The 144,179-nt window shown below is 43.8% G+C and overlaps 1 protein-coding gene across 1 annotated transcript; it reads left to right on the top strand.

Annotated features, from left to right (window-relative positions):
• Positions 1-29,199: 29,199 nt before the first annotated feature.
• On the top strand, positions 29,200-141,383 carry LOC133658036 (protein shisa-like-1a; the record flags this gene model as incomplete). The annotated part of the gene is made up of 4 exons (XM_062059641.1): positions 29,200-29,342; positions 123,260-123,450; positions 137,078-137,291; positions 141,089-141,383. Coding segments are annotated over 4 exons (843 nt in total), but the record flags the coding sequence as incomplete, so codon positions are not given.
• Positions 141,384-144,179: the final 2,796 nt, after the last annotated feature.

Genomic DNA, 144,179 nt, shown 5'->3' with positions numbered 1-144,179 from the left:
AACCCGGCCGTATTGGCATGTGTTGCAATGTTAAGATTTCATCATTGATATATAAACTATCAGACTGCGTGGTCGGTAGTAGTGGCTTTCAGTAGGCCTTTAACATCACAAAATGATGATGTTGTGGACACGCCTACTTTGGTCATGTTCACATTCATAACGTGTCTTCATGATGAATGACAGACGTTTATCTTCATCTCAGGACAAAAGTAAACACTCCAAATGTGTACTTCTCCAAAACACACAAAAAGTACTTGATCATTTCTTCCTTTACTAGTACTTGACAAAGTCACTTGGAAGTAAGAGTACATCAAGTACATGCAGGGTACAACACAAGTACCTTGCTAAAAATAACACTCTTTATTAAATTGCAGTATATTATACGTATTTGTTATGTAACATTAAAGTACAAAATGTAAATTAAACATACATTTAGTTATAACATTCTCTTTTTACTTCATAATATCAACACTTATTTACATTCAGATATTTAATGGTCACACATTCTGTTATTTATTACTTTTATTGTTATTTATTCTTTGAAATGAAGCATTTATGTATTATTCTCAACATGCATATATAAGTATTACATTGTTTTTATTGTACACAGTAGTCCTTTTCTACCTTTAAGTACTTATTACTATGATGATTACTGTTAATAAGTGAAGGGAAAGCAGGTGCCTTGCCCAAGGACACATCGGCAGTGACTTGGATGGTAGAAGCGAGGATCGAACCCAGAACCCTCGAGTTGCTCCATCACCCGAGCCACGCTATTACTTTCCCCATTAGCATAGTATTACTACTATTATTACTAGTATTACCATTAAAATGTGTCTTTTCTTCAATCTTCATCTTGGGAGTTCTTGTCCTGCAGTGAAAATGCAAAGAAAAAGCAACAACAAAAATCCACCTTGTTTGTTATTTGTCAACGAAAGCAAAGAAAAAAAGTTATTTTTGTTGGTGTAAAAATAAAAAGAAGACTTTTTTTTTTTTTTTTTAAATTTAAAACAGTTAGAAACTTATTTTATTTCGGAGACAAAAGTGCTGACTGGACAACTTTGGTTTTGTTAGAACAAACATATAAAAATAGAAGACGGACATTCTTTACAGTATTTCTTTTTCTACAGTGACGTGAAAGTAAACGATGTAACAACATGGACTGGAGTACTACCAAAGTACAGTAGTACTACTAAAGAGAAACAAGTGGACTGCTATATATATATATATATATATATATATATATATATATATATATATATATATATATATATATATATATATATATATATATATATATATATATATATATATATATATATATATATATATATATATATATATATATGTAACAACATGGACTGGAGTACTACCAAAGTACAGTAGTACTACTAAAGAGAAACAAGTGGACTGCTATATATATATATATATATATATATATATATATATATATATATATATATATATATATATATATATATATATATATATATATATATATATATATATATATATATATATATATATATATATATATATGTATATATATATATATATATATATATATATATATATATATATATATATATACATATATATATACATATATATATGTGTGTGTGTATATGTATATATTAAATATATATATATATATATACATATGTATGCATATATATATACATACATATGTATATATATATATATATACACATATGTATGCATATATATATACATACATATGTATATATATATGTATACATATATATGTATATATATACATATATATATATATATAAACATATATGTATACTGTATATTGTACATATTACATATTGTTATGAAGGTGTCTGTTACTGCATGATATATATACTTGCAGTGTGTATATTGTACATATTACATATTGTTATGAAGGTGTCTGTTACTACATTATATATATACTTGCAGTGTGTATATTGTACATATTACATATTGTTATGAAGGTGTCTGTTATTACATTATATATATATATATATATATACTTGCAGTGTGTATATTGTACATATTACATATTGTTTTGAAGGTCTCTGTTACTACAATATATATATACTTGCAGTGTGTATATTGTACATATTACATATTGTTATGAAGGTGTCTGTTACTACATTATATATATAAACTGTGTATATATATATATATACTTGCAATGTGTCTATTGTACATATTACATAGTGTTATGAAGGTGTCTGTTACTACATGATGTATATACTTGCAGTGTGTATATTGTACATATTACATATTGTTTTGAAGGTCTCTGTCATACATTATATATATACTTGTAGTGTGTATATTGTACATATTACATATTGTTATGAAGGTGTCTTTTACTACATTGCTGTGCGTATATTGTACATATTACTTATTGTTATGAAGGTGTCTGTTACTACATGATATATATACTTGCAGTGTGTATATTGTACATATTACATATTGTTATGAAGGTGTCTGTTACTATATTGCAGTGTGTATATTAAAACGATGGAGGGTTCTGATGTTGCTTTGAAGGCTACAACGGTGACTCTCATTGGTCACATCTTTTAAGGGTTTTTTATCATCTTTAAAACTCCCCCCTCACCCCCCCCCCCCCACACTCCCCAAAAAAGACATGTTTGTTCTCATCTCTCGTAATGATTGTGAACCATAGGAAAATTGCCCCAAAAAGTGATGTTCCCTTTTAAGTCGGATTTTCTTTTAACATCAGCTTTGTTTATTTCCACCTTGCTGCTTGTTTGAGCTGCCAGGCTGGAGGCACATGCCCAACATTTCCACCTGTCATCAGTCAAATATCCCCTGTCAAGTCAAATGTTGGCACCATCTTAAATCATGCGAAAGCATCCAGATAAAAGAAGTGCCTTATATCTTTCAGGCGTGGTCTCATTAAGGTCTTGTGATTAATGGATAGTGACAGCAATTATTGGTAAGAAGATCAAAACGTAGGATCACATCTTACATGAATTCCAAAGTAAAAGAAGTAGCATATAAACTAGTTTTAGTAGCATGCATCCTTGAGCATTCCATCTGGCTGGTCAAGAGCATGACTGTAGTGTCTGTCAGCTGTCACCTTGAATCAAAGCTCCTTCAAATTCACAACTAATCCAACACAACTGACCATGAATATGACCCTAAAGTGCTTTGGAACCTGACAGATGAAATCAAACAACAAATCAGATGCAAGACAAGTCCAGATGTTTTATTCTTGGTATTTATTGTTTTGTCTTAACTTTTCTTTTTGGACCTTGTGGCCTGTCCCATAGTTTAATTATTTTAAGGTGTGCTCTTTTTGATGACTTTTGATCATACTTGCCAACCTTGAGACCTCCAATATCGGGAGGGGGGGGGGCTTGGTCGGGGGGGGGCGTGGTTGGGGCGTGGGGCGTGGTTAGGGGCGTGGTTAAGAGGAGAGTATATTTACAGCTAGAATTCACCAACTCAAGTATTTCATATATATATATATATATATATATATATATATATATATATATATATATATATATGTATATATATATATATATATATGTATATATATATATATATATATATATATATATATATATATATATATATATATATATATATATATATATATATATATATATATATATATATATATATATATATAAATACTTGACTTTCAGTGAATTCTAGCTATATATATATATATATATATATATATATATATATATATGTGACGGTCCACAACTGTATGTGGCAAAATGCAGCTCCACACTGCTGTCGCTGCAACATATCACTGGCACCAGGTGGATTATGAATTTATTTTATTACAGTGTCCTGCAAAACAGTGCAAATTGTGAGACTGTGAGTCCACTTGGGTCACAGGATTATCAGTTGGAAGGCACAGTTCTGAGCACTTCTCGCAGGTAAAGTACATACCACTTCTCGCCAGCAACAGGCGCTGTTGCAACACTTCATTCATAATTTAATCAAGCATAATGAACGTCTGTTTCTACACCGTTACATATATATATATATATATATATATATATATATATATATATATATATATATATATATATATATATATATATATATATATATATATATATATATATATATACATATATAAAAGAAATACTTGAATTTTAGTGCTCATTTATTTACACATATACACACACACACACACAACACTCATCTACTCATTTTACCAGTACTTGTACCCGGAGGCTGGTCAGGTACAATCGCAGCTGCGGCAGACTTTTTTTTGGGGGGCGTGGCCTCAAGCTCCGGCTGAATACTGGGAGTTTGTCGGGAGAAAATCTCTGTCGGGAGGTTGTCGGGAGAGGCGCTGAATATCGGGATTCTCCCGATAAAAACGGGAGGGTTGGCAAGTATGCTTTTGATCAATCCCCATCCCTAATTGTGGCCTGGGTTATTTATCTGTGACACCAGAAAAGTCATTTTGTTAGCTACTGTGCTAATTTCAAAATTGTATTGTGTGCTTTTAAAAGTTCTTTTGTTTAGCTTTTTTACAATAATTTCAAGTTTTGCTAGCTTAATAAGAGTTCAAAGAAAGTATAATTCCCAGAAAGCTAAAGCCTGGGGAGGCGGGGGCAGGACTTCTTCCTTCACTATTAATCGTACTTTGTACATTCCGGAGAACCAGTGTCCTTTACAGTAGACATTTGAGTTTGGTCTATGTAATTGGTCAGAGTTACAGAACCGATCTGATGTTTTTAAGGACCTTCTGCGAAAAATTCAGTCAAAGATCTCTCTCAAAGTTTCTATGACAGAATTCTAGTGGTTTTAAGAGGGAGAGGTTATCAGGTGACCACGGATGATGTGCTAGCTGTGCAAAGTGGGGACCCGGGGTGGACCGCTCCTCTGTGCATCAGTTGGTAACGTCTCTGCGCTGCTGACTTGTCTCAATTCAACATGATCCCCAGCTGGTCTCCCAATGGACTGGACTTTCACATTATAAAGTCGAGACCCGGGGTGACAAATTCCTTATGTATCAGTCAGTGACGTCTCTGTGCCCCGACGTGTCTACATGCAAGAGGATCCCCTGCTGGTCCCACTCTGGACTGGACTCTCACATTATTAACTGTATCCACTCCACATCCATTGCACCGGTCACCCAGGGGGGTCCCCACATATGCGGTCCCTTTCAAGGTTTCTTGTTGCTCCCATTGGGTACAGTTGTTTCTTGCCCTGACGTGGGATCTGACCCAAGAATGTCGTTGTGACTTGGACAGCCCTTTGAGACATTTGTGATTAAGGGCTCTATATAAGTAAACTTTGATTGATTGATTGATTGATTGATTGATTGATTGATTGATTGATTGATTGATTGATTGATTGATTGATAAGAGTCTACTCCAAAAATGTGAGTATCTCATATATTTTTGGAACTGACAGAAAAAAACGGAATTCAGAAAAAAAAAATCCTGGTCATCAGCAGTGGGCAGAGTGTCGTCATCAGGGGAAGACGACTGGGCTGCCTGCAGCCTTTTTTGGTCCGGAGGAGGAGGAGCTTGCAGGAGCGACGCGTCCTGACCGCGAAGCGAAGCCCTTCTGGACGGCTTCAGTCCTCGCCGACACGTCCGATACCGCAGTGGCGCGGCAACGTCCCCGGGCCACATGGAGCTGATCGGGACCAGCGTGCCGTTAGGACCCCCCATCAGGTCCTGGCGCTCCATGGGGGAATGGCGGAGTGTCTGAGCCTCCATTGCGCGCAACACCTCCCACGTACCTTCAACCATCTCCTCGACGTCCGCTGCGGGGGAACTGAATGCTGGCGTCATTCTGTCACATCTGGGGTTGCAGCTTACTGCGGGGTCGTTCCTCCCGGATGCAAACGGACAACTCCGGACAAGGCGTGCAGGTAAAAACATGATTTAATTGTCAAAACTCAAAGTAGTACAAAAACGGAACACAAGGCGAAGGCACAACGGGCTGATCGCACTTGGAACTAACACTTAGCATAGACTATGGACAACAAATTTTACGTGGACAATGTATGAAGCAAACCAATCTTATGTGGACCAGGCATGAAGCGAACAATGACGCCAGACTGAACGTGGCGAGCAAGGTGAATAAGTAGCTCTCTGATTAGTGGTTGACAGCAGCTGAGCGTGGTACCACAAACCAGAGGCGGGTGAACCCAATTAATCCCCATGGTGACCAAAATAAACCCAGGAGTGCACACAACAGGAACTAAGGGAGTCCAAACTAACAGAACATAACACACCAAAACATGATCCAGACCACAGATCATGACAATGACAGTCGTTTGAAGCGTAATTTCCCCTCGTTAGCATTGAGATACTGTGTGGCATAACGATCGCTGTGGATCAACTAATACTACCGGTCCAAAATAATCCAGTGTAATGATGAAAGCACTGATTCATATATTGGGGAAACAAAACAACCACTAAACCGACGCACGGCACAGCATAGACAGGCAAAATATTCAGGCTAAGGCTCAGGGAGAAACAGCACTCCTTTGAGAACAAAAATGAACAGATTCTGGACTGAGAGGATGGATGGTACGAAATAGGAGTGAGGGAAGCCATCTATGTCAAGGTTGAAAAACCATCTCTGAACAGCGGAGGTGGTCTGTGACACCACCTGTCTCACCGTCCTTTCAACCATTCCTAAAAGACTCTGCAATGTATCCTCCAACAAATAACCGGAGTTAGAAACATTCTGCTCACAGAAGGTGACCAGAATGCCATTTGTTTACAACTGAATGGAATTTTAACGTGGGTGATTCCGACTATTTTGGACTGATAGTAGTCGATCCACAGCGATCGTTCTGCCACACAATACCTCAATGCTAACGAGGAGAAATTACACTCCAACGACTGTTGTTGGCTTTGACAGTAGGATTGCTCGTTTGCATCAAAACAGTTTTCTCACTACGATAGGGCGAAACCATCCTTGCCCAGGCACACCCTCCTGGTTTTTGGAGTATAAATATAGACTAGATCTGACTAATCTAAGTCTAAGACTAGATCTGACCAATCTAAGTCTATGAGCACGAACTGATGAAACCTACTTGGATGAGAGGCAAAATATTTTTCCAAGACAAACCAAACAGTCCAGGTGTGATCGATTAAATGCCCTGAGATTACAATGACCTAACGAAGGAGAACATTCATAGACAGATTTACATAATTCAGAATTATGAAAAAAATGCCAAAAAGAGAAGATCGAAAGAGGTGTCTTGAGGAAAGCCTCAGTTTTTATAAGGTTAGGGTTAGGTTTAGGGTTAGGGTTAACCCTAACCCTAACCCTAACCTTTAACCCTAACCCAGATTTTTAATTTTAATTATTAAATGAAGCAAAAATATGACTTGTTTTATCTTTGTGAAAATATTGGACACAGTGTGTTGTCAAGCTTATGAGATGCGATGCAAGTGACACTATTGTTCTTTTTTTTATAAATGTCTAATGATAATGTCAATGAGGGATTTTTAATCACTGCTATGTTGAAATTGTTACTAATATTGATACCGTTGTTGATAATATTCATTTTTGTTTCACTACTTTTGGTTTGTTCTGTGTGGTGTTTGTGTCTCCTCTCAATTGCTCTATTTATTGCACTTCTGAGTGTTGCTGGGTTGGGTTTGGTTTTGGAACTGGATTGCATTGTTATGGTATTGCTGTGTATTGTTTTGTTGGATTGATTAATAAAAAAATTTAAAAAATTTAAATATCTGACGTTATAGTGTTTTCAAAGTGTGCAGTTTTTTTTTTAAGAAAATAAGGACTTTTGTCAAGGCTTGAACCAATTATTCATATTTACACTGACGTTTTTGGGGAACTCTGCATCACTGTACAAAGTTTTCGGTTTACAAATCATGTTTAAGAGCCAAATAAGTTCGTAAATGGAGGTTCCATTGTATTAAACAAAGCTGATGGTGACCCAAGACTTTTGCACAGTAACGTGTATAGACAGACATATAGCATGGTAGCATGATGGCAGTTAGCAGAGTTTGGACGCAGCAACGCTGACAGCGACAAGCAATTTCAGTGTGATGCCAGAACCAATTTGTCACACACACACACACACACACACACACACACACACACACACACACACACACACACACACACACACACACACACACACACACACACACACACACACACACACACACACACACACACACACACACACACACACACACACACACACACACACACACACACACACAAACACACACACGGGCGACGCTCCACGTCGCTCAAACACAAGACTCGAGCATCACAGAATGAAAATGAACTCCTAGCAAACAATGATTTGATCTAATAGCACATTCTGGAACACTGAAGCTTAATTAGCATGCCTGCCTTTTATTTAGAAGTCAAGCCTGTGTGCGCGCTGAGAAATATGACTAATAATAATAAATAACTAATATCATGCAGTTATATCACAGCTGGCTGATGACTGAATCTTGTAATTAGAGATGTTAAGCGACACCCTTCTTAATTGGTTTATGCTTGGCAACAAGCAATATTAACTGAGGGAAGCACCCGTAACACATTTTGTTGGACAATATATTGACATAAAAATGATTGGCGATAAACAATATGGTCAACTTTATCGTGAGACTAAATGAACTGCTGATGAAATATTACATGATAATAATGCGTGAATATCTCTCCCAATTCCATAAAATTGTATTTCTCCATTGTAATTGGAACGTAAACTTTAAAACATCCAAGTTAAATAAAACAAACAAAATAATAAAGATAAAATATACTCTGTTAACAGAATTTTGCATAGGTTGATTGGAATACTTGCCAACCTTGAGACCTCCGAATTCGGGAGATGGGGGGAGGGGCGTGTTGGGGGGGGCGTGGTCCGGGGCGTGGTTAAGAGGGAAGGAGTATATTTACAGCTACATATATATTTATTTTATTATATATATAAATAAATAAAAGAAATACCGTATTTCCTTGAATTGGCGCCGGGAATATGGTATTCGCATGCCTAGAATTACAGCCGGGTCAAACTCGTTTCGCAAAATAATTAGCGCATGCTTGGCACTTCCGCCGGGTCAAACATGAGTCATTAAATGACTCCCGCCTCCTGGTGGTAGAGGGCGCTAGTGATCCTTCTTGCGACTGCTGGTACTGCAGAAGACCTGTGCTGCAGAAGAAGAAAACAGCAGCAATAGTGCACAGCCATTTATTTTACCATGGAGGATTACATATCTAAAATAAAACAGTTTTCTAAACTGGACTTTCAATCGAAGCAGGAGGTAATACTTAAAAGGAAGATCTCCATCGAGACAGAGAGACTTTTAAAACTGAAGGAAGACTTCCATATCGATGCTTTTCTTGAAAAGGAGCTGGCATGGACTCATTTATACCTAAAGGTAAGACCATAATAACGTTTTTTTTTTATTAAATGTGCTTTTCATGATAAGGTAAGCGCCGGAGTGAGAAGAGGTTTTAAAATAATTACCGCATGCATGGCAATCTCGCCTGCTTTTGGTAAACGCAGGGGTGAGAAGAGGTTTTAAATTAATTAGCGCCCCTGCGGCTATTCAAGGAAATACGGTACTTGAATTTCAGTGTTCATTTATTTACACATATACACGCACACACATAACACTCATCTACTCATTGTTGTACTTGAAAGTGCAATACTTTGCAGCCAGAAGCTCAGCTTGCTGCTTACTAAAAAAAAAACCAACACTTACCTTTCACTATTTGAGTAGCCTTTGTTCTGCCATTTGCGTACTGGCGAACGATCGCTGAATCCGGGAACATATCCTTCAAGGATTTGTTGCAAACATCCGCAAATGAGAACGGGATGTTGCTGCCAGCTATCAGCATAGCCATCTTTGTCTCGGCATATGTTACACCCTCCGGTCTCCATTTAGCGAGGTGGCCCATAATACTGGGCTGGGACCGGTGCTGCGCTGCCGCCACCTTGTGCTTCTCTGACCGTTCATGAGTGAGTATATCCGTTCGGCCACCGTGTTCAATGGAGAAGTCTGTTCTACAAAATGTACAGGCAGCATACACCTTCCCCTTCAAACTGTACTGGATAAACTGAAATTCTTGTTTCCATTCGTTTTGGAACTTACAAGCGTATTTCTTCATCTTACTCGTCGTCGGCGTCGCCATGGCTGTATCTTCCTCGTTCTTCTGCTTCGTCTCCTTGTTGTGTGCGCAGTTGTGCACTCTCTAAAAGCCGTAGATGTTATAACGTGATTGGGCAGGCACGCTGTTTATATCGTGGGAAAGCGGACATGAAAACAGGCTGTCCTCACTCAGGTCCGCATGGAGCTGCAGGGGGCGTGGCCTCCAGTTCCGGCTAAAAATCGGGAGATTTTCGGGAGAATATTTGTCCGGGGAGGTTTTCGGGAGAGGCGCTGAAATTCGGGAGTCTCCCGGAAAATTCGGGAGGGTTGGCAAGTATGTTGATTGGCAACACTAAATGGTTCCTAGTGTGTGAATGTTGTCTATCTGTGTTGGTCCAGGTTTGTCCAGGGTGTACCCCGCCTTCCGCCCAAATGCAGCTGAGATAGGCTCCAGCACCCCCCGCGACCCCGAAAGGGACAAGCGGTAGAAAATGGACGGATGGATGGAACAGAATTTTGCACTTGGATAAAAATCACAACCAAAAGTAATCAAATCAAATGAAATCAACTTTATTTATAAAGCACATTTAAAATGTACCACAGGGCTAGCCAAAGTGCTGTACAATGGGCAGGTTAAAAGATAACATAAGAGTATGGAGCAAGCACAACACAACACAAACAGAGCACGATAAAAAAAATAAATAAATAAAACATAAAAACAGGTTCACAGCAGGTGCATTGTGGGACGCCATAGCAGGATGGAGATCACTCAGTGTTAAAAGCCAAGGAATAAAAGTATGTTTTTAACAGCGATTTAACAACAGGAAGAGAGGAGGCCTGTCTAACACTCAGAGGTAGGTCCTTCCAGAGCTTGGGAGCAGCAGCGGCGAAAGCTCTGTCACCTCTAAGCTTCAGCCTTGTGTCAGGGACCGTCAGTAGCAGCTGATCGGCTGATCTTAGGGATCGGGTGGGGCAGTAAGGCTGAAGGAGGTCGGAGAGATATGCTGGAGCGAGGTTGTTTAGACATTTAAAAACAAATAGTAGGAGTTTAAAATGTATTGGGTAACGCACAGGGAGCCAGTGAAGGGACGCTAGTACAGGGGTGATGTGCTCACGCCTGCGGGTCTGTGTTAGCAGACGAGCAGCAGAGTTCTGCACGAGCTGCAGGCCTGGCTAATGCTTACATACAGGGCATTGCAGTAGTCTAGACGAGTCGAGATAAAGGCATGGATTAATTTCTCAAAATCATGTCCTGACAGAAACGGCTTCACTTTTGCTATTTGGCGTAGTTGATAAAAGCTTTTCTGTATGACGCTGCTGATTTGTTTTTCAAACTTAAAATCTGAGTGGAACTTTACCCCCAAGTTTGTGACACAGTCACTGACATACGTGGTCAGAGTGCCGAGGTCCACGTTGGGGGAGGGAGAGCGACTTGGACCGAACAAGATAACTTCTGTTTTGTCTTCATTTAGGCTCAGGAAGTTAACTGAAAGCCAGGCTTTGATGTCGTGCAGGCAGTCAATAAGACGTTGGACATTGTTATTTTGTGCCATGGGAAAATAGATCTGGCAATCATCGGCATTAAAATGAAATGCAATACCAAACTTCCTGAAAACAGAACCGAGGGGGAGAAGGTAAAGTGCAAATAAAATGGGGCCAAGGATTGAGCCCTGGGGGACCCCATGTGGTAGAGGAGCTGTGGAAGACATAAAACTGTCTACTTTTACACAAAAACTCCTGTCAGTTAGGTACGACCGGAACCAGTTGAGGGCGGTGCCCTTAATGCCCACACAGTTCTCAAGACGAGTGATTAAGGCGGCGTGGTCGACGGTGTCGAACGCAGGAGACAGATCTAAAAGCACCAGGACAACATATTTACCAGAATCTGTTGACAGGAGGATATTTTAGAAGCGCTGACTCTGTGCTGGGGAGGGCTTTAAAACTGGACTGGAACAGCTCAGTGATACTATTATCCTCTAAGAAGGGCAACAACTGACTGTAGACAACCTTCTCTAATATTTTGGAAATGTATGGAAGATTAGAGATAGGTCTGAGGTTAGAGAGGAGAGAAGGGTCGAGGCTTGGTTTTTTAAGTAAAGGTCGTACCACTGCATGTTTCAACTCTACTGGAACTATTCCAGAAGAGAGGCTACTATTGATAATGTTAAGGACACTTGATCCAATAGTAGCAAGTACCTCCTTAAACAGGCGAGGTGGGAGGGCATAATCAAATAGGTTCTGTCTCTGTTAAGGAGGGGTGAGGGACCTGCAAACTTACACAATCAAAACAATAAATAACATGTCTAAATCAAGTTATTGTGACCAAATGTACAGGAATGTACATATAATCCCATGCTTACATCTCATTGTGCAACATGTCAATGTTTTAATGGGAACTAAATGCGATATCTGAAAGCTTTTACTTCCAAAGCGGGATCCCCACCTGGCCGGACATACAATACTAGTACACAGCTCATGAACAACTATTTGATGTTCTTTTCATTGCAAGTGGGCCAAGTTGTATTTCTTTTAATAACTAAAATAAATATCCACATGATATACTTCCTTGGCAGAGGAAACATGAAATATTGTGCAGGCTTCACAAGAGCCATATTATTTGTATTAGGGTGTTTTAAACATGTTCCATCTAAATTTGTAAATGTTTTAAAACGTTCATTTCGCTTCCTGTTCATGTGACGTCACGGGAGTTCACTTCCTGTCTAACACGTCTCCGTTTCAACGTTTCAAGGTGGAGTTTGTCCATCACTTTGTGCAAAGACAGCACAGCTGTTATGTTAGTTGTTCAGACAGCTATGTGTTTATACAAGCTTAGATTGGGGAATGACTTTTCTTAATGGGGAAAGACGTTAATGTCTCTTTGTTTTTATGTTAGCATTTAAACTAGCTGGCAAGCTAATGCTAGTCGGTCTATAAGTTTATCAAAGTCCAGTTATCAACCACGGTTTTTCCATCATTTTGATTTAATACGGCAGGGCCGGCCCGTGGCATAGGCCGTATAGGCAAATGCTAAGGGCGCCGTCCATCAGGGGGCGCCACGCCAGTGCCACAAATGTTGGAGAAAAAAAAAAAAGTTGGTACTATTATTTCTAAATACAAAAAATAATCCCACATTAATTAAAATGCAAAGTAAAGCCTATTTAATAGAAATGGTGCGCCCCCTCCCTTCCCGTATCATGACTCTTACCACATCAAAAAATCAACACAAGATGTCAAAACGGCCAAAACAGTCAGGTGCCCAGGGAAGAAAAAATAGAAAAGAAGAGGAGGAGAAACGAGAAAAAGACAGAGGTAGCAGGTAGGTAACGTTAGCCTACATGAAATTATTTGTCTGTTACAGAATGTGATAGTAACCTGGCTTTTTAGCATTAAGCTAATGTTACATGATTCGGCAATTGCTAATCAATAAATAGCTAGTTCTGTTTTAACGTCGGGTTAATATTGTGGAGGGGGCTAAATTGTTATGGAAAATAATAATGTAACGTTAGGTAATTACAGTACTCCCACCTTACATTCCTCAGGGACATTTGTATTAGATCTTTTAAGCAGGTGTTTTTTGTTTACATTGTTATTGCCTTCTGGTTAGCTAATGTTTGCCCTGCAGGTAATAGTCACTTTTCCACCCCTTTATATATTAGGTATAGTTGTAAGCCTAGTTGTTAAAGTGCACATCATTAATGTTAATTAAGCAATATCGCATGAGAGGGAATGCTGTTTTTTAATTTGAGCACTGCTGTGATTCGGTTAAAGATAATCATAACATAACATTCTCATATAATATGTTAATTTGCTTTCTTTGAGTAAAAAAAAAAGGTCAAAGACAAAGCTATTCGGTTTCTTGTGAGTATATACACTTCACTACCTAAAATCTTGCCTAGGGTGCCAGATTGGTTAGGGCCAGGCCTGTAATACGTTAAAAGTGGCCGTGGGTAGTTTTACATGATTGCCAATCATGTGTAGGTAGTACAAACACCTGCAGCTGCTGAAACCATCCAAAAGAGTGACCGCACTTGTAACCCGTAGCAACGCATGAATTTGGTGATTATGAATGCTGGGACAGTTACCGACTACATTTCCATTTATCGTTTGGTTATTTTGACTCATCGAGTATCGGCCCAGGCCTGCTCCTGGCTTGCTCTCGGTGTGTAACATATTCAGCCTTGTCCTTCAGTGATAATAATCCTTAAGATACTTTGTATGGAGATAAACAATTATCTGCTTGCTAAATAAATACAATATTAACCAGAGGTGATTGCCATTTGTTATCGGCATTAAAATGCATTAATCAGCAATGGCGATCACATTTTTTTTAGGACAATTGTCCAATAATGAATTACTGTATGGTCGTATCGATAAGCACTTCCCGCTTTTGTTTCCCGTGGCTGCTTCACTTCTGTCCTGGAGCATTTCCACGCACCTGTTTGCTCTTGGCAATCAAGACTATTTAAGTGGATCCTTTTGATACCTTGGTTGTCGGGACATTATTCTCTGTTTAATGGTGACTACTGACGATCCTTCCCTTGCCGAGCTCTTGTACGCACGTACTTTGTGGACGCCGTCTGCTCTGGGTTTCAGCAGTTTGTTTTGTTTTCAACATCGTCGGTCTGGGCAGAGCTTTTTTTTCCCCGTTGCTCTCGCTTTTTGATCGTTTATTAATAAATACCCCTTTTTTACCTCACGCTGCTACCTCTTTAGTGTGCATCCTTAAAATCACAAACTCCGGCGTCTTCCACGACGCATGGTTTGACACCGCCTGATAATAATAATAATAATAATGTTTCTTTTTGGAAGAAAAATATATCATGAACCATACACCATTTTTTGTATGAAAAGCTCTCTGAACTAAAGCTTTATTCTGTGGAGTGCAGCCTTATTTTGAGTTTGTTAGTGTTTTAGTTCCTGTCCTGCGCTTTTATTTTGCTGTTTCTGTTTCCCCGTGGTTGCTTCACTTCTGTCCCCGAGCACTTCCACGCACCTGTTTGCAATCAGGACTATTTAAAGGCCTACTGAAATGATTTTTTTTAATTTAAACGGGAATAGCAGATCCATTCTATGTGTCATACTTGATCATTTCGCGATATTGCCATATTTTTGCTGAAAGGATTTAGTAGAGAAAATTGACGATAAAGTTCGCAACTTTTGCTCGCTGATAAAAAAAAGCCTTGCCTGTACCGGAAGTAGCGTGACGTCACAGGAGCTAGTATTCCTCACAATTCCCCATTGTTTACAATGGAGCGAGAGAGATTCGGACCGACAAAGTGATGATTACCACATTAATTTGAGCGAGGATGAAAGATTCGTAGATGAGGAACGTTACAGTGAAGGACTTGAGAGGCAGTGATGGACGTATCTTTTTTCGCTCTGACCGTAACTTAGGTACAAGCTGGCTCATTGGATTCCACACTCTCCTTTTTCTATTTTGGATCACGGATTTGTATTTTAAACCACCTCGGATACTATATCCTCTTGAAAATGAGAGTCGAGAACGCGAAATGGACATTCAGTGCCTTTTATCTCCACGACAATACATCGGCGAAATGCTTTAGCTACGAGCTAACGTGATAGCATCTTGCTTTAACTGCATATAGAAACAAAAGAAATAAACCCCTGACTGGAAGGATAGATAGAAAATCAACAATACTATTAAACCGTGGACATATAAATACACGGTTAATGCTTTCCAGGCTGGCGAAGGTTAACAATGCTGTGCTAACGATGCCATTGAAGCTAACTTAGCAACCGGACCACACGGAGCTATGCTAAAAACATTAGCTCTCCATCTACGCCAGCCAGCCCTCATTTGCTCATCAACACCCGTGCTCACCTGCGTTCCAGCGATCGGCAGAAGGACGAAGGACTTCACCCGATGCGTTTGGCGGCCCGGAGACGTAGGAAGTCAAGGTGAGGTCGGCGGCTAGCACGGCTAGCGCTCCAACAAAGTCCTCCTGGTTGTGTTGCTGTCGTCCGCTGCTAATACACCGATCCCACCTACAACTGTCTTCTTTGCAGCCTTCATTGTTCATTAAAAAAATTGCAAAAGATGTCCAGAATACTGTGGAATTATGAAATGAAAACAGAGCTTTTTGTATAGGATTCTACGGGGTACCATAACTTCCGTTACTCTGACTTCGTCACGCGCATACGTCATCATACCGCGACGTTTCAGCCGGACATTTCCCGGGAAGTTTTAAATGTCACTTTATAAGTTAACCCGGCCGTATTGGCATGTGTTGCAATGTTAAGATTTCATCATTGATATATAAACTATCAGACTGCGTGGTCGGTAGTAGTGGCTTTCAGTAGGCCTTTAAGTTGAGTCTTTTGCTACCTTTGTTGTCGGGATGATTGTTTATGGACAGGTGTGGACGCCACACTTTGTGTAAGTTTTGTTGTCGTCCAGCATTCTGTTTGTTTTGCATAGCCTTCCCTATGCTTCGGTGACTTTCTTAACTTTCTCCTACATGAAAAACTTTTTTCCTGCTCGCTGCCTCCTCGGCTATTTGCATCTTTGGAACACTTAGTACCTCCGCCATGTGACCCGTGCGCCACAGCAGAACTCTACTAATCCTATTGTGTATGGATCATCGCATTCATATTGTATATAATCACAACCTGCATTGGGGAAAAGATTTTTGTGCAGTCCTGCTAACCAAACAAACGTTATGAATGGAGTACGCAACCTCCTTGCTGGTGAAAAGCCCACCTTGATTTCCAAATGACTAGAAGCCATAATGGTGCACGTGCCCATTAGCAGCATCCTTCTAAAGGGAGAAAGACAAGCAATTACTTGGCGGGGATTTGCCGGATTCCCCGTGCCTCCTACGACCTCCATCTCCTACGACCTCCATCTCCTACGACCTCCATCTCCAGCACTGTAAGCAGGCCCGTGAGAAATGCTGAACAATAACATTCACTCACTTTATCATCACAGGACTGCACGGCTGCGTTTTTTAGCTGGACTGCCAAATTAATTTGAAGACGTGTCACCTCGGTGTTTTTACCATGGATGGTAAACACGGCTCGGGAGGCTTTAGTTGCGGAAGAGGGAGGCGAAGAAATAGAAATAAAATAGACATTCGCCAGCACTCTGACCATTTAATACCAAACAAAGCCTAAAGCTGTTTTTAAAAGCACATCTGTATCAAATACCCTGCAGGTTTAAGAGTGCAGCGTATAAGCCGATCCATAAAAAGAGGCACAGAAATGTTGTGGAGCTTGGCTAAAAGGAGGAGAAGTCAACAAATAGGAGACAAATAATGTTTGTCTCACAGGAGCAGTGTTCTGAAAATTACTTTTAAAAAGTCATTCGTTATAGTTACTCGTTACTTTACTAAAAAAGTAATTGAATTACTCTTTAATAAATGTAATTAATTACTAGGGAAAGTCATTTAAAGGCCTACTGAAATGATTTTTTTTTATTTAAACGGGGATAGCAGATCCATTCTATGTGTCATACTTGATCATTTCGCGATATTGCCATATTTTTGCTGAAAGGATTTAGTAGAGAAAATCGACGATAAAGTTCGCAACTTTTGCTCGCTGATAAAAAAAAAAGCCTTGCCTGTACCGGAAGTAGCGTGACGTCACAGGAGCTAGTATTCCTCACAATTCCCCATTGTTTACAATGGGGCGAGAGAGATTCGGACCGAGAAAGTGATGATTACCCCATTAATTTGAGCGAGGATGAAAGATTCGTAGATGAGGAACGTTACAGTGAAGGACTTGAGAGGCAGTGATGGACGTATCTTTTTTCGCTCTGACCGTAACTTAGGTAAAAGCTGGCTCATTGGATTCCACATTCTCCTTTTTTTATTGTGGATCACGGATTTGTATTTTAAACCACCTCGGATACTATATCCTCTTGAAAATGAGAGTCGAGAACGCGAAATGGACATTCAGTGCCTTTTATCTCCACGACAATACATCGGCGAAATGCTTTAGCTACGAGCTAACGTGATAGCATCGTGCTTTAACTGCATATAGAAACAAAAAAATAAACCCCTGACTGGAAGGATAGATAGAAAATCAACAATACTATTAAACCGTGGACATGTAAATACACGGTTAATGCTTTCCAGGCTGGCGAAGGTTAACAATGCTGTGCTAATGATGCCATTGAAGCTAACTTAGCAACGGGACCTCACAGAGCTATGCTAAAAACATTAGCTCTCCACCTACGCCAGCCAGCCCTCATCTACTCATCAACACCCGTGCTCACCTGCGTTCCAGCGATAGGCAGAAGGAAGAAGGACTTCACCCGATGCATTTGGCGGCCCGGAGACGTAGGAAGTCAAGGTGAGGTCGCCGGCTAGCGCGGCTAGCACGGCTAGCGCGGCTAGCGCTCCAACAAAGTCCTCCTGGTTGTGTTGCTGTAGTCCGCTGCTAATACACCGATCCCACCTACAACTGTCTTCTTTGCAGCCTTCATTGTTCATTAAACAAATTGCAAAAGATGTCCAGAACACTGTGGAATTATGAAATGAAAACAGAGCTTTTTGTATAGGATTCTACGGGTACCATAACTTCCGTTACTCTGACTTCGTCACGCGCATACGTCATCAAACCGCGACGTTTCAGCCGGATATTTCCCGGGAAGTTTTAAATGTCACTTTATAAGTTAACCCGGCCATATTGGCATGTGTTGCAATGTTAAGATTTCATCATTGATATATAAACTATCAGACTGCGTGGTCGGTAGTAGTGGCTTTCAGTAGGCCTTTATATGTAACTTTAATATAAAAAAAAAACATTAAATAAATGGCATATACATTTGAGAGATGTTTAATATAAGACCACAGTGTGCTGAGGCTGTACTTTTAAAAGGCGGGGCCTGTTGCCTAGTGACGTGTGACATCAGAGGGTTTCAAGGGAGCTGTGTTTTTTTTAAGCTTTAGCTGTTAGCAGCGCACTTTGACGCCAGCTCTTTTGAATCTTTTCACCAGATCGTCTTACCTCTGCTGAATAACTAGATTTCCCGGGCGCGGCACCGCTGCTGCCCACTGCTCCCCTCACCTCCCAGGGGGTGAACAAGGGGATGGGTCAAATGCAGAGGACAAATTAATTTTAACTTTAATGTGCTTCCATGTCTGTCATATCTTCTTGTCAACAAACGGGGTGTTGTTTGGATGGCAAATTTGTCACTCCAATCATTGATTAGTTGTTCAATATTCCCATCGTGTGCGTATGTTGATGTCTGCTGTGTCACAGTGTGTTGGTGCCTCTTCCTGTTTGATGTCAAGTTCATTTTAGCGCTGCTTGTTGCCTTCACACGTATTTCCTGCATCCATCTTGCTGCACTTATGGCGCTATCTTGTTGTCCACATAAAGCCACGTTACATCAAGCTATCGCTAACGGCGTTGAAACGGACCTAAAAGTCATTCATTAGATTTGTCATTAGTAGTAAAAGTAGTGCTATTATATTAGGAACACTGTTTGGGACAGGGGTCGGCAACCTTTACCACTCAAAGAGCCATTTTGGAAAGTTTCACAAATTAAAGAAAACAGTGGGAGCCACAAAAAAATTTTGAAAATTTTAAATGAAAAACACCGCATACAAAGCTTGAATTGCTTTGCGCTATGTTAACCAGGGGTCTCTGACACACGCACCGGCACGCATCTTAATAAGGAAATGTAATGTTAGTGCGGCCCGCGACTTTTATATGAATGGCGCTTGATAGCGTCTTTCTCGCCAACGCTCTCAATTTTCCGGGAGACTCCCAAATTTCAGGATGTGCTGGCACTGTTTTTAGCGCCCTCTACAGCCTGCCCAAACAGCGTACCTGCTTGGCCACATGTTGAATGTAGCTTTTGCTTACTTGCCAGCAAGGCATACTTGTTCAACAGCCACACAGCTTACACTGACGGTAGTCGTACAAAAACAACTTTAACACTGTTACGTTACAAATATGCGCCACACTTTGAACCCACACCAAAAAAGAATGACAAACACATTTCTGGGGAACATCTGCACTGTAACACAACATGAACACAACACAACAAATACCCAGAATCCCATGCAGCCCTAACTCTTCCGCTCCTCCAAAACCCTCAAATCTAAACTCCAAACATCTCAGAACAAGCTAGTCAGGTTACTTCTAGACCTCCACCCCAGATCCCACCTCACTCCTACCCACTTCTCTAAAGTGGGCTGGCTCAAGGTGGAGGACAGAGTTAAACAACTTGCACTGAGCCTAGTCTATAAAATCCGCTACACCTCCCTGATACCGAAGTACATGTCAAACTACTTCCTTAACGTAAATGACCGCCATAACCACAACACCAGGGGGTGCTCCACTAACCACGTTAAACCCAGATTCCGAACTAACAAAGGTCTTAACTCATTCTCTTTCTATGCCACATCAATGTGGAATGCGCTCCCAACAGGTATAAAAGAAAGGGCATCTCTATCCTCCTTCAAAACCGCAATAAAAGTTCACCTCCAGGCAGCTACAACCCTAAACTAACACCCTCCCCGGATTGCTAATATCAAATGTAAACAATCAAATGCAGATACTTTTTCTTTTTCTTATGCCTTCTGATCTCTCTCTCTCTCTCTCTCTCTCTCTCTCTCTCTCTCTCTCTCTCTCTCTCTCTCTCTCTCTCTCTCTCTCTCTCTCTCTCTCTCTCTCTCTCTCTATGTCCACTACTTGATGTCCATATCCCCCCTCCCCACCCCCCACCCCCACCCTCCACACCCCTGATTGTAAATAATGTAAATAATTCAATGTGATTATCTTGTGTGATGACTGTATTATGATGATAGTATATATGATAGTATATATCTGTATCATGAATCAATTTAAGTGGACCCCGACTTAAACAAGTTGAAAAACTTATTCGGGTGTTACCATTTAGTGGTCAATTGTACGGAATATGTACTTCACTGTGCAACCTACTAATAAAAGTCTCAATCAACCGACGCACGGAGAGAGGGGTGGGGTGGTTGATGTGTGGGGGGGTTTGGTGGTAGCGGAAGAGTTAGGGCTACATGGGATTCTGGGTATTTGTTGTGTTGTGTTACGGTGCGGATGTTCTCCAGAAATGTTTTTGTCATTCTTTTTTGGTGTGGGTTCACAGTGTGGCGCATATTTGTAACGTAACAGTGTTAAAGTTAACTTTTTAACTTCAACTTATACGGCCACCGTCAGTGTAAGCTGTGTGGCTCTTGAACAAGTATGCCTTGCTGTCGCCTACGTGTGCAAGTAAATGCAACATATAACATGTGGCCTGGCTGGAACGCTGTTTGTAAGTGCTATAGAGGACAATTAATGCAGTGCCATTAGGGCACGCCCTTGATTAAGTAATTAGAGTGAAAATAGGATAATATTTACCCTGGGAGATTTCTAGGAGAGGCAGTCTCCTGGGAAAATCGGGGGGGGGGCAAGTATGCAGCTGAGCCGCATCAGAGTTGTCAAAGAGCCGCGGGTTGCCGACCCCTGCTTTAGGAGGAAGTGGACATGTAGAAAATAGTTGTTGGAGCTCTTTGAATCCATCTGGAATGTGCAGGTTTAATACGAGTTGATGAACATCTCCATGCTGGCAGCTATTTGTATAATTAATGAAGAGCAGCTGCATAGAAAACAACTGAAGCGTGGATCTGGTCATGAATACAAGCTGACAAAGTCAGTCTCCCACCTGGAGACTGGCTGACATCTTTGCCCTGCCAAGGCTTTCAGGTGTATAATTATATGTATATTTGCTCTTGTGAGCAATCCACGCCGGCATTCAATCATCGTGACCTCATTTCCGAAGGAACATTTCACATTCCACTCAATATTTCATCAAACATGTAAGGGAAGTGTGTAATGTTTACTATCTGCGGGCGGGGGTCCCAATTGATTATTGAGTGTTTTCACAGGCGCAGTGCACATGCAGCATGATTGAAGCCACATCTTTGTGTGACCGCAAAGTGTCTATCCGGCACTCAATGTTGATGAGAAGAAAAGTGGCATCGCGAGTAGGAGTTTTTCCAGTTGGGAATGACGAGTGACGAGCATTTCAACGGACGTGAGGAAGAGTCGTCATCCCGCTGGAAATGTCAAATGTACTTTTTGAAGGTGGAAAGAATTGAACAAGTCTAAGAAAAAGAGGGACCTTGGCTCATTTAGGAAGCAAACTTGAGTTGAACATGAACAAAAGGTGCCATATTGTGTGTTTTAATTTGAAATAAGCCTCAAATGTCCCAGAATTGTGCATTGGTACACTGTAAAAAAAAAAAAAAAAGTTGAGAAAACGCAAATTTTCAAGGCAACATGATGCAACAAGATTTTTGCGTTTTATAATTAGTCCAAAAATTGCAAATCGTATTTTTTACAGTGTAGTTTGCTGGTCAAAATCTAGCCTTGATGCTGGAAAGTTTAAAAAGTGCTTTTCTTAATCTGTATTGTGCATATTAGAATGTTTCACTCTTACAGTGGAAACATAAAGTGTGTGTGCATATTAGAATGTTTCACTCTTACAGTGGAAACATAAAGTGTGTGTGCATATTAGAATGTTTCACTCTTTTTTTTCTTTTTTTTAAAATTTGTTTTTGTTTTTTTTTGTTTTTTTTAAGATTTATTTATTTTTTTTATTTTTTTTTTAAAATAAATACATTTTTAAAAAAAAGAATGTTTCACTCTTACAGTGGAAACATAAAGTGTGTGTGCATATTAGAATGTTTCACTCTTACAGTGGAAACATAAAGTGTGTGTGCATATTGGAATGTTTCACTCTTACAGTGGAAACATAAAGTGTGTGTGCATTTTATAATGTTTCACTCTTACAGTGGAAACATAAAGTGTGTGTGCATATTAGAATGTTTCACTCTTTTTTTTCTTTTTTTTTAAATTTGTTTTTTTTTAATTTTTTAATTTTTTTTTTATTTATTTATTTAATTTTTTTATTTTTTTTTTAAATAAATAAATTTTTAAAAAAAAGAATGTTTCACTCTTACAGTGGAAACATAAAGTGTGTGTGCACATTAGAATGTTTCACTCTTACAGTGGAAACATAAAGTGTGTGTGCATATTATAATGTTTCACTCTTACAGTGGAAACATAAAGTGTGTGTGCATATTAGAATGTTTCACTCTTACAGTGGAAACATAAAGTGTGTGTGCACATTAGAATGTTTCACTCTTACAGTGGAAACATAAAGTGTGTGTGCATATTAGAATGTTTCACTCTTACAGTGGGAACATAAAGTGTGTGTGCATATTAGAATGTTTCACTCTTACAGTGGAAACATAAAGTGTGTGTGCATATTATAATGTTTCACTCTTACATTGCAAACATAAAGTGTGTGTGCATATTAGAATGTTTCACTCTTACAGTGGAAACATAAAGTGTGTGTGCATATTAGAATGTTTCACTCTTACAGTGGAAACATGAAGGCAGAGTGAGTTTGATGCGTGGAGGGATTTGACTGCAAAAAGGGAATTTGAGCATAGAACTAACAGGAAGTCTGTGGCCCCTGGAGGGAAGAGTAAAAACAAGTGTGGCCCCTGGAGGGAAGAGTAAACACAAGTGTGGCCCCTGGAGGGAAGAGTAAACACAAGTGTGGCCCCTGGAGGGAAGAGTAAAAACAAGTGTGGCCCCTGGAGGGAAGAGTAAAAACAAGTGTGGCCCCTGGAGGGAAGAGTAAAAACAAGTGTGGCCCCTGGAGGGAAGAGTAAACACAAGTGTGGCCCCTGGAGGGAAGAGTAAAAACAAGTGTGGCCCCTGGAGGGAAGAGTAAACACAAGTGTGGTCCCTGGAGGGAAGAGTAAAAACAAGAGTGGCCCCTGGAGGGAAGAGTAAAAACAAGTGTGGCCCCTGGAGGGAAGTGTAAACACAAGTGTGGCCCCTGGAGGGAAGAGTAAAAACAAGTGTGGCCCCTGGAGGGAAGAGTGAACACAAGTGTGGCCCCTGGAGGGAAGAGTAAAAACAAGTGTGGCCCCTGGAGGGAAGAGTAAACACAAGTGTGGCCCCTGGAGGGAAGAGTAAAAACAAGTGTGGCCCCTGGAAGGAAGAGTAAACACAAGTGTGTCCCCTGGAGGGAAGAGTAAACACAAGTGTGGCCCCTGGAGGGAAGAGTAAAAACAAGTGTGGCCCCTGGAGGGAAGAGTAAAAACAAGTGTGGCCCCTGGAGGGAAGAGTAAACACAAGTGTGGCCCCTGGAGGGAAGAGTAAAAACAAGTGTGGCCCCTGGAGGGAAGAGTAAACACAAGTGTGGCCCCTGGAGGGAAGAGTAAACACAAGTGTGGCCCCTGGAGGGAAGAGTAAACACAAGTGCGGCCCCTGGAGGGAAGAGTAAACACAAGTGTGGCCCCTGGAGGGAAGACTAAAAACAAGTGCGGCCCCTGGAGGGAAGAGTAAACACAAGTGTGGCCCCTGGAGGGAAGAGTAAACACAAGTGTGGCCCCTGGAGGGAAGAGTAAAAACAAGTGTGGCCCCTGGAGGGAAGAGTAAACACAAGCGTGGCCCCTGGAGGGAAGAGTAAAAACAAGTGTGGCCCCTGGAGGGAAGAGTAAACACAAGCGTGGCCCCTGGAGGGAAGAGTAAACACAAGTGTGGCCCCTGGAGGGAAGAGTAAACACAAGTGTGGCCCCTGGAGGGAAGAGTAAAAACAAGTGTGGCCCCTGGAGGGAAGAGTAAACACAAGTGTGGCACCTGGAGGGAAGAGTAAACACAAGTGTGGCCCCTGGAGGGAAGAGTAAAAACAAGTGTGGCCCCTGGAGGGAAGAGTAAACACAAGTGTGGCCCCTGGAGGGAAGAGTAAAAACAAGAGTGGCCCCTGGAGGGAAGAGTAAAAACAAGTGTGGCCCCTGGAGGGAAGAGTAAACACAAGTGTGGCCCCTGGAGGGAAGAGTAAAAACAAGTGTGGCCCCTGGAGGGAAGAGTAAAAACAAGTGTGGCCCCTGGAGGGAAGAGTAAAAACAAGTGTGGCCCCTGGAGGGAAGAGTAAACACAAGTGTGGCCCCTGGAGGGAAGAGTAAAAACAAGTGTGGCCCCTGGAGGGAAGAGTAAACACAAGTGTGGCCCCTGGAGGGAAGAGTAAACACAAGTGTGGCCCCTGGAGGGAAGAGTAAAAACAAGTGTGGCCCCTGGAGGGAAGAGTAAACACAAATGTGGCCCCTGGAGGGAAGAGTAAAAACAAGTGTGGCCCCTGGAGGGAAGAGTAAAAACAAGTGTGGCCCCTGGAAGGAAGAGTAAACACAAGTGTGGCCCCTGGAGGGAAGAGTAAAAACCAGTGTGGCCCCTGGAGGGAAGAGTAAACACAAGTGTGGCCCCTGGAGGGAAGAGTAAAAACAAGTGTGGCCCCTGGAGGGAAGAGTAAAAACAAGTGTGGCCCCTGGAGGGAAGAGTAAAAACAAGTGTGGCCCCTGGAGGGAAGAGTAAAAACAAGTGTGGCCCCTGGAGGGAAGAGTAAACACAAGCGTGGCCCCTGGAGGGAAGAGTAAAAACAAGTGTGGCCCCTGGAGGGAAGAGTAAACACAAGCGTGGCCCCTGGAGGGAAGAGTAAAAACAAGTGTGGCCCCTGGAGGGAAGAGTAAACACAAGTGTGGCCCCTGGAGGGAAGAGTAAAAACAAGTGTGGCCCCTGGAGGAAAGAGTAAACACAAGTGTGGCCCCTGGAGGGAAGAGTAAACACAAGTGTGGCCCCTGGAGGGGAGAGTAAACACAAGTGTGGCCCCTGGAGGGAAGAGTAAAAACAAGTGTGGCCCCTGGAGGGAAGAGTAAAAACAAATGTGGCCCCTGGAGGGAAGAGTAAACACAAGTGTGGCCCCTGGAGGGAAGAGTAAACACAAGTGTGGCCCCTGGAGGGAAGAGTAAGCACAAGTGTGGCCCCTGGAGGGAAGAGTAAAAACAAGTGTGGCCCCTGGAGGGAAGAGTAAGCACAAGTGTGGCCCCTGGAGGGAAGAGTAAAAACAAGTGTGGCCCCTGGAGGGAAGAGTAAAAACAAGTGTGGCCCCTGGAGGGAAGAGTAAAAACAAGTGTGGCCCCTGGAGGGAAAAGTAAAAACAAGTGTGGCCCCTGGAGGGAAGAGTAAACACAAGTGTGGCCCCTGGAGGGAAGAGTAAAAACAAGTGTGGCCCCTGGAGGGAAGAGTAAACACAAGTGTGGCCCCTGGAGGGAAGAGTAAAAACAAGTGTGGCCCCTGGAGGGAAGAGTAAACACAAGTGTGGCCCCTGGAGGGAAGAGTAAACACAAGTGTGGCCCCTGGAGGGAAGAGTAAAAACAAGTGTGGCCCCTGGAGGAAAGAGTAAACACAAGTGTGGCCCCTGGAGGGAAGAGTAAACACAAGTGTGGCCCCTGGAGGGGAGAGTAAACACAAGTGTGGCCCCTGGAGGGAAGAGTAAAAACAAGTGTGGCCCCTGGAGGGAAGAGTAAAAACAAATGTGGCCCCTGGAGGGAAGAGTAAACACAAGTGTGGCCCCTGGAGGGAAGAGTAAACACAAGTGTGGCCCCTGGAGGGAAGAGTAAGCACAAGTGTGGCCCCTGGAGGGAAGAGTAAAAACAAGTGTGGCCCCTGGAGGGAAGAGTAAGCACAAGTGTGGCCCCTGGAGGGAAGAGTAAAAACAAGTGTGGCCCCTGGAGGGAAAAGTAAAAACAAGTGTGGCCCCTGGAGGGAAGAGTAAAAACAAGTGTGGCCCCTGGAGGGAAGAGTAAAAACAAGTGTGGCCCCTGGAGGGAAGAGTAAACACAAGTGTGGCCCCTGGAGGGAAGAGTAAGCACAAGTGTGGCCCCTGGAGGGAAGAGTAAAAACAAGTGTGGCCCCTGGAGGGAAGAGTAAGCACAAGTGTGGCCCCTGGAGGGAAGAGTAAAAACAAGTGTGGCCCCTGGAGGGAAAAGTGAAAACAAGTGTGGCCCCTGGAGGGAAGAGTAAGCACAAGTGTGGCCCCTGGAGGGAAGAGTAAAAACAAGTGTGGCCCCTGGAGGGAAAAGTGAAAACAAGTGTGGCCCCTGGAGGGAAGAGTAAAAACAAGTGTGGCCCCTGGAGGGAAGAGTAAGCACAAGTGTGGCCCCTGGAGGGAAGAGTAAAAACAAGTGTGGCCCCTGGAGGGAAGAGTAAGCACAAGTGTGGCCCCTGGAGGGAAGAGTAAAAACAAGTGTGGCCCCTGGAGGGAAGGGTAAAAACAAGTGTGGCCCCTGGAGGGAAGAGTAAAAACAAGTGTGGCCCCTGGAGGGAAAAGTAAAAACAAGTGTGGCCCCTGGAGGGAAGAGTAAACACAAGTGTGGCCCCTGGAGGGAAGAGTAAAAACAAGTGTGGCCCCTGGAGGGAAGAGTAAACACAAGTGTGGCCCCTGGAGGGAAGAGTAAACACAAGTGTGGCCCCTGGAGGGAAGAGTAAAAACAAGTGTGGCCCCTGGAGGAAAGAGTAAACACAAGTGTGGCCCCTGGAGGGAAGAGTAAACACAAGTGTGGCCCCTGGAGGGGAGAGTAAACACAAGTGTGGCCCCTGGAGGGAAGAGTAAAAACAAGTGTGGCCCCTGGAGGGAAGAGTAAAAACAAATGTGGCCCCTGGAGGGAAGAGTAAACACAAGTGTGGCCCCTGGAGGGAAGAGTAAACACAAGTGTGGCCCCTGGAGGGAACAGTAAGCACAAGTGTGGCCCCTGGAGGGAAGAGTAAAAACAAGTGTGGCCCCTGGAGGGAAGAGTAAGCACAAGTGTGGCCCCTGGAGGGAAGAGTAAAAACAAGTGTGGCCCCTGGAGGGAAAAGTAAAAACAAGTGTGGCCCCTGGAGGGAAGAGTAAAAACAAGTGTGGCCCCTGGAGGGAAGAGTAAAAACAAGTGTGGCCCCTGGAGGGAAGAGTAAACACAAGTGTGGCCCCTGGAGGGAAGAGTAAGCACAAGTGTGGCCCCTGGAGGGAAGAGTAAAAACAAGTGTGGCCCCTGGAGGGAAGAGTAAGCACAAGTGTGGCCCCTGGAGGGAAGAGTAAAAACAAGTGTGGCCCCTGGAGGGAAAAGTAAAAACAAGTGTGGCCCCTGGAGGGAAGAGTAAAAACAAGTGTGGCCCCTGGAGGGAAGAGTAAAAACAAGTGTGGCCCCTGGAGGGAAAAGTAAAAACAAGTGTGGCCCCTGGAGGGAAGAGTAAAAACAAGTGTGGCCCCTGGAGGGAAGAGTAAACACAAGTGTGGCCCCTGGAGGGAAGAGTAAAAACAAGTGTGGCCCCTGGAGGGAAGAGTAAACACAAGTGTGGCCCCTGGAGGGAAGAGTAAAAACAAGTGTGGCCCCTGGAGGGAAGAGTAAAAACAAGTGTGGCCCCTGGAGGGAAGAGTAAACACAAGTGTGGCCCCTGGAGGGAAGAGTAAACACAAATGGTTTCTCTGCAGAAGGAATGCATGACAGTGAGCTAAACAAGAGCTGCTTCACTACAGAGATCTCTCTCTCTCTCTCTCTCTCTCTCTCTCTCTCTCTCTCTCTCTCTCTCTCACACCCTCTGCCCCTTTCTCTTTCTCTCTCTCTCTCTCTCTTTCTCTCTCTCTCACCCTCTGCCCCTCTCTCTCTCTCTCTCTCTCTCTCTCTCCCTCTCTCTCTTGTATCTTTCATCTCGCTCGCTCTCACAGACTCGGCGTTGTCGCGCTCTGACAGATGGGGAGACACCGCGGCGGAGGACTCAGACACCGCGGAGGAGGACTCAGGGGCCAGTAGAGTCTCTTGTTTGTTTCTTCTCCACCTTTTCCTCATGAGCACCTCATCAGCATCTTGCCAACCTGGGAGGAAGATGCTGAGGCTGTGCATGTGAGAAGAACCTTAGAGAGAAGAAGAGGAGGAAGATGCTGAGGCTGTGCATGTGAGAAGAACCTTAGAGAGAAGAAGAAGAGGAGGAAGATGCTGAGGCTGTGCATGTGAGAAGAACCTTAGAGAGAAGAAGAAGAGGAGGAAGATGCTGAGGCTGTGCATGTGAGAAGAACCTTAGAGAGAAGAAGAAGAGGAGGAAGATGCTGAGGCTGTGCATGTGAGAAGAACCTTAGAGAGAAGAAGAAGAGGAGGAAGATGCTGAGGCTGTGCATGTGAGAAGAACCTTAGAGAGAAGAAGAAGAGGAGGAAGATGCTGAGGCTGTGCATGTGAGAAGAACCTTAGAGAGAAGAAGAAGAGGAGGAAGATGCTGAGGCTGTGCATGTGAGAAGAACCTTGGAGAGAAGAAGAAGAGGAGGAAGATGCTGAGGCTGTGCATGTGAGAAGAACCTTAGAGAGAAGAAGAAGAGGAGCAACAGGGTGGTTGGAAGCTATCAAGAGGAGGTTTCCTGTTTCTTCATGCTGGACAAGGTTGGTATCTTTGGAACACTTTTATGCATGACTTTGTTGAAGTGATGCTGGTGTTAAGTTGCAAGGGAGAGCAGCAGCAAGAGAAGAAATATCACTTGCAGCAGCTGGAAGTTGCTTGGTGGCACATGACAGATTCCCTTTCTTCATCCATGACAGTTAGGAGATTCCCTTTCTTCATCCATGACAGTTAGGAGATTCCCTTTCTTCATCCATGACAGTTAGGAGATTCCCTTTTATCATCCATGACAGTTAGGAGATTCCTTTTCTTCATCCATGACAGTTAGGAGATTCCCTTTCTTCATCCATGACAGTTAGGAGATTCCCTTTTATCATCCATGACAGTTAGGAGATTCCTTTTCTTCATCCATGACAGTTAGGAGATTCCCTTTCTTCATCCATGACAGTTAGGAGATTCCCTTTCTTCATCCATGACAGTTAGGAGATTCCCTTTCTTCATCCATGACAGTTAGGAGATTCCCTTTCTTCATCCATGACAGTTAGGAGATTCCCTTTCTTCATCCATGACAGTTAGGAGATTCCCTTTCTTCATCCATGACAGTTAGGAGATTCCCTTTCTTCATCCATGACAGTTAGGAGATTCCCTTTCTTCATCCATAACAGTTAGGAGATTCCCTTTCTTCATCCATGACAGTTAGGAGATTCCCTTTCTTCATCCATGACAGTTAGGAGATTCCCTTTCTTCATCCATAACAGTTAGGAGATTCCCTTTCTTCATCCATGACAGTTAGGAGATTCCCTTTCTTCATCCATAACAGTTAGGAGATTCCCTTTCTTCATCCATGACAGTTAGGAGATTCCCTTTCTTCATCCATGACAGTTAGGAGATTCCCTTTCTTCATCCATGACAGTTAGGAGATTCCCTTTCTTCATCCATAACAGTTAGGAGATTCCCTTTCTTCATCCATGACAGTTAGGAGATTCCCTTTCTTCATCCATGACAGTTAGGAGATTCCCTTTCTTCATCCATGACAGTTAGGAGATTGCTTTTCTTCATCCACACAAAAGTCTTCTCCTGGGTCTCATTTGTCTCTCCTACAAGATAACCCGAGGGCAGCACTTGTCAGCTTTTATGATTGTGACTGTGAGCATTGTTTGGGTCTTGATTATATGTGGAAAGTTATATGGAATATATGTGGAAAGTTATATGGAATATATGTGGAAAGTTATATGGAATATATGTGGAAAGTTATATGGAATATACTGTATGTGGAAAGTTATACGGAATATATGTGGAAAGTTATATGGAATATATGTGGAAAGTTATATGGAATATATGTGGAAAGTTATATGGAATATACTGTATGTGGAAAGTTATATGGAATATATATGGAAAGTTATATGGAATATATGTGGAAAGTTATATGGAATATACTGTATGTGGAAAGTTATATGGAATATATGTGGAAAGTTATATGGAATATACTGTATGTGGAAAGTTATACGGAATATATGTGGAAAGTTATATGGACTATATGTGGAAAGTTATATGGAATATATGTGGAAAGTTATATGGAATATACTGTATGTGGAAAGTTATACGGAATATATGTGGAAAGTTATATGGAATATACTGTATGTGGAAAGTTATATGGAATATATGTGGAAAGTTATATGGAATATACTGTATGTGGAAAGTTATATGGATTATATGTGGAAAGTTATATAGAATATACTGTATGTGGAAATGATTATTTTTATTCAAAATCGCTGAATTTTCACATTTGCCGTTCAAATACTGAGAAGAGACTTGCGGTGAGTCAGCAGCCTGTTGAGCCTCACCATGGATTGCGCAATGACTCGGCTAACTGCTGGCCTGCTGTGCAGTGAGAGCGTATTGCTATATGAATTATATTATACATTTCCATAGTTTAGTTAGCTGAGGTATATAATGTACAGTGTATTTTGTCAACAACTGTATGTGTGTAACGTATTTCTTGTGCTGAGCAATCATAAAACGGCTGCTTAGACGCACTGGCTGAGGCTCGCAGTAATCCCGCCTCCTGGTGGTAGAGGGCGCTAGTGATCCCAGAGATCATTCTTGCGACTACTCGGCTGCAGAAGAAGTGACAACAAGCAGCAACAGTTAGCAGCGATCGTTTATTTTTTTCCTCTCGCCGCAACTTTTAACATGGAGGATTACATATCTAAAATAAAACAGTTTTTGTTATGCCTGTTTGATTGTGGACTATTACTGACACCTTGTGGCGATGGGGAAATGCTGCGCGTCATCAGTTTGGGCACTTCCGGTTTACGATGTCAGTTCAGTTCATGAGACAATAAGAAGTAGACAAGTTGTGTTAGCTTTTACAAGCCTTGGAAAAGATAAGTCTGTAAGTAAACTGTTGAACTTGTTTATGTGGCTCAATATGAAGGTGGAAAGTGGCTACATTTGATAGTAAGATGTCTATTGAAAAAACATTTTTGTGCAGTAATTTAATGGATGTTTGAGGACTTCAAATGGCTGCCGGTGGTTTATTTCCACCATAGAAATAGTTTCAACACTCAGAAGTGTTTGTTTGATGGTGGTGCTGTGTGTTTGTGTGGAGCTGATGTTTACATATTGTGTATTACATTTCAGTGTGTTGATTGAATCATATAGCTTATACATTGTCATTGTTTGTATTTCAGTTTTACAAACAAACAAAAACAAAAAAAAGTCCAGTGCAAGACAAAGCAAGATCAACAACAATAAAGAGCCTAAATGGATTCATCTGCTTTGGAACTTTATTAGAACGTCCTGGATTGGTTGTTAGCTGTCTGCCAAGCTGTAGAACCTCAACACATATAGAAGACTTTTCTAAACTGGACTTTCAATGGAAGCAGGAGGTAATACTTAAAGGAAGATCTCCATCGAGACAGAGAGACTTTTAAAACTGAAGAAAGATAAGGAAGACTTCTATATATATATATCGGGCGGTATAGCTCGGTTGGTAGAGCGGCCGTGCCAGCAACTTGAGGGTTGCAGGTTCGATCCCCGCTTCCGCCATCCTAGTCACTGCCGTTGTGTTCTTGGGCAAGACACTTTACCCACCTGCTCCCAGTGCCACCCACACTGGTTTGAATGTAACTTAGATATTGGGTTTCACTATGTAAAGCGCTTTGAGTCACTTGAGAAAAAGCGCTATATAAATGTAATTCACTTCACTTCACTTCACTATAAACAAGTTATCGATGCTTTTGTTCAGAAGGAGCGGCGCATGAATTTCATTTATAAGTAAAGGTAGAACCATAACGTTTTTTTTATTAAATGTGCTTTTTTGTGTGCTAGTTTGTATGTGTAAAGTTAAAGTTAAGTTAAAGGCCTACTGAAATTATTTTTTTTAATTTAAACGGGAATAGCAGATCCATTCTATGTGTCATACTTGATCATTTCGCGATATTGCCATATTTTTGCTGAAAGGATTTAGTAGAGAAAATCGACGATAAAGTTCGCAACTTTTGCTCGCTGATAAAAAAAAGCCTTGCCTGTACCGGAAGTAGCGTGACGTCACAGGAGCTAGTATTCCTCACAATTCCCCATTGTTTACAATGGAGCGAGAGAGATTCGGACCGAGAAAGTGATGATTACCCCATTAATTTGAGCGAGGATGAAAGATTCGTAGATGAGGAACGTTACAGTGAAGGACTTGAGAGGCAGTGATGGACGTATCTTTTTTCGCTCTGACCGTAACTTAGGTACAAGCTGGCTCATTGGATTCCACACTCTCCTTTTTTTATTGTGGATCACGGATTTGTATTTTAAACCACCTCGGATACTATATCCTCTTGAAAATGAGAGTCGAGAACGCGAAATGGACATTCAGTGCCTTTTATCTCCACGACAATACATCGGCGAAATGCTTTAGCTACGCACTAACGTGATAGCATCGTGCTTTAACTGCATATAGAAACAAAAAAATAAATCCCTGACTGGAAGGATAGATAGAAAATCAACAATACTATTAAACCGTGGACATGTAAATACACGGTTAATGCTTTCCAGGCTGGCGAAGGTTAACAATGCTGTGCTAACGACGCCATTGAAGCTAACTTAGCAACTTAGCAACGGGACCTCACAGAGCTATGCTAAAAACATTAGCTCTCCACCTACGCCAGCCAGCCCTCATCTACTCATCAACACCCGTGCTCACCTGCGTTCCAGCGATCGACAGAAGGACGAAGGACTTCACCCGATGCGTTTGGCGGCCCGGAGACGTAGGAAGTCAAGGTGAGGTCGGCGGCTAGCGCGGCTAGCGCTCCAACAAAGTCCTCCTGGTTGTGTTGCTGTAGTCCGCTGCTAATACACCGATCCCACCTACAACTGTCTTCTTTGCAGCCTTCATTGTTCATTAAACAAATTGCAAAAGATGTCCAGAATACTGTGGAATTATGAAATGAAAACAGAGCTTTTTGTATAGGATTCTACGGGGTACCATAACTTCCGTTACTCTGACTTCGTCACGCGCATACGTCATCATACCGCGACGTTTCAGCCGGATATTTCCCGGGAAGTTTTAAATGTCACTTTATAAGTTAACCCGGCCGTATTGGCATGTGTTGCAATGTTAAAATTTCATCATTGATATATAAACTATCAGACTGCGTGGTCGGTAGTAGTGGCTTTCAGTAGGCCTTTAAAGTACCAATGATTGTCACACACACACTAGGTGTGGTGAAATTTGTCCTCTGCATTTGACCCATCCCCTTGTTCACCCCCTGGGAGGTGAGGGGAGCAGTGGGCAGCGGCGGCACCGCGCCCGGGAATCATTTTTGGTGATTTAACCCCCAATTCCAACCCTTAATGCTGAGTGCCAAGCAGGGAAGAATGCTGGTATGAGCTTTTAAAAATAACCCGTTAACTGCTGCCAATCAAATGGTGAATAAGATACTCTTTAGGGTTCATATGTTTGTAAATCTGACTGGGATGAAGTCAGTGCCTCACCAGCCATGAACCTCACCGCACGTCACTGATATATATATGTGTATGTATATATATATATATATATATATATATATATATATATATATATATATATATATATATATATATATATATATATATATATATATATATATATATAAATGCATAATTGGCAATATTGCACATACTTTCATTAAAAAGGCAATAAAATGTTACACATACATTTAAACAAATACAAACATTAACACAAATCTGTTATAATTATATAGTTTTGCTATATTTTTGTATACACTACCGTTCAAAAGTTTGGGGTCACCCAAACAATTTTGTGGAATAGCCTTAATTTCTAAGAACAAGAATAGACTGTCGAGTTTCAGATGAAAGTTCTCTTTTTCTGGCCATTTTGAGCGTTTAATTGACCCCACAAATGTGATGCTCCAGAAACTCAATCTGTTCAAAGGAAGGTCCGTTTTGTAGCTTCTGTAACGAGCTCAACTGTTTTCAGATGTGTGGACATGATTGCACAAGGGTTTTCTAATCATCAATTAGCCTTCTGAGCCAATGAGCAAACACATTGTACCATTAGAACACTGGAGTGATAGTTGCTGGAAATGGGCCTATGTAGATATTGCACCAAAAACCAGACATTTGCAGCTAGAATAGTCATTTACCACAATAGCAATGTATAGAGTGTATTTCTTTAAATTTAAGACTCGTTTAAAGTTATCTTCATTGAAAATAAGGACATTTCAATGTGACCCCAAACTTTTGAACGGTAGTGTATGTTGCTGCTTATTGTACGCTGTACCGTGTTGGGAATTTTTAGATTTTCTAGAGAATTATCCAATCCTTTTAGTGACTTTTCTTTATTAAAAACGACTAGCAACAAACCTAGCATCTTTTTCTGGTGTTATTGTAGACCAGTGGTGGATGCTGGTCTTTGAAGTAGGGGAAGCTCATTTTCAGCTACTCTCTCAACCAAAGTACAGTCTCCAATAACAGATGAAAAAGATACAAATATTTTAAAAAGAAAATGTAACATAAAAATGGTAAAATTCTCCTTGTCAACAGAAACAATGAAATGAAAGTTGAAAAAATGCTCAGGCCGTGATTTGTATTTCAAGATGGCTGATCCGCTCATTTTGCTGTCAATCAAAATGGGATTCATCAGATCATCCAATCATCATTCCCAGGCCAGCCGAGACCGAGCCCACTTCTGACGTCCTCAACGTAGCGAGCCTGACGTCCTCAACGTAGCGAGCCTGACGTCCTCAACGTAGTGAGCCTGACGTCCTCAACGTAGCGAGCCTGACATCCTCAACGTAGCGAGCCTGACGTCATCAACGTAGCGAGCCTGACATCCTCAACGTAGCGAGCCTGACCTCATCAACGTAGCGAGCCTGACGTCCTCAACGTAGCGAGCCTGACGTCCTCAACGTAGCGAGCCTGACGTCCTCAACGTAGCGAGCCTGACATCCTCAACGTAGCGAGCCTGACGTCATCAACGTAGCGAGCCTGACGTCATCAACGTAGCGAGCCTGACGTCCTCAACGTAGCGAGCCTGACGTCATCAACGTAGCGAGCCTGACGTCCTCAACGTAGCGAGCCTGACGTCCTCAACGTAGCGAGCCTGACATCCTCAACGTAGCGAGCCTGACCTCATCAACGTAGCGAGCCTGACGTCCTCAACGTAGCGAGCCTGACGTCCTCAACGTAGCGAGCCTGACGTCCTCAACGTAGCGAGCCTGACGTCCTCAATGTAGCGAGCCTGACGTCATCAACGTAGCGAGCCTGACGTCCTCAACGTAACGAGCCTGACGTCATCAACGTAGCGAGCCTTACGTCCTCAACGTAGCGAGCCTGACGTCCTCAACGTAGCGAGCCTGACCTCCTCAACGTAGCGAGCCTGACGTCCTCAACGTAGCGAGCCTGACGTCATCAACGTAGCGAGCCTGACGTGCTCAACGTAGCGAGGCTGACGTCCTCAACGTAACGAGCCTGACGTCATCAACGTAGCGAGCCTGACGTCCTCAACGTAACGAGCCTGACGTCATCAACGTAGCGAGCCTGACGTGTCGTGGCGATGCTTACATCATTACAACATCCTGTTGTGGTGATGCTTACATCATTACAACATCCTGTTGTGGTGATGCTTACATCATTACAACATCCTGTTGTGGCGATGTTTACATCATTACAACATCCAGTTGTGGTGATGCTTACATCATTACAACATCCTGTTGTGGTGATGTTTACATCATTACAACATCCTGTTGTGGTGATGCTTACATCATTACAACATCCTGTTGTGGCGATGCTTGCATCATTACAACATCCTGTTGTGGCGATGCTTACATCATTACAACATCCTGTCGTGGCGATGCTTGCATCATTACGACATCCTGTCGTGGCGATGCTTACATCATTACGACATCCTGTCGTGGCGATGTTTACATCATTACGACATCCTGTCGTGGTGATGCTTACATCATTACAACATCCTGTTGTGGCGATGTTTACATCATTACAACATCCTGTCGTGGCGATGCTTACATCATTACAACATCATGTCGTGGCGATGCTTACATCATTACAACATCCTGTTGTGGCGATGCTTACATCATTACGACATCCTGCTGTGGCGATGCTTACATCATTACAACATCCTGTTGTGGTGATGCTTACATCATTACAACATCCTGTTGTGGCGATGCTTGCATCATTACAACATCCTGTTGTGGCGATGCTTACATCATTACAACATCCTGTCGTGGCGATGCTTGCATCATTACGACATCCTGCTGTGGCGATGCTTACATCATTACAACATCCTGTTGTGGCGATGCTTGCATCATTACGACATCCTGCTGTGGCGATGCTTACATCATTACGACATCCTGTTGTGGTGATGCTTACATCATAACAACATCCTGTCGTGGTGATGCTTACATCATTACAACATCCTGTTGTGGTGATGTTTACATCATTACAACATCCTGTCGTGGTGATGCTTACATCATTACAACATCCTGTTGCGGTGATGCTTACATCATTGCGGTGATGCTTACATCATTACAACATCCTGTTGCGGCGATGCTTGCATCATTACAACATCCTGTTGTGGCGATGCTTACATCATTACAACATCCTGTCGTGGCGATGTTTACATCATTACAACATCCTGTCGTGGCGATGCTTACATCATTACAACATCCTGTCGTGGCGATGTTTACATCATTACAACATCCTGTCGTGGCGATGCTTACATCATTACGACATCCTGTTGTGGCGATGCTTACATCATTACAACATCCTGTCGTGGCGATGCTTGCATCATTACAACATCCTGTCGTGGTGATGCTTACATCATTACAACATCCTGTTGTGGTGATGTTTACATCATTACAACATCCTGTCGTGGTGATGCTTACATCATTACGACATCCTGTTGTGGTGATGTTTACATCATTACAACATCCTGTCGTGGTGATGCTTACATCATTACAACATCCTGTTGCGGTGATGCTTACATCATTACAACATCCTGTTGTGGTGATGCTTACATCATTACAACATCCTGTTGTGGTGATGCTTACATCATTACGACATCCTGTTGCGGTGATGCTTACATCATTACAACATCCTGTCGTGGTGATGCTTACATCATTACGACATCCTGTTGTGGTGATGCTTACATCATTACAACATCCTGTTGTGGTGATGCTTACATCATTACAACATCCTGTCGTGGTGATGCTTACATCATTACAACATCCTGTTGTGGTGATGCTTACATCATTACAACATCCTGTTGTGGTGATGCTTACATCATTACAACATCCTGTTGTGGTGATGCTTACATCATTACAACATCCTGTTGTGGTGATGCTTACATAATTACAACATCCTGTTGTGGTGATGGATGTCTTTTTCCAGCGGACACATTTTGGGTGCATCACTAGTCAGTAGAGTGCAAGTAATATGCTTTGTATATCAACTCATACAATATATTACTTACATTTGCTGTGACATAAATATGCTAAGTATATCAACTCATACAATATATTACTTACATTTGCTGTGACATAAATATGCTAAGTATATAAACTCATACAATATATTACTTACATTTGCTGTGACATAAATATGCTAAGTATATGAATGTGTGACACATCAAGCGTGTTCCACTTGACAGCTGAGTGGCTAACACTGCTGGATGCTTCGTGATGATGGATGTAAAAAAGCCACTTGGATGAATATTATAATGTTTCAAAAGAACATTAAGGTTGCTTCCAGCCTTTAATGCCAATTGAGGTACATCATTTGGGGAATAATATGAAATGATCTTCTTCCAAAACTAGCAGTCATTCATTACAATCATGAATAATTAAATGCAGTGCCATCATTTGTTGAGAAAATGCATTTATGTGAATAAAAATGAGTTTTGAGGCACAGATGGACACGGGGAGGTGGCGTCGTGATCGGGGTCTCGGCAGAAGCTGACAAGGTGATCGTTTGGAGTGAGGAGTGTTTCACATTGAGAAGACCTCCTCAAACAGTAAGACTTGATAGTACATGATAGGCTGTACTATTACAGTACAATTACAGCATGTACATGATAGGCTGTACTATTACAGTACTATTACAGCATGTACATGATAGGCTGTACTATTACAGTACAATTACAGCATGTACATGATAGGCTGTACTATTACAGTACAATTACAGCATGTACATGATAGGCTGTACTATTACAGTACAATTACAGCATGTACATGATAGGCTGTACTATTACAGTACAATTACAGCATGTACATGATAGGCTGTACTATTACAGTACAATTACAGCATGTACATGATAGGCTGTACTATTACAGTACAATTACAGCATGTACATGATAGGCTGTACTATTACAGTACAATTACAGCATGTACATGATAGGCTGTACTATTACAGTACAATTACAGCATGTACATGATAGGCTGTACTATTACAGTACAATTACAGCATGTACATGATAGGCTGTACTATTACAGCATGTACATGATAGGCTGTACTATTACAGCATGTACATGATAGAGTGTACTATTACAGTACAATTACAGCATGTACATGATAGGCTGTACTATTACAGTACAATTACAGCTAGAGATGTCCGATAATATCGGTCTGCCGATATTATCGGCCGATAAATGCGTTAAAATGTAATATCGGAAATTATCGGTATCGGTTTTTTATTATCAGTATCGTTATTTTAAAAAAAATTATTTATTTTTTTAAATTAAATCCACTTAAAAAACACAAGATACACTTACAATTAGTGCACCAACCCAAAAAACCTCCCTCCCCCCATTCACACAAAAGGGTTGTTTCTTTCTGTTATTAATATTCTGCTTCCTACATTATATATCAATATATATCAATACAGTCTGCAAGGGATACAGTCCGTAAGCACACATGATTGTGCGTGCTGCTGCTCCACTAATAATACTAACCTTTAACAGTTAATTTTACAAATTTTCATTAATTACTAGTTTCTATGTAACTGTTTTTATATTGTTTTACTTTCTTTTTTATTCAAGAAAATGTTTTTAATTTATTTATCTTATTTTATTTGATTCATTTTTTTAAAAAGTACCTTATCTTCACCATACCTGGTTGTCCAAATTAGGCATAATAATGTGTTAATTCCACGACTGTATATATCGGTTGATATCGGTATCGGTTGATATCGGTATCGGTTGATATCGGTATCTGTAATTAAAGAGTTGGACAATATCGGCATATCGGATATCGGCAAAAAGCCATTATCGGACATCCCTAATTACAGCATGTACATGATAGGCTGTACTATTACAGTACAATTACAGCATGTACATGATAGGCTGTACTATTACAGTACTATTACAGCATGTACATGATAGGCTGTACTATTACAGTACAATTACAGCATGTACATGATAGGCTGTACTATTACAGTACAATTACAGCATGTACATGATAGGCTGTACTATTACAGTACAATTACAGCATGTACATGATAGGCTGTACTATTACAGTACTATTACAGCATGTACATGATAGGCTGTACTATTACAGTACAATTACAGCATGTACATGATAGGCTGTACTATTACAGTACAATTACAGCATGTACATGATAGGCTGTACTATTACAGTACAATCACAGCATGTACATGACAGGCTGTACAATTACAGAATGTTGTTGTCATGGTGATGGATCCCCTTTCAGTCGATATGAACAAAAGAGCAAAAGCATGAAGTATTCTCTCAGCAATTGAAATTCCTTGCTTACACAAAAGAAACAGAAACAGAAATAGGCAGCACAGGCCGAGGCTAGCAGCTAAAAGCACATTTAAATGCACAACTCATTTCACCTGGAGAAAGATGAGAATGTCAAGTTGTCAAAGTGGTATTTTTGACTGTAAGTCGCTCCCTCCATTGACTTGACAGTGTCACACCTGAGGATGCCAGCGTCAGGTCAATCATATTCCACGTGATTGACAACAGAAAAGCAGCGATATCATTTTCCACTTCATGGGAGCCAAAGAGAGGACTGAACATTCTTAATGCACCGCACCTCTCACAGCTCACTCAATAAACTAAATAAGCAGCTCCCATTAAATCCTCTTCTCCCATCCTCCATCCAACTTTTAACTACTCATTATCTGCAACTCTTGTATAAACCTTATTATTGCCTCCCACTCGGGGAAATGTCAGACTGATGGAGACACGTCATGGAGCGAGCGAGCAAGAGAGAGAGAGAGAGAACTGTAATTGTGGAGGGAAAACAATAGGAAGAAAGACATTTGCTACAATAGAGCTGCTTCTAGACCAGGGGTCACCAACGCGGTGCCCGCGGGCACCAGGTGGCCCGTAAGGACCAGATGAGTAGCCCGCTGGCCTGTTCTAAAAATAGCTCAAATAGCAGCACTTACCAGTGAGCTGCCTCTATTTTTTTAATTTTATGTATTTACTAGCAAGCTGGTCTCGCTTTGCCCGACATTTTTAATTCTAAGAGAGACAAAACTCAAATAGAATTTGAAAATCCAAGAAAATATTTGAAAGACTTGGTCTTCACTTGTTTAAATAAATTCATTAATTATTTTACTTTGCTTCTTATAACTTTCAGAAAGACAATTTTAGAGAACAAATACAACCTTAAAAATGATTTTAGGATTTTTAAACACATATACATTTTTACCTTTTAAATTCCTTCCTCTTCTTTCCTGACAATTTAAATTAATGTTCAAGTAATTTTTTTTTTTAATTAATTGTAAAGAATAATAAAAACATTTTAATTTAATTCTTCATTTTAGCTTCTGTTTTTTCGACGAAGAATATTTGTGAAATATTTCTTCAAACTTATTATGATTAAAATTCCAAAAAATTATTCTGGAAAATCTAGAAAATCTGTAGAATCAAATTTAAATCTTATTTCAAAGTCTTTTGAATTGATTTTAAAATTTTTGTTCTGGAAAATCTAGAAGAAATAATGATTTGTCTTTGTTAGAAATATAGCTTGGTCCAATTTGTTATATATTCTAACAAAGTGTAGATTGGATTTTAACCTATTTAAAACATGTCATCAAAATTCTAAAATTAATCTTAATCAGGAAAAATTACTAATGATGTTCCATAAATTCTTTTTTTAAGTTTTTCTCTTCTTTTTTTCGGTTGAATTTTGAATTTTAAAGAGTCGAAATTGAAGATAAACTATGTTTCAAAATTTAATTGTCATTTTTTTTCATGTTTTCTCCTCTTTTAAACCGTTCAATTAAGTATAAATATCATTAATTATTAATAATAACAGAGTTAAAATTGAGCAAATTGGCTATTTCTGGCAATTTATTTAAGTGTGTATCAAACTGGTAGCCCTTCGCATTAATCACTACCCAAGAAGTAGCTCTTGCTTTCAAAAAGGTTGGTCACCCCTGTTCTAGATACTGTTTCTATGACAAGTATTTGGCAGTAAAACTAATGCAATATAATAAATACACACAGGATATATTTAGTTAACCCACCATGTGGTAGAGCAGATGTACCACTTCTACATACAGCTACAAAAGTAAAACAACAAAAAAGGAGCAAAGATCATTTTATTGTGCATACAATTGCATCCTACATAGACAAAGAAAGAAATAACTTTTTTTTTTGGAGAAAAATAAGGCGTGGCTAAGATGCGCAAGCAGTAGTTTGCCTCTGCGGTAACTCCGGTGAAAACTCTAAGATTTAATTCAAATTCTGCTTTTTTTTTTTTAAATTAAGACTGACAACGCTTGGCCAACTACAAACCCCATTTCCATATGAGTTGGGAAATTTTGTTAGATGTAAATATAAACGGAATACAATGATTTGCAAATCCTTTTCAACCCATATTCAGTTGAATATGCTACAAAGACAACATATTTGATGTTCAAACTCATAAACATTTTTTTTTTGCAAATATTCATTAACTTTAGAATTTGATGCCAGCAACACGTGACAAAGAAGTTGGGAAAGGTGGCAATAAATACTGAAAGAAGTTGAGGAATGCTCATCAAACACTTATTTGGAACATCCCACAGGTGAGCAGGCTAATTGGGAACAGGTGGGTGCCATGATTGGGTATAAAAGTCGATTCCATGAAATGCTCAGTCATTCACAAACAAGGATGGGGCGAGGGTCACCACTTTGTCAACAAATGCCTGAGCAAATTGTTGAACAGTTTAAGAAAAACCTTTCTCAAGCAGCTACTGCAAGGAATTTAGGGATTTCACCATCTACGCTCCGTAATATCATCAAAGGGTTCAGAGAATCTGGAGAAATCACTGCACGTAAGCAGCTAAGCCCGTGACCTTCCATCCCTCAGGCTGTACTGCATCAAAAAGCCACATCAGTGTGTAAAGGATATCACCACATGGGCTCAGGAACACTTCAGAAACCCACTGTCAGTAACTACAGTTGGTCGCTACATCTGTAAGTGCAAGTTAAAACTCTCCTATGCAAGGCGAAAACCGTTTATCAACAACACCCAGAAACGCCGTCGGCTTCGCTGGGCCTGAGCTCATCTAAGATGGACTGATACAAAGTGGAAAAGTGTTCTTTGGTCTGACGAGTCCACATTTCCAATTGTTTTTGGAAACTGTGGACGTCGTGTCCTCCGGACCAAAGAGGAAAAGAACCATCCGGATTGTTCTAGGCGCAAAGTGTAAAAGGCAGCATGTGTGATGGTATGGGGGTGTATTAGTGCCCAAGACATGGGTAACTTACACATCTGTGAAGGCACCATTAATGCTGAAAGGTACATACAGCTTTTGGAGCAACATATGTTGCCATCCAAGCAACGTTACCATGGACGCCCCTGCTTATTTCAGCAAGACAATGCCAAGCCACGTGTTACATCAACGTGGCTTCATAGTAAAAGAGTGCGGGTACTAGACTGGCCTGCCTGTAGTCCAGACCTGTCTCCCATTGAAAATGTGTGAAGCCTAAAATAGCAGAAGGGAGACCCCCGGACTGTTGAACAACTTAAGCTGTACATCAAGCAAGAATGGGAAAGAATTCCACTTCAAAAATGTGTCTCCTCAGTTCCCAAACCTTTACTGAGTGTTGTTAAAAGGAAAGGCCATGTAACACAGTGGTGAACATGCCCTTTCCCAACTACTTTGGCACGTGTTGCAGCCATGAAATTCTAAGTTCATTATTATTTGCAAAAGAAAATAAAGTTTATGAGTTTGAACATCAAATATGTTGTCTTTGTAGCATATTCAACTGAATATGGCTTGAAAAGGATTTGCAAATCATTGTATCCCGTTTATATTTACAGAGCATTCAAAGTTCCTTCCACTGGAACTAAGGGGCCAAGCCCAACTCCTGAAAAACAACCCCACACCATAATTCCTCCTCCACCAAATTTCACACTTGACACAGTGCAGTCTGAAATGTAGCGTTCTCCTGGCAACCTCCAAACCCAGACTGGTCCATCAGATTGCCAGATGGAAAAGTGTGATTCATCAGTCCAGAGAAGGCGTCTCCACTGCTCTAGAGTCCAGTGGTGACGTGCTTAGTTTACACCACTGCATCCCACGCTTTGCATTGGACTTGGTGATGTATGGCTTAGATGCAGCTGCTCGGCCATGGAAACCCATTCCATGAAGCTCTCTGCGTACTGTACGTGGGCTAATTGGAAGGTGACATGAAGTTTGGAGCTCTGTAGCAACTGACTGTGCAGAAAGTCTTTGCACTATGCTGACCTCTCTGTCAGTTTACCTGGCCTACCACTTGGTGGCTGAGTTGCTGTTGTTCCCAAACTCTTCACTTTTCTTAGAATAAAGTTGACTTTGGAATATTTAGGAGCGAGGAAATTTCACCATGGGATTTGTTGCACAGGTGGCATCCTATGACAGTTCCATGCTGGAAATCACTGAGAGCGGCCCATTCTTTCACAGAAACAGTCTCCATGCCTAAGTGCTTGATTTGATACACCAGGCCAAGGGATTAGGACACCTGATCCCACAGACATATTCTTAGGAATGACTTCTTGCCACTTAGCGCTGGTTTTTTGCAGAACCACAACAAAGTGTTTGGCTAACAACAAAGACCATCCAGCGGCTGTGTTGTTCTTTGCTGATGTCTTCATGCCATAAGACTTCTTTCTTTTTCAATTCCCACCAGGGCCGTTGCTTCTGCGGGTGCACTCTATTTTGAATCCAAGGTCAGGCAGATGAAGATGTAGATGATGGGGGAACATTTCCAAGAAATAGAGAATAAGCCCTGAGTCGGGTGTTGAACGAAGAGTCTGTGAGATCTTCTCCTTTGTGCGTACGTCATCCATGGAGATGTTTCCCTGAGACGACTACTGCTTGTTATCATTTACTTCAATAAGTGCCTTAAAGGGCTCCTCTAGTGCTGACAACATTCTGTCAGAGTTGTGGACTAAAAATGATGCCTACAATTTGGATGTCACGTGTGTCTCCTTTGCATTTCTATAACAGCTGTTAGAAGCAGATAGTGGACGAGCTTCCTTATGGTTGTCACCATTTCAAACTATCAAGTGTTCCATATTCTTCCTCATGGTCGTCACCATTTCAAACTATCAAGTGTTCCATATTCTTCCTTATAGTCGTCACCATTTCAAACTATCAAGTGTTCCATATACTTCCTTATGGTCGTCACCATTTCAAACTATCAAGTGTTCCATATTCTTCCTTATAGTCGTCACCATTTCAAACTATCAAGTGTTCCATATTCTTCCTTATGGTCGTCACCATTTCAAACTATTAAGTGTTCCATATTCTTCCTTATGGTCATCACCATTTCAAACTATCAAGTGTTCCATATACTTCCTTATAGTCGTCACCATTTCAAACTATCAAGTGTTCCATATACTTCCTTATAGTCGTCACCATTTCAAACTATCAAGTGTTCCATATTCTTCCTTATAGTCATCACCATTTCAAACTATCAAGTGTTCCATATACTTCCTTATAGTCGTCACCATTTCAAACTATCAAGTGTTCCATATACTTCCTTATAGTCGTCACCATTTCAAACTATCAAGTGTTCCATATTCTTCCTTATAGTCATCACCATTTCAAACTATCAAGTGTTCCATATTCTTCCTTATGGTCGTCACCATTTCAAACTATCAAGTGTTCCATATACTTCCTTATGGTCGTCACCATTTCAAACTATCAAGTGTTCCATATTCTTCCTTATGGTCGTCACCATTTCAAACTATCAAGTGTTCCATATTCTTCCTTATAGTCGTCACCATTTCAAACTATCAAGTGTTCCATATTCTTCCTTATGGTCGTCACCATTTCAAACTATCAAGTGTTCCATATACTTCCTTATAGTCGTCACCATTTCAAATTATCAAGTGTTCCATATACTTCCTTATAGTCGTCACCATTTCAAACTATCAAGTGTTCCATATTCTTCCTTATGGTCATCACCACTTCAAACTATCAAGTGTTCCATATACTTCCTTATAGTCGTCACCATTTCAAACTATCAAGTGTTCCATATTCTTCCTTATGGTCGTCACCATTTCAAACTATCAAGTGTTCCATATTCTTCCTTATGGTCGTCACCATTTCAAACTATCAAGTGTTCCATATTCTTCCTTATAGTCGTCACCATTTCAAACTATCAAGTGTTCCATATTCTTCCTTATAGTCGTCACCATTTCAAACTATCAAGTGTTCCATATTCTTCCTTATAGTCGTCACCATTTCAAACTATCAAGTGTTCCATATTCTTCCTTATGGTCGTCACCATTTCAAACTATCAAGTGTTCCATATTCTTCCTTATAGTCGTCACCATTTCAAACTATCAAGTGTTCCATATTCTTCCTTATGGTCGTCACCATTTCAAACTATCAAGTGTTCCATATTCTTCCTTATAGTCGTCACCATTTCAAACTATCAAGTGTTCCATATCCTTCCTTATGGTCGTCACCATTTCAAACTATCAAGTGTTCCATATTCTTCCTTATAGTCGTCACCATTTCAAACTATCAAGTGTTCCATATTCTTCTTTATGGTCGTCACCATTTCAAACTATCAAGTGTTCCATATACTTCCTTATGGTCGTCACCATTTCAAACTATCAAGTGTTCCATATTCTTCCTTATAGTCGTCACCATTTCAAACTATCAAGTGTTCCATATTCTTCCTTATAGTCGTCACCATTTCAAACTATCAAGTGTTCCATATACTTCCTTATGGTCGTCACCATTTCAAACTATCAAGTGTTCCATATTCTTCATTATAGTCGTCACCATTTTAAACTATCAAGTGTTCCATATTCTTCCTTATGGTCGTCACCATTTCAAACTATCAAGTGTTCCATATTCTTCCTTATGGTCGTCACCATTTCAAACTATCAAGTGTTCCATATTCTTCCTTATAGTCGTCACCATTTCAAACTATCAAGTGTTCCATATTCTTCCTTATAGTCGTCACCATTTCAAACTATCAAGTGTTCCATATTCTTCCTTATAGTCGTCACCATTTCAAACTATCAAGTGTTCCATATTCTCCCTTATGGTCGTCACCATTTCAAACTATCAAGTGTTCCATATTCTTCCTTATGGTCGTCACCATTTCAAACTATCAAGTGTTCCATATTCTTCCTTATAGTCGTCACCATTTCAAACTATCAAGTGTTCCATATTCTTCCGTATGGTCGTCACCATTTCAAACTATCAAGTGTTCCATATTCTTGCTTATAGTCGTCACCATTTCAAACTATCAAGTGTTCCATATTCTTCCTTATGGTCGTCACCATTTCAAACTATCAAGTGTTCCATATTCTTCCTTATGGTCGTCACCATTTCAAACTATCAAGTGTTCCATATTCTTCCTTATGGTCGTCACCATTTCAAACTATCAAGTGTTCCATATTCTTCCTTATAGTCGTCACCATTTCAAACTATCAAGTGTTCCATATTCTTCCTTATAGTCGTCACCATTTCAAACTATCAAGTGTTCCATATTCTTCCTTATAGTCGTCACCATTTCAAACTATCAAGTGTTCCATATCCTTCCTTATGGTCGTCACCATTTCAAACTATCAAGTGTTCCATATTCTTCCTTATAGTCGTCACCATTTCAAACTATCAAGTGTTCCATATTCTTCCTTATGGTCGTCACCATTTCAAACTATCAAGTGTTCCATATTCTTCCTTATAGTCGTCACCATTTCAAACTATCAAGTGTTCCATATCCTTCCTTATGGTCGTCACCATTTCAAACTATCAAGTGTTCCATATTCTTCCTTATAGTCGTCACCATTTCAAACTATCAAGTGTTCCATATTCTTCTTTATGGTCGTCACCATTTCAAACTATCAAGTGTTCCATATACTTCCTTATGGTCGTCACCATTTCAAAATATCAAGTGTTCCATATTCTTCCTTATAGTCGTCACCATTTCAAACTATCAAGTGTTCCATATTCTTCCTTATAGTCGTCACCATTTCAAACTATCAAGTGTTCCATATTCTTCCTTATGGTCGTCACCATTTCAAACTATCAAGTGTTCCATATTCTTCCTTATGGTCGTCACCATTTCAAACTATCAAGTGTTCCATATTTTTCCTTATGGTCGTCACCATTTCAAACTATGAAGTGTTCCATATTCTTCCTTATGGTCGTCACCATTTCAAACTATCAAGTGTTCCATATTTTTCCTTATGGTCGTCACCATTTCAAACTATCAAGTGTTCCATATTCTTCCTTATGGTCGTCACCATTTCAAACTATCAAGTGTTCCATATTCTTCCTTATGGTCGTCACCATTTCAAACTATCAAGTGTTCCATATTCTTCCTTATGGTCGTCACCATTTCAAACTATCAAGTGTTCCATATTCTTCCTTATGGTCGCCATCATTTCAAACTATCAAGTGTTCCATATTCTTCCTTATGGTCGTCACCATTTCAAACTATCAAGTGTTCCATATTCTTCCTTATGGTCGTCACCATTTCAAACTATCAAGTGTTCCATATACTTCCTTATAGTCGTCACCATTTCAAACTATCAAGTGTTCCATATTCTTGCTTATAGTCGTCACCATTTCAAACTATCAAGTGTTCCATATTCTTCCTTATGGTCGTCACCATTTCAAACTATCAAGTGTTCCATATTCTTCCTTATGGTCGTCACCATTTCAAACTATCAAGTGTTCCATATTCTTCCTTATAGTCGTCACCATTTCAAACTATCAAGTGTTCCATATTCTTGCTTGATAACAGCAGATTAAAGGGAAGGGAAACACTGAAGCCACATTGCTATTTGTCCTTTGGGTTTTTCATGGGAGTGACGCTTTAGAATATCCAATATTATCTCTTCTCTTCCCCTCCATGCATTTTCTATGCTGATTTGAATGGAAATGAGGCGCTGCAGGGAGACATTCATTTCAAATATCAACAACAAGAGTTGATTGTCTCCAACAGCTTGAAGCCAGGCTGCACTTTTGTACTGCAGCTCCAGTGGAATCTCTTCAAGTAGAACACAACCCAGTTCACCTTTCAGTAGGAAATCCTCGTTTCAGGATCAAGGGAACTTTCTGACGTATAAACGTTATAATGTTGGATATTGTAAATTCATAAGGTTAAAGGATTTTTGGTAGTTCTGGATGCTGCCGAACACTGTTTTGTATTATTTTTATACAGTGTGACATCACAGTGGGGTGGACGTACTAAAATGGGCATTTTCAGTATATGCTGTCGGTCCCCCTCCTGCCTCTCATGCCCTCCCACCTGCTCTGATGTCTACAAAATCAGAATATTTATGTGTTTATTTGTCCACAAGATTTGACATCAATATAGTCCACTACGAACTTGGATTAGCCGCTGCAACAGTATATATATATACTGTATATGTTATGATCCGTGGCCCGGATCATGTTTTGTTATTTTCTGTTAGTTTTGGACTCCATCAGTTCCTGTTTTTGGGCACTTTTGAGTTTGTTTTTAGTTACCATGGTTCTCCGCCTTCCGCCCGAATGCAGCTGAGATAGTCTCTAGCACCCCCCGCGGCCCCGAACGGGACAAGCGGTAGAAAATGGACGGATGGATGATTGCTTATTATTTTCACCTGTCTCTGATTGGTGTTCGGAACGCTCACCTGTTTCCTGAGCACTAATCAGAGGCATTATTTAAGCCTGCCTTTGCCGGTCAGTCGGTCTGGCGTCTGTGTTTGCTACATGCAACCTATTGCTTGTCTCTAGTCTATGCTAAGTGGTAGCCTTAGCTTTGAGTGCGATCGGCACGTTGTTCCTTCGGCTTGTTTTCTGTTTTTTGTACTTCTTTGATTTTCGAGAATAAATCATGTTTCTACCTGCACGTCCTGTCCGGAGTGGTCCGTTTGCATCCCGGGGGAGCGAATCCTGCAGCTAGCTATGACCCCCCCACATAACAGTATACGTATAAATACCATATTTTTTGGACCATAAGGCGCACTTAAAATCCTTTCACTTTATCAAAACTGGACAGTGCACCTTATAACCCGGTGCGCCTTATATACGGCATCATTCTGGTTATGCTTACTGACCTCGAAGCAATTTTATTTGGTACATGGTGTAATGATAAGTGTGACCAGTAGATGGCAGTCACACATAAGAGATACGTGTAAGCTGCAATATGACGCCAGTAAACGACACCAAAACTTGAAATGTTCCATTGAGAAAAAAAGAACATTACACACTGCGCTCAAAAATCTGTCAACATTTTTTAGTACGACTTTGGTAAGCTATAAAGCCACACCGCTTGATGGATTGTACTGTGCTTCAACATGGGAGTATTATTATGGTGTGTGTATAAGGATCTCAAAGTGGCACCTATTAGCAGACATATTATCTGGCGTTTTGTTTCGCAATATTATCGAAAACCTACTTTTCTTACCTTCTGGCACCTGCTGATGTGTATTTGGGATCTGCATAAGTCCTGAAAATGTGTGTGTGTCTGCCTTGGTAGTCCTTGATGACACCGTAGTGGATAAGCTTCTTCTTTTTCTCTATCTTCTTGTTGTGGGACATTCATCCTCCACTGTTGCCATTTCTAATATAAAGTAGTGTAAAGTTCTTACTTATATCTGTCAGTACACTCGCCATGAAAGCACTAAAGCATACCGGTGTAGTGACTTTACATTATTCACCCAAGGAACTTCAGTTATTAGAGAGTTCCGGTCACGGGACACATTTCGGGTGTTGTTGTTGCACTAGTGAGCCACGGATGAGGAGATGCTGCTCCGTTATTGATTGAAGTAAAGTGTGAATGTCATTAAAACAGTTAGCGCCATCTTTTGACACTTCTTTCACTCCCGTCTTTGCACGCTACACCGCTACAACAAAGATTTTAAATTTTCCTGAGGGAACTCTCCTGAAGGAATCCATAAAGTACTATCTATATATACGGACTTGATACGGTGTAAATTTTAAAACATTACTTTTGGAGAGGGTAGGGCGAGGAGGGTTCCGTTTGAAAAAGGAACACCTTTTTGCATTCTTGAGTTGGCGTTCTTGTTTTGGACCCTGGGATGCAGAGCAAGGAAGGCAACGTGCAGGCAATAGTGCAAAACAAATGTAGTGCAGCATGGAAGTGCACAGAAGACAAACACTTGTACAAAGCACAATGATCCGCCATCAGCAAGGAGCAACAGGTGAAACTAAATAGGCGGGAATAAGTCATGGAAAACAGGTGTGCTAGAAGGAAACAGAGCAGGAAGTGAAGGTGACCATCAGGAAGTAGAACCAAAATGAGAGCAACAGTACAGGAAATGATAGAAAACACAGGTAAATAGCAACTGTTAGGTGGGATCATGACAACGCCTCCACAAACAAACAGTGTTTGCATAAATACGCAGAAAGTGGGTAATAACTGTGACTGTGGAGCAATATTTACACCAAGGCATATTATCTAGACTCCAAGGAAGTGTGTTAAATAAAGATTAGAATTATCATAGGTCCACTTTAATTAGAGCAGAACGCCGTGAATGCAGCAATTATAGTCTGAACACCCAGATAGCAAGTTATGGGGAAAAAAAAAACCTGTCAGGGGGCCTCACTCGCCTGCCGTAACGGCTACAATGTCCATCCCGCGAAGGAGCGGGTGTGCCTTGTGGAGCAGAACAAACATCAGGGTCTGGGGGAGGCGAAAGACATTCAACCCGAACAGATTTTGGGGGGCGACCTCGGCGGGGGACTTGGCCCGGCGGTATTTCTTCACCTGCAACACAATGCGCCGGTTTAAGTCTGTCCAGAGAAACGCATTCCCTGCGCTCTCCCATATCCAGCACAAAGCTTTTAGGACCGCGTTCCAGCACCATAAATGGGCCATCGTACGGGGGTTGGAGGGGCGAACGGTGGGCGTCGTGACGTACGAAGACAAAACGGGCAGATTTAAGCTCCGATGGCACAAACGACTTAGGGAAACAGTGGTGAATCGGGCCGGGAGCCAAGGACTCCCTCGACAAAAAGGGAAACGGTCGCGGGGTACAACCCTCAGGTAAAAATTCCCCCGGAACGCAGAGTGGCTGACCGAACACCAATTCAGCGGGGGCCGCTGCGAGATCCTCTTTAGGGGCTGAGCGCAACCCGAGCATAACCCAAGGTAAACGGTCAATCCAATTGCTATCAACGAGCGCCGCACGCAAAGCCGCCTTAAGCGACCGGTGAAAACGTTCACATAAGCCGTTAGCTTGGGGATGGTAGGCTGTAGTACGGTGCACCTGCACACCCAAGGACTGCGCCAACGCTGACCAAAGCTCCGACACAAACTGGGATCCCCTGTCCGAGGTGATATCAGACGGCGTGCCAAAACGCGCAACCCAGGCTGACAGAAACGCGCGAGCAACATCTACCGAGGCAGTGGAGGAAAGAGGAACTGCTTCTGGCCATCTGGTGGTACGATCTACCATCGTTAGCAAATGTGTATAACCCTGCGACGGAGGGAGGGGGCCAACTAAGTCTACATGCACGTGTTCAAACCGCCTGACCGGAATCGGAAATGGTTCAAGGGCCGCCTTAGTGTGCCAGTGGACCTTGGCGCGCTGACATGCCACGCATGCGGCTGCCCACTGCCTAAAATCCTTCCTAAGGCCAGGCCAAACAAACTTGGCACCAACCAACTTGACGGAAGCCCGAACGCCTGGGTGCGACAGGGAGTGTATTGCGTCAAAAACCAGGCGGCGCCAGTCTACCGGGACTACCGGCCGAGGGCGGCCAGTGGAAACATCACAGAGGAGGGCGGGACCGCCATCCTGAACTACCACCTCCTCGAGCACTAGCGCTGTACCGTCAGTTTTGAGTGCGCGGATGTCGGGGTCGTCGGGCTGGTCAGCGGCCATTCCCGAAAAATCTAAACCGAGCTGCACGGGACACACGAGTACGCGTGAGAGACAGTCAGCCACAGGGTTGGCCTTACCGGCCACATGCTGAATGTCCGTAGTGAACTCAGAGATGGCCGACAAGTGACGCTGCTGACGGGCTGACCAAGGCTCTGTGACCTTTGACATGGCAAACGTCAGGGGTTTGTGGTCAACAAAAGCTGTGAAGGACCGACCTTCCAACAGAAAACGAAAATGGCGTGTTGCAAGATACAGTGCCAACAACTCCCGGTCAAATACACTGTACTTCCGCTAGTTATCTCGCAGTTTACGACTGAAGAATGCAAGGGGCTGCCATACATTCGCCACCCGCTGCTCAACCACAGCGCCCACGGCGACATCAGACGCGTCCGTTGTCAAAGCCACGGGCGCCGCAGAAAAAGGGTGGGCGAGGAGAGCAGCCTCTGCGAGCGCGGATTTAGCCCTATGAAAAGCTTGGACTCGCTGAGGAGTCCATTCGAGGGAATCGCTTGTCTTTTTGTTCCGTAGGGCACCTAAAATCAATCTCTGACAGCCCAAACTGACATTTAGAAGGATTGACGATCAGGCCGTGCTCGTCAAGACGTGTGAACACCTGTGTTAGGTGTGACTGGTGCTCCTCGGCTGAAGGACTCGCCACCAAAATGTCGTCCAGATAAACAAACACAAAATTGAGGCCGCTCAAAACTGAGTCCATTAATCTCTGAAAGGTTTGTGCTGCCCCCTTCAGGCCAAAAGGCATACGCAGGAACTCAAAAAGCCCAAACGGGGTTATTACTGCGGTCTTGGGCATGTCCTCGGCACGCACCGGCACCTGGTGATAACCACAAACTAAGTCTACCTTCGAGAAAATGGCGGCGCAAGCCAGGCGCGCCGAAAAGTCCTGGATGTGCGGAATAGGGTAGCGGTCGTGCGTTGTGATGTTATGAAGGTGGCGAAAATCCCCACAAGGCCGCCAGGAACCGTCTGACTTAGGCACCATGTGCAAGGGCGAGGCCCACGGGCTATTAGAACGCCTAACGATGCCTAAACGCTCCATAGTAGCAAACTCCTCTTTAGCAATGGTCGATTTAGCTGCGTCAATACGGCGCGCGCGCTCAAAAACTGGCGGGCCCACCGTGGGAATGAAATGTTCAACACCGTGTTTAGTGTCCGCGGTGGAAAAAGCGGGAGTGATTAATGACGGAAAATCCGCCAGCAAACGCTGAAAAACGTCACCAGATACCAACTAATTAGCGTGTGTTAACGGTCCAAGTCCCCCCGCCTTACATGTAAAAGTTGAAAAAGACACAGCATCAATCAATCGGCGGTTAGCAACATCAACAAGCAGTCCATTAGCACACAGAAAATCCGCGCCAATAATGGGAACCGTGATGGCGGCGATGATAAAGTCCCACTGGAATTTGCGTCCATGAAAGCACACAGTCACCAACCTGGAGCCGAAAGTGTCGATCGACGAGCCGTTGGCGGCATTCAGCAGCGGCCCGCAGCCACCTGTCGCCCTGTCCGCGTCCGTGGCAGGTAACAGGCTGACTTGCGAACCGGAGTCCTCCAGGAAACGTCTCCTTGACGACGAGTCAGCGATGAAAAGCAGCTCACTTGCTTCGCCGGCGCCCACAGCTGCTACTGGACGCTGGCGGTGGAGTTTCCCGGGGCCATGAAGGAGCATGGAGGGACACACCGTCGAGCTTTGGCGCCAAAACGTTGATGAAAGAAGCACTGGCTCGCTTCGCGCCTTTTCCGGGTAGCGACTCCCGCCACTACCGCTGGGTCCGCGTTCTCCATCGTCTGCAGGGGGGGCGCTTCTACGCTCTGCACGGCAAACCGTCTGGAAGCCAGAAGCACCCGGTCAGCTTCTTCAGCCAAGCCCCGGTAATCGCCGGAGGCCAGAGAAGTGGAGTTAGCTAGCACCGCACGGGCCGCAGGTGGTAGCTGCCGCAAGAAAAGATGCGGGAAAATGAACCCGCCCTCCTCGGAGCCCAGCAGCGACAGCATACTGTCCATTAGATCCAAGGCGGTGCTATCGCCCAAACCGGGCAGGGAAAGAAGTCTATCTGCCCTCTCAGCGTCAGTTAGAGTAAATCTCCGAAGCAGAAGATTCTTAAGTGCGGCGTACTTGCCGCGCTGTGGAGGCGTTCGCAACAGCTGCACGCCGCGGCGAGTGGTCGCCTGGTCGAGGGCTGTTACGACCAAGTAATACCGGGAGTCGTCGCCGGCGATTCCTCGCAGGTGGAAAAGTGCCTCGATGTGCTGGAACCATGATGCCGGGTCGCTCTGCCAGAACTCCGGAAGCTTTGTCCCCGCGGGGGATGCAGGTTGCTGGAGTTGGGACGACATGGCCGATGAAGACACAGCTTCCTCTTCTGCGTGAAACATTGTCGGGGTCACCAATGTGGCAAATGCAAGAAACACAGCGTTGTTTCTTTGAGGTCTTTATTGTAAGACTGCCAACATAAGATTACACAATAAAACACAACATGCACTTTTATAGTGTGCCCAAGATGACACATAAAACCACACCCATTCTGCTGAGTGTGAACATGGTCCTAGTGCCCGCGACACAGTATTATTAAGTAACTAGCACACAGCTACATAACCAATGTTGTAATATTTATTATTAAGTATGTAATATTTATTATTAAGTATGTAATATTTATTATTAAGTAACTAACACACATGACAACCCATAACCTATGTTGTAATAGCGCTAAGGAGCAAACCGCTCAATCAGCATTAATACCACTAAGTTAAGTAATACTAAAGAAGAGTTTGGCAAGTGTAATGCTAGTTAGAATCCTACTAGGTAAATTTAATTGAGTTGTTTTGATTTTTTTTATTTGATATATTTTATTTCAAATATGCAAAAAACAAGAGCAAGCCTGATTCAATACAGTGTTATAGCCTGATCCAATACAGTGTTATAGCCTGATCCAATACAGTGTTATAGCCTGATCCAATACAGTGTTATAGCCTGATCCAATACAGCGCTATAGCCTGATCCAATGCAGTGTTATAGCCTGATCCAATACAGTGTTGTAGCCTGATCCAATACAGTGTTATAGTCTGATCCAATACAGTGTTATAGCCTGATCCAATACAGTGTTATAGTCTGATCCAATACAGTGTTATAGTCTGATCCAATACAGTGTTATAGCCTGATCCAATACAGTGTTATAGCCTGATCCAATTACAGTGTTATAGCCTGATCCAATACAGTGTTATAGCCTGATCCAATACAGTGTTATAGCCTGATCCAATACAGCGCTATAGCCTGATCCAATGCAGTGTTATAGCCTGATCCAATACAGTGTTGTAGCCTGATCCAATACAGTGTTATAGCCTGATCCAATACAGTGTTGTAGCCTGATCCAATACAGTGTTATAGTCTGATCCAATACAGTGTTATAGCCTGATCCAATACAGTGTTATAGTCTGATCCAATACAGTGTTATAGTCTGATCCAATACAGTGTTATAGCCTGATCCAATACAGTGTTATAGCCTGATCCAATACAGTGTTATAGCCTGATCCAATACAGTGTTGTAGCCTGATCCAATACAGTGTTATAGCCTGATCCAATACAGTGTTGTAGCCTGATCCAATACAGTGTTATAGTCTGATCCAATACAGTGTTATAGCCTGATCCAATACAGTGTTATAGTCTGATCCAATACAGTGTTATAGTCTGATCCAATACAGTGTTATAGCCTGATCCAATACAGTGTTATAGCCTGATCCAATACAGTGTTATAGCCTGATCCAATACAGTGTTATAGCCTGATCCAATACAGTGTTGTAGCCTGATCCAATACAGTGTTATAGTCTGATCCAATACAGTGTTATAGCCTGATCCAATACAGTGTTATAGTCTGATCCAATACAGTGTTATAGTCTGATCCAATACAGTGTTATAGCCTGATCCAATACAGTGTTATAGCCTGATCCAATACAGTGTTATAGCCTGATCCAATACAGCGCTATAGCCTGATCCAATGCAGTGTTATAGCCTGATCCAATACAGTGTTGTAGCCTGATCCAATACAGTGTTATAGCCTGATCCAATACAGTGTTGTAGCCTGATCCAATACAGTGTTATAGTCTGATCCAATACAGTGTTATAGCCTGATCCAATACAGTGTTATAGTCTGATCCAATACAGTGTTATAGTCTGATCCAATACAGTGTTATAGCCTGATCCAATACAGTGTTATAGCCTGATCCAATACAGTGTTATAGCCTGATCCAATACAGTGTTATAGTCTGATCCAATACAGTGTTATAGCCTGATCCAATACAGTGTTATAGCCTGATCCAATACAGTGTTATAGCCTGATCCAATACAGCGCTATAGCCTGATCCAATGCAGTGTTATAGCCTGATCCAATACAGTGTTGTAGCCTGATCCAATACAGTGTTATAGCCTGATCCAATACAGTGTTGTAGCCTGATCCAATACAGTGTTATAGTCTGATCCAATACAGTGTTATAGCCTGATCCAATACAGTGTTATAGTCTGATCCAATACAGTGTTATAGTCTGATCCAATACAGTGTTATAGCCTGATCCAATACAGTGTTATAGTCTGATCCAATACAGTGTTATAGCCTGATCCAATTACAGTGTTATAGCCTGATCCAATACAGTGTTATAGCCTGATCCAATACAGTGTTATAGCCTGATCCAATACAGTGTTATAGCCTGATCCAATACAGTGTTATAGCCTGATCCAATTACAGTGTTATAGCCTGATCCAATACAGTGTTATAGCCTGATCCAATACAGTGCTATACCCTGATCCAATTACAGTGTTATAGCCTGATCCAATACAGTGTTATAGCCTGATCCAATACAGTGTTATAACCTGATCCAATACAGTGTTGTAGCCTGATCCAATACAGTGTTATAGCCTTATCCAATACAGCGTTATAGCCTGATCCAATACAGTGTTATAGTCTGATCCAATACAGTGTTATAGCCTGATCCAATACAGCGTTATAGCCTGATCCAATACAGTGCTATAGCCTGATCCAATACAGTGTTATAGCCTGATCCAATACAGTGTTATAGTCTGATCCAATACAGTGTTATAGCCTGATCCAATACAGTGTTATAGCCTGATCCAATACAGTGTTAGCCTGATCCAATACAGTGTTATAGCCTGATCCAATACAGTGTTATAACCTGATCCAATACAGTGTTGTAGCCTGATCCAATACAGTGTTATAGTCTGATCCAATACAGTGTTATAGCCTGATCCAATACAGTGTTATAGCCTGATCCAATACAGTGTTAGCCTGATCCAATACAGTGTTATAGCCTGATCCAATACAGTGCTATAGCCTGATCCAATACAGTGTTATAGCCTGATCCAATACAGTGTTATAACCTGATCCAATACAGTGTTGTAGCCTGATCCAATACAGTGTTATAGTCTGATCCAATACAGTGTTATAGCCTGATCCAATACAGTGTTATAGCCTGATCCAATACAGTGTTAGCCTGATCCAATACAGTGTTATAGCCTGATCCAATACAGTGTTATAGTCTGATCCAATACAGTGTTATAGCCTGATCCAATACAGTGTTATAGCCTGATCCAATACAGTGTTATAGCCTGATCCAATACAGTGTTAGCCTGATCCAATACAGTGTTATAGCCTGATCCAATACAGCGTTATAGCCTGATCCAATACAGTGTTGTAGCCTGATCCAATACAGTGTTATAGTCTGATCCAATACAGTGTTGTAGCCTGATCCAATACAGTGTTATAGCCTGATCCAATACAGTGCTATAGCCTGATCCAATACAGTGTTATAGCCTGATCCAATACAGTGCTATAGCCTGATCCAATACAGTGTTATAGTCTGATCCAATACAGTGTTATAGTCTGATCCAATACAGTGTTGTAGCCTGATCCAATACAGTGTTATAGTCTGATCCAATACAGTGTTGTAGCCTGATCCAATACAGTGTTATAGCCTGATCCAATACAGTGTTATAGTCTGATCCAATACAGTGTTATAGCCTGATCCAATACAGTGTTATAGTCTGATCCAATACAGTGTTGTAGCCTGATCCAATACAGTGTTATAGCCTGATCCAATACAGTGTTATAGTCTGATCCAATACAGTGTTATAGCCTGATCCAATCCAGTGCTATAGCCTGATCCAATACAGTGTTATAGCCTGATCCAATACAGTGTTAGCCTGATCCAATACAGTGTTATAGCCTGATCCAATACAGTGCTATAGCCTGATCCAATTACATTGTTATAGCCTGATCCAATACAGTGTTATAGCCTGATCCAATATAGTGTTATAGCCTGATCCAATACAGTGTTAGCCTGATCCAATACAGTGTTATAGCCTGATCCAATACAGTGTTAGCCTGATCCAATACAGTGTTATAGCCTGATCCAATACAGTGTTATAGCCTGATCCAATACAGTGTTGTAGCCTGATCCAATAACAGTGTTATAGCCTGATCCAATACGGTGTTATAGTCTGATCCAATACAGTGCTATAGCCTGATCCAATTACAGTGTTATAGCCTGATCCAATACAGTGTTATAGCCTGATCCAATACAGTGTTATAGCCTGATCCACTACAGTGCTATAGCCTGATCCAATACAGTGTTATAGTCTGATCCAATACAGTGTTATAGCCTGATCCAATACAGCGTTATAGTCTGATCCAATACAGTGTTATAGCCTGATCCAATACAGCACATATGTCAGAGTCAAGGCCCGCGGGCCATATCCGGCCCGCGAGAAGGTTTTTTACGGCCCTTGGGATGATCTTGATTTATTATTAGAACCGGCCCGCAGACCGCAGATCTTTTTTTTTTTTTTTTTTTTTTTTAGACCGCAGATCTTTTACACGCACCAAGCGGATGCCGGTCCAAGGTTCCGAAAGGGGGCGAGCGGCCCGCCGGGACGCGCCTGCCGGCCGAAGGGCTGCAGCCCGGCCGTCAGTCGCGGAGCCCGCCGTGCCACGCGCGCCAAGGGGGCGGGCCGAAACCCGGCCCCGAGGCCCTGAGACTTCTGCTTTGTTTCCCCAAACCGCGCGTCACCGCCGGGCCCGCACCACCGTCGGGCTGCAGCCCGAGCGTCGGTGGCGGAACCCGTCATGTGCCGCGCGCGCCAAGCGGAGCGGGGGGGTCAAGCGGGCCGAAACCCGCAGGCCACCCCCTCACCACGAGGCCCTGAGACTTCTGCGTTTGACCCCTACGCGCGGCCCGTCGGGACGCGCCCGCCGTCAAGCCACGAGGGCCAGCCGTCGGGTCGCGGAGCCCGCCGTGCCACGCGCGCCAAGGGGCGGGCCGAAACCAGCGGGGGGTTTCGGGCACCCAACTCGCCTCCCTCCCACGGAGGGAGGAGGGGGGTTTAATGTGAACATTACTGTGCAATCACATATTTAGAGTTTTTACTCAATTCAAGTTTAAAAGTTAAAGTTTAATATTTGTTTTCACTGCATGTTACTTCTCCTTAAACAAAGTGTTGTTTTTGATTTATAGATTTTTGCACTTTATTTTATTGTATTTCAATTTAATTATATTTTAAAAATATTTCAGTTGAGTGGATGATAGAAAATTGCTATTATTGTTTTTTTCTTTGAAGTAAATTTAGCCCACTTTTGCTAAAATAGAAAATATAGGCTACTGATGGTGCCTTGAATACCGGTTTCTTTCATTTAATGTTCATGTTATGGGGATTTTTATATAAAGGAAATTTGTCTTTTGTGTCTGTTGAAAATTAAAGATTACTGACAGAGCCATAAGAAAATATTGCTTTATTTATCTGATCATATTGGAATATATTTGTTAGGTTTTCAGTAGGTTCAATTAGGTTCACTAGACTATATGCGTCATTTAAAAATTTTTCAATGAACATTCGAACAGTCCGGCCCTCGGCTTGTAGCTAAATTTTTTATTTGGCCCTCCGTCCATTTGACTTTGACACCCCTGCAATACAGTGTTATAGCCTGATCCAATACAGCGTTATAGTCTGATCCAATACAGTGTTATAGTCTGATCCAATACAGTGTTATAGTCTGATCCAATACAGTGTTATAGCCTGATCCAATACAGTGTTATAGCCTGATCCAATACAGTGTTATAGTCTGATCCAATACAGTGTTATAGTCTGATCCAATACAGTGTTATAGCCTGATCCAATACAGTGTTATAGCCTGATCCAATACAGTGTTATAGTCTGATCCAATACAGTGTTATAGCCTGATCCAATACAGTGTTATAGCCTGATCCAATACAGTGTTATAGCCTGATCCACTACAGTGCTATAGCCTGATCCAATACAGTGTTATAGTCTGATCCAATACAGTGTTATAGCCTGATCCAATACAGTGTTATAGTCTGATCCAATAAAGTGCTATAGCCTGATCCAATACAGTGTTATAGCCTGATCCAATACAGTGTCATAGCCTGATCCAATACAGTGTTGTAGCCTGATCCAATACAGTGTCATAGCCTGATCCAATACAGTGTTATAGCCTGATCCAATACAGTGTTATAGCCTGATCCAATACAGTGTTATAGCCTGATCCAATACAGTGTTATAGTCTGATCCAATACAGTGTTATAGCCTGATCCAATACAGTGTTATAGCCTGATCCAATACAGTGTCATAGCCTGATCCAATACAGTGGTATAGCCTGATCCAATACAGTGTTATAGCCTGATCCAATACAGTGTTATAGCCTGATCCAATACAGTGCTATAGTCTGATCCAATACAGTGTTAGCCTGATCCAATACAGTGTTATAGCCTGATCCAATACAGTGTTATAGTCTGATCCAATAAAGTGCTATAGCCTGATCCAATACAGTGTTATAGCCTGATCCAATACAGTGTCATAGCCTGATCCAATACAGTGTTATAGCCTGATCCAATACAGTGTTGTAGCCTGATCCAATACAGTGTCATAGCCTGATCCAATACAGTGTTATAGCCTGATCCAATACAGTGTTATAGCCTGATCCAATACAGTGTTATAGCCTGATCCAATACAGTGTTATAGTCTGATCCAATACAGTGTTATAGCCTGATCCAATACAGTGTTATAGCCTGATCCAATACAGTGCTATAGCCTGATCCAATACAGTGTTATAGCCTGATCCAATACAGTGCTATAGCCTGATCCAATACAGTGTTATAGCCTGATCCAATACAGTGTTATAGCCTGATCCAATACAGTGTTATAGCCTGATCCAATACAGTGTTATAGCCTGATCCACTACAGTGTTATAGCCTGATCCAATACAGTGTTATAGCCTGATCCAATACAGTATTATAGTCTGATCCAATACAGTGTTAGCCTGATCCAATACAGTGTTATAGCCTGATCCAATACAGTGTTATAGCCTGATCCAATACAGTGTTATAGTCTGATCCAATACAGTGTTATAGCCTGATCCAATACAGTGTTATAGCCTGATCCAATACAGCGTTATAGCCTGATCCAATACAGTGTTATAGCCTGATCCAATACAGTGTTATAGCCTGATCCAATACAGTGTTGTAGCCTGATCCAATACAGCGTTATAGCCTGATCCAATACAGCGTTATAGCCTGATCCAATACAGTGTTATAGCCTGAACAGCCATTATAACACAATGAAAACAATGGAGAATAAAAACGAAAAAAATAAACAAAATGAGCAATGGACTGTCTGTTTTATTTATTTTTTTTTGACATATTTGAAAAGGAGTGAGAAGTTTACACTTATTTAAACCCACCCCTTTTCTTTAAATCATAAATTACTCTGAGTTAGAACTACCTGTTCACTCTATGTTCAAACTTCATGAACTTGTATATACATACATGATCAATATATACATATATATGTACACTACCACTAGTGGTCATGCCACACCATGACCACTAGTGGTCATGCCACACCATTACCACTAGTGGTCATGCCACACCATTACCACTAGTGATCATGCCACAGCAGCAGCATCATTGTCTCCATGGGCAGCCCCACACTCTTCTGTAACCCTAATCCTAGCCCCACACACTTTTGTAACCTTAACCCTAACCCTAGCCCCACACTCTTCTGTAACACTAACCCTAGCCCCACACTCTTCTGTAACCCTAACCCTAGCCCCACACTCTTCTGTAACCCTAACCCTAGCCCCACACTCTTCTGTAACACTAACCCTAGCCCCACACTCTTCTGTAACCCTAACCCTAACCCCACACTCTTCTGTAACATTAACCCTAATCCTAGCCCCACACTCTTCTGTAACCTTAACCCTAACCCTAGCCCCACACTCTTCTGTAACCCTAACCCTAGCCCCACACTCTTCTGTAACCCTAACCCTAACTGTAGCCCCACACTCTACTGTAACTCTAACAACCCCTTCTTCATCTCTCTACCTCTGGAATACCATGTACCTATACTTCTTATTTATTTATTTTGGCTTTATACATTATTTGTGCAGTTTGATACCAAATAATATCATTAAATGTCAATATTTTGGGCTGTAAGAATAGTGAGTGAGTATAGTCCAGATATCCAACCTTGTTGATGATGAGTACAGCTCTTTTCTGAAGTATTCTTATTGAGTTGAATCAGTTTTTGTAATTATTCCCCCAGACTTCCACACAGTAGGTTAAATATGGTAAAAACTAATGACCAGTAGAGAATGTGGAGTGATTTGTGATCCAGAACCTGCTTTGCTTTATTTATTACTGAGATGCTTCTTGACAGCTTAGTTTGTACATGTTTTATATGCGATTTCCAGTTCATTTGATCGTCAATTGTAACTCCAAGGAATTTTATTTCAAAAAGCCTTTCAATATCCACCCCATCTATTTGTATCTGCACCCTTGTTTCACGTGTCCTCTTTCCAAACAGCATTAACTTAGTCTTAGTCAGGTTTAATGACAATTTATTATAGTCAAACCAAGTTTTTAGTTGACTCATTTCTTCCATAATGACTTCCTGCAATTGATTTAAGTCATCCCCTGAACAAAAAATATCAGTGTCCTCAGCAAATAAGACTAATTTCAATAATGTAGACACTTGACATATATCATTGATATACAGCAGGGGTCACCAACCTTTTTGAAACCAAGAGCTACTTCTTGGGTACTGATTAATGCGAAGGGCTACCAGTTTGATACACACTTAAATAAATTGCCAGAAATAGCCAATTTGCTCAATTTACCTTTAACTCTATGTTATTATTAATAATTAATGATACACTTAATTGAACGGTTTAAAAGAGGAGAAAACACGAAAAAAAAGACAATTAAATTTTGAAACATAGTTTATCTTCAAATTTGACTCTTTAAAATTCAAAATTCAACCGAAAAAAAGAAGAGAAAAACTAGCTAATTCGAATCTTTTTGAAAAAATTAAAAAAAGAATTCATGGAACATCATTAGTAATTTTTCCTGATTAAGATTAATTTTAGAATTTTGATGACATGTTTTAAATAGGTTAAAATCCAATCTGCACTTTGTTAGAATATACAACAAATTGGACCAAGCTATATTTCTAACAAAGACAAATCCTTATTTCTTCTAGATTTTCCAGAACAAAAATTTTAAAAGAAATTCAAAAGACTTTGAAATAAGATTTAAATTTGATTCTACAGATTTTCTAGATTTGCCAGAATAATTTTTTTGAATTTTAATCATAATAAGTTTGAAGAAATATTTCACAAATATTCTTCGTCGAAAAAACAGAAGCTAAAATGAAGAATTAAATTGAAATTTATTTATTATTGTTTACAATTAAAAATATTTTTTTTACTTGAACATTGATTTAAATTGTCAGGAAAGAAGAGGAAGGAATTTAAAAGGTAAAAAGGTACATGTGTTTAAAAATCCTAAAATCATTTTTAAGGTTGTATTTTTTCTCTAAAATTGTGTTTCTGAAAGTTATAAGAAGCAAAGTAGAAAAATTAATGAATTTATTTAAACAAGTGAAGACCAAGTCTTTAAAATATTTTCTTGGATTTTCAAATTCTATTTGAGTTTTGTCTCTCTTAGAATTAAAAATGTCGGGCAAAGCGAGACCAGCTTGCTAGTAAATAAATCAAATTTAAAAAATAGAGGCAGCTCACTGGTAAGTGCTGCTATTTGAGCTATTTTTAGAACAGGCCAGCGGGCTACTCATCTGGTCCTTACGGGCTACCTGGTGCCCGCGGGCACCGCGTTGGTGACCCCTGATATACAGGATGAACAGTTTTGGCCCCAACACTGACCCCTGGGGGACACCACAAGCAATGTCCAATCATGATGAACAGCAATCCCCCAACTTCACAAACTGTTGTCTCTTATTTAAGTAACTTTTAAGCCAGTCTAGTACAACTCCCCTGATTCCATACTTTTACAATTTATTGATGAATATATCATGGTTAATTGTGTCAAATGCTTTTTTAGATCAATAAATATTCCCACTGCATATTGTTTCTTTTCTATGGCATCTGTGATTTCCTCTACTGTTTCAACTATTGCCATTGATGTAGATCTGTTTGATCCAACCCCATATTGAGTCATTTATGCTTTTCTACAAATGCATCTAACCTGTTATTGAATAGTTTTTCTAATATTTTAGAGAATTGTGCAAGTAAAGAGACGGGTCTGTAGTTTGTGAAGTGATGTTTGCTCCCAGTTTTAAACAGAGGTATAACTTTAGCTATTTTCATTTCATTTGGAAATGTGCCGGTTTGAAATGACAAATTCCAGATATATGTTAATGCTTTTGATATCCCTGTAATGACCTTTTTCAATGCCATACTAATGTCATTGGAGTCAGTGGACATTTTCTTCTTACATTTGTTTATGATATCCAACACTTCCTCTTCACCCACTGCATTTAAAAACATAGAATTGGGATTTCTCTCCAACAATCCCTCCATATTTTTACCAGTTGTCCCTGGATCTGGCATTTTTTCTGCAAGTTTGAGTCCAATACTTACAAAGAATGTATTCAAGGCATTAGCCACATCTTCAATATTATCATTTCCTTTGGTGTTTCCCGAAAAATTTGGTAATCATCTTGCAGTTGGCCTTGGCTATTTGAAAGAGTTGGCGGACAACTAGAGTAAGACCGGTGAAGTCTTCTCTCTCGGCAGGTAGGAACACAGCAAGCAGACGCAGGCTTTGTGAGCGCTCTCTCATGTGAGCGCTCACAAAGCTAACAAACATTAGCGCTGTCAAAGACAAACAGGCCACCCGTGTCTGCAGTGCACAATCACTTTATAAAGCCTTGATGGCGCTATGGCAACCTCAGGCACTTTATACAGCCTTGATGGCGCTATGGCAACCTCGGGCACTTTATACAGCCTTGATGGCGCTATGGCAACCTCAGGCACTTTATACAGCCTTGATGGCGCTATGGCAACCTCAGGCACTTTATACAGCCTTGATGGCGCTATGGCAACCTCGGGCACTTTATACAGCCTTGATGGCGCTATGGCAACCTCAGGCACTTTATACAGCCTTGATGGCGCTATGGCAACCTCAGGCACTTTATACAGCCTTGATGGCGCTATGGCAACCTCAGGCACTTTATACAGCCTTGATGGCGCTATGGCAACCTCAGGCACTTTATACAGCCTTGATGGCGCTATGGCAACCTCAGGCACTTTATACAGCCTTGATGGCGCTATGGCAAGCTGGCTTTGTCATCCTTGCCCTGCATCTTTTACTGTACTCCTTTTACTAATTGATGTTCCACTCCCCCCCCACATGACGTAAATGTCTCCCAGGCAACATCAAGCCACCAGACCAAAACAGTCCTCTTGGTCTTTATTTAGAATATTTGATCTGGAAAATGTATTCAGTTGACGACTGATCATACAAAGGAAGGAGGAGCAGTTCCTCCCTCCAGCTCCCAATGAAGAAGCACTCACTCTTTCACATCAGTTGTGGTCAACACTGGCAATAAAAAGAAGAATAAGTGTCAGTGACATGTTCCAGACACTTTTGTCATTTTGCACACTCCCATCATGACATCTTGGCTGTAAATCTCCTCTGGTGAGCTCATACACGATCCAGTCATGTGATGCTGGCTTTAGTATTTGGACAGTTAAAGGGAGCATCAATGAGTCGTGCAGCACAATACTGATTACATGCTGCTACTTTAACTTTACTTTACTGATTACATGCTGCTACTTTAACTTTACTTTACTGATTAGATGCTGCTACTTTAACTTTACTTTACTGATTAGATGCTGCTACTTTAACTTTACTTTACTGATTAGATGCAAGCAAATATCTCATTGTTCAGAAAGTGCAGATTCCCAACTTGAGGCTTAAAGGGGAACCATTATGCAAAACCAACTTTTTCACCTATTGGTACTAGGGTTGTCCCTATAACAGGGGTCGGCAACCTTTACCACTCAAAGAGCCATTTTGGAAAGTTTCACAAATGAAAGAAAACAATGGGAGCCACAAAAAAATTTTGAAAATTTAAAATGAAAAACACCGCATACAAGGCTTAAATTGCTTTGTGCTATGTTAACCAGGGGTCTCTGATACACGCACCGGCACACATCTCAATATGGAAATGTAATGTTAGTGCGGCCCGCGACTTTTAATTGAATGGCGCTTGATAGCGTCTTTCTTGCCAACCCTCTCATTTTTTCCGGGAGACCCCCGAATATCGGGGCGTGATGGCACTGCTTTTAGCGCCCTCTACAGCCTGCCCAAACAGCGTACCTGCTTGGCCACATGTAGAATGCAACTTTTGCTTGCCCACGTAAGTGCCAGCAAGGCATACTTGTTCAACAGCCACACAGCTTACACTGACGGTAGTCGTACAAAAACAACTTTAACACTGTTACGTTACAAATAAGCGCCACACTTTGAACCCACACCAAAAAAGAATGACAAACACATTTCTGGAGAACATCTGCACTGTAACACAACATAAACACAACACAACAAATACCCAGAATCCCATGCAGCCCTAACTCTTCCGCTCAACCGACGCACGGAGAGGGGGGGGGGGTTGATGTGTGGGGGGGTTTGGTGGTAGCGGGGGTGTATAATGTAGACCGGAAGAGTTAGGGCTGCATGGGATTCTGGGTATTTGTTGTGTTGTGTTACGGTGCGGATGTTCTCCAGAAATGTGTTTGTCATTCTTTTTTGGTGTGGGTTCACAGTGTGGCGCATATTTGTAACGTAACAGTGTTATTGTTTTTGTATGACTACCGTCAGTGTAAGCTGTGTGGCTGTTGAGCAAGTATGCTTTGCTGTCTCCTACGTGTGCAAGTAAAAGCAACATATAACATGTGGCCGGGCTGGCACGTTGTTTGTAAATGCTATAGGGTACAATTAATGCAGTGCCATTAGGGCACGCCCTTGATTAAGTCATTAGAGTGAAAATAGGATAATATTTGCCCTGGGAGATTTCTAGGAGAGGCAGTCTCCTGGGAAAATCGGGGGGGTCGTTAAGTATACTGGGAAAACCGGGAGGGTCGGCAAGTATGCAGCTGAGCCGCATCAGAGTGGTCAAAGAGCCGCATGCGGCTCTGGAGCCGCGGGTTGCCGACCCCTGCCCTATAACAATAATTTGGCATTGTTACCAAAATGTATATCAATACTTTTCGATACTTTTCCAAATAAGGGGAACTATGAAAAAGTGTCAATGTTGGCTTTATTTTAACAGAAAATCTTACAGTACAATAAACATATGTTTCCTATTGCACTCAAAAACTATTTTAGAAGGTTCAAATATAAATGAAAGGGCATTAAACACATTGTGTTTTACTTGTTGCATGCAAAGAACAATTTTAGAAGGTTAAAATATAACTTAAAAGACATTAAACATGTTGGGCTTTTCTTGCTGCACTTAAAGAACAATTTACAATGTTCCATATTGTATATAGTCTGTTATAATCAAGGATTAGATTAGAATATAATAAACACGCTTTATTGACATTATATTAAATGCTTCATGATTTATGGTTGCCAATCCTGTTCTGTGCTTTAAGAAAAATACAATTATTAGTAAGTACTAAAAACCAAACTATGGATAAAAGTACCCAGATAAGACATGTAGCAGGTAAAACACACTTTTGTTCAAGATAAAACACAAATTGTAGAAATTTGTAACCAAATTCAGTCAATTTACTTGCGCTAGTTGACGTGAGATGGGCGGTCCTAACTCTGCTAATATTTGGCATCAAGCCAAGCAGCTGTGTGCACATCTACATATCTACATGTTACGTATCTACATGTTATGTATCTACATGTTACGTATCTACATGTTATGTATCTACATGTTATGTATCTACATGTTACATACTTACATGTTCTGTATCTACATGTTACGTATCTACATGTTATGTACTTACATGTTATGTATCTACATGTTATGTATCTATATGTCATGTATCTACATGTCACGTATCTACATGTTACGTATCTACATGTTACGTATCTGCATGTTACGTACTTACATGTTCTGTATCTACATATTATGTATCTACATGTTACGTATCTACATGTTACGTATCTACATGTTACGTATCTACATGTTACGTATCTACATGTTACGTACTTACATGTTACGTACTTACATGTTCTGTATCTACATGTTATGTATCTACATGTTGCGTACCTACATGTTACATATCTGCATGTTACGTACTTACATGTTCTGTATCTACATGTTCTGTATCTACATGTTACGTATCTACATGTTACGTACTTACATGTTACGTACTTACATGTTCTGTATCTACATGTTATGTAATTACATGTTATGTATCTACATGTTATGTATCTACATGTTACGTACTTACATGTTCTGTATCTACATGTTATGTATCTACATGTTACGTATCTACATGTTACGTATCTACTTGTTACGTATCTACATGTTACGTACTTACATGTTACGTACTTACATGTTACGTACTTACATGTTCTGTATCTACATGTTATTTATCTACATGTTGTATACCTCCATGTTATGTATCTCCATGTTATGTATCTACATGTTACGTATCTACATGTTACGTACTTACATGTTACGTACTTACATGTTCTGTATCTACATGTTATGTATCTACATGCTATGTATCTACATGTTATGTATCTACATGTTACGTATCTACATGTTACGTATCTACATGTTACGTACTTACATGTTATGTACTTACATGTTATGTATCTACATGTTATGTATCTACATGTTATATATCTCCATGTTATGTATCTCCATGTTATGTATCTACATGTTATGTATCTACATGTTATGTATCTACATGTGTATATCTCCATGTTGTGTATGTACATGTTATGTATCTACATGTTATGTATCTCCATGTTGTGTATGTACATGTTATGTATCTACATGTTATGTATCTACATGTTATGCAGTTACAGGTTATGTATGTACATGTTATGTATCTACATGTTATTTATGTACATGTTATGTATGTACATGTTGTGTATGTACATGTTGTGTATGTACATGTTGTATATCTCCATGTTGTGTATGTACATGTTGTGTATGTACATGTTGTGTATGTACATGTTGTGTATGTACATGTGTACAACAGGTTAACGGTATGAGAGTACTAGTGTATGTAGTAATGCGTTTTGACTCATCGTGCGCCTTGGCTCTGTAGTCGCTACTGCACAGCGGCATTCAGATGAAAGAACGGTACCGGTACTTTTTAAAGGCAGTATAGTACCGATTTCAATCAATTAGTATTGCGGTACGTTATTAGTACCGGTATACCGTACAACCCTAATTGGTACGTGTTTTGTGTATTGGGGATCTGCATAAGTCCCGGAAATTAGAAATCAAACCACGGAGATATTTCCTGTATTAAACAATCTTGCCTTCATTAATACTTCGCCCTAACGAGCTGTTTGGAATGTGCCCAACTATCTGACCTTTTTTCCAATTGGTGACATCAGCAGATATCTCCATATATGGTCACATTTCACCAAAGAGCCTTGCACAAGTTTGCCATTGTGGTCTGCCGATGTAGTCCAGAGGTGTCAAACTCATTTTAGTTCAGGGAGGAAAATCTATTCCCAGGTGGGCCCGACTGCAAAAATCATGCTGAATTTCCCCCAGGGATCAATAAAGTACTTTCTATTCTATTCCATGGCATGATAAGTTCAAAACAAACACAACTTCAGATTGTTTCACTTTGGCCAAAAATAGAACAAGCACATTCTGAAAATGTACAAATCACAAATAATCTTCTTGACCAAACACTTCAAATTTTGAGGGGAAAAAAATGTGTGCAGTTTGATAAACACAATGAAGACTTAGACTTGGTCTCAGTGGATCTGCAAAGTCAATAAACATGAAGTCACAGCCATTGAACAAAATCAATAACAAATTTGTCATTTGTCATGTCCAGGTATTAATCCTGTGCTAACTCAACAAAGTAGAAGACGGTTGAGTTACACACCTTTCTCGTTTAGACATTTAGGGCCAATAAGGGCCAAAGAATAATGCGTTCCAAGCAGAAGACCTAAAACTGCGGGTTTTGGGTTTAATTTGTTGAAGTGGAGGAGCCACAGCCACACATGACCATAGCTACATGCTTGCTTAGCCCCGGTATCAAGTGTTTGCTTGCCCAACAGAATTGTTATTGTGACACCCAGTGGACACATTTAGATCAGCACTTTCCTTCATTACACAATTTCAGCTCATTTTTATACTTCGCAAAGTCATCCCGCGGGCCGCATAAAACCTGTTTGCCGGCCGTACGTTTGACACCCCCGAATAGGTCCTTACCTATCTTCTTGTTGTGGGGCAGACTGGCTCGTACATGCACATGCATCCTCTGCTGTTGCCATTTCTAATACAAAGTAGCGTATAGTAGCCGAACATAAGCTTGATGAAAGCATTGAAACTAGGGTTGATCATGTATGCAGTACTCCTGCTACCCCACAGGGGGCAACAATGTGTCACAGTGAAGCAGCAGTACTCCTGCTACCCCACAGGGGGCAACAATGTGTCACAGTGAAGCTGCAGTACTCCCGCTACCCCACAGGGGGCAACAATGTGTCACAGTGAAGCTGCAGTACTCCCGCTACCCCACAAGGGGACAACAATATGTCACAGTGAAGCTGCAGTACTCCCGCTACCCCACAGGGGGCAACAATGTGTCACAGTGAAGCTGCAGTACTCCCGCTACCCCACAGGGGGCAACAATGTGTCACAGTGAAGCAGCAGTACTCCCGCTACCCCACAGAGGGCAACAATGTGTCACAGTGAAGCAGCAGTACTCCTGCTACCCCACAGGGGGCAACAATGTGTCACAGTGAAGCAGCAGTACTCCCGCTACCCCACAGGGGGCAACAATGCCTCACAGTGAAGCAGCAGTGGGGCGAGTAAAAAAAGACTATTCATTCGACTATGAAAAAACTGTAAACAAATTGCGAAAATGGGACTATTAAACATTGATTGGACAACAAAGTATGAATGTTCCACCCCGAGCAAGTGCTTGAGTCATTGTTTCCTGTCGGATCTTTTAAGCGACAGACACAAGCAGCAACAACGGTAGAAATGTGTCAACTTCATCACACAGTTTGGTCAAATCTTTGTAAAGTAGATATTGTGCATAAAGATATTTACTTTGTTTTGTATTGAAATTGCTGACCTTGTGATGTCTTTTGTATTAGTGGCTGTGTTGGTTTTTTTTGTCTGAGAGTAACTCTGGCAATCAAAGATCATCCATCCATCCATCCATCTTCAACCGCTTATCCGGAATGGGGTCGCGGGGACAACAGCTCCAGCAGAGACCCCCAACTTCCCTCTCCAGAGCAACATTAGCAACTTCCTCCTGGGGAATCCCGAAGCGTTCCCAGGCCAGAGAGGAGATGTAATCTCCCCATCTGGTCCTTGGCCTGCCGCGGGGTCTCCTCCCAGTGGGACGTGCAACGAGGACCTCCCTAGGGAGACGCTGGTGAGGCATCCGCACGAGATGCCCGAACCACCTAAGCTGGCTCCTTTCCAAGCGAAGGAGCAGCGGCTCTGCTCCGAGTCTCTCTCGGGTGACTGAACTTCTCACCCTATCTCTAAGGGAGATGCCAGCCACCCTTCTGAGGAAACTCATTTCGGCCGCTTGTATCCACGATCTTATTCTTTGGGTCATGACCCACACTTCATGACCATAGGTGAGAGTAGGAATGTAGATAGCTCGGTAGGCCGAGAGCTTTGCCTTCTGGCTCAGCTCTTGTTTGGTCACAACAGTGCAGCAGAGAACCTGCAATACTGCCCCAGCTGCTCCGATTCTCCGGCTGATTTCCTTCTCCATATTTCCCTCACTCGTGAACAAGACCCCAAGATACTTAAACTCCTCCACCTGGGACAGAGTCTCGTCCTCTACGTGGACTGTAAAATCCATCGGTTTCCTGCTGAGAACCATGGCCTCAGACTTGGAGATGCTGATCCTCATTCCAGCCGCTGAACACTCGGCTGCGAACCGATCCAGTGAGAGCTGAAGGTCACGAACCGAAGGTGCCATCAGGACCAAATCATCTGCAAACAGCAGTGACGCAACCTTTAGCCCCCCGAGACGTATACCCTCTCCGCCATGGCTACGACTGTGCCTAGAAACTCTGTCCATGAAAATCACAAACAAGATAGGTGACAGAGCGCAGCCCTGACGGAGACCAACCCCCACTGGAAACGGATCTGACTTACATCCAAGCACCCGGACACAACTCTCGCTTTGGTTGTACAGAGATTGGATGGCCCTCAGCAGGGTTCCCCTCACTCCGTACTCCCTCAGCACCTCCCACAAGATCTCCCGGGGGACCCGGTCATACGCCTTCTCCAAATCAACAAAGCACATGTAGACTGGATAGGCATACTCCCAGGCCCTCTCCAGGATTCCCGCAAGAGTAAAGAGCTGGTCAGTTGTTCCACGACCAGGACGGAATCCACATTGCTCCTCTTGAATCAAAGATCATGGCGCGCTAAAATCGACCAGTAGAGGGCGTTGACGCTACACCTTAGGTTTAATTGTGATGAGTCACAGACATTGTGTGCAAGGTTTAATGTGGATTTTGTTTCATTTCTATATGCGTTAATTGTGTGAATGTATTAACACTAAACCTTTCATTTTATTTATTAAAAATACACAATGGAGGAGTCAGCTGGAGAAAATCAGATCTAAAAAAAAAATTCTGATTTGGGCCACTTTGGCCTGCAGTGTAAACGTAGTCGAAGTCTTACTGGAGGGTGTTTTTTTTATTGAGGGCCAATTACAATTATGGCTGCTTGTAACCATGGCTTAAAATCTATATTGCAATATATATTGCAGCCTCCTGCGATAATGACCCATATCAATAAATATTATTTGACATATAATTGATAAAGGTTACAAAGGCTTTTAATGTAAGTGTTGACGTATGTGTCAACATATTTCCAGTTATATTATTTTCTCAAAACTATTATTATCCTTCTTGCTAATTTTATGTTAATACCTGGTTACTTTATGTTGTAACATGGTTCTATCTACACTTGTAATAATAGTTTTCTCTAAAAGCATACAGTTGTCTCAATATGGCCAAGGACACGCATTATTGTGGGTTCCTGCACCTCATCTTCATCACTAAAGAAAAAATCTCATCTGCGGGAGAGAATTCCTCTCACATTTTCAAGTATGTTTCTTTTTTGGAGTGGTCAGCTTGAAGCGTCCCTCTGTCTCTGACTCCCTCCTGGTCATGTGACATGAGTGTCTGCTGGGATTTTGCTTATCTTGCCTCTGATTGGCCAGTCTGTAATGTTTGGCCCTAATCTTAGCCAATTTTGACTCATCATAGGAACACCAAGCAACTATCATGGATGTTCTCATTCATCTATCATAGGAACGCCAAGCAACCATCATGGATGTTCTCATTCATCCATCATAGGAACACCAAGCAACCATCATGGATGTTCTCATTCATCCATCATAGGAACACCAAGCAACCATCATGGATGTTCTCATTCATCCATCATAGGAACACCAAGCAACCATCATGGATGTTCTCATTCATCCATCATAGGAACACCAAGCAACCATCATGGATGTTCTCATTCATCCATCATAGGAACATCAACCAACCATCTTGGATGTTCTTATTCATCCATTATAGGAACACCAAGCAACCATCTTGGATGTTCTCATTCATCCATCATAGGAACACCAAGCAACCATCATGGATGTTCTCATTCATCCATCATAGGAACACCAAGCAACCATCATGGATGTTCTCATTCATCCATCATAGGAACACCAAGCAACCATCATGGATGTTCTCATTCATCCATCATAGGAACGCCAAGCAACCATCATGGATGTTCTCATTCATCCATCATAGGAACACCAAGCAGCCATCTTGGATGTTCTCATTCATCCATCATAGGAACACCAAGCAACCATCATGGATGTTCTCATTCATCCATCATAGGAACATCAACCAACCATCTTGGATGTTCTTATTCATCCATTTTGGGAACACCAAGCAGCCATCTTGGATGTTCTCATTCATCCATCATAGGAACACCAAGCAACCATCATGGATGTTCTCATTCATCCATCATAGGAATATCAACCAACCATCATTGATGTTCTCATTCATCCATCATAGGAACACCAAGCAACCATCATGGATGTTCTCATTCATCCATCATAGGAACACCAAGCAACCATCATGGATGTTCTCATTCATCCATCATAGGAACATCAACCAACCATCTTGGATGTTCTTATTGATCCATTATGGGAACACCAAGCAACCATCATGGATGTTCTCATTCATCCATCATAGGAACACCAAGCAACCATCATGGATGTTCTCATTCATCCATCATAGGAACACCAAGCAACCATCTTGGATGTTCTCATTCATCCATCATAGGAACACCAAGCAACCATCATGGATGTTCTCATTCATCCATCATAGGAACATCAACCAACCATCTTGGATGTTCTTATTGATCCATTATGGGAACACCAAGCAGCCATCTTGGATGTTCTCATTCATCCATCATAGGAACACCAAGCAACCATCATGGATGTTCTCATTCATCCATCATAGGAACATCAACCAACCATCTTGGATGTTCTTATTCATCCATTTTGGGAACACCAAGCAGCCATCTTGGATGTTCTCATTCATCCATCATAGGAACACCAAGCAACCATCATGGATGTTCTCATTCATCCATCATAGGAATATCAACCAACCATCATTGATGTTCTCATTCATCCATCATAGGAACACCAAGCAACCATCATGGATGTTCTCATTCATCCATCATAGGAACACCAAGCAACCATCATGGATGTTCTCATTCATCAATCATAGGAACATCAACCAACCATCTTGGATGTTCTTATTCATCCATTATAGGAACACCAAGCAACCATCTTGGATGTTCTCATTCATCCATCATAGGAACACCAAGCAACCATCATGGATGTTCTCATTCATCCATCATAGGAACACCAAGCAACCATCATGGATGTTCTCATTCATCCATCATAGGAACACCAAGCAACCATCTTGGATGTTCTCATTCATCCATCATAGGAACACCAAGCAACCAACATGGATGTTCTCATTCATCCATCATAGGAACACCAAGCAACCATCATGGATGTTCTCATTCATCCATCATAGGAACACCAAGCAACCATCATGGATGTTCTCATTCATCCATCATAGGAACACCAAGCAACCATCATGGATGTTCTCATTCATCCATCATAGGAACATCAACCAACCATCATGGATGTTCTCATTCATCCATCATAGGAACACCAAGCAACCATCATGGATGTTCTCATTCATCCATCATAGGAACACCAAGCAACCATCATGGATGTTCTCATTCATCCATCATAGGAACACCAAGCAACCAACATGGATGTTCTCATTCATCCAGCTTGTTGCATTTTCTCCATATTTTTGTAGCCTGGATTCACAGTCCATTTTCTCTCTATGCAGCTTGTAACTTTGATGTAAGCTACCTCGCTACATGGCTCTAAAAGTAGCTAAGCTACAGGAAAAGCTACTTGTTAAAAAAGTAGCTAAACTACTGGAATATGTAGTTAAGCTATGTAGCTTAGCTACATGTAGCTTGTTACTGCATACTATGCAACATGGAATTGCCTGGTGAGGTCAGCAGGTGAGGTCAGCAGGTGAGGCCAGCAGGTGAGGTCAGCAGGTGAGGTCTGCAGGTGAGGTCAGCAGGTGAGGTCTGCAGGTGAGGTCAGCTGGTGAGGTCAGCAGGTGAGGTCAGCAGGTGAGGTCTGCAGGTGAGGTCAGCAGGTGAGGTCTGCAGGTGAGGTCTGCAGGTGAGGTCAGCAGGTGAGGTCAGCAGGCTGATACAGCTCCGCCCACATTTTGGAGGTAAAAGTGGGCATTCCAAAATGGTTAAAAACAAGTCTAAAATGACTACTGTGTCTATTTTGATCATTTGTAAGGTCAGAACTCTGTGCCACTGTTGTCGGCACTAGAGTGGCCTTTTAATATTTGAACACACACAACTTGCACAGGCCTCTTTCCTCACTTTCAAATAGCCCCAAATCTTTCCTTAATCAAACCACTGACAGATTTGGGTTCTCCCGCCGTGCTGCGACAAGAGCGTAAGAGTCCCAGCGGTGGTTTGTTGCAGTAATTGGTCATTTAATACCTCCTTCTGGAGTGTGTGATCACTAGAAACTTACTTTAATACCTCCTTCTGGAGTGTGTGATCACTAGAAACTTACTTTAATACCTCCTTCTGGAGTGTGTGATCACTAGAAACTTACTTTAATACCTCCTTCTGGAGTGTGTGATCACTAGAAACTTACTTTAATACCTCCTTCTGGAGTGTGTGATCACTAGAAACTTACTTTAATACCTCCTTCTGGAGTGTGTGATCACTAGAAACTTACTTTAATACCTCCTTCTGGAGTGTGTGATCACTAGAAACTTACTTTAATACCGCCTTCTGGAGTGTGTGATCACTAGAAACTTACTTTAATACCTCCTTCTGGAGTGTGTGATCACTAGAAACTTACTTTAATACCTCCTTCTGAAGTGTGTGATCACTAGAAACTTACTTTAATACCTCCTTCTGGAGTGTGTGATCACTACAAACAGACTTTAATACCTCCTTCTGGAGTGTGTGATCACTAGAAACTTACTTTAATACCTCCTTCTGGAGTGTGTGATCACTAGAAACTTACTCTAATACCTCCTTCTGGAGTGTGTGATCACTAGAAACTTACTTTAATACCTCCTTCTGGAGTGTGTGATCACTAGAAACTTACTCTAATACCTCCTTCTGGATTGTGTGATCACTAGAAACTTACTTTAATACCTCCTTCTGGAGTGTGTGATCACTAGAAACTTACTTTAATACCTCCTTCTGGAGTATGTGATCACTAGAAACTTACTTTAATACCTCCTTCTGGAGTATGTGATCACTAGAAATTTACTTTAATACCTCCTTTTGGAGTATGTGATCACTAGAAACTTACTTTAATACCTCCTTCTGGAGTGTGTGATCATTAGAAACTTACTTTAATACCTCCTTCTGGAGTGTGTGATCACTAGAAACTTACTTTAATACCTCCTTCTGGAGTGTGTGATCACTAGAAACGTACTTTAATACCTCCTTCTGGAGTGTGTGATCACTAGAAACTGACTTTAACTTACTTCAATACCTCCTTCTGAGTGTGTGATCACTAGAAACTTACTTTAATACCTCCTTCTGGAGTATGTGATCACTAGAAACTTACTTTAATACCTCCTTCTGGAGTGTGTGATCACTAGAAACTGACTTTAACTTACTTTAATACCTCCTTCTGGAGTGTGTGATCACTAGAAACTTCCTTTAACTTACTTTAATACCTCCTTCTGGAGTGTGATCAATATAAATGCATGAGCTGCTTTGTGCCGGTTGTTAATCTTCCTCTTTAAACAGAGAGCAGCTCTGTGGTTGTTTTCTTTCTGTATATTTCAGTTTCATCACATCTGTTCTATATTCAGAGCGTTGTGCCTCTAACACGACCCTGACAACAAGCGTCACGGCGGCCAAGAGGTGAACTCTTAATATCAACAATGTGACTCCATGACAAACAATGTTGGGTTAAAAGAAAGACTTGATGGTGTTGTCACGTGCGCGTACACGGACCTCTGGCCAGGATGGAAACACATAAATAAAATGGCACTCTAACAAGTCTCTGGGGACTTGGGCTTTTAGAGAAGGGAACAGCGTGTCTAATCTAGCATGCTTTTAAAAGACGAGGAGAAAACAGGCTGTTGTGTTGTAACACCAGGCTTTGACTATCAGGACTATCAGCTCCTGTTCTCCAGATAAGTTGTAACACCAGGCTTTGACTATCAGGACTATCAGCTCCTGTTCTCCAGATAAGTTGTAACACCAGGCTTTGACTATCAGGACTATCAGCTCCTGTTCTCCAGATAAGTTGTAACACCAGGCTTTGACTACCAGGACTATCAGCTCCTGTTCTCCAGATAAGTTGTAACACCAGGCTTTGACTATCAGGACTATCAGCTCCTGTTCTCCAGATAAGTTGTAACACCAGGCTTTGACTATCAGGACTATCAGCTCCTGTTCTCCAGATAAGTTGTAACACCAGGCTTTGACTATCAGGACTATCAGCTCCTGTTCTCCAGATAAGTTGTAACACCAGGCTTTGACTATCAGGACTATCAGCTCCTGTTCTGCAGATAAGTTGTAACACCAGGCTTTGACTATCAGGACTATCAGCTCCTGTTCTCCAGATAAGTTGTAACACCAGGCTTTGACTATCAGGACTATCAGCTCCTGTTCTCCAGATAAGTTGTAACACCAGGCTTTGACTATCAGGACTATCAGCTCCTGTTCTGAAGATAAGTTGTAACACCAGGCTTTGACTATCAGGACTATCAGCTCCTGTTCTCTAGATAAGTTGTAGCACCAGGCTTTGACTATCAGGACTATCAGCTCCTGTTCTCCAGATAAGTTGTAACACCAGGCTTTGACTATCCGGACTATAAGCTCCTGTTCTCCAGATAAGTTGTAGCACCATGCTTTGACTATCAGGACTATCAGCTCCTGTTCTCCAGATAAGTTGTAACACCAGGCTTTGACTATCAGGACTATCAGCTCCTGTTCTGAAGATAAGTTGTAACACCAGGCTTTGACTATCAGGACTATCAGCTCCTGTTCTCCAGATAAGTTGTAGCACCAGGCTTTGGGACTATCAGGACTATCAGCTCCTGTTCTCCAGATAAGGCAACACGTGGCTGCTGGAACATTTGATCTATGTTATTTGTTAGCTGGCCATCTCGTATTCATGCTGAGCCACACAGTCAGAGCTAGTTTCCACTCTTTAGAAGTCTTAACAAGACTTGGGTCAAGTATCTTCTCAAACACATTGGATTGTTTTTCAGGGACGCTGGTCTACCTCTGATTTGTTTGAATTCTGAAGCAATGTACCAACAGCAAACACGACTAACCTGATCCGGGGTTAGTCATTAAAACCTTTACCTATTTCACAAGCAACATTTGAATAGGGGTGGCAAATGGTTTTTTTCTAGCCGCTAATTCCTGCTTCTTAATATTGATAGTCATACCTTATTTATTGTAAAATTGGGATTCACCTGTGGTTTGTGCACACCCAGAGGTAAGGCAGACTCAAAACAAGACACATGCATACAATTACAACATGATACATCACACACACAAACAACATGATACATCACACATACGTTGTTTCCAGGTGGTTAGTGAGCGGCCTCATGGGCTTTCATATGACGTTGTTTCCGGGTGGTTAGTGAGCGACCTCATGGGCTTTCATATGACGTTGTTTCCGGGTGGTTAGTGAGCGACCTCATGGGCTTTCATATGACGTTGTTTCCGGGTGGTTAGTGAGCGACCTCATGGGCTTTCATATGACGTTGTTTCCAGGTGGTTAGTGAGCGACCTCATGGGCTTTCATATGGCGTTGTTTCCGGGTGGTTAGTGAGCGACCTCATGGGCTTTCATATGACGTTGTTTCCAGGTGGTTAGTGAGCGACCTCATGGGCTTTCATATGACGTTGTTTCCAGGTGGTTAGTGAGCGACCTCATGGGCTTTCATATGACGTTGTTTCCAGGTGGTTAGTGAGCGACCTCATGGGCTTTCATATGACGTTGTTTCCAGGTGGTTAGTGAGCGACCTCATGGGCTTTCATATGACGTTGTTTCCGGGTGGTTAGTGAGCGACCTCATGGGCTTTCATATGACGTTGTTTCCAGGTGGTTAGTGAGCGACCTCATGGGCTTTCATATGACGTTGTTTCCGGGTGGTTAGTGAGCGGCCTCATGGGCTTTCATATGACGTTGTTTCCGGATGGTTAGTGACTGGCCTCATGGGCTTTCATATGACGTTGTTTCCGGGTGGTTAGTGAGCGGCCTCATGGGCTTTCATATGACGTTGTTTCCGGGTGGTTAGTGAGCGGCCTCATGGGCTTTCATATGACGTTGTTTCCGGGTTGTTAGTGAGCGACCTCATGGGCTTTCATATGACGTTGTTTCCGGGTGGTTAGTGAGCGACCTCATGGGCTTTCATATGGCGTTGTTTCCGGGTGGTTAGTGAGCGGGCTCATGGGCTTTCATATGACGTTGTTTCCGGGTGGTTAGTGAGCGGCCTCATGGGCTTTCATATGACGTTGTTTCCGGGTGGTTAGTGAGCGACCTCATGGGGTTTCATATGACGTTGTTTCCGGGTGGTTAGTGAGCGGCCTCATGGGCTTTCATATGACGTTGTTTCCGGATGGTTAGTGAGTGGCCTCATGGGCTTTCATATGACGTTGTTTCCGGGTGGTTAGTGAGCGGCCTCATGGGCTTTCATATGACGTTGTTTCCGGGTGGTTAGTGAGCGGCCTCATGGGCTTTCATATGACGTTGTTTCCGGGTGGTTAGTGAGCGGCCTCATGGGCTTTCATATGACGTTGTTTCCGGGTGGTTAGTGAGCGACCTCATGGGCTTTCATATGGCGTTGTTTCCGGGTGGTTAGTGAGCGGGCTCATGGGCTTTCATATGACGTTGTTTCCGGGTGGTTAGTGAGCGGCCTCATGGGCTTTCATATGACGTTGTTTCCGGGTGGTTAGTGAGCGACCTCATGGGGTTTCATATGACGTTGTTTCCGGGTGGTTAGTGAGCGGCCTCATGGGCTTTCATATGACGTTGTTTCCGGATGGTTAGTGAGTGGCCTCATGGGCTTTCATATGACGTTGTTTCCGGGTGGTTAGTGAGCGGCCTCATGGGCTTTCATATGACGTTGTTTCCGGGTGGTTAGTGAGCGGCCTCATGGGCTTTCATATGACGTTGTTTCCGGGTGGTTAGTGAGCGACCTCATGGGCTTTCATATGACGTTGTTTCCGGGTGGTTAGTGAGCGACCTCATGGGCTTTCATATGGCGTTGTTTCCGGGTGGTTAGTGAGCGACCTCATGGGCTTTCATATGGCGTTGTTTCCGGGTGGTTAGTGAGCGGCTTTCATATGACCACCCGGGTGGTCATATGGTTAGTGACTGGCCTCATGGGCTTTCATATGACGTTGTTTCCGGGTGGTTAGTGAGCGGCCTCATGGGCTTTCATATGACGTTGTTTCCGGGTGGTTAGTGAGCGGCCTCATGGGCTTTCATATGACGTTGTTTCCGGGTTGTTAGTGAGCGACCTCATGGGCTTTCATATGACGTTGTTTCCGGGTGGTTAGTGAGCGACCTCATGGGCTTTCATATGGCGTTGTTTCCGGGTGGTTAGTGAGCGGGCTCATGGGCTTTCATATGACGTTGTTTCCGGGTGGTTAGTGAGCGGCCTCATGGGCTTTCATATGACGTTGTTTCCGGGTGGTTAGTGAGCGACCTCATGGGGTTTCATATGACGTTGTTTCCGGGTGGTTAGTGAGCGGCCTCATGGGCTTTCATATGACGTTGTTTCCGGATGGTTAGTGAGTGGCCTCATGGGCTTTCATATGACGTTGTTTCCGGGTGGTTAGTGAGCGGCCTCATGGGCTTTCATATGACGTTGTTTCCACGTGGTTAGTGAGCGGCCTCATGGGCTTTCATATGACGTTGTTTCCGGGTGGTTAGTGAGCGACCTCATGGGCTTTCATATGACGTTGTTTCCGGGTGGTTAGTGAGCGACCTCATGGGCTTTCATATGACGTTGTTTCCGGGTGGTTAGTGAGCGACCTCATGGGCTTTCATATGGCGTTGTTTCCGGGTGGTTAGTGAGCGGCCTCATGGGCTTTCATATGACGTTGTTTCCGGGTGGTTAGTGAGCGACCTCATGGGCTTTCATATGGCGTTGTTTCCGGGTGGTTAGTGAGCGACCTCATGGGCTTTCATATGACGTTGTTTCCGGGTGGTTAGTGAGCGACCTCATGGGCTTTCATATGACGTTGTTTCCGGGTGATTAGTGTGCGACCTCATGGGCTTTCATATGACGTTGTTTCCGGGTGGTTAGTGAGCGACCTCATGGGCTTTCATATGACGTTGTTTCCGGGTGATTAGTGTGCGACCTCATGGGCTTTCATATGACGTTGTTTCCGGGTGGTTAGTGAGCGACCTCATGGGCTTTCACATGACGTTGTTTCCGGGTGGTTAGTGAGCGACCTCATGGGCTTTCATATGACGTTGTTTCCGGGTGGTTAGTGAGCGACCTCATGGGCTTTCATATGACGTTGTTTCCGGGTGGTTAGTGAGCGACCTCATGGGCTTTCATATGACGTTGTTTCCGGGTGGTTAGTGAGCGACCTCATGGGCTTTCATATGGCGTTGTTTCCGGGTGGTTAGTGAGCGGCCTCATGGGCTTTCATATGACGTTGTTTCCGGGTGGTTAGTGAGCGACCTCATGGGCTTTCATATGGCGTTGTTTCCGGGTGGTTAGTGAGCGACCTCATGGGCTTTCATATGACGTTGTTTCCGGGTGGTTAGTGAGCGACCTCATGGGCTTTCATATGACGTTGTTTCCGGGTGATTAGTGTGCGACCTCATGGGCTTTCATATGACGTTGTTTCCGGGTGGTTAGTGAGCGACCTCATGGGCTTTCACATGACGTTGTTTCCGGGTGGTTAGTGAGCGACCTCATGGGCTTTCATATGACGTTGTTTCCGGGTGGTTAGTGAGCGACCTCATGGGCTTTCATATGACGTTGTTTCCGGGTGGTTAGTGAGCGACCTCATGGGCTTTCATATGACGTTGTTTCCGGGTGATTAGTGTGCGACCTCATGGGCTTTCATATGACGTTGTTTCCGGGTGGTTAGTGAGCGACCTCATGGGCTTTCACATGACGTTGTTTCCGGGTGGTTAGTGAGCGACCTCATGGGCTTTCATATGACGTTGTTTCCGGGTGGTTAGTGAGCGACCTCATGGGCTTTCATATGACGTTGTTTCCGGGTGTCTAGTGAGCGACCTCATGGGCTTTCATATGGCGTTGTTTCCGGGTGGTTAGTGAGCGACCTCATGGGCTTTCATATGACGTTGTTTCCGGGTGGTTAGTGAGCGACCTCATGGGCTTTCATATGACGTTGTTTCCGGGTGGTTAGTGAGCGACCTCATGGGCTTTCATATGACGTTGTTTCCGGGTGGTTAGTGAGCGACCTCATGGGCTTTCATATGACGTTGTTTCCGGGTGTTAGTGTGCGACCTCATGGGCTTTCATATGACGTTGTTTCCGGGTGGTTAGTGAGCGACCTCATGGGCTTTCATATGACGTTGTTTCCGGGTGGTTAGTGAGCGACCTCATGGGCTTTCATATGACGTTGTTTCCGGGTGGTTAGTGAGCGACCTCATGGGCTTTCATATGACGTTGTTTCCGGGTGGTTAGTGAGCGACCTCATGGGCTTTCATATGGCGTTGTTTCCGGGTGGTTAGTGAGCGACCTCATGGGCTTTCATATGACGTTGTTTCCGGGTGGTTAGTGAGCGACCTCATGGGCTTTCATATGACGTTGTTTCCGGGTGATTAGTGTGCGACATCATGGGCTTTCATATGACGTTGTTTCCGGGTGGTTAGTGAGCGACCTCATGGGCTTTCACATGACGTTGTTTCCGGGTGGTTAGTGAGCGACCTCATGGGCTTTCATATGACGTTGTTTCCGGGTGGTTAGTGAGCGACCTCATGGGCTTTCATATGACGTTGTTTCCGGGTGGCTAGTGAGCGACCTCATGGGCTTTCATATGGCGTTGTTTCCGGGTGGTTAGTGAGCGACCTCATGGGCTTTCATATGACGTTGTTTCCGGGTGGTTAGTGAGCGACCTCATGGGCTTTCATATGACGTTGTTTCCGGGTGGTTAGTGAGCGACCTCATGGGCTTTCATATGACGTTGTTTCCGGGTGGTTAGTGAGCGACCTCATGGGCTTTCATATGACGTTGTTTCCGGGTGTTAGTGTGCGACCTCATGGGCTTTCATATGACGTTGTTTCCGGGTGGTTAGTGAGCGACCTCATGGGCTTTCATATGACGTTGTTTCCGGGTGGTTAGTGAGCGACCTCATGGGCTTTCATATGACGTTGTTTCCGGGTGGTTAGTGAGCGGCCTCATGGGCTTTCACATGACGTTGTTTCCGGGTGGTTAGTGAGCGACCTCATGGGCTTTCATATGACGTTGTTTCCGGGTGGTTAGTGAGCGACCTCATGGGCTTTCATATGACGTTGTTTCCGGGTGGTTAGTGAGCGACCTCATGGGCTTTCATATGACGTTGTTTCCGGGTGGTTAGTGAGCGACCTCATGGGCTTTCATATGGCGTTGTTTCCGGGTGGTTAGTGAGCGACCTCATGGGCTTTCATATGACGTTGTTTCCGGGTGGTTAGTGAGCGACCTCATGGGCTTTCATATGACGTTGTTTCCGGGTGGTTAGTGAGCGACCTCATGGGCTTTCATATGGCGTTGTTTCCGGGTGGTTAGTGAGCGACCTCATGGGCTTTCATATGACGTTGTTTCCGGGTGGTTAGTGAGCGACCTCATGGGCTTTCATATGACGTTGTTTCCGGGTGGTTAGTGAGCGACCTCATGGGCTTTCATATGGCGTTGTTTCCGGGTGGTTAGTGAGCGACCTCATGGGCTTTCATATGACGTTGTTTCCGGGTGGTTAGTGAGCGACCTCATGGGCTTTCATATGACGTTGTTTCCGGGTGATTAGTGTGCGGCCCTCATGGGCTTTCATATGACGTTGTTTCCGGGTGGTTAGTGAGCGACCTCATGGGCTTTCACATGACGTTGTTTCCGGGTGGTTAGTGAGCGACCTCATGGGCTTTCATATGACGTTGTTTCCGGGTGGTTAGTGAGCGACCTCATGGGCTTTCATATGACGTTGTTTCCGGGTGGCTAGTGAGCGACCTCATGGGCTTTCATATGGCGTTGTTTCCGGGTGGTTAGTGAGCGACCTCATGGGCTTTCATATGACGTTGTTTCCGGGTGGTTAGTGAGCGACCTCATGGGCTTTCATATGACGTTGTTTCCGGGTGGTTAGTGAGCGACCTCATGGGCTTTCATATGGCGTTGTTTCCGGGTGGTTAGTGAGCGACCTCATGGGCTTTCATATGACGTTGTTTCCGGGTGGTTAGTGAGCGACCTCATGGGCTTTCATATGACGTTGTTTCCGGGTGGTTAGTGAGCGACCTCATGGGCTTTCATATGACGTTGTTTCCGGGTGGTTAGTGAGCGGCCTCATGGGCTTTCATATGGCGTTGTTTCCGGGTGGTTAGTGAGCGACCTCATGGGCTTTCATATGACGTTGTTTCCGGGTGGTTAGTGAGCGACCTCATGGGCTTTCATATGACGTTGTTTCCGGGTGGTTAGTGAGCGGCCTCATGGGCTTTCATATGACGTTGTTTCCGGGTGGTTAGTGAGCGGCCTCATGGGCTTTCATATGACGTTGTTTCCGGATGGTTAGTGACTGGCCTCATGGGCTTTCATATGACGTTGTTTCCGGGTGGTTAGTGAGCGGCCTCATGGGCTTTCATATGACGTTGTTTCCGGGTGGTTAGTGAGCGACCTCATGGGCTTTCATATGGCGTTGTTTCCGGGTGGTTAGTGAGCGGGCTCATGGGCTTTCATATGACGTTGTTTCCGGGTGGTTAGTGAGCGGCCTCATGGGCTTTCATATGACGTTGTTTCCGGGTGGTTAGTGAGCGACCTCATGGGGTTTCATATGACGTTGTTTCCGGGTGGTTAGTGAGCGGCCTCATGGGCTTTCATATGACGTTGTTTCCGGATGGTTAGTGAGTGGCCTCATGGGCTTTCATATGACGTTGTTTCCGGGTGGTTAGTGAGCGGCCTCATGGGCTTTCATATGACGTTGTTTCCGGGTGGTTAGTGAGCGGCCTCATGGGCTTTCATATGACGTTGTTTCCGGGTGGTTAGTGAGCGACCTCATGGGCTTTCATATGACGTTGTTTCCGGGTGGTTAGTGAGCGACCTCATGGGCTTTCATATGGCGTTGTTTCCGGGTGGTTAGTGAGCGACCTCATGGGCTTTCATATGGCGTTGTTTCCGGGTGGTTAGTGAGCGGCCTCATGGGCTTTCATATGACGTTGTTTCCGGGTGGTTAGTGAGCGACCTCATGGGCTTTCATATGACGTTGTTTCCAGGTGGTTAGTGAGCGACCTCATGGGCTTTCATATGACGTTGTTTCCAGGTGGTTAGTGAGCGACCTCATGGGCTTTCATATGACGTTGTTTCCAGGTGGTTAGTGAGCGACCTCATGGGCTTTCATATGGCGTTGTTTCCGGGTGGTTAGTGAGCGACCTCATGGGCTTTCATATGACGTTGTTTCCGGGTGGTTAGTGAGCGACCTCATGGGCTTTCATATGGCGTTGTTTCCGGGTGGTTAGTGAGCGGCCTCATGGGCTTTCATATGACGTTGTTTCCGGGTGGTTAGTGAGCGACCTCATGGGCTTTCATATGACGTTGTTTCCAGGTGGTTAGTGAGCGACCTCATGGGCTTTCATATGACGTTGTTTCCAGGTGGTTAGTGAGCGACCTCATGGGCTTTCATATGACGTTGTTTCCAGGTGGTTAGTGAGCGACCTCATGGGCTTTCATATGGCGTTGTTTCCGGGTGGTTAGTGAGCGACCTCATGGGCTTTCATATGACGTTGTTTCCGGGTGGTTAGTGAGCGACCTCATGGGCTTTCATATGACGTTGTTTCCGGGTGGTTAGTGAGCGGCCTCATGGGCTTTCATATGGCGTTGTTTCCGGGTGGTTAGTGAGCGACCTCATGGGCTTTCATATGACGTTGTTTCCGGGTGGTTAGTGAGCGACCTCATGGGCTTTCATATGACGTTGTTTCCGGGTGGTTAGTGAGCGGCCTCATGGGCTTTCATATGACGTTGTTTCCGGATGGTTAGTGACTGGCCTCATGGGCTTTCATATGACGTTGTTTCCGGGTGGTTAGTGAGCGGCCTCATGGGCTTTCATATGACGTTGTTTCCGGGTGGTTAGTGAGCGGCCTCATGGGCTTTCATATGACGTTGTTTCCGGGTTGTTAGTGAGCGACCTCATGGGCTTTCATATGACGTTGTTTCCGGGTGGTTAGTGAGCGACCTCATGGGCTTTCATATGGCGTTGTTTCCGGGTGGTTAGTGAGCGGGCTCATGGGCTTTCATATGACGTTGTTTCCGGGTGGTTAGTGAGCGGCCTCATGGGCTTTCATATGACGTTGTTTCCGGGTGGTTAGTGAGCGACCTCATGGGGTTTCATATGACGTTGTTTCCGGGTGGTTAGTGAGCGGCCTCATGGGCTTTCATATGACGTTGTTTCCGGATGGTTAGTGAGTGGCCTCATGGGCTTTCATATGACGTTGTTTCCGGGTGGTTAGTGAGCGGCCTCATGGGCTTTCATATGACGTTGTTTCCGGGTGGTTAGTGAGCGGCCTCATGGGCTTTCATATGACGTTGTTTCCGGGTGGTTAGTGAGCGACCTCATGGGCTTTCATATGACGTTGTTTCCGGGTGGTTAGTGAGCGACCTCATGGGCTTTCATATGACGTTGTTTCCGGGTGGTTAGTGAGCGACCTCATGGGCTTTCATATGGCGTTGTTTCCGGGTGGTTAGTGAGCGGCCTCATGGGCTTTCATATGACGTTGTTTCCGGGTGGTTAGTGAGCGACCTCATGGGCTTTCATATGGCGTTGTTTCCGGGTGGTTAGTGAGCGACCTCATGGGCTTTCATATGACGTTGTTTCCGGGTGGTTAGTGAGCGACCTCATGGGCTTTCATATGACGTTGTTTCCGGGTGATTAGTGTGCGACCTCATGGGCTTTCATATGACGTTGTTTCCGGGTGGTTAGTGAGCGACCTCATGGGCTTTCATATGACGTTGTTTCCGGGTGATTAGTGTGCGACCTCATGGGCTTTCATATGACGTTGTTTCCAGGTGGTTAGTGAGCGACCTCATGGGCTTTCACATGACGTTGTTTCCGGGTGGTTAGTGAGCGACCTCATGGGCTTTCATATGACGTTGTTTCCGGGTGGTTAGTGAGCGACCTCATGGGCTTTCATATGACGTTGTTTCCGGGTGGTTAGTGAGCGACCTCATGGGCTTTCATATGACGTTGTTTCCGGGTGGTTAGTGAGCGACCTCATGGGCTTTCATATGGCGTTGTTTCCGGGTGGTTAGTGAGCGGCCTCATGGGCTTTCATATGACGTTGTTTCCGGGTGGTTAGTGAGCGACCTCATGGGCTTTCATATGGCGTTGTTTCCGGGTGGTTAGTGAGCGACCTCATGGGCTTTCATATGACGTTGTTTCCGGGTGGTTAGTGAGCGACCTCATGGGCTTTCATATGACGTTGTTTCCGGGTGATTAGTGTGCGACCTCATGGGCTTTCATATGACGTTGTTTCCGGGTGGTTAGTGAGCGACCTCATGGGCTTTCACATGACGTTGTTTCCGGGTGGTTAGTGAGCGACCTCATGGGCTTTCATATGACGTTGTTTCCGGGTGGTTAGTGAGCGACCTCATGGGCTTTCATATGACGTTGTTTCCGGGTGGTTAGTGAGCGACCTCATGGGCTTTCATATGACGTTGTTTCCGGGTGATTAGTGTGCGACCTCATGGGCTTTCATATGACGTTGTTTCCGGGTGGTTAGTGAGCGACCTCATGGGCTTTCACATGACGTTGTTTCCGGGTGGTTAGTGAGCGACCTCATGGGCTTTCATATGACGTTGTTTCCGGGTGGTTAGTGAGCGACCTCATGGGCTTTCATATGACGTTGTTTCCGGGTGTCTAGTGAGCGACCTCATGGGCTTTCATATGGCGTTGTTTCCGGGTGGTTAGTGAGCGACCTCATGGGCTTTCATATGACGTTGTTTCCGGGTGGTTAGTGAGCGACCTCATGGGCTTTCATATGACGTTGTTTCCGGGTGGTTAGTGAGCGACCTCATGGGCTTTCATATGACGTTGTTTCCGGGTGGTTAGTGAGCGACCTCATGGGCTTTCATATGACGTTGTTTCCGGGTGTTAGTGTGCGACCTCATGGGCTTTCATATGACGTTGTTTCCGGGTGGTTAGTGAGCGACCTCATGGGCTTTCATATGACGTTGTTTCCGGGTGGTTAGTGAGCGACCTCATGGGCTTTCATATGACGTTGTTTCCGGGTGGTTAGTGAGCGACCTCATGGGCTTTCATATGACGTTGTTTCCGGGTGGTTAGTGAGCGACCTCATGGGCTTTCATATGGCGTTGTTTCCGGGTGGTTAGTGAGCGACCTCATGGGCTTTCATATGACGTTGTTTCCGGGTGGTTAGTGAGCGACCTCATGGGCTTTCATATGACGTTGTTTCCGGGTGATTAGTGTGCGACCTCATGGGCTTTCATATGACGTTGTTTCCGGGTGGTTAGTGAGCGACCTCATGGGCTTTCACATGACGTTGTTTCCGGGTGGTTAGTGAGCGACCTCATGGGCTTTCATATGACGTTGTTTCCGGGTGGTTAGTGAGCGACCTCATGGGCTTTCATATGACGTTGTTTCCGGGTGGCTAGTGAGCGACCTCATGGGCTTTCATATGGCGTTGTTTCCGGGTGGTTAGTGAGCGACCTCATGGGCTTTCATATGACGTTGTTTCCGGGTGGTTAGTGAGCGACCTCATGGGCTTTCATATGACGTTGTTTCCGGGTGGTTAGTGAGCGACCTCATGGGCTTTCATATGACGTTGTTTCCGGGTGGTTAGTGAGCGACCTCATGGGCTTTCATATGACGTTGTTTCCGGGTGTTAGTGTGCGACCTCATGGGCTTTCATATGACGTTGTTTCCGGGTGGTTAGTGAGCGACCTCATGGGCTTTCATATGACGTTGTTTCCGGGTGGTTAGTGAGCGGCCTCATGGGCTTTCACATGACGTTGTTTCCGGGTGGTTAGTGAGCGACCTCATGGGCTTTCATATGACGTTGTTTCCGGGTGGTTAGTGAGCGGCCTCATGGGCTTTCATATGACGTTGTTTCCGGGTGGTTAGTGAGCGACCTCATGGGCTTTCATATGACGTTGTTTCCGGGTGGTTAGTGAGCGACCTCATGGGCTTTCATATGACGTTGTTTCCGGGTGGTTAGTGAGCGACCTCATGGGCTTTCATATGACGTTGTTTCCGGGTGGTTAGTGAGCGACCTCATGGGCTTTCATATGGCGTTGTTTCCGGGTGGTTAGTGAGCGACCTCATGGGCTTTCATATGACGTTGTTTCCGGGTGGTTAGTGAGCGACCTCATGGGCTTTCATATGACGTTGTTTCCGGGTGGTTAGTGAGCGACCTCATGGGCTTTCATATGGCGTTGTTTCCGGGTGGTTAGTGAGCGACCTCATGGGCTTTCATATGACGTTGTTTCCGGGTGGTTAGTGAGCGACCTCATGGGCTTTCATATGACGTTGTTTCCGGGTGGTTAGTGAGCGACCTCATGGGCTTTCATATGGCGTTGTTTCCGGGTGGTTAGTGAGCGACCTCATGGGCTTTCATATGACGTTGTTTCCGGGTGGTTAGTGAGCGACCTCATGGGCTTTCATATGACGTTGTTTCCGGGTGATTAGTGTGCGGCCCTCATGGGCTTTCATATGACGTTGTTTCCGGGTGGTTAGTGAGCGACCTCATGGGCTTTCACATGACGTTGTTTCCGGGTGGTTAGTGAGCGACCTCATGGGCTTTCATATGACGTTGTTTCCGGGTGGTTAGTGAGCGACCTCATGGGCTTTCATATGACGTTGTTTCCGGGTGGCTAGTGAGCGACCTCATGGGCTTTCATATGGCGTTGTTTCCGGGTGGTGTTGCGTTTGACCAGATGTTCCTCCAAGTGGGATGTAAAACGCTGGTCAGTCCCAAGTTCCTTAATGACATATCAACTGAACTCAAACGGTACCACCAAGCACAGAATAGGTATTTTGTAATTTTATTGTCAAAGCTTTGGCAATAATGAGACCAGCCTCGAACAACACATACAAATGCGCAGCCCAAGTTGATCTGGCATTCCACAGGCCAAAAGCAACTCTTTTCACACAAAGAAAGCCCGCCTTTCCCCTCCCCCCAACACTGATAAGAAGAGAGACTTGGGGGTTGTGTTCACATTCCTGATGGTTTACGACCCTATCTAACCAGGCAATCTGAAGACAAAGAGAAACTAGTATACAGAGTAAAATTAAGGAAAGAAATGAGCTGATTCAAACATGATTATGGAAAAAAGAAATAGCTCTTAAACATATGCATTATCTACAATCCCCCTTCAGATCTTATCCAAAAGATCTCTCCTACGAGAGCAACACCTCTAAAGCACGCCCTACATTAAAGTAGGTGCTGTTTTGGTTTTCGAGCAAGCTATCGATAAACAATCAAACCATAGTTACATGGGAGAGAGAAGGAGGGAGTCAACGTCAATGTCGTCATTGTCAGGGAAGGAAACTAACGGTCCCTGAAAGTCACCACTATGCTTGACCCCCTTCAGTGACATAGCAAGCCCAGAACCAGGGTGGGGTTGACCTTTGACAGCTCTAACAATGATGCGGGTGCATAGAGACCTAGCACAAGGGGCAATAAAGCATCCGCATGAGGTTATGACGGCCAAGAAAACTCCAATGGAGACCAGGGCCGACTTAATTAGGTCAGACCACCTGCCAAAGGTGTTATGAAGCCAATCTTTAAAGGGGTCAGAGACACCGGAAACTTCAGTAAGTTCTTAGGCTCTGAGGCCTTCTAAGGCGCTCTGGACCGAGCCAACGGGGGCAGCATTGTTAGGAATGAAGGTACAGCATTGGTCACCAAACATTGCGCACACACACACCTTCTTCCTTGGCTAGGATGCGGTCAAGGGCTATGCGGTTCTGGATGGCCATGAGGGAGGTCGGGGCAAGTTGTTCAGCAAGTCCCTCAACGGCGTCACGAGTCAGGTTGGTCAGTCTCAACAGATTATAAAAAACATAGTTAATGCGTTCTACATTTTTAGTAGCAGTCACAGGGAAAATAGCACCAATGATAGGAAGGTTCTCGAAACCTGCACAGGATTCACACCACAATTTGTGTTGTGAGGGGACCCCTCTTGGTTGTCCAATTGCATCAAAGTAAACACCATCAGGGTTTCTCATCAGATCAAAGGAGCCCTTTACACTCCTCCGAGATAAAACATGGCGGCGTCGGCGAGAAGTTAGAGAGGCCGCTGAGACAGGAGTTACAAGGGGAGTTAATTTGGTACCCACTAGGGTGAGTGGGGTCACCAGTCTAACCATAGCACAAAGCCCTACGGATAACGTTGGGATTCTAATGTACAATCTGTGCTCCCCACAATACCAGAATAAGTCAGCTCGTGCCCAAGGGCCTATCCTTGAGCCATCTATCAGTGTGGTGCACCAGGAAGGGTTAATGTCACCCAATTTGTTGGGGGACGAAGAGGGTCCTTTGAATTGAAAACACGTGTAATTCAGCTTTTGGGCCACAAATGGAAGAAGTCGGGTGGCATTGTCAACAGAAGGGTACACATGTCAGTCAACTTAAAAGGGGCGGGGTAAGTGTGGGGAAAAGGACGTCCAGCGGAACAAGCAACACAGTCACCCAGGTTTTGGCATCCACCTGAGCCACAGGTTTACCTGTACCCACTCCTAAGGTCAAAGTTACCAGGCCTTCGGTGGTGATGTCATTAGCACGCACAGATGTGAGAGCCTTTGAAACACCACCAAGGTGGGGTGGTACTTTAGGTGCTACAGAGGGTGTAGAGGTAGTTAACGCCCTCTCAAGGACATTAATTTTAATAATTCCTTTAGAGTCTGTATCAGTCAGGTCAACCCCCAAAACAACATAAAAGGGACGATGGGCACCACTTACCATAGTATGTTGTCTGCATCCGACACCGATGGTTCAGGGTTGAGTCGTCACAAATATAGAGGTTATTACCACGGTAATAGCTATTGTGTCCCCCGTAATTAATCACACTGCATAGGTCAAAAAATAAGTCTTGCTATCCTCTTTGACCCAGTCTATTTAAAGTCCGCTGTTTGTTCTTAGACACTTGTCAGTCACTGTCGTCAGGAAGGAAGAACTGAGACACAAAGACAGTAGAACACGCCCAAGCACCAGTCCGTCAGGGAACACTACCGGGTGTGACATCCTGCTTTTCGTCTATCAAAATCAGAGTAATTCAGGTAACGAAACGGGGATAAACATCAAACTTTTCACTTAATATAACGACACAGATAGTTATGCTGAAAACAAGCAAGAGAAATTGGATAACTTCGAGTATAAAGGCTGGTCTCAAATAAGGATATACAATATAGAAGTTAAAAAGAGTAATATAGGTAGAAAATCTCTCTCTCAGCGTCGTCTTCTGGGCTGTAGGATTATGTGTGTGTAATTAAAGCCTCGCTCTTCTATGACACTAAAAATGAGTCGTTTTCTGCTCCCGTTCTTCTTCAGCTGCCTCAGGCTCAAAAGGCGCTGCTGGGGGTCGAGTGGGGCAGATGTAGTGGCGATGTCAGCAATGACATCCGCTGGTAATCTGTCAGGTTCTTCAGCAGGAGTGTAGAGGGAGAGGTGGTACCAGGTGTCCCCTTTTCCAGCTAGTCGAAGGGCGTGAGACGTCCGTTCCACGACCTTGAAGGGACCACCTGGGCTCCGTCCACTTGCGTTTGATGACCTTGATCTTGACCCTCTCAGCGGCCGGAAGGGAATCTGGAGTGGCGGGCTGTCATCCTCGTATCTGTACAGAAGAACTGGCACACAAATTCTGCATTTTTTGTGTAAAATACCATTTTGGTTTTACGCTGAGTCCTCCTTCCATGGCGGCTGCTGGTCCTGGGCTGACCTGTATGCAGCTCATAGGGTGAAAAAACTCAAAGGGCGGTAAAACAGTTTTATTCACGGACCTTCGAATGATCATTAACGCTAATTGCAACATGTCAATCCAATTAAATTTGGTCTGTGCACAGATTTTAGCCAATTAGTTTTTAATGTTCTGGTCCATCCTTTAAACCTTACCTTGGGACTCAGGATGGTACCCCAAACCTGTGTTCTAGTCCGAAAGCCTTTTCGACCAAGGCTAAGTGAGGTTGTTTTTTTGTTTTTTTTAAATGGTTGCCGTTGTCTGACCTAATCTTTTTGGGGAAACCATTTCGGGGTACTAGGTCATTCACAAGTCATTTAATTACTGATGTTGCATCCTCTTTTGAGGCTGTTGTTGCTTCCGGCCAACCACTGTGATTGTCAACACAAGTCAGTACGTACCTTTTCCCTTGTACCGTATTGATCATATCAGTGAAATCAAAGACTATACATGGTTCACCCTCACCTCTTCCACATTCTAAATTTGATCTACTAAACTTCTATCGATGTGTAAAATCGTTATTTTCAAATTAAAATTAGTTATAACTTCTTACCCACGGGAAAAATGTTAAAACTATGGAATGTGTCAGAGTCGGATGATTGTCGATTTTGTTCCAAGGAGTCTGTATCCACCCTCACTCACCCCCTTCTGTTTCTGAAAAAGGACTGTGTTAGTCATACTATCACTTTCAGAAACATCTAAGAAAAAGGTCAGCTAATAGTCAAGTAGCGGAGGACAAGTCATGTTTGAGGTCAATGATAGTCTCTTTAGCCTCTGTGGTCCACTGGGGGGTGTTGTTAGGGTAGGGGACCCCTTAGCAATATCACAAATAACTCAAACTCCACTAAATATGCTTATATTTTATATTGTCACAAATACTAGAAAAATACTACCCGGATGGCGGATGCTTTATCAATAGTATTTTGAAATTTTACCACACCTGGTGGCCTCAATAATTCATTAAGTCAAGCTCATGTTGTAGAAATTTGAATGATGCGGACACGTTTGTTACTGAATACTTTCTATCAGACTTCTGCCATGGCAACTTTGTGTAGCTGCTAGCTCCTCGTAGCCTACAGGTGTCTAAAGTGCAGCCCATAGTTATGTGTTTAACACAACTATGTGCTAAACCTAAACAATTGAAAATGTGGTATTTGGGTGTCGGTGTAATGTTTGGCAGCTACGCCGTGTCTTATCATTGCACCTAAGTTCTTTGGTTTTGTAGGCGAGACAGAGAGCAAGTGAACAATGTGGGACACAATTGTGTCCATCTTATACCATGCTAGTTGTTTCAAAGATAGGTCAACATGAGCAACCACACCTTGAGTTCCAACATATATAAATAATCATAACATATGGCGAGCCGGGTGGCAGAACACACGGAAGCATCTCAGCCAGTCAGGGTTTTCACTGTTAGAGCAGTTGGATGTCAGCCATTCCTGTTGTTTCAGGCTGTGGTAGGAGCCTTGGTAGTGGTGTCGCAGCTTGGTGGTTGAGCCGTCAGGTAACACCAGGAATGTTCCTTCTGTGCGATTTGAATGTCAGGGTACAGTCTGTAAAGGAGGTCCAGCAATCTGAACCGGAAGTGGTTTGGTGACAGGTAACCTTGTGACCCCAGCGAAGCCTTCGACCTTTAAAGAGGAAGCACACAGTTTCTTTGGTACCTCTGCATTCAGAATCGAATGGGTGGCGCCAGTGTCAATCACGAACTGATAACATTGTCCGTTGACACTCATGTCCAGCAGGGGGCCAGTCTGTATCTCCTGCTGGGGCTCCTGCGGTGGGCGTCCTTTGCCACGCTTTTGTGTTCGTTTGTTGGCACTACGGAACCTTTCCCGTTCGAAAATGTTCACGACTCCAGTGACCAGGCTGGTCACAGCCGAAACAGTTTCCACCCCGGACTGGCTTTGAAGCATCGTGTTGTCCACCACCCGAGTCCAACCGTCTGGTCGCACGTCTGTTGAGGATTCTTTCCTCCACCTGTTGGAACTCAAAAGCAAGGTCACCCATTGCTGAATATATCCTAGCTGATCTTTGACCTTTTGGTTCTTTTAACCTTTTATTTTCAGCGATCTGTAAATTAAGGAGTTGCTTCCTTGCTGCTCTGTCATTAGCCTTATCATCCTCATCTTGAGGAAAGAGACTGCGCATAGCAGTAGCTATGTTTGTAACGTATGGTGTTATCGGTGAGGTCGAAGATTCAGCCATTAATCCTACTTGTTGTTCTGTATTTTTGCCATCTTGTGTGGAAACACAACGATACAAAATGCTTCTAAAGTCTCCTATTGATTTCTTCCCATTTCACTCAAACAACTAAACAAACAAACAAATAAACAAACTTGCAGCTAACCACAATCAACAGCATACCATTTACGAATACCTTCATTTGTCACTTTCTCATCTTTTCTTCACTTTCGTTTTCCTTTACAAACAACATCCTGTATCCATCTCTTCCTTACACTTCACACAATGTTTCTATTTTCTGTTCTCCTAGAAACCATTCACATAACGTAAGGTTATAAACATCCTTTTCCCATATTTTCTCAAACCATCCTCTTCACCCTCAATCTTCCTTCACCTGCTCTCTTTTTCTCTCTCTCTCCTTCTCACTGGAGTAGGAGGCGGTGGCCTAGTCAAAGTCTGGGCGGGTCGTTTGAATTGTCTTGCGCATGCGCGGCAGGCAAAACACCAATCAGTCTAGTCTGTCCTATTTGTCTCATTAATCATCGGTTCTTTTGCTGCATTTCGTTTTTCCACGTAATCCCCGTTTACTTTTATCATACGCTAAACTCTTAAATTCTCGAGCACCAACCCTGCTCTTTTTTTTCTCTTGACCATTTTCACCAGCGCACACACACACACAAGCACGTGTAAGCACTCACGCACACACAAGCAAGTGCCTACAGCCCTACGCACACACACACACACACACACGTAAGCACTCTCTCTGCGTTTCACTTTACCATAAAACTTCCAGTTACTTTTTTATTTTATTTTTTATTTTACCTGACGTTTGAGTTCACAACTTTTCGAGTATTGTAAACTCCCTCTTAACCCTTTCAAGGAACGTTCTCTTTTTTTCTTTTTAAACTCTACTTGCTAATTTTATTGTCGACAACCGTCCATTCAATTGATCATTACACAGTAATGATTCATCACATTCCTCCCCGACCGCCATCACATTCCTGTCTGTCACACTCAGTGGCCATTGTGTCTATTTTTTTCAGAAGGGCCTCGAACCCCTGAAGGCCTTTAACCCACAAACCATACGGCGGCCTTTAACCCCGTAATTTTTCGTACAATACGCAGCTAGAGCCTCTAACTCTAACCCGTGCAATTTATCGTGCAATATGCAGGCCTCTAACCTCCATATCATACGAGGGCCTTTAACCCGTTACTCTTTTAGGCGGCGACCAACTACCCAGGGTGAGCCACACCCAACTATTAGTTCACTCGTCAATGAAACTGCCCGTCACGGTAATCGAGACACAATGGCGTGAGTTGACCACCTATTTACAATTTTAATGCAATGGCAGGCTCGGCAAAAATGCAATCAATCTATCAAAATCACCATTCTGTGTCTGCGGTACAAAGCAGTGTTTAACTTACAGACTTCTGGGCAGACTCCTAATGCAGATTTTATCTAAAAAGAAAGGTTCTGCTTACCTTGAATTATGTTTTGGCCATGTGAGTCTGTCCAGAAGATTGCAAGAGAAGGTCCAATTGTCAGCGTGTCATCTCGGACGAAGCCCCCAAATTGTTGCGTTTGACCAGATGTTCCTCCAAGTGGGATGTAAAACGCTGGTCAGTCCCAAGTTCCTTAATGACATATCAACTGAACTCAAACGGTACCACCAAGCACAGAATAGGTATTTTGTAATTTTATTGTCAAAGCTTTGGCAATAATGAGACCAGCCTCGAACAACACATACAAATGCGCAGCCCAAGTTGATCTGGCATTCCACAGGCCAAAAGCAACTCTTTTCACACAAAGAAAGCCCGCCTTTCCCCTCCCCCCAACACTGATAAGAAGAGAGACTTGGGGGTTGTGTTCACATTCCTGATGGTTTACGACCCTATCTAACCAGGCAATCTGAAGACAAAGAGAAACTAGTATACAGAGTAAAATTAAGGAAAGAAATGAGCTGATTCAAACATGATTATGGAAAAAAGAAATAGCTCTTAAACATATGCATTATCTACAGTGGTTAGTGAGCGACCTCATGGGCTTTCATATGACGTTGTTTCCGGGTGGTTAGTGAGCGACCTCATGGGCTTTCATATGACGTTGTTTCCGGGTGGTTAGTGAGCGACCTCATGGGCTTTCATATGGCGTTGTTTCCGGGTGGTTAGTGAGCGACCTCATGGGCTTTCATATGACGTTGTTTCCGGGTGGTTAGTGAGCGACCTCATGGGCTTTCATATGACGTTGTTTCCGGGTGGTTAGTGAGCGACCTCATGGGCTTTCATATGACGTTGTTTCCGGGTGGTTAGTGAGCGGCCTCATGGGCTTTCATATGACGTTGTTTCCGGGTGGTTAGTGAGCGGCCTCATGGGCTTTCATATGACGTTGTTTCCGGGTTGTTAGTGAGCGACCTCATGGGCTTTCATATGACGTTGTTTCCGGGTGGTTAGTGAGCGACCTCATGGGCTTTCATATGGCGTTGTTTCCGGGTGGTTAGTGAGCGGGCTCATGGGCTTTCATATGACGTTGTTTCCGGGTGGTTAGTGAGCGGCCTCATGGGCTTTCATATGACGTTGTTTCCGGGTGGTTAGTGAGCGACCTCATGGGGTTTCATATGACGTTGTTTCCGGGTGGTTAGTGAGCGGCCTCATGGGCTTTCATATGACGTTGTTTCCGGATGGTTAGTGAGTGGCCTCATGGGCTTTCATATGACGTTGTTTCCGGGTGGTTAGTGAGCGGCCTCATGGGCTTTCATATGACGTTGTTTCCGGGTGGTTAGTGAGCGGCCTCATGGGCTTTCATATGACGTTGTTTCCGGGTGGTTAGTGAGCGACCTCATGGGCTTTCATATGACGTTGTTTCCGGGTGGTTAGTGAGCGACCTCATGGGCTTTCATATGACGTTGTTTCCGGGTGGTTAGTGAGCGACCTCATGGGCTTTCATATGGCGTTGTTTCCGGGTGGTTAGTGAGCGGCCTCATGGGCTTTCATATGACGTTGTTTCCGGGTGGTTAGTGAGCGACCTCATGGGCTTTCATATGACGTTGTTTCCAGGTGGTTAGTGAGCGACCTCATGGGCTTTCATATGACGTTGTTTCCAGGTGGTTAGTGAGCGACCTCATGGGCTTTCATATGACGTTGTTTCCAGGTGGTTAGTGAGCGACCTCATGGGCTTTCATATGGCGTTGTTTCCGGGTGGTTAGTGAGCGACCTCATGGGCTTTCATATGACGTTGTTTCCGGGTGGTTAGTGAGCGACCTCATGGGCTTTCATATGACGTTGTTTCCGGGTGGTTAGTGAGCGGCCTCATGGGCTTTCATATGGCGTTGTTTCCGGGTGGTTAGTGAGCGACCTCATGGGCTTTCATATGACGTTGTTTCCGGGTGGTTAGTGAGCGACCTCATGGGCTTTCATATGACGTTGTTTCCGGGTGGTTAGTGAGCGGCCTCATGGGCTTTCATATGACGTTGTTTCCGGATGGTTAGTGACTGGCCTCATGGGCTTTCATATGACGTTGTTTCCGGGTGGTTAGTGAGCGGCCTCATGGGCTTTCATATGACGTTGTTTCCGGGTGGTTAGTGAGCGGCCTCATGGGCTTTCATATGACGTTGTTTCCGGGTTGTTAGTGAGCGACCTCATGGGCTTTCATATGACGTTGTTTCCGGGTGGTTAGTGAGCGACCTCATGGGCTTTCATATGGCGTTGTTTCCGGGTGGTTAGTGAGCGGGCTCATGGGCTTTCATATGACGTTGTTTCCGGGTGGTTAGTGAGCGGCCTCATGGGCTTTCATATGACGTTGTTTCCGGGTGGTTAGTGAGCGACCTCATGGGGTTTCATATGACGTTGTTTCCGGGTGGTTAGTGAGCGGCCTCATGGGCTTTCATATGACTTTGTTTCCGGATGGTTAGTGAGTGGCCTCATGGGCTTTCATATGACGTTGTTTCCGGGTGGTTAGTGAGCGGCCTCATGGGCTTTCATATGACGTTGTTTCCGGGTGGTTAGTGAGCGGCCTCATGGGCTTTCATATGACGTTGTTTCCGGGTGGTTAGTGAGCGACCTCATGGGCTTTCATATGACGTTGTTTCCGGGTGGTTAGTGAGCGACCTCATGGGCTTTCATATGACGTTGTTTCCGGGTGGTTAGTGAGCGACCTCATGGGCTTTCATATGGCGTTGTTTCCGGGTGGTTAGTGAGCGGCCTCATGGGCTTTCATATGACGTTGTTTCCGGGTGGTTAGTGAGCGACCTCATGGGCTTTCATATGGCGTTGTTTCCGGGTGGTTAGTGAGCGACCTCATGGGCTTTCATATGACGTTGTTTCCGGGTGGTTAGTGAGCGACCTCATGGGCTTTCATATGACGTTGTTTCCGGGTGATTAGTGTGCGACCTCATGGGCTTTCATATGACGTTGTTTCCGGGTGGTTAGTGAGCGACCTCATGGGCTTTCATATGACGTTGTTTCCGGGTGATTAGTGTGCGACCTCATGGGCTTTCATATGACGTTGTTTCCGGGTGGTTAGTGAGCGACCTCATGGGCTTTCACATGACGTTGTTTCCGGGTGGTTAGTGAGCGACCTCATGGGCTTTCATATGACGTTGTTTCCGGGTGGTTAGTGAGCGACCTCATGGGCTTTCATATGACGTTGTTTCCGGGTGGTTAGTGAGCGACCTCATGGGCTTTCATATGACGTTGTTTCCGGGTGGTTAGTGAGCGACCTCATGGGCTTTCATATGGCGTTGTTTCCGGGTGGTTAGTGAGCGGCCTCATGGGCTTTCATATGACGTTGTTTCCGGGTGGTTAGTGAGCGACCTCATGGGCTTTCATATGGCGTTGTTTCCGGGTGGTTAGTGAGCGACCTCATGGGCTTTCATATGACGTTGTTTCCGGGTGGTTAGTGAGCGACCTCATGGGCTTTCATATGACGTTGTTTCCGGGTGATTAGTGTGCGACCTCATGGGCTTTCATATGACGTTGTTTCCGGGTGGTTAGTGAGCGACCTCATGGGCTTTCACATGACGTTGTTTCCGGGTGGTTAGTGAGCGACCTCATGGGCTTTCATATGACGTTGTTTCCGGGTGGTTAGTGAGCGACCTCATGGGCTTTCATATGACGTTGTTTCCGGGTGGTTAGTGAGCGACCTCATGGGCTTTCATATGACGTTGTTTCCGGGTGATTAGTGTGCGACCTCATGGGCTTTCATATGACGTTGTTTCCGGGTGGTTAGTGAGCGACCTCATGGGCTTTCACATGACGTTGTTTCCGGGTGGTTAGTGAGCGACCTCATGGGCTTTCATATGACGTTGTTTCCGGGTGGTTAGTGAGCGACCTCATGGGCTTTCATATGACGTTGTTTCCGGGTGTCTAGTGAGCGACCTCATGGGCTTTCATATGGCGTTGTTTCCGGGTGGTTAGTGAGCGACCTCATGGGCTTTCATATGACGTTGTTTCCGGGTGGTTAGTGAGCGACCTCATGGGCTTTCATATGACGTTGTTTCCGGGTGGTTAGTGAGCGACCTCATGGGCTTTCATATGACGTTGTTTCCGGGTGGTTAGTGAGCGACCTCATGGGCTTTCATATGACGTTGTTTCCGGGTGTTAGTGTGCGACCTCATGGGCTTTCATATGACGTTGTTTCCGGGTGGTTAGTGAGCGACCTCATGGGCTTTCATATGACGTTGTTTCCGGGTGGTTAGTGAGCGACCTCATGGGCTTTCATATGACGTTGTTTCCGGGTGGTTAGTGAGCGACCTCATGGGCTTTCATATGACGTTGTTTCCGGGTGGTTAGTGAGCGACCTCATGGGCTTTCATATGGCGTTGTTTCCGGGTGGTTAGTGAGCGACCTCATGGGCTTTCATATGACGTTGTTTCCGGGTGGTTAGTGAGCGACCTCATGGGCTTTCATATGACGTTGTTTCCGGGTGATTAGTGTGCGACCTCATGGGCTTTCATATGACGTTGTTTCCGGGTGGTTAGTGAGCGACCTCATGGGCTTTCACATGACGTTGTTTCCGGGTGGTTAGTGAGCGACCTCATGGGCTTTCATATGACGTTGTTTCCGGGTGGTTAGTGAGCGACCTCATGGGCTTTCATATGACGTTTTTTCCGGGTGGCTAGTGAGCGACCTCATGGGCTTTCATATGGCGTTGTTTCCGGGTGGTTAGTGAGCGACCTCATGGGCTTTCATATGACGTTGTTTCCGGGTGGTTAGTGAGCGACCTCATGGGCTTTCATATGACGTTGTTTCCGGGTGGTTAGTGAGCGACCTCATGGGCTTTCATATGACGTTGTTTCCGGGTGGTTAGTGAGCGACCTCATGGGCTTTCATATGACGTTGTTTCCGGGTGTTAGTGTGCGACCTCATGGGCTTTCATATGACGTTGTTTCCGGGTGGTTAGTGAGCGACCTCATGGGCTTTCATATGACGTTGTTTCCGGGTGGTTAGTGAGCGACCTCATGGGCTTTCATATGACGTTGTTTCCGGGTGGTTAGTGAGCGGCCTCATGGGCTTTCACATGACGTTGTTTCCGGGTGGTTAGTGAGCGACCTCATGGGCTTTCATATGACGTTGTTTCCGGGTGGTTAGTGAGCGGCCTCATGGGCTTTCATATGACGTTGTTTCCGGGTGGTTAGTGAGCGACCTCATGGGCTTTCATATGACGTTGTTTCCGGGTGGTTAGTGAGCGACCTCATGGGCTTTCATATGACGTTGTTTCCGGGTGGTTAGTGAGCGACCTCATGGGCTTTCATATGGCGTTGTTTCCGGGTGGTTAGTGAGCGACCTCATGGGCTTTCATATGACGTTGTTTCCGGGTGGTTAGTGAGCGACCTCATGGGCTTTCATATGACGTTGTTTCCGGGTGGTTAGTGAGCGACCTCATGGGCTTTCATATGGCGTTGTTTCCGGGTGGTTAGTGAGCGACCTCATGGGCTTTCATATGACGTTGTTTCCGGGTGGTTAGTGAGCGACCTCATGGGCTTTCATATGACGTTGTTTCCGGGTGGTTAGTGAGCGACCTCATGGGCTTTCATATGGCGTTGTTTCCGGGTGGTTAGTGAGCGACCTCATGGGCTTTCATATGACGTTGTTTCCGGGTGGTTAGTGAGCGACCTCATGGGCTTTCATATGACGTTGTTTCCGGGTGATTAGTGTGCGGCCCTCATGGGCTTTCATATGACGTTGTTTCCGGGTGGTTAGTGAGCGGCCTCATGGGCTTTCACATGACGTTGTTTCCGGGTGGTTAGTGAGCGACCTCATGGGCTTTCATATGACGTTGTTTCCGGGTGGTTAGTGAGCGACCTCATGGGCTTTCATATGACGTTGTTTCCGGGTGGCTAGTGAGCGACCTCATGGGCTTTCATATGGCGTTGTTTCCGGGTGGTTAGTGAGCGACCTCATGGGCTTTCATATGACGTTGTTTCCGGGTGGTTAGTGAGCAACCTCATGGGCTTTCATATGACGTTGTTTCCGGGTGGTTAGTGAGCGACCTCATGGGCTTTCATATGGCGTTGTTTCCGGGTGGTTAGTGAGCGACCTCATGGGCTTTCATATGACGTTGTTTCCGGGTGGTTAGTGAGCGACCTCATGGGCTTTCATATGACGTTGTTTCCGGGTGATTAGTGTGCGACCTCATGGGCTTTCATATGGCGTTGTTTCCGGGTGGTTAGTGAGCGGCCTCATGGGCTTTCATATGACGTTGTTTCCGGGTGGTTAGTGAGCGACCTCGTGAGCTTTCATATGGCGTTGTTTCCGGGTGGTTAGTGAGCGGCCTCATGGGCTTTCATATGACGTTGTTTCCGGGTGGTTAGTGAGCGACCTCATGGGCTTTCATATGACGTTGTTTCCGGGTGGTTAGTGAGCGACCTCATGGGCTTTCATATGACGTTGTTTCCGGGTGGTTAGTGAGCGACCTCATGGGCTTTCATATGGCGTTGTTTCCGGGTGGTTAGTGAGCGACCTCATGGGCTTTCATATGACGTTGTTTCCGGGTGGTTAGTGAGCGACCTCATGGGCTTTCATATGACGTTGTTTCCGGGTGATTAGTGTGCGACCTCATGGCTTTCATATGACGTTGTTCCGGGTGGTTAGTGAGCGACCTCATGGGCTTTCACATGACGTTGTTTCCGGGTGGTTAGTGAGCGACCTCATGGGCTTTCATATGACGTTGTTTCCGGGTGGTTAGTGAGCGACCTCATGGGCTTTCATATGACGTTGTTTCCGGGTGGCTAGTGAGCGACCTCATGGGCTTTCATATGGCGTTGTTTCCGGGTGGTTAGTGAGCGACCTCATGGGCTTTCATATAACGTTGTTTCCGGGTGGTTAGTGAGCGACCTCATGGGCTTTCATATGACGTTGTTTCCGGGTGGTTAGTGAGCGACCTCATGGGCTTTCATATGACGTTGTTTCCGGGTGGTTAGTGAGCGACCTCATGGGCTTTCATATGACGTTGTTTCCGGGTGTTAGTGTGCGACCTCATGGGCTTTCATATGACGTTGTTTCCGGGTGGTTAGTGAGCGACCTCATGGGCTTTCATATGACGTTGTTTCCGGGTGGTTAGTGAGCGACCTCATGGCTTTCATATGACGTTGTTTCCGGGTGGTTAGTGAGCGACCTCATGGGCTTTCATATGACGTTGTTTCCGGGTGGTTAGTGAGCGACCTCATGGGCTTTCATATGCGTTGTTTCCGGGTGGTTAGTGAGCGACCTCATGGGCTTTCATATGACGTTGTTTCCGGGTGGTTAGTGAGCGACCTCATGGGCTTTCATATGACGTTGTTTACGGGTGATTAGTGTGCGACCTCATGGGCTTTCATATGACGTTGTTTCCGGGTGGTTAGTGAGCGACCTCATGGGCTTTCACATGACGTTGTTTCCGGGTGGTTAGTGAGCGACCTCATGGGCTTTCATATGACGTTGTTTCCGGGTGGTTAGTGAGCGACCTCATGGGCTTTCATATGACGTTGTTTCCGGGTGGCTAGTGAGCGACCTCATGGGCTTTCATATGGCGTTGTTTCCGGGTGGTTAGTGAGCGACCTCATGGGCTTTCATATGACGTTGTTTCCGGGTGGTTAGTGAGCGACCTCATGGGCTTTCATATGATGTTGTTTCCGGGTGGTTAGTGAGCGACCTCATGGGCTTTCATATGACGTTGTTTCCGGGTGGTTAGTGAGCGACATCATGGGCTTTCATATGACGTTGTTTCCGGGTGTTAGTGTGCGACCTCATGGGCTTTCATATGACGTTGTGTCCGGGTGGTTAGTGAGCGACCTCATGGGCTTTCATATGACGTTGTTTCCGGGTGGTTAGTGAGCGACCTCATGGGCTTTCATATGACGTTGTTTCCGGGTGGTTAGTGAGCGGCCTCATGGGCTTTCACATGACGTTGTTTCCGGCGGGTTAGTGAGCGACCTCATGGGCTTTCATATGACGTTGTTTCCGGGTGGTTAGTTAGCGACCTCATGGGCTTTCATATGACGTTGCTTCCGGGTGGTTAGTGAGCGACATCATGGGCTTTCATATGACGTTGTTTCCGGGTGGTTAGTGAGCGACCTCATGGGCTTTCATATGGCGTTGTTTCCGGGTGGTTAGTGAGCGACCTCATGGGCTTTCATATGACGTTGTTTCCGGGTGGTTAGTGAGCGACCTCATGGGCTTTCATATGACGTTGTTTCCGGGTGGTTAGTGAGCGACCTCATGGGCTTTCATATGGTATTGTTTCCGGGTGGTTAGTGAGCGACCTCATGGGCTTTCATATGACGTTGTTTCCGGGTGGTTAGTGAGCGACCTCATGGGCTTTCATATGACGTTGTTTCCGGGTGATTAGTGTGCGACCTCATGGGCTTTCATATGACGTTGTTTCCGGGTGGTTAGTGAGCGACCTCATGGGCTTTCACATGACGTTGTTTCCGGGTGGTTAGTGAGCGACCTCATGGGCTTTCATATGACGTTGTTTCCGGGTGGTTAGTGAGCGACCTCATGGGCTTTCATATGACGTTGTTTCCGGGTGGCTAGTGAGCGACCTCATGGGCTTTCATATGGCGTTGTTTCCGGGTGGTTAGTGAGCGACCTCATGGGCTTTCATATGACGTTGTTTCCGGGTGTTAGTGAGCGACCTCATGGGCTTTCATATGACGTTGTTTCCGGGTGGTTAGTGAGCGACCTCATGGGCTTTCATATGGCGTTGTTTCCGGGTGGTTAGTGAGCGACCTCATGGGCTTTCATATGACGTTGTTTCCGGGTGGTTAGTGAGCGACCTCATGGGCTTTCATATGACGTTGTTTCCGGGTGATTAGTGTGCGACCTCATGGGCTTTCATATGACGTTGTTTCCGGGTGGTTAGTGAGCGACCTCATGGGCTTTCACATGACGTTGTTTCCGGGTGGTTAGTGAGCGACCTCATGGGCTTTCACATGACGTTGTTTCCGGGTGGTTAGTGAGCGACCTCATGGGCTTTCATATGACGTTGTTTCCGGGTGGTTAGTGAGCGACCTCATGGGCTTTCACATGACGTTGTTTCCGGGTGGTTAGTGAGCGACCTCATGGGCTTTCATATGACGTTGTTTCCGGGTGGTTAGTGAGCGACCTCATGGGCTTTCACATGGCGTTGTTTCCGGGTGGTTAGTGAGCGACCTCATGGGCTTTCATATGACGTTGTTTCCGGGTGGTTAGTGAGCGACCTCATGGGCTTTCATATGACGTTGTTTCCGGGTGGTTAGTGAGCGACCTCATGGGCTTTCATATGGCGTTGTTTCCGGGTGGTTAGTGAGCGACCTCATGGGCTTTCATATGACGTTGTTTCCGGGTGGTTAGTGAGCGACCTCATGGGCTTTCATATGACGTTGTTTCCGGGTGATTAGTGTGCGACCTCATGGGCTTTCATATGACGTTGTTTCCGGGTGGTTAGTGAGCGACCTCATGGGCTTTCACATGACGTTGTTTCCGGGTGGTTAGTGAGCGACCTCATGGGCTTTCATATGACGTTGTTTCCGGGTGGTTAGTGAGCGACCTCATGGGCTTTCATATGACGTTGTTTCCGGGTGGCTAGTGAGCGACCTCATGGGCTTCCATATGGCGTTGTTTCCGGGTGGTTAGTGAGCGACCTCATGGGCTTTCATATGCCGTTGTTTCCGGGTGGTTAGTGAGCGACCTCATGGGCTTTCATATGGCGTTGTTTCCGGGTGGTTAGTGAGCGACCTCATGGGCTTTCATATGACGTTGTTTCCGGGTGGTTAGTGAGCGACCACATGGGCTTTCATATGGCGTTGTTTCCGGGTGGTTAGTGAGCGACCTCATGGGCTTTCATATGGCGTTGTTTCCGGGTGGTTAGTGAGCGACCTCATGGGCTTTCATATGACGTTGTTTCCGGGTGGTTAGTGAGCGACCTCATGGGCTTTCATATGGCGTTGTTTCCGGGTGGTTAGTGAGCGGCCTCATGGGCTTTAATATGACGTTGTTTCCGGGTGGTTAGTGAGCGACCTCATGGCTTTCACATGACGTTGTTTCCGGGTGGTTAGTGAGCGACCTCATGGGCTTTCATATGGCGTTGTTTCCGGGTGGTTAGTGAGCGACCTCATGGGCTTTCATATGACGTTGTTTCCGGGTGGTTAGTGAGCGGCCTCATGGGCTTTCATATGGCGTTGTTTCCGGGTGGTTAGTGAGCGACCTCATGGGCTTTCATATGGCGTTGTTTCCGGGTGGTTAGTGAGCGACCTCATGGGCTTTCATATCGCGTTGTTTCCGGGTGGTTAGTGAGCGGCCTCATGGGCTTTCATATGGCGTTGTTTCCGGGTGGTTAGTGAGCGACCTCATGGGCTTTCATATGACGTTGTTTCCGGGTGGTTAGTGAGCGGCCTCATGGGCTTTCATATGACGTTGTTTCCGGGTGGTTAGTGAGCGACCTCATGGGCTTTCATATGACGTTGTTTCCGGGTGGTTAGTGAGCGACCTCATGGGCTTTCATATGACGTTGTTTCCGGGTGGTTAGTGAGCGACCTCATGGGCTTTCATATGACGTTGTTTCCGGGTGGCTAGTGAGCGACCTCATGGGCTTTCATATGGCGTTGTTTCCGGGTGATTAGTGAGCGACCTCATGGGCTTTCATATGACGTTGTTTCCGGGTGGTTAGTGAGCGACCTCATGGGCTTTCATATGACGTTGTTTCCGGGTGGTTAGTGAGCGACCTCATGGGCTTTCATTTGACGTTGTTTCCGGGTGGTTAGTGAGCGGCCTCATGGGCTTTCATATGACGTTGTTTCCGGGTGGTTAGTGAGCGACCTCATGGGCTTTCATATGACGTTGTTTCCGGGTGGTTAGTGAGCGACCTCATGGGCTTTCATATGACGTTGTTTCCGGGTGGTTAGTGAGCGGCCTCATGGGCTTTCATATGACGTTGTTTCCGGGTGGTTAGTGAGCGACCTCATGGGCTTTCATATGGCGTTGTTTCCGGTGGTTAGTGAGCGACCTCATGGGCTTTCATATGACGTTGTTTCCGGGTGGTTAGTGAGCGACCTCATGGGCTTTCATATGGCGTTGTTTCCGGGTGGTTAGTGAGCGACCTCATGGGCTTTCATATGGCGTTGTTTCCGGGTGGTTAGTGAGCGACCTCATGGGCTTTCATATGGCGTTGTTTCCGGGTGGTTAGTGAGCGACCTCATGGGCTTTCATATGATGTTGTTTCCGGTGGTTAGTGAGCGACCTCATGGGCTTTCATATGGCGTTGTTTCCGGGTGGTTAGTGAGCGGCCTCATGGGCTTTCATATGACGTTGTTTCCGGGTGGTTAGTGAGCGGCCTCATGGGCTTTCATATGACGTTGTTTCGGGTGGTTAGTGAGCGGCCTCATGGGCTTTCATATGGCGTTGTTTCCGGTGGTTAGTGAGCGACCTCATGGGCTTTCATATGGCGTTGTTTCCGGGTGGTTAGTGAGCGGCCTCATGGGCTTTCATATGGCGTTGTTTCCGGGTGGTTAGTGAGCGGCCTCATGGGCTTTCATATGGCGTTGTTTCCGGGTGGTTAGTGAGCGACCTCATGGGCTTTCATATGGCGTTGTTTCCGGGTGGTTAGTGAGCGACCTCATGGGCTTTCATATGGCGTTGTTTCCGGGTGGTTAGTGAGCGACCTCATGGGCTTTCATATGGCGTTGTTTCCGGGTGGTTAGTGAGCGGCCTCATGGGCTTTCATATGACGTTGTTTCCGGGTGGTTAGTGAGCGGCCTCATGGGCTTTCATATGGCGTTGTTTCCGGGTGGTTAGTGAGCGGCCTCATGGGCTTTCATATGACGTTGTTTCCGGGTGGTTAGTGAGCGGCCTCATGGGCTTTCATATGGCGTTGTTTCCGGGTGGTTAGTGAGCGACCTCATGGGCTTTCATATGACGTTGTTTCCGGGTGGTTAGTGAGCGGCCTCATGGGCTTTCATATGACGTTGTTTCCGGGTGGTTAGTGAGCGACCTCATGGGCTTTCATATGACGTTGTTTCCGGGTGGTTAGTGAGCGACCTCATGGGCTTTCATATGACGTTGTTTCCGGGTGGTTAGTGAGCGACCTCTTGGGCTTTCATATGACGTTGTTTCCGGGTGGTTAGTGAGCGGCCTCATGGGCTTTCATATGCCGTTGTTTCCGGGTGGTTAGTGAGCGGCCTCATGGGCTTTCATATGACGTTGTTTCCGGGTGGTTAGTGAGCGACCTCATGGGCTTTCATATGACGTTGTTTCCGGTGGTTAGTGAGCGCCTCATGGGCTTTCATATGCCGTTGTTTCCGGGTGGTTAGTGAGCGACCTCATGGGCTTTCATATGGCGTTGTTTCCGGGTGGTTAGTGAGCGACCTCATGGGCTTTCATATGCGTTGTTTCCGGGTGGTTAGTGAGCAACCTCATGGGCTTTCATATGGCGTTGTTTCCGGGTGGTTAGTGAGCGACCTCATGGGCTTTCATATGACGTTGTTTCCGGGTGGTTAGTGAGCGACCTCATGGGCTTTCATATGACGTTGTTTCCGGGTGGTTAGTGAGCGACCTCATGGGCTTTCATATGACGTTGTTTCCGGGTGGTTAGTGAGCGACCTCATGGGCTTTCATATGGCGTTGTTTCCGGGTGGTTAGTGAGCGACCTCATGGGCTTTCATATGACGTTGTTTCCGGGTGGTTAGTGAGCGACCTCATGGGCTTTCATATGACGTTGTTTACGGGTGATTAGTGTGCGACCTCATGGGCTTTCATATGACGTTGTTTCCGGGTGGTTAGTGAGCGACCTCATGGGCTTTCACATGACGTTGTTTCCGGGTGGTTAGTGAGCGACCTCATGGGCTTTCATATGACGTTGTTTCCGGGTGGTTAGTGAGCGACCTCATGGGCTTTCATATGACGTTGTTTCCGGGTGGCTAGTGAGCGACCTCATGGGCTTTCATATGGCGTTGTTTCCGGGTGGTTAGTGAGCGACCTCATGGGCTTTCATATGACGTTGTTTCCGGGTGGTTAGTGAGCGACCTCATGGGCTTTCATATGATGTTGTTTCCGGGTGGTTAGTGAGCGACCTCATGGGCTTTCATATGACGTTGTTTCCGGGTGGTTAGTGAGCGACATCATGGGCTTTCATATGACGTTGTTTCCGGGTGTTAGTGTGCGACCTCATGGGCTTTCATATGACGTTGTGTCCGGGTGGTTAGTGAGCGACCTCATGGGCTTTCATATGACGTTGTTTCCGGGTGGTTAGTGAGCGACCTAATGGGCTTTCATATGACGTTGTTTCCGGGTGGTTAGTGAGCGGCCTCATGGGCTTTCACATGACGTTGTTTCCGGCGGGTTAGTGAGCGACCTCATGGGCTTTCATATGACGTTGTTTCCGGGTGGTTAGTTAGCGACCTCATGGGCTTTCATATGACGTTGCTTCCGGGTGGTTAGTGAGCGACCTCATGGGCTTTCATATGACGTTGTTTCCGGGTGGTTAGTGAGCGACCTCATGGGCTTTCATATGGCGTTGTTTCCGGGTGGTTAGTGAGCGACCTCATGGGCTTTCATATGACGTTGTTTCCGGGTGGTTAGTGAGCGACCTCATGGGCTTTCATATGACGTTGTTTCCGGGTGGTTAGTGAGCGACCTCATGGGCTTTCATATGGTATTGTTTCCGGGTGGTTAGTGAGCGACCTCATGGGCTTTCATATGACGTTGTTTCCGGGTGGTTAGTGAGCGACCTCATGGGCTTTCATATGACGTTGTTTCCGGGTGATTAGTGTGCGACCTCATGGGCTTTCATATGACGTTGTTTCCGGGTGGTTAGTGAGCGACCTCATGGGCTTTCACATGACGTTGTTTCCGGGTGGTTAGTGAGCGACCTCATGGGCTTTCATATGACGTTGTTTCCGGGTGGTTAGTGAGCGACCTCATGGGCTTTCATATGACGTTGTTTCCGGGTGGCTAGTGAGCGACCTCATGGGCTTTCATATGGCGTTGTTTCCGGGTGGTTAGTGAGCGACCTCATGGGCTTTCATATGACGTTGTTTCCGGGTGGTTAGTGAGCGACCTCATGGGCTTTCATATGACGTTGTTTCCGGGTGGTTAGTGAGCGACCTCATGGGCTTTCATATGGCGTTGTTTCCGGGTGGTTAGTGAGCGACCTCATGGGCTTTTATATGACGTTGTTTCCGGGTGGTTAGTGAGCGACCTCATGGGCTTTCATATGACGTTGTTTCCGGGTGATTAGTGTGCGACCTCATGGGCTTTCATATGACGTTGTTTCCGGGTGGTTAGTGAGCGACCTCATGGGCTTTCACATGACGTTGTTTCCGGGTGGTTAGTGAGCGACCTCATGGGCTTTCACATGACGTTGTTTCCGGGTGGTTAGTGAGCGACCTCATGGGCTTTCATATGACGTTGTTTCCGGGTGGTTAGTGAGCGACCTCATGGGCTTTCACATGACGTTGTTTCCGGGTGGTTAGTGAGCGACCTCATGGGCTTTCATATGACGTTGTTTCCGGGTGGTTAGTGTGCGACCTCATGGGCTTTCATATGACGTTGTTTCCGGGTGGTTAGTGAGCGACCTCATGGGCTTTCACATGACGTTGTTTCCGGGTGGTTAGTGAGCGACCTCATGGGCTTTCATATGACGTTGTTTCCGGGTGGTTAGTGAGCGACCTCATGGGCTTTCATATGACGTTGTTTCCGGGTGGCTAGTGAGCGACCTCATGGGCTTCCATATGGCGTTGTTTCCGGGTGGTTAGTGAGCGACCTCATGGGCTTTCATATGCCGTTGTTTCCGGGTGGTTAGTGAGCGACCTCATGGGCTTTCATATGGCGTTGTTTCCGGGTGGTTAGTGAGCGACCTCATGGGCTTTCATATGACGTTGTTTCCGGGTGGTTAGTGAGCGACCACATGGGCTTTCATATGGCGTTGTTTCCGGGTGGTTAGTGAGCGACCTCATGGGCTTTCATATGGCGTTGTTTCCGGGTGGTTAGTGAGCGACCTCATGGGCTTTCATATGACGTTGTTTCCGGGTGGTTAGTGAGCGACCTCATGGGCTTTCATATGGCGTTGTTTCCGGGTGGTTAGTGAGCGGCCTCATGGGCTTTAATATGACGTTGTTTCCGGGTGGTTAGTGAGCGACCTCATGGGCTTTCACATGACGTTGTTTCCGGGTGGTTAGTGAGCGACCTCATGGGCTTTCATATGGCGTTGTTTCCGGGTGGTTAGTGAGCGACCTCATGGGCTTTCATATGACGTTGTTTCCGGGTGGTTAGTGAGCGGCCTCATGGGCTTTCATATGGCGTTGTTTCCGGGTGGTTAGTGAGCGACCTCATGGGCTTTCATATGGCGTTGTTTCCGGGTGGTTAGTGAGCGACCTCATGGGCTTTCATATCGCGTTGTTTCCGGGTGGTTAGTGAGCGGCCTCATGGGCTTTCATATGGCGTTGTTTCCGGGTGGTTAGTGAGCGACCTCATGGGCTTTCATATGACGTTGTTTCCGGGTGGTTAGTGAGCGGCCTCATGGGCTTTCATATGACGTTGTTTCCGGGTGGTTAGTGAGCGACCTCATGGGCTTTCATATGACGTTGTTTCCGGGTGGTTAGTGAGCGACCTCATGGGCTTTCATATGACGTTGTTTCCGGGTGGTTAGTGAGCGACCTCATGGGCTTTCATATGACGTTGTTTCCGGGTGGCTAGTGAGCGACCTCATGGGCTTTCATATGGCGTTGTTTCCGGGTGGTTAGTGAGCGACCTCATGGGCTTTCATATGACGTTGTTTCCGGGTGGTTAGTGAGCGACCTCATGGGCTTTCATATGACGTTGTTTCCGGGTGGTTAGTGAGCGACCTCATGGGCTTTCATTTGACGTTGTTTCCGGGTGGTTAGTGAGCGGCCTCATGGGCTTTCATATGACGTTGTTTCCGGGTGGTTAGTGAGCGACCTCATGGGCTTTCATATGACGTTGTTTCCGGGTGGTTAGTGAGCGACCTCATGGGCTTTCATATGACGTTGTTTCCGGGTGGTTAGTGAGCGGCCTCATGGGCTTTCATATGACGTTGTTTCCGGGTGGTTAGTGAGCGACCTCATGGGCTTTCATATGGCGTTGTTTCCGGGTGGTTAGTGAGCGACCTCATGGGCTTTCATATGACGTTGTTTCCGGGTGGTTAGTGAGCGACCTCATGGGCTTTCATATGGCGTTGTTTCCGGGTGGTTAGTGAGCGACCTCATGGGCTTTCATATGGCGTTGTTTCCGGGTGGTTAGTGAGCGACCTCATGGGCTTTCATATGGCGTTGTTTCCGGGTGGTTAGTGAGCGACCTCATGGGCTTTCATATGACGTTGTTTCCGGGTGGTTAGTGAGCGACCTCATGGGCTTTCATATGGCGTTGTTTCCGGGTGGTTAGTGAGCGGCCTCATGGGCTTTAATATGACGTTGTTTCCGGGTGGTTAGTGAGCGACCTCATGGGCTTTCACATGACGTTGTTTCCGGGTGGTTAGTGAGCGACCTCATGGGCTTTCATATGGCGTTGTTTCCGGGTGGTTAGTGAGCGACCTCATGGGCTTTCATATGACGTTGTTTCCGGGTGGTTAGTGAGCGGCCTCATGGGCTTTCATATGGCGTTGTTTCCGGGTGGTTAGTGAGCGACCTCATGGGCTTTCATATGGCGTTGTTTCCGGGTGGTTAGTGAGCGACCTCATGGGCTTTCATATCGCGTTGTTTCCGGGTGGTTAGTGAGCGGCCTCATGGGCTTTCATATGGCGTTGTTTCCGGGTGGTTAGTGAGCGACCTCATGGGCTTTCATATGACGTTGTTTCCGGGTGGTTAGTGAGCGGCCTCATGGGCTTTCATATGACGTTGTTTCCGGGTGGTTAGTGAGCGACCTCATGGGCTTTCATATGACGTTGTTTCCGGGTGGTTAGTGAGCGACCTCATGGGCTTTCATATGACGTTGTTTCCGGGTGGTTAGTGAGCGACCTCATGGGCTTTCATATGACGTTGTTTCCGGGTGGCTAGTGAGCGACCTCATGGGCTTTCATATGGCGTTGTTTCCGGGTGGTTAGTGAGCGACCTCATGGGCTTTCATATGACGTTGTTTCCGGGTGGTTAGTGAGCGACCTCATGGGCTTTCATATGACGTTGTTTCCGGGTGGTTAGTGAGCGACCTCATGGGCTTTCATTTGACGTTGTTTCCGGGTGGTTAGTGAGCGGCCTCATGGGCTTTCATATGACGTTGTTTCCGGGTGGTTAGTGAGCGACCTCATGGGCTTTCATATGACGTTGTTTCCGGGTGGTTAGTGAGCGACCTCATGGGCTTTCATATGACGTTGTTTCCGGGTGGTTAGTGAGCGGCCTCATGGGCTTTCATATGACGTTGTTTCCGGGTGGTTAGTGAGCGACCTCATGGGCTTTCATATGGCGTTGTTTCCGGGTGGTTAGTGAGCGACCTCATGGGCTTTCATATGACGTTGTTTCCGGGTGGTTAGTGAGCGACCTCATGGGCTTTCATATGGCGTTGTTTCCGGGTGGTTAGTGAGCGACCTCATGGGCTTTCATATGGCGTTGTTTCCGGGTGGTTAGTGAGCGACCTCATGGGCTTTCATATGGCGTTGTTTCCGGGTGGTTAGTGAGCGACCTCATGGGCTTTCATATGACGTTGTTTCCGGGTGGTTAGTGAGCGACCTCATGGGCTTTCATATGGCGTTGTTTCCGGGTGGTTAGTGAGCGGCCTCATGGGCTTTCATATGACGTTGTTTCCGGGTGGTTAGTGAGCGGCCTCATGGGCTTTCATATGACGTTGTTTCCGGGTGGTTAGTGAGCGGCCTCATGGGCTTTCATATGGCGTTGTTTCCGGGTGGTTAGTGAGCGACCTCATGGGCTTTCATATGGCGTTGTTTCCGGGTGGTTAGTGAGCGGCCTCATGGGCTTTCATATGGCGTTGTTTCCGGGTGGTTAGTGAGCGGCCTCATGGGCTTTCATATGGCGTTGTTTCCGGGTGGTTAGTGAGCGACCTCATGGGCTTTCATATGGCGTTGTTTCCGGGTGGTTAGTGAGCGACCTCATGGGCTTTCATATGGCGTTGTTTCCGGGTGGTTAGTGAGCGACCTCATGGGCTTTCATATGGCGTTGTTTCCGGGTGGTTAGTGAGCGGCCTCATGGGCTTTCATATGACGTTGTTTCCGGGTGGTTAGTGAGCGGCCTCATGGGCTTTCATATGGCGTTGTTTCCGGGTGGTTAGTGAGCGGCCTCATGGGCTTTCATATGACGTTGTTTCCGGGTGGTTAGTGAGCGGCCTCATGGGCTTTCATATGGCGTTGTTTCCGGGTGGTTAGTGAGCGACCTCATGGGCTTTCATATGACGTTGTTTCCGGGTGGTTAGTGAGCGGCCTCATGGGCTTTCATATGACGTTGTTTCCGGGTGGTTAGTGAGCAACCTCATGGGCTTTCATATGGCGTTGTTTCCGGGTGGTTAGTGAGCGACCTCATGGGCTTTCATATGGCGTTGATTCAGGGTGGTTAGTGAGCGACCTCATGGGCTTTCATATGGCATTGTTTCCGGGTGGTTAGTGAGCGACCTCATGGGCTTTCATATGACGTTGTTTCCGGGTGGTTAGTGAACGGCCTCATGGGCTTTCATATGACGTTGTTTCCGGGTGGTTAGTGAGCGACCTCATGGGCTTTCATATGACGTTGTTTCCGGGTGGTTAGTGAGCGACCTCATGGGCTTTCATATGACGTTGTTTCCGGGTGGCTAGTGAGCGACCTCATGGGCTTCCATATGGCGTTGTTTCCGGGTGGTTAGTGAGCGACCTCATGGGCTTTCATATGCCGTTGTTTCCGGGTGGTTAGTGAGCGACCTCATGGGCTTTCATATGGCGTTGTTTCCGGGTGGTTAGTGAGCGACCTCATGGGCTTTCATATGACGTTGTTTCCGGGTGGTTAGTGAGCGACCACATGGGCTTTCATATGGCGTTGTTTCCGGGTGGTTAGTGAGCGACCTCATGGGCTTTCATATGGCGTTGTTTCCGGGTGGTTAGTGAGCGACCTCATGGGCTTTCATATGACGTTGTTTCCGGGTGGTTAGTGAGCGACCTCATGGGCTTTCATATGGCGTTGTTTCCGGGTGGTTAGTGAGCGGCCTCATGGGCTTTAATATGACGTTGTTTCCGGGTGGTTAGTGAGCGACCTCATGGGCTTTCACATGACGTTGTTTCCGGGTGGTTAGTGAGCGACCTCATGGGCTTTCATATGGCGTTGTTTCCGGGTGGTTAGTGAGCGACCTCATGGGCTTTCATATGACGTTGTTTCCGGGTGGTTAGTGAGCGGCCTCATGGGCTTTCATATGGCGTTGTTTCCGGGTGGTTAGTGAGCGACCTCATGGGCTTTCATATGGCGTTGTTTCCGGGTGGTTAGTGAGCGACCTCATGGGCTTTCATATCGCGTTGTTTCCGGGTGGTTAGTGAGCGGCCTCATGGGCTTTCATATGGCGTTGTTTCCGGGTGGTTAGTGAGCGACCTCATGGGCTTTCATATGACGTTGTTTCCGGGTGGTTAGTGAGCGGCCTCATGGGCTTTCATATGACGTTGTTTCCGGGTGGTTAGTGAGCGACCTCATGGGCTTTCATATGACGTTGTTTCCGGGTGGTTAGTGAGCGACCTCATGGGCTTTCATATGACGTTGTTTCCGGGTGGTTAGTGAGCGACCTCATGGGCTTTCATATGACGTTGTTTCCGGGTGGCTAGTGAGCGACCTCATGGGCTTTCATATGGCGTTGTTTCCGGGTGGTTAGTGAGCGACCTCATGGGCTTTCATATGACGTTGTTTCCGGGTGGTTAGTGAGCGACCTCATGGGCTTTCATATGACGTTGTTTCCGGGTGGTTAGTGAGCGACCTCATGGGCTTTCATTTGACGTTGTTTCCGGGTGGTTAGTGAGCGGCCTCATGGGCTTTCATATGACGTTGTTTCCGGGTGGTTAGTGAGCGACCTCATGGGCTTTCATATGACGTTGTTTCCGGGTGGTTAGTGAGCGACCTCATGGGCTTTCATATGACGTTGTTTCCGGGTGGTTAGTGAGCGGCCTCATGGGCTTTCATATGACGTTGTTTCCGGGTGGTTAGTGAGCGACCTCATGGGCTTTCATATGGCGTTGTTTCCGGGTGGTTAGTGAGCGACCTCATGGGCTTTCATATGACGTTGTTTCCGGGTGGTTAGTGAGCGACCTCATGGGCTTTCATATGGCGTTGTTTCCGGGTGGTTAGTGAGCGACCTCATGGGCTTTCATATGGCGTTGTTTCCGGGTGGTTAGTGAGCGACCTCATGGGCTTTCATATGACGTTGTTTCCGGGTGGTTAGTGAGCGACCTCTTGGGCTTTCATATGACGTTGTTTCCGGGTGGTTAGTGAGCGGCCTCATGGGCTTTCATATGCCGTTGTTTCCGGGTGGTTAGTGAGCGGCCTCATGGGCTTTCATATGACGTTGTTTCCGGGTGGTTAGTGAGCGACCTCATGGGCTTTCATATGACGTTGTTTCCGGGTGGTTAGTGAGCGGCCTCATGGGCTTTCATATGCCGTTGTTTCCGGGTGGTTAGTGAGCGACCTCATGGGCTTTCATATGGCGTTGTTTCCGGGTGGTTAGTGAGCGACCTCATGGGCTTTCATATGGCGTTGTTTCCGGGTGGTTAGTGAGCAACCTCATGGGCTTTCATATGGCGTTGTTTCCGGGTGGTTAGTGAGCGACCTCATGGGCTTTCATATGGCGTTGATTCAGGGTGGTTAGTGAGCGACCTCATGGGCTTTCATATGGCATTGTTTCCGGGTGGTTAGTGAGCGACCTCATGGGCTTTCATATGACGTTGTTTCCGGGTGGTTAGTGAACGGCCTCATGGGCTTTCATATGACGTTGTTTCCGGGTGGTTAGTGAGCGACCTCATGGGCTTTCATATGACGTTGTTTCCGGGTGGTTAGTGAGCGACCTCATGGGCTTTCATATGGCGTTGTTTCCGGGTGGTTAGTGAGCGACCTCATGGGCTTTCATATGGCGTTGTTTCCGGGTGGTTAGTGAGCGACCTCATGGGCTTTCATATGACATTGTTTCTGGGTGGCTAGTGAGGTTTGATGTGTTGAAGCTGCTGTCTCTGGAAGGGAGTCTTGCACCTTAGACGCCATCTTTGTTTACACTGTTAGCTCCAGTGAGGTATATGGGGAAGGAGCGCTTGATTTGTTCACCCTACCCTATGGGTAATCTCGCCTCAATTTGTATTGGTTATATAAGCAGATACATGAGGCTTTTTTCCCCAGAAAGATTTACTACCAACCAACACAGAGTCTGGAGACACATCATTCAATATGATGCAAAAAGTGTCTGGAAACTTCTGACTGGTTCTGTAAGATTGTTTGCAGTTTAGCACAACGTTTTGAAGTGTTGAAGACTCATGTGTGAATAAAAGTTCAAGACAAGACACTTTTCAGTCTTTGTCAGACAAATATTCCCACCTTTAACATGATTGACGCACGGCAGATTCGTCTCACCTTAGCTAATTTCCTTTGCTGTTATCAAAAGCAGAGCTAATATGTGATGAAGCCATATTCATTAATGTCAGAGTTTTCTAACAATACTAGTATGGTGTACAGTGATGGAAGCATCTAACAATAATAGTATGGTGTAAAGTGATGGAAGCATCTAACAATAATAGTATGGTGTACAGTGATGGAAGCATCTAACAATAATAGTATGGTGTACAGTGATGGAAGCATCTAACAATAATAGTATGGTGTACAGTGATGGAAACTAACAATAATCGCAGGAGGTTGTAGTGATTTGAAGGATGCAGACTAACGAGGTAGCAGCATGCAGTAAAATAGGTCTTTATTCATTAAACTGACAAAACAAAAGGCGAGAGCAGAAGGGAAGTGTTTTGAACAGACAGACTATGAAGAAAACAAAACAAAACTGCTGACACCCAGCAAAACACTCGGGAAATGTGGAGCAGACGGCGTCCACAAAGTGCGTGCGTGCTATAGCTTGGCATCAAAAAAGGATGGTCTCCCATGAACAGACAATAATGTCCAGACAAACCCACAGTCAACTTAAATAGTGCTAATCACAAACAGAAAACAGGTGAGGAGAAAAGTGATCCAAGGCAGGCGTAAAGCGCTTAAGAAAACCACCAACATAGCAGGAAGTGCCACCAAAATAAGAGCACAGGACAGTAACGAACACTAAGCCCAGAAAATCACCAGGAAACTGAAAATAAGGGACGGCGTGGTGTGACAAGCATAATGTAGAGTACATCCAATTAGTGGCTTCATACACATATTTAGTCTGTGGAACTCACAAATGTAACTTCACCAATTACACATATTTAGTCTGTGGAACTCACAAATGTAACTTCACCAATTACACATATTTAGTCTGTGGAACTCACAAATGTCATTTCACCAATTACACATATTTAGTCTGTGGAACTCACAAATGTCATTTCACCAATTACACATATTTAGTCTGTGGAACTCACAAATGTAACTTCACCAATTACACATATTTAGTCTGTGGAACTCACAAATGTAACTTCACCAATTACACATATTTAGTCTGTGGAACTCACAAATGTCATTTCACCAATTACACATATTTAGTCTGTGGAACTCACAAATGTCATTTCACCAATTACACATATTTAGTCTGTGGAACTCACAAATGTCATTTCACCAATTACACATATTTAGTCTGTGGAACTCACAAAAGTAACTTCACCAGCTGCCTTGGAATTGCAATATGTTGACCTAACTTGTCCTAGCAACTTGCATTTACACATTAAATATCTTTTACAGTGTGCATACCGTATTTTTCGGACCATAGGGCGCACCGGATTATAAGGCGCACTGCCGATAAGCAGGTCTATTCAGGTCTATTTTCATACAATAGATGCACCGGGTTATAAGGCGCATTAAAGGAGTCATATTATTATTATGATTATTTTCTAAATGTAAAAGACTTCCTTGTGGTCTACATAACATGTAGTGGTGCTTCTTTGCTCAAAATGTTGCATGGATGATGTTTTACACATCATCTTCAACTCGCTTTCTGACAGTCGCTTTGTGGGCGGTCTTATTTACGTGCCTCCACTTGGACAGCGTCTTCTCCCCGTCATCTTTGTTGTAGCGGTGTAGCGTGCAAGGACGGGAGTGGAAGAAGTGTCAAAAGATGGCGCTAACTGTTTTAATGACATTCACACTTTACTTCAATCAATAACGGAGCAGCATCTCCTCATCCGTGGCACACTAGTGCAACAACAACACCCGAAATGTGTCCCGTGAAAAACCGTCCGACCGGAACTCTCTAATAACTAAAGTTCCTTGGGTGAATAATGTAAAGTCACTACACCGGTATGTTTTAGTGCTTTCATGGTGAGTTTACTGACAGATATAATATAGAACTTTACACTACTTTGTAGCGGAGTATGAATGTCACATAACAAGAAGATAGAGAAAAAGAAGAAGCTTATCGATTACGGTGTCAGCACCGACTACAATGGCAGATGTGCGCACATTTTCAGGGCTTATGCAGATCCCAAATACACATCATCAGGTACCAGAAGGTAAGAAAAGTTGGTTTTGCATAATATTGCGAAACAAAACGCCAGATAATATGTCTGCTAATAGGTGCCACTTTGCGGTCCTTATACACACACCATAATAATACTGTATGTTGAAGCACAGTACGTCTGACTACCGTAGCCGTAATGCTCCGACAATCCTTCAAGCGGTGTGGCTTCATAGCTTACCAAAGTCGTACTAAAACATTTGGGCAGATTTTTGAGCGCCGTGTGTAATGTTCTATATTCTCAATGGAACATTTAAAGTTTTGGTGGCGTCATATTGAAGTCCACACGCATCTCTTATGTGTGACTGCCATCTACTGGTCAACTTATCATTACACCATGTACCAAATAAAATAGCTTTGAGGTTGGTGAGCACAAGCAGAATTATTCCGTACATTAGGTGCACCGGGTTATAAGGCGCACTGTCCATTTTTGAGAAAATGAAAGGATTTGAAGTGTGCCTTGTAGTCCGAAAAACATGGTAAGTACTTCCGTCAATGTGACAGTTTGCATTGGAGCCATCCCGTTATGTACACACCAACGGGCAGCTTCCAGAACAAAGCGTGGGTGCTCACTGCCTCAGTCTCTAATCTTTGTCTTCTTCCCCATCAGGAGTCCTCCCTCCCAGCAGCAGTCATGTGACAGAAGCCCTCAGCATGCAGAGGATGACCAGCTCAAGCTGAAGAAGATTCCTGAAGACTGCAGCCGTCCTCCTTCCTCACATGACCAGGAGAAGATGACTATCACCAGTCGACAGTCCCTGAATGTCCTGACGCTCATCTTCCTCCTTCTGGCCACTGCAGGTCAACACTTCACTTCTTCTTTACTTTTTACAAGATCCATTCTTACAAAAGCATTGAGACATCTCTTTATCAGCTAAACACACCATGTTCAACTATTGGAAGTAAGTGTCAGGTGCCACAATAGTCTTTTAATCTGTGTTCAACTATTGGAAGTAAGTGTCAGGTGCCACAATAGTCTTTTAATCTGTGTTCAACTATTGGAAGTAAGTGTCAGGTGCCACAATAGTCTTTTAATCTGTGTTCAACTATTGGAAGTAAGTGTCAGGTGCCACAATAGTCTTTTAATCTGTGTTCAACTATTGGAAGTAAGTGGCAGGTGCCACAATAGTCTTTTAATCTGTGTTCAACTATTGGAAGTAAGTGTGACAGGTGCCACAATAGTCTTTTAATCTGTGTTCAACTATCGGAAGTAAGTGTCAGGTGCCACAATAGTCTTTTAATCTGTGTTCAACTATTGGAAGTAAGTGTCAGGTGCCACAATAGTCTTTTAATCTGTGTTCAACTATTGGAAGTAAGTGTGACAGGTGCCACAATAGTCTTTTAATCTGTGTTCAACTATCGGAAGTAAGTGTCAGGTGCCACAATAGTCTTTTAATCTGTGTTCAACTATCGGAAGTAAGTGTCAGGTGCCACAATAGTCTTTTAATCTGTGTTCAACTATCGGAAGTAAGTGTCAGGTGCCACAATAGTCTTTTAATCTGTGTTCAACTATTGGAAGTAAGTGTCAGGTGCCACAATAGTCTTTTAGACTATGTTCAACTATTGGAAGTAAGTGTCAGGTGCCACAATAGTCTTTTAATCTCTGTTCAACTATTGGAAGTAAGTGTCAGGTGCCACAATAGTCTTTTAATCTGTGTTCAACTATTGGAAGTAAGTGTCAGGTGCCACAATAGTCTTTTAATCTGTGTTCAACTATTGGAAGTAAGTGTCAGGTGCCACAATAGTCTTTTAATCTGTGTTCAACTATTGGAAGTAAGTGTCAGGTGCCACAATAGTCTTTTAATCTGTGTTCAACTATTGGAAGTAAGTGTCAGGTGCCACAATAGTCTTTTAATCTGTGTTCAACTATTGGAAGTAAGTGTCAGGTGCCACAATAGTCTTTTAATCTGTGTTCAACTATTGGAAGTAAGTGTCAGGTGCCACAATAGTCTTTTAATCTGTGTTCAACTATTGGAAGTAAGTGTCAGGTGCCACAATAGTCTTTTAATCTGTGTTCAACTATTGGAAGTAAGTGTCAGGTGCCACAATAGTCTTTTAATCTGTGTTCAACTATTGGAAGTAAGTGTCAGGTGCCACAATAGTCTTTTAATCTGTGTTCAACTATTGGAAGTAAGTGTCAGGTGCCACAATAGTCTTTTAATCTGTGTTCAACTATCGGAAGTAAGTGTCAGGTGCCACAATAGTCTTTTAATCTGTGTTCAACTATTGGAAGTAAGTGTCAGGTGCCACAATAGTCTTTTAGACTATGTTCAACTATTGGAAGTAAGTGTCAGGTGCCACAATAGTCTTTTAATCTCTGTTCAACTATTGGAAGTAAGTGTCAGGTGCCACAATAGTCTTTTAATCTGTGTTCAACTATTGGAAGTAAGTGTCAGGTGCCACAATAGTCTTTTAATCTGTGTTCAACTATTGGAAGTAAGTGTCAGGTGCCACAATAGTCTTTTAATCTGTGTTCAACTATTGGAAGTAAGTGTCAGGTGCCACAATAGTCTTTTAATCTGTGTTCAACTATTGGAAGTAAGTGTCAGGTGCCACAATAGTCTTTTAATCTGTGTTCAACTATTGGAAGTAAGTGTCAGGTGCCACAATAGTCTTTTAATCTGTGTTCAACTATTGGAAGTAAGTGTCAGGTGCCACAATAGTCTTTTAATCTGTGTTCAACTATTGGAAGTAAGTGTCAGGTGCCACAATAGTCTTTTAATCTGTGTTCAACTATTGGAAGTAAGTGGCAGGTGCCACAATAGTCTTTTAATCTGTGTTCAACTATTGGAAGTAAGTGTGACAGGTGCCACAATAGTCTTTTAATCTGTGTTCAACTATCGGAAGTAAGTGTCAGGTGCCACAATAGTCTTTTAATCTGTGTTCAACTATTGGAAGTAAGTGTCAGGTGCCACAATAGTCTTTTAATCTGTGTTCAACTATTGGAAGTAAGTGTGACAGGTGCCACAATAGTCTTTTAATCTGTGTTCAACTATCGGAAGTAAGTGTCAGGTGCCACAATAGTCTTTTAATCTGTGTTCAACTATCGGAAGTAAGTGTCAGGTGCCACAATAGTCTTTTAATCTGTGTTCAACTATCGGAAGTAAGTGTCAGGTGCCACAATAGTCTTTTAATCTGTGTTCAACTATTGGAAGTAAGTGTCAGGTGCCACAATAGTCTTTTAGACTATGTTCAACTATTGGAAGTAAGTGTCAGGTGCCACAATAGTCTTTTAATCTCTGTTCAACTATTGGAAGTAAGTGTCAGGTGCCACAATAGTCTTTTAATCTGTGTTCAACTATTGGAAGTAAGTGTCAGGTGCCACAATAGTCTTTTAATCTGTGTTCAACTATTGGAAGTAAGTGTCAGGTGCCACAATAGTCTTTTAATCTGTGTTCAACTATTGGAAGTAAGTGTCAGGTGCCACAATAGTCTTTTAATCTGTGTTCAACTATTGGAAGTAAGTGTCAGGTGCCACAATAGTCTTTTAATCTGTGTTCAACTATTGGAAGTAAGTGTCAGGTGCCACAATAGTCTTTTAATCTGTGTTCAACTATTGGAAGTAAGTGTCAGGTGCCACAATAGTCTTTTAATCTGTGTTCAACTATTGGAAGTAAGTGTCAGGTGCCACAATAGTCTTTTAATCTGTGTTCAACTATTGGAAGTAAGTGTCAGGTGCCACAATAGTCTTTTAATCTGTGTTCAACTATTGGAAGTAAGTGTCAGGTGCCACAATAGTCTTTTAATCTGTGTTCAACTATTGGAAGTAAGTGTCAGGTGCCACAATAGTCTTTTAATCTGTGTTCAACTATTGGAAGTAAGTGTCAGGTGCCACAATAGTCTTTTAATCTGTGTTCAACTATTGGAAGTAAGTGTCAGGTGCCACAATAGTCTTTTAATCTGTGTTCAACTATTGGAAGTAAGTGTCAGGTGCCACAATAGTCTTTTAATCTGTGTTCAACTATTGGAAGTAAGTGTCAGGTGCCACAATAGTCTTTTAATCTGTGTTCAACTATTGGAAGTAAGTGTCAGGTGCCACAATAGTCTTTTAATCTGTGTTCAACTATTGGAAGTAAGTGTCAGGTGCCACAATAGTCTTTTAATCTGTGTTCAACTATTGGAAGTAAGTGTCAGGTGCCACAATAGTCTTTTAATCTGTGTTCAACTATTGGAAGTAAGTGTCAGGTGCCACAATAGTCTTTTAATCTGTGTTCAACTATTGGAAGTAAGTGTCAGGTGCCACAATAGTCTTTTAATCTGTGTTCAACTATTGGAAGTAAGTGTCAGGTGCCACAATAGTCTTTTAATCTGTGTTCAACTATTGGAAGTAAGTGTCAGGTGCCACAATAGTCTTTTAATCTGTGTTCAACTATTGGAAGTAAGTGTCAGGTGCCACAATAGTCTTTTAATCTGTGTTCAACTATTGGAAGTAAGTGGCAGGTGCCACAATAGTCTTTTAATCTATGTTCAACTATTAGAAGTAAGTGTCAGGTGCCACAATAGTCTTTTAATCTGTGTTCAACTATTGGAAGTAAGTGTCAGGTGCCACAATAGTCTTTTAATCTGTGTTCAACTATTGGAAGTAAGTGTCAGGTGCCACAATAGTCTTTTAATCTGTGTTCAACTATTGGAAGTAAGTGTCAGGTGCCACAATAGTCTTTTAATCTGTGTTCAACTATTGGAAGTAAGTGTGACAGGTGCCACAATAGTCTTTTAATCTGTGTTCAACTATTGGAAGTAAGTGTCAGGTGCCACAATAGTCTTTTAATCTATGTTCAACTTTTGGAAGTAAGTGTCAGGTGCCACAATAGTCTTTTAATCTGTGTTCAACTATTGGAAGTAAGTGTGACAGGTGTCACAATAGTCTTTTAATCTGTGTTCAACTATTGGAAGTAAGTGTGACAGGTGCCACAATAGTCTTTTAATCTGTGTTCAACTATTGGAAGTAAGTGTGACAGGTGCCACAATAGTCTTTTAATCTATGTTCAACTATTGGAAGTAAGTGTCAGGTGCCACAATAGTCTTTTAATCTGTGTTCAACTATTGGAAGTAAGTGTGACAGGTGTCACAATAGTCTTTTAATCTGTGTTCAACTATTGGAAGTAAGTGTCAGGTGCCACAATAGTCTTTTAATCTATGTTCAACTTTTGGAAGTAAGTGTCAGGTGCCACAATAGTCTTTTAATCTGTGTTCAACTATTGGAAGTAAGTGTGACAGGTGTCACAATAGTCTTTTAATCTGTGTTCAACTATTGGAAGTAAGTGTGACAGGTGCCACAATAGTCTTTTAATCTGTGTTCAACTATTGGAAGTAAGTGTGACAGGTGCCACAATAGTCTTTTAATCTATGTTCAACTATTGGAAGTAAGTGTCAGGTGCCACAATAGTCTTTTAATCTGTGTTCAACTATTGGAAGTAAGTGTGACAGGTGTCACAATAGTCTTTTAATCTGTGTTCAACTATTGGAAGTAAGTGTGACAGGTGCCACAATAGTCTTTTAATCTGTGTTCAACTATTGGAAGTAAGTGTGACAGGTGCCACAATAGTCTTTTAATCTATGTTCAACTATTGGAAGTAAGTGTCAGGTGTCACAATAGTCTTTTAATCTATGTTCAACTATTGGAAGTAAGTGTCAGGTGTCACAATAGTCTTTTAATCTATGTTCAACTATTGGAAGTAAGTGTGACAGGTGCCACAATAGTCTTTTAATCAATGTTCAACTATTGGAAGTAAGTGTCAGGTGTCACAATAGTCTTTTAATCTATGTTCAACTATTGGAAGTAAGTGTCAGGTGCCACAATAGTCTTTTAATCTATGTTCAACTATTGGAAGTAAGTGTCAGGTGCCACAATAGTCTTTTAATCTGTGTTCAACTATTGGAAGTAAGTGTGACAGGTGCCACAATAGTCTTTTAATCTGTGTTCAACTATTGGAAGTAAGTGTGACAGGTGCCACAATAGTCTTTTAATCTGTGTTCAACTATTGGAAGTAAGTGTGACAGGTGCCACAATAGTCTTTTAATCTATGTTCAACTATTGGAAGTAAGTGTCAGGTGTCACAATAGTCTTTTAATCTATGTTCAACTATTGGACGTAAGTGTGACAGGTGTCACAATAGTCTTTTAATCTGTGTTCAACTATTGGAAGTAAGTGTGACAGGTGCCACAATAGTCTTTTAATCTGTGTTCAACTATTGGAAGTAAGTGTGACAGGTGCCACAATAGTCTTTTAATCTGTGTTCAACTATTGGAAGTAAGTGTCAGGTGCCACAATAGTCTTTTAATCTATGTTCAACTTTTGGAAGTAAGTGTCAGGTGCCACAATAGTCTTTTAATCTGTGTTCAACTATTGGAAGTAAGTGTGACAGGTGTCACAATAGTCTTTTAATCTGTGTTCAACTATTGGAAGTAAGTGTGACAGGTGCCACAATAGTCTTTTAATCTGTGTTCAACTATTGGAAGTAAGTGTGACAGGTGCCACAATAGTCTTTTAATCTGTGTTCAACTATTGGAAGTAAGTGTCAGGTGCCACAATAGTCTTTTAATCTGTGTTCAACTATTGGAAGTAAGTGTGACAGGTGTCACAATAGTCTTTTAATCTGTGTTCAACTATTGGAAGTAAGTGTCAGGTGCCACAATAGTCTTTTAATCTATGTTCAACTTTTGGAAGTAAGTGTCAGGTGCCACAATAGTCTTTTAATCTGTGTTCAACTATTGGAAGTAAGTGTGACAGGTGTCACAATAGTCTTTTAATCTGTGTTCAACTATTGGAAGTAAGTGTGACAGGTGCCACAATAGTCTTTTAATCTGTGTTCAACTATTGGAAGTAAGTGTGACAGGTGCCACAATAGTCTTTTAATCTATGTTCAACTATTGGAAGTAAGTGTGACAGGTGCCACAATAGTCTTTTAATCTATGTTCAACTATTGGAAGTAAGTGTGACAGGTGCCACAATAGTCTTTTAATCTGTGTTCAACTGTTGGAAGTAAGTGTCAGGTGCCACAATAGTCTTTTAATCTGTGTTCAACTATTGGAAGTAAGTGTGACAGGTGCCACAATAGTCTTTTAATCTGTGTTCAACTATTGGAAGTAAGTGTGACAGGTGTCACAATAGTCTTTTAATCTATGTTCAACTATTGGAAGTAAGTGTGACAGGTGCCACAATGGTCTTTTAATCTGTGTTCAACTATTGGAAGTAAGTGTGACAGGTGCCACAATAGTCTTTTAATCTGTGTTCAACTGTTGGAAGTAAGTGTCAGGTGCCACAATAGTCTTTTAATCTGTGTTCAACTATTGGAAGTAAGTGTGACAGGTGCCACAATAGTCTTTTAATCTATGTTCAACTATTGGAAGTAAGTGTCAGGTGCCACAATAGTCTTTTAATCTATGTTCAACTATTGGAAGTAAGTGTCAGGTGCCACAATAGTCTTTTAATCTGTGTTCAACTATTGGAAGTAAGTGTGACAGGTGCCACAATAGTCTTTTAATCTATGTTCAACTATTGGAAGTAAGTGTGACAGGTGCCACAATAGTCTTTTAATCTGTGTTCAACTATTGGAAGTAAGTGTGACAGGTGCCACAATAGTCTTTTAATCTATGTTCAACTATTGGAAGTAAGTGTGACAGGTGCCACAATAGTCTTTTAATCTATGTTCAACTATTGGAAGTAAGTGTCAGGTATCACAATAGTCTTTTAATCTATGTTCAACTATTGGAAGTAAGTGTCAGGTGCCACAATAGTCTTTTAATCTGTGTTCAACTATTGGAAGTAAGTGTCAGGTGCCACAATAGTCTTTTAATCTGTGTTCAACTATTGGAAGTAAGTGTGACAGGTGCCACAATAGTCTTTTAATCTATGTTCAACTATTGGAAGTAAGTGTGACAGGTGCCACAATAGTCTTTTAATCTATGTTCAACTATTGGAAGTAAGTGTGACAGGTGCCACAATAGTCTTTTAATCTGTGTTCAACTGTTGGAAGTAAGTGTCAGGTGCCACAATAGTCTTTTAATCTGTGTTCAACTATTGGAAGTAAGTGTGACAGGTGCCACAATAGTCTTTTAATCTGTGTTCAACTATTGGAAGTAAGTGTGACAGGTGTCACAATAGTCTTTTAATCTATGTTCAACTATTGGAAGTAAGTGTGACAGGTGCCACAATGGTCTTTTAATCTGTGTTCAACTATTGGAAGTAAGTGTGACAGGTGCCACAATAGTCTTTTAATCTGTGTTCAACTGTTGGAAGTAAGTGTCAGGTGCCACAATAGTCTTTTAATCTGTGTTCAACTATTGGAAGTAAGTGTGACAGGTGCCACAATAGTCTTTTAATCTATGTTCAACTATTGGAAGTAAGTGTCAGGTGCCACAATAGTCTTTTAATCTATGTTCAACTATTGGAAGTAAGTGTCAGGTGCCACAATAGTCTTTTAATCTGTGTTCAACTATTGGAAGTAAGTGTGACAGGTGCCACAATAGTCTTTTAATCTATGTTCAACTATTGGAAGTAAGTGTGACAGGTGCCACAATAGTCTTTTAATCTGTGTTCAACTATTGGAAGTAAGTGTGACAGGTGCCACAATAGTCTTTTAATCTATGTTCAACTATTGGAAGTAAGTGTGACAGGTGCCACAATAGTCTTTTAATCTATGTTCAACTATTGGAAGTAAGTGTCAGGTATCACAATAGTCTTTTAATCTATGTTCAACTATTGGAAGTAAGTGTCAGGTGCCACAATAGTCTTTTAATCTGTGTTCAACTATTGGAAGTAAGTGTCAGGTGCCACAATAGTCTTTTAATCTGTGTTCAACTATTGGAAGTAAGTGTGACAGGTGCCACAATGGTCTTTTAATCTATGTTCAACTATTGGAAGTAAGTGTGACAGGTGCCACAATGGTCTTTTAATCTGTGTTCAACTATTGGAAGTAAGTGTCAGGTGCCACAATAGTCTTTTAATCTGTGTTCAACTATTGGAAGTAAGTGTCAGGTGCCACAATAGTCTTTTAATCTGTGTTCAACTATTGGAAGTAAGTGTGACAGGTGCCACAATAGTCTTTTAATCTATGTTCAACTATTGGAAGTAAGTGTGACAGGTGCCACAATAGTCTTTTAATCTGTGTTCAACTGTTGGAAGTAAGTGTCAGGTGCCACAATAGTCTTTTAATCTATGTTCAACTATTGGAAGTAAGTGTCAGGTGCCACAATAGTCTTTTAATCTGTGTTTAACTGTTGGAAGTAAGTGTCAGGTGCCACAATAGTCTTTTAATCTGTGTTCAACTGTTGGAAGTAAGTGTCAGGTGCCACAATAGTCTTTTAATCTGTGTTCAACTATTGGAAGTAAGTGTGACAGGTGCCACAATAGTCTTTTAATCTGTGTTCAACTATTGGAAGTAAGTGTCAGGTGCCACAATAGTCTTTTAATCTATGTTCAACTATTGGAAGTAAGTGTCAGGTACCACAATAGTCTTTTAATCTATGTTCAACTATTGGAAGTAAGTGTCAGGTGCCACAATAGTCTTTTAATCTATGTTCAACTATTGGAAGTAAGTGTCAGGTGCCACAATAGTCTTTTAATCTGTGTTCAACTATTGGAAGTAAGTGTCAGGTGCCACAATAGTCTTTTAATCTGTGTTCAACTATTGGAAGTAAGTGTCAGGTGCCACAATAGTCTTTTAATCTGTGTTCAACTATTGGAAGTAAGTGTGACAGGTGCCACAATAGTCTTTTAATCTATGTTCAACTATTGGAAGTAAGTGTCAGATGCCACAATAGTCTTTTAATCTCTGTTCAACTATTGGAAGTAGGTGCCAGGTTCCACAATAGTCTTTTAATCTGTGTTCAACTATTGGAAGTAAGTGTGACAGGTGCCACAATAGTCTTTTAATCTATGTTCAACTATTGGAAGTAAGTGTGACAGGTGCCACAATAGTCTTTTAATCTGTGTTCAACTGTTGGAAGTAAGTGTCAGGTGCCACAATAGTCTTTTAATCTGTGTTCAACTATTGGAAGTAAGTGTCAGGTGCCACAATAGTCTTTTAATCTAGCCTTGAATTGAGAGTCCTTTAAAAACACCATCATGAGATTCATGCCACTGAGTTACGTTCCTCTCCAAAAGTGTGTGTCTCCAAGAAGTGTTATTACTTACATACACACTGTCATTTGCGCATAGTAGATCAATACCACCTTAGCTACAATGCTAACATTACATTATAACAACAATAACAAAGATGAGTTAGCCTATTCTGCAAAGAGAAGCAAAATTACAAAATGTACTGCTTCCACTGTAGATCACTTACATGTAGGTGGCAGAGCTTGAGGATTCATTTTTAGATGTGTAGTGAAGCCTGATTTTTTTTATTTTTACAAAAGTTAATTGTGGGACATTTAAGAGCACAGTGTAACCTCGGTATACAAACATAATTGGTTCTTAAACAGGGTTATTCAATTGAAAAGTTTGTATATTGAAGCACATTTCTCCATAAGAAACATGAATATTGGATTCCAGCCTTGACAAAAGTCCATATTTTAGTAAAAGTTTGTACACTTTGAACACAATATATAGCCCTTTTCTTTAGAGACTCAAAGCGCTTTACATAGTGAAACCCTGTCATGACGTGGACTTTGGCGGGTTTGTTTTCCCGAGATGCAAGAATAGTTGGATCGGACATGGCTTGGAGGTAAATACATAATTTATTTTAACACTAACAAAAGGGTGTAAACAAAAGGCGCGCACAAGGCGGAGGTACAAACTTGACTATGAAACAAAAACTTACACTTAACATAGACTAAGGACATGAAACAAAAGAACTGCTAAACGTGACATGAATAAACAAAAACTTACTTGGAACAAGCATGGAAACGATCATGGAACAATGGCATGGAAGGAACGCATGAGTGACAAGGGTAACAGCAGATAATGTCGCCAGGCCGACCAACAGAAAAAGACAGGCTTAAATAACAGTGACATGATTAGTGACAGGTGCGTGAATCAAAATGTGCAACAGGTGAAACTAATGGGTAACCATGGAAACAAAACAAGGGAGTGAAAAAGCAGGAACTAAGTGACCAAAAACCAAACAGGACATAACTAAAACAAAACATGATCAAAGGACATGACAAACCCATCTTTAAGGTACATTTAAAGCAGTATGGGTGGCACTGGGAGCAGGTGGGTAAAGTATCTTGCCCAAGGACACAACAGCAGTGACTAGGATGGTGGAAGCAGGGATCGAACCTGGAAACCCTCAAGTTCCTGGCACTGGCCGCGCCCCCCAGTGATGGAATCAACTTTCTATTTAAGTTAAAACAACAACTTCGTAAATGGAAGTGCCCTGCCAACACACTGCCACTAGCCCTGTGGTGCAGTCACTGTTTGAAATCACAAAACTCCCTAACTTTAACAGCTTTGCCACTACAATGATTAGAAATGTGATAAAAAGAACACAAAGTAGCACAGTAGCTAAAAGCGTCAGTCTGCTAACTGAATGAGTAATGACCACCGGAGATCCATCACACCGGATGTGCTGTCAGCCACAACAAGGCTGAGCTGCAGGCACACATTGGGTTGAAACCTTCCTATACGGATAAATAGTTTGTACACCAAAGCATATTTTTATTTGACCTGTGGTTTGTAAATCAAGGTTCCATGCTTCTTGATATAAGAGGAAGACATTTCCAGTTGAAATTAGAAACCAAATTATGTATGGACTGTGGAAAATGTTCAAGACGTGTAGCACAGTTGTTTTCGTTGTGTTCCCCTCCTTGAGGTTGTGGGTGTATACACGGGGTAGGCTCATCTAGATAAGTACCAAGGCCAATGACAAAATACCTTTTTTTCTTCTTCCTGATGTCACACATAATAACATATTTACTGTAAATATACACACATACACACATAATAACATATTTACTGTAAAAATATACACATACACACAACAGATTTACTGTAAATATACACAAATACACATACAGACATAATAACATATATACTGTAAATGTACACACATACACATTCACACATAATAACATATTTACTGTAAATATACACACATACACTTACACACATATTAACATATATACTGTAAATATACACACATACACACATAATAACATATTTACTGTAAATATATACACATACACATACACACAACAGATTTACTGTAAATATACACACATAATAACATATTTACTGTAAATATACACACATACACATACAGACATAATAACATATATACTGTAAATATACACACATACACATACACACATAACATATTTACTGTAAATATACACACATACACATATATTAACATATTTACTGTAAATATACACACGTACACACATACTGTAATAACATATTTACTGTAAATATACACACATACTGTAATAACATATTTACTGTAAATATACACACATACACACATACTGTAATAACATATTTACTGTAAATATACACACATACACATACACACATTATAAATCATTTACTGTAAATATACACACACACTCATAACATTTACTGTAGATATACACACATAATAACATATTTACTGTAAATATACATACATAATAACATATTTATTGTAAATATACACACATAATAACATATTTACTGTAAATATACACACGTACACACATACTGTAATAAAATATTTACTGTAAATATACACACGTACACACATACTGTAATAACATATTTACTGTAAATATACACACGTACACACATACTGTAATAATATATTTACTGTAAATATACACACATACACATACACACATAATAACATATTTACTGTAAATATACACACATATTTACTGTAAATATACATACATAACATATTTATTGTAAATATACACACATAATAACATCCATCCATCCATCCATCCATCCATCCATCCATTTCTACCGCTTATTCCCTTAGGGGTCGCGGGGTGGCAACATATTTACTGTAAATATACACACATAATAACATATTTACTGTAAATATACATACATAATAACATATTTATTGTAAATATACACACATAATAACATCCATCCATCCATCCATCCATTTCTACCGCTTATTCCCTTAGGGGTCGCGGGTGGCAACATATTTACTGTAAATATACACACATAATAACATATTTACTGTAAATATACATACATAATAACATATTTATTGTAAATATACACACATAATAACATATTTACTGTAAATATACACACGTACACACATACTGTAATAAAATATTTACTGTAAATATACACACGTACAAACATACTGTAATAACATATTTACTGTAAATATACACATGTACACACATACTGTAATAATATATTTACTGTAAATATACACACATACACATACACACAATAACATATTAACTGTAAATATACACACATATTTACTGTAAATATACATACATAATAACATATTTATTGTAAATATACACACATAATAACATCCATCATCCATCCATCCATCCATCTCTACCGCTTATTCCCTTAGGGGTCGCGGGTGGCAACATATTTACTGTAAATATACACACATAATAACATATTTACTGTAAATATACACACATAATAACATATTTACTGTAAATATACACACATAACTGTCATGATCCGTGGTCGGATCATGTTTTGTGTTATCGGGTTGTTTTGGACTCCTTTTAGTTCCTAGTTATGCACTTCCTGAGTTCAGTCACCATGGTTACTTATGATTTTCACCTGCCTTTTGGCGCACCTGTTGCTAATCAAGAGACACTATTTAAGCCTGCCTTTCTGATCACTCGTCCCGGCTTCTTTGTTTGCTCCACACAACAAGTTACGTTTGTTATTCCTGTGATTCCCCATTCGTATTCCTGCGCTAAGCTTCGCCATAGCTTCCCATGCTATCTGTTTATTCTTGTTGTTGTCTGCGTGTATCTACGGTGTATGATTTTTGATTAATAAATCATCTCCTACCTTCACGTTTTCGTCCGGAGTTTGTCCGTTTTGCATCTGGAGGAACGACCCCGCATAAAGATGTGACCCCCACGTGACAATAACATATTTACTGTAAATATACACACATCATAACATATTTACTGTAAATATACACACATAACATATTTATTGTAAATATACACACATAACATATTTACTGTAAATATACACACATAATAACATATTCACTGTAAATATACACACATCATAACATATTTACTGTAAATATACACACATAATAACATATTTACTGTAAATATACACACATAACATATTCACTGTAAATATACACACATCATAACAAATGTACTGTAAATATACACACATAACATATTTACTGTAAATATACACACAACATATTTATTGTAAATATACACACATACTAACATATTTACTGTAAATATACACACATAACATATTTACTGTAAATATACACAGCATTTTCATCCCCTCTCAACTCTCCCGCCGTTTCAGCGCTCTCCGCTCATTACCGAGTGTGCGAGCCCTACTCCGACCACAAGGGGCGCTACCACTTCGGCTTCCACTGCCCCCGCCTGTCAGACAACAAGACCTACATGTTCTGCTGCCACCACAACAACACCGCCTTCAAGTACTGCTGCAACAGCACCGAGTTCCAGATGGTCATGCAGGTCAACATCACCACCAGCGGGGACGGATATTCACACAAGTGAGTCATCAGCCCTTTTTACAAGCACCTCATTTAGCACTTTGACCACTGCACACTGCTGCTACCACTACACCCTGCTCACTGCACAGTGCTGCTACCACTACACCCTGCTCACTGCACAGTGCTGCTACCACAGCACCCTGCTCACTGCGCTGCACAGTGCTGCTACCACTACACCCTGCTCACTGCACAGTGCTGCTACCACTACACCCTGCTCACTGCACAGTGCTGCTACCACTACACCCTGCTCACTGCACAGATGGCTCAAAAGTCAGATGTAATATTTAGGTGCCTCCGGCCTTTCTCCGCTGCTTGTCCTCCCGGTTAACCCGGCGGCATCTCCGGGCCGCGCTCCTCCTGGCTTGGTCTCACGGTGCTCTCCGGCCCGTGGGTGTGGGCGTGGTTTGGACCGCTCCGCCCTACGCATGCTGAGGCGTGCTGTATCACCTGCTAGCGAGGAGTTTAATCTTCGGATGGCCCTGATAAATGTCCGGTCCTTGGCGAACAAAACGTTCTGGCTCAATGACTTCTTTACCACCCGAGAGTTGGATTTTATGTTCCTCACCGAGACCTGGCTGACTGTTGGAGACAATGTGGCGTTCTCCGAATTGCTTCCACCGGACTGTGATTTCCTCAACTCCCCCAGGACTACAGGCAGGTGCGGAGGAGGTTTAGCCTCTGTTTACAAATCTTCGTTCACTTGTCGGCAGATTCCACACGTTACCTATGCTAGTTTTGAACTACAACTCTTTGAATTAATTCTGTCTCCCCCTGTTCTGTGCGCAGTGGTATATCGTCCACCTAAATCCAACAAAGACTTTTTACATCACTTTGCTGATTTTCTATCGGGGATTTTGGTGAATTACGACCAAATTGTAATTTGCGGCGATTTTAATGTTCATGTTTGCTGCCAATCAAAACCTCTGGCCCGAGATTTTCTGAATCTCCTTGATTCATTTGACCTCAAGCAATCTGTCATTGGCCCGACACACGAAAAGGGACATACTTTAGATCTCGTGGTTTCCTATGGTTTATCTGTTTCTGTAAATGAAATATGTGCTATGTCTCTCTCCGACCATTCACCAATTTTGTTTACAACGGTAATCCCGTGCTCTGGCAATAATTCCAGCTATGTCCCCGAGCGCCGCTCACGCATGATCAACCCTTCAACTGCTGCTATGTTTTCAGTTGCCTTCAATAGACATTCAATCTGTGCACTGGGTGTAAACTGTGATTTTACTGCTGACGAGATTTTTTCCATGTTTACCTCGGCTTGCACTGATATTTTGGACTCTGTTGCGCCCCTTAGATCCAAACGTAGCAAAGCTTTTCTAACACCATGGCTAAATAACTCTACGCGCGCTCTCAGACGCGCTTGCAGGCGCGCGGAGCGAAAGTGGGTGAAGGATAGGCGTCATGTCTCCCTCCAAATCCTGCCGGACTCCGTGTCTGAATACCAGCGAGCCGTAAAAGCATCGAAAACAAAGTATATTTCTACCTTGATCTCCAGTAACAGTCATAAACCCCAAGTTCTTTTTAAAGTTTTAAATTCTCTCATCAACCCCCGTGATGTGTCACCCGTTGTCCCCTCACCTGTCCTCTGTGAAAGTTTCTTAAACTTCTTCATTGACAAAATCTCTGCACTCAGACCATCTGACACCTCCGCTCCTCCTCTCCCCCCCCCTCCCCCAGCTTGCTGTTTTCGAGCAGTTTGAGCCTATCTCCCTCTCCTCCCTCTCGGACACAGTCAAACACCTGCGGCCCACATATTGCCCATCAGATAGCCTTCCCTCTCGCCTTCTCAAAGAAGTCCTTGATTCAGTTGGCCCTACTATTTTATGGTTGATTAACACCTGCCTCTCCTCCGGATATGTCCCGGCTGCTTTTAAGCATGCTGTGGTGCAGCCTTTAATTAATGTAGCGAGGAGGCGGCTGCCTGCCTCTCGTTCCCTCACAGGGTGATCGAAGACGCTGCGAAGCTCAGCAGAAAATAGGGGTAGGCTGGAACGAAGTCCGGGTTTGCTGTCACCAGTCTTGGGACTAACTGTAACGCCGTTACTTTCGGCGGTAAATAGTAATCTAACGCGTTATTTTCTATATTCAGTAACTCAGTTACCGTTACTACATGATGCGTTACTGCGTTATTTTACGTTATTTGTTGTGTAGTATCGGCTAGAAACTGAGAAGATCTGAGTGTTTTATTGGAGCGCTGCGGAAGAGGCGACCGGAAATGAGGCGCGCGCTGTGTGTGTGTGTGTGTGTGTGTGTGTGTGTGTGTGTGTGTGTGTGTGTGTGTGTGTGTGTGTGTGTGTGTGTGTGTGTGTGTGTGTGTGTGTGTGTGTGTGTGTGTGTGTGTGTGTGTGTGTGTGTGTGTGTGTGTGTGTGTGGGAGGGGGCGTGTCTGTGTTTACATCATGGCGGAGCCAGAAGTCGAGTTTTTTAACATGGAGATATTCTCACTACCTTTTTTTTGTCTACCACAAAGAAAATAACATTTTAGTTTAATGTAAGTTGTGCATGGTATTTTTATTTTTATTTTTATTTTTTATTTTTTTTTATATATATCTTTTTCATAAAGAAATACAATCATGTGTGCTTACGGACTGTATCCCTGCAGACTGTATTGATCTATATTGATATATAATGTATATATTGTGTTTTTTATGTTGATTTAATAAATACTAATAAAAAATTTTAAAAAAAATATTTTTTTATTTATTTATTTAAAAAAAAAAAAATTCTTGTGCGGCCCGGTACCAATCGGTAATCGGTGTAGTGACTGTAACAATGTGTACTGACTGTAACAATGTGGTGTAGTGACTGTAACAATGTGGTGTACTGACTGTAACAATGTGGTGTAGTGACTGTAACAATGTGGTGTAGTGACTGTAACAATGTGGTGTACTGACTGTAACAATGTGGTGTGCTGACTGTAACATCCTGGTGTAGTGACTGTAACAATGTGGTGTACTGACTGTAACAATGTGGTGTAGTAACTGCAACAATGTGGTGTAGTGACTGTAACAATGTGGTGTAGTGACTGTAACAATGTGGTGTACTGACTGTAACAATGTGGTGTAGTAACTGTAACAAGTGGGGCGACACCACTCTGTGTACGGAGACACACAATTAGCTGCTAGCCGCTTGTCAGCCGGTTGACTAACAATAAATAAAATGTCAGCCAGATTGACATTTAACGGCATTAACGGGTAATGGCCATCACTTACTGTTTTTCCCCCAAATGTTGATCGGCACATCCCTAAACATTCCCTAAAACTTCAGCATCTAATGACTGAGTCAAATACAACTTGGACATAATTCTAATACGGTTGTAGCTTATAAGATGTCATTTTGTATTTTACATAACATCTTTTAATGACCTTTAATTTATTTAATATATGATTTTCACCTACGCAGTGGACTAGTGGTTAGAGTGTCCGCCCTGAGATGGGTAGGTTCTGAATTCAAACCCCGGCCAAGTCATACCAAAGACTATAAAAATGGGAGCCATTACCTCCCTGATTGGCACTCAGCATCAAGGCTTGGAATTGGGGGTTAAATCACCAAAAATGATTCCCGGGCGTGGCACCGCTGCTGCTCACTGCTTCCCTCACCTCCCAGGGGGTGAACAAGGGGGTGGGTCAAATGCAGAGGACACATTTCACCACACCTAGTGTGTGTGTGACTAGCATTGGTACTTTATTTCATATATTTTTGTTGGTATTCACATCCAGTGGTTGTTTATTATGATGAAGTCTGTAGAAAGTACATTACAGAATGTTATTGTTTATCCTGCAGTAATTACACAGCCCTGGTGGGAGTGTGGATCTACGGCTTCTTCGTCATGGTCCTGCTGGCTCTGGACTTCTTCTATTACTCGGCCATGAATTACGAGCTGTGCCGGGTCTACTTGGAGAAGTGGGGTCTCGGGGGCCGCTGGCTAAAGAAGGCTCGCAGTCAGTGGCACCGGGCCATGGAGGAGGAGAGCCAGGCTCAGCCCATGATGGCGGGCCACTACCAGCCCAGACACAGCCTGCGAGGGGAGAGCCACAGCCCCACGTTGCTGCCCTACAACACATCCACCGCCTGGTGAGTCACTGCCCACTACACAGCCCCACGTTGCTGCCCTACAACACATCCACCGCCTGGTGAGTCACTGCCCACTACACAGCCCCATGTTGCTGCCCTACAACACATCCACCGCCTGGTGAGTCACTGTCCACCACACAGCCCCACGTTGCTGCCCTACAACACATCCACCACATGGTGAGTCGCTGTCCACTACACAGCCCCACGTTGCTGCCCTACAACACATCCACCACATGGTGAGTCGCTGTCCACTACACACCCCCACGTTGCTGCCCTACAACACAGCCACCACATGGTGAGTCACTGTCCACTACACAGCCCCTCATTGCTGCCCTACAACACATCCACCGCCTGGTGAGTCACTGCCCACTATACAGCCCCACGTTGCTGCCCTACAACACATCCACCACATGGTGAGTCACTGTCCACAACACAGCCCCATGTTGCTGCCCTACAACACATCCACCACATGGTGAGTCACTGTCCACTACACAGCCCCACGTTGCTGCCCTACAACACATCCACCACATGGTGAGTCACTGTCCACTACACAGCCCCACGTTGCTGCCCTACAACACATCCACCACATGGTGAGTCACTGTCCACTACACGGCCCTCTCTCTCTTTCTCTCTCTCTCTCTCTCTCTCTCCAATTCCCAACCACGTGTCTCTGCCCGGCTGCCGCTAATAAAGGTGACAGGTGATTACCTCAGCATCCTTACTTACCTCAGCATCCTTACTTAGCTAAGCATCCTTACTTGGCTCAGCATCCTTACTTACCTCAGCATCTTTACTTACCTCAGCATCCTTACTTACCTCAGCATCCTTACTTACCTCAGCATCTTTACTTACCTCGGCATCCTTACTTACCTCAGTATCCTTACTTACCTCAGCATCCTTACTTAGCTCAGCTCTGTCTGGATGCTTCCACTGCTGCTTATCCCTCTCAGGTCTTGATTATTTCATGGAAGCACTTTTGACAAATGACTGGGAAGGGTAGGCCGTAGCTGGGATGCTTTAGGAGACATCCTGGGGGCCCCTCTGCCAGTGAATAGATGCTCAACATGTCCATTGGGCCTCCTCATTAGATGTTGGCTCAGCTGGGGTACTGGGGGCCCCTCTGCCAGTGAATAGATGCTCAACATCAACAACCTACTCAGTGGCCTAGTGGTTAGAGTGTCTGCCCTGAGATGGGTAGGTCGCGAGTTCAAACCCCGGCCGAGTCATACCAAAGACTTTAAAAATGGAAGCCATTACCTCCCTGCTTGGCATTTAGCATCAAGGGTTGGAATTGGGGGTTAAATCACCAAAAATGATTCCCGGGCGCGGCACCGCTGCTGCTCACTGCTCCCCGCACCTCCCAGGGGGTGAACAAGGGGATGGGTCAAATGCAGAGGACAAATTTCACCACACCTAGTGTGTGTGTGTGACTAGCATTGGTACTTTAACTTGAACTGAACATGTCCATGGGGCCTCCTCATTAGACATCAGCTCAGCTAGTTGCCATCACACTCATCAATCAGGATGAGCTTCAAGGCGGCTTGAAGGCAAAACAAAGGAGGAGGAAACATGCTGCTTGATAAAAGTGGCCATGGAAAGGAGAAAAAGAGGCTAAATGAATCTATGGTCATTCATGCTGTTGATGACTTCTTTACCCTTGATGTGTTTACTGGAGATGGGATTTATGGCACTTTGAAGGAGGCCAGATCATGAGGAGCCCTTCAAAAACGGGCTCGTTATTGTAGTTATTTGGGTTTTTTTTTAATTAAAGGGGACCTAAGATGATTTGAATCTACATTTAAAACAATTCCTTGTGTTCTAGATAATATGTACTACATATTCTTTGGTGTAAATTGTCAAATTTACTCCACGGTCACTTTTATAACCTATGTGTAACGACCTGGGCGCATCGTGGTGCGCGGTCGTTCTCCCAGGGATGCAGACGGCTTCGGACACAGCGTGCAGGTAGGACAAGTATTTATTTAAGCAAATAAATCAGATAGGAACAACAAAAACGTACTCATAGCCCGGAAAACAAAAACAAAGGGACTAGCGTGGAAGCTAGTAAGCAAAAATGGCATAGCGTGAAAGCTAGCGGGAATCGAAGTTGTCGTTAACTGTTGCATATAAGCAAATTAGCAAGCCAGGCCGAGTGAGGCCAGGGCAAAGACTAAATAGCCCTCTGATTAGTGCCCGGACAACAGGTGAGCGTCTCGAACACTAACCAGAGGCAGCTGAGCACAATCTGCCATCATGGCAACAGAAACAAACACAAGGTGCTGAAAACACACGTGATACTAAAAAGTAAACAAACTATGATCCGAGCAGCGGATCCTAACACTATGTTTTGAATCTGTCTGCAAGATGTTCGATTGTGGAGGCGTTACCAGATTGCAAATGAAACCACACCCCACCCTTTCCAAAAGTATCATCATTTGTTGTTTGAATATCTTGAAGTCGTCACTAATACTTTTATTGCAGACATGCTCAAAAATAAACTTCATAAGCTCCAATGTACTCAGCCATGCATGCAACTCTGTGTGTGTACGTGGGTGTGTGTGTGTGTGTGTGTGTGTGTGTGTGTGTGTGTGTGTGTGTGTGTGTGTGTGTGTGTGTGTGTGTGTGTGTGTGTGTGTGTGTGTGTGTGTGTGTGTGTGTGTGTGTGTGTGTGTGTGTGTGTGTGTGTGTGTGTGTGTGTGTGTGAGAGATATTGATGATGAGGGATGTGGGTTATTGGGTATTGTTTTCAAGTCTGTAAAGCACTTTGTGTTGCATGTATGAAAAGCACTTTATAAATAAA

This window comes from Entelurus aequoreus, linkage group LG10 (assembly GCF_033978785.1).
Source record: "Entelurus aequoreus isolate RoL-2023_Sb linkage group LG10, RoL_Eaeq_v1.1, whole genome shotgun sequence".
NCBI classification, from domain to species: Eukaryota; Metazoa; Chordata; class Actinopteri; order Syngnathiformes; family Syngnathidae; genus Entelurus; species Entelurus aequoreus.
Note: the sequence above shows the minus strand (reverse complement) of the source record. Positions and strands in the feature narration are given on the sequence as shown.